The 144,179-nt window shown below is 35.5% G+C and overlaps 9 protein-coding genes and 1 pseudogene across 20 annotated transcripts in view; 7 read left to right on the plus strand and 3 right to left on the minus strand.

Annotated features, from left to right (window-relative positions):
• LOC122313026 (transcription factor SPEECHLESS-like) overlaps window positions 1-3,273 on the plus strand; it is a 3,718-nt gene extending 445 nt beyond the window's left edge. The window contains exons 1-3 of one of the 2 annotated variants that reach the window (XM_043127721.1): window positions 1-430; window positions 1,213-1,788; window positions 2,293-2,611. The exon at window positions 1-430 is cut by the window's left edge and continues 445 nt beyond it. In XM_043127721.1, the coding sequence (XP_042983655.1) occupies window positions 11-430; window positions 1,213-1,788; window positions 2,293-2,334 (1,038 nt within the window). In that variant the 5' untranslated portion in view covers window positions 1-10 and the 3' untranslated portion in view covers window positions 2,335-2,611. The other variant, XM_043127720.1, reaches the window with a different exon arrangement.
• Window positions 3,274-5,695: 2,422 nt separating this feature from the next.
• On the minus strand, window positions 5,696-8,367 carry LOC122312917 (probable WRKY transcription factor 53). Its single transcript, XM_043127591.1, has 3 exons — window positions 7,635-8,367; window positions 7,378-7,506; window positions 5,696-6,684 (listed from the first exon to the last, which is right to left on the minus strand). Exons 1-3 carry the CDS (start codon window positions 7,958-7,960, stop codon window positions 5,997-5,999), a joined length of 1,143 nt encoding a protein of 380 aa, XP_042983525.1. The 5' UTR covers window positions 7,961-8,367; the 3' UTR covers window positions 5,696-5,996.
• A 13,683-nt stretch (window positions 8,368-22,050) lies between these two features.
• On the plus strand, window positions 22,051-26,663 carry LOC122314122 (RNA polymerase sigma factor sigE, chloroplastic/mitochondrial). 2 transcript variants are annotated; one of them, XM_043129532.1, is made up of 6 exons: window positions 22,051-22,330; window positions 23,230-24,006; window positions 24,113-24,259; window positions 25,182-25,418; window positions 25,595-25,858; window positions 26,254-26,663. In XM_043129532.1, exons 2-6 carry the CDS (start codon window positions 23,290-23,292, stop codon window positions 26,449-26,451), a joined length of 1,563 nt encoding a protein of 520 aa, XP_042985466.1. In that variant the 5' UTR covers window positions 22,051-22,330; window positions 23,230-23,289; the 3' UTR covers window positions 26,452-26,663. The 2 variants fall into 2 exon arrangements, with proteins under 2 accessions (XP_042985466.1, XP_042985465.1); XM_043129531.1 differs by having other exon boundaries at window positions 22,051-22,322.
• Window positions 26,664-35,894: 9,231 nt separating this feature from the next.
• LOC122313633 (bidirectional sugar transporter SWEET3-like) lies at window positions 35,895-37,415 on the plus strand. The gene is made up of 6 exons (XM_043128793.1): window positions 35,895-35,931; window positions 36,016-36,052; window positions 36,186-36,405; window positions 36,667-36,828; window positions 37,050-37,169; window positions 37,245-37,415. Exons 1-6 carry the CDS (start codon window positions 35,895-35,897, stop codon window positions 37,413-37,415), a joined length of 747 nt encoding a protein of 248 aa, XP_042984727.1.
• A 5,837-nt stretch (window positions 37,416-43,252) lies between these two features.
• On the plus strand, window positions 43,253-66,000 carry LOC122313634 (annotated as a pseudogene).
• A 787-nt stretch (window positions 66,001-66,787) lies between these two features.
• LOC122312966 (abscisic acid receptor PYL8-like) lies at window positions 66,788-69,679 on the minus strand. The gene is made up of 3 exons (XM_043127652.1): window positions 69,266-69,679; window positions 67,926-68,141; window positions 66,788-67,510 (listed from the first exon to the last, which is right to left on the minus strand). Exons 1-3 carry the CDS (start codon window positions 69,407-69,409, stop codon window positions 67,292-67,294), a joined length of 579 nt encoding a protein of 192 aa, XP_042983586.1. The 5' UTR covers window positions 69,410-69,679; the 3' UTR covers window positions 66,788-67,291.
• A 9,480-nt stretch (window positions 69,680-79,159) lies between these two features.
• On the minus strand, window positions 79,160-86,883 carry LOC122313372. 2 transcript variants are annotated; one of them, XM_043128309.1, is made up of 3 exons: window positions 86,727-86,861; window positions 86,194-86,293; window positions 79,160-82,256 (listed from the first exon to the last, which is right to left on the minus strand). In XM_043128309.1, the coding sequence occupies exon 3, from the start codon at window positions 82,178-82,180 to the stop codon at window positions 79,916-79,918; it is 2,265 nt and encodes a 754-aa protein (XP_042984243.1). In that variant the 5' UTR covers window positions 82,181-82,256; window positions 86,194-86,293; window positions 86,727-86,861; the 3' UTR covers window positions 79,160-79,915. The 2 variants fall into 2 exon arrangements, with proteins under 2 accessions (XP_042984243.1, XP_042984242.1); XM_043128308.1 differs by lacking the exon at window positions 86,194-86,293 and having other exon boundaries at window positions 86,727-86,883.
• Window positions 86,884-90,600: 3,717 nt separating this feature from the next.
• LOC122312972 lies at window positions 90,601-96,110 on the plus strand. 5 transcript variants are annotated; one of them, XM_043127657.1, is made up of 8 exons: window positions 90,601-90,784; window positions 90,919-91,173; window positions 91,305-91,419; window positions 91,535-91,640; window positions 92,231-92,413; window positions 93,645-93,807; window positions 94,763-95,061; window positions 95,725-96,110. In XM_043127657.1, coding segments are annotated over exons 2-8 (939 nt in total). In that variant the 5' UTR covers window positions 90,601-90,784; window positions 90,919-91,171; the 3' UTR covers window positions 95,796-96,110. The 5 variants fall into 5 exon arrangements, with proteins under 5 accessions (XP_042983591.1, XP_042983594.1, XP_042983592.1 ...); XM_043127660.1 differs by having other exon boundaries at window positions 90,603-90,784; window positions 90,919-91,200; XM_043127658.1 differs by having other exon boundaries at window positions 90,604-90,784; window positions 90,919-91,241.
• Window positions 96,111-123,324: 27,214 nt separating this feature from the next.
• On the plus strand, window positions 123,325-131,796 carry LOC122313248 (nucleolar GTP-binding protein 1-like). 5 transcript variants are annotated; one of them, XM_043128080.1, is made up of 6 exons: window positions 123,325-123,518; window positions 125,389-125,492; window positions 126,404-126,573; window positions 126,888-126,968; window positions 128,900-130,954; window positions 131,421-131,796. In XM_043128080.1, exon 5 carries the CDS (start codon window positions 128,920-128,922, stop codon window positions 130,942-130,944), a length of 2,025 nt encoding a protein of 674 aa, XP_042984014.1. In that variant the 5' UTR covers window positions 123,325-123,518; window positions 125,389-125,492; window positions 126,404-126,573; window positions 126,888-126,968; window positions 128,900-128,919; the 3' UTR covers window positions 130,945-130,954; window positions 131,421-131,796. The 5 variants fall into 5 exon arrangements, with proteins under 5 accessions (XP_042984014.1, XP_042984011.1, XP_042984010.1 ...); XM_043128077.1 differs by lacking the exon at window positions 126,404-126,573 and having other exon boundaries at window positions 126,888-126,966; window positions 131,397-131,796; XM_043128076.1 differs by lacking the exon at window positions 126,404-126,573 and having other exon boundaries at window positions 126,888-126,966.
• A 4,001-nt stretch (window positions 131,797-135,797) lies between these two features.
• The window catches only part of LOC122313443 (cyclic nucleotide-gated ion channel 1-like), a 9,382-nt gene continuing 1,000 nt past the window's right edge, over window positions 135,798-144,179 (plus strand). The window contains exons 1-7 of the mRNA XM_043128457.1: window positions 135,798-136,057; window positions 136,831-136,968; window positions 137,680-138,247; window positions 138,738-138,950; window positions 140,105-140,373; window positions 141,684-141,795; window positions 142,473-142,709. Coding sequence (XP_042984391.1) covers window positions 136,940-136,968; window positions 137,680-138,247; window positions 138,738-138,950; window positions 140,105-140,373; window positions 141,684-141,795; window positions 142,473-142,709 — 1,428 coding nt within the window. The 5' untranslated portion in view covers window positions 135,798-136,057; window positions 136,831-136,939. The remainder of the gene's footprint in view (window positions 136,058-136,830; window positions 136,969-137,679; window positions 138,248-138,737; window positions 138,951-140,104; window positions 140,374-141,683; window positions 141,796-142,472; window positions 142,710-144,179) is intronic.

Raw genomic sequence — 144,179 nt, forward strand, 5'->3', positions numbered from 1 at the left:
GCAGATCAAGATGGGTGATATCAATTTCCCTGATGTATTCGAAGAACACGAGTTTGGAGATACCACCTTGGCTGAAGATGATCTTTTCAGTATCTTCGAGGGCTTAGAAAGTGTGGCGGATTTCCCTCTGATTGATGAAGCTCTGGTTGGCACGAAAGAATTAGGAGAAAAGATCAGTACGGCGCCGAGATTGGTTTCTCAGAAGTCTACATCGTCCAGTGCGTTGCAAGATCACTCGGGGACCGAGATCGAAACATCGCCGAAGAGCAAGAGACAGAAGCTTTCAGAGACGACGAGTTCTTCCGAGGAAACAAACCCGGAAGGACAACATAGGATATCTCATATTACGGTGGAGCGAAACCGGAGGAAGCAAATGAACGACCATTTGTCAGTGTTGAGGTCACTTATGCCTTGTTTCTATGTCAAAAGAGTAAGTAGTTCACATGCACATGTACTTTATCCAACGCTTGCCTTAATTAGCTCTCAGATTCACCATTTCTACTTGTAATTTGTTATTATTATTATTATTATTAGAAAAGAGTAGGTTATATATGCATGTCCCTCGATCTTACCATGCAAGAGCTTTTAGACATTGCAGCCAGGCTTTTGAAATTGGTAGCTCTAATAGTCACGCTGCGGTTGCAGACATGCAGGGATTGTTTCAACTGACCTGCACCCAAAAAATTCGGCATTTTCCCACTACTAATAGGGTTGGGACCAAATAGAAGTCCAAATATTATTCTGGTTTTTCTCTTCTGAAACTCCAGAAGACTTTGTTTCTCAACGTCACCTTATAGTTTGCAGGTGGTATTAATAATAGTTGTACTCAATTCATCTGGGTGGATATATAAAGAATAAAAAGAAAAAAAAAAACATCATCTGTATCACCACCTGGCTTGACTCCGTACTCAAAACCATCTAAGAGATCAACTGGCTCGCTCGTAAGTTTTACCGTGGGAAATAACGCTAGAACTATATAAAACCCTATAAATCATCATCGTCATTATCTCTCTTGGGTTTCATTTAATATAAATGATATTTGAGTTGAGCAAATTTTGTTTGCTCTTTAAAAAAATAGATAATCTACGTCAAACAAATACTTTTTAACGATGAAATTACTCACTTTTTTTGTACACTTTTAAGATTGTTCATCGTTTAAATAATTAGGAGTAAAACATATATAACATCTTCCAATTTTATGGTTTTAACCAGGGAGACCAAGCATCCATAATCGGAGGGGTGATCGATTACATCAACGAGTTGCAACAAGTTCTACACTCGCTTGAGGCTAAGAAGCAACGAAAGGTTTACAGTACTCATCTTGAAGTAGTCCTGAGCCCTAGGCTAGTTTCAAGTCCAAGACCCTCACCTCTTAGCCCTAGATCAAAGCCACCTCTGAGCCCTAGAGTACTGAATTTACCCATTAGCCCAAGAACACCACAGCCGAGTAGCCCTTACAAGCCAAGGAAGAAGTTGCAACAAGCTGCTGGTGCTGGTTATCTCTCTCCCACCATTCCTAGCGCTCTCGAACCATCCCCTGCATCTTCCTCTACTACTTCCTCTATTAATGATAATGTCAATGAGCTCGTTGCAAATTCCAGGTCTCCCATCGCTGAAGTGGAAGTGAAGTTTACAGGTCCAAATGTTCTCTTGAAGACAGTATCTACTCGGATTCCCGGGCAAGCCATGAAAATAATCTCCGCTCTGGAAGACCTCTCCCTTGAAATTCTCCACTTACGAATCATCCCTGTTGACGAAACCATCCTAATTAACTCCTTCACCATTAAGGTAATTAAACTCTACCTATATACATAATAATATATATTAAACCTTCTGCCTTATTTTCTTTTTGAATTTTATTAGATCAGAAGTCATTTATGTGGACATTATAAATAAATCTGCTAATAGTAGAAAAACACAGATTTACTTACCCAAATTCTCAGCGTTATTATTTTGTGAAAAAAATATCATTGGAGGTCTGCAGAACACTGAAACTTGTGCAAAGTGCGTGCATGCTTTCCATGTCACCTTTTTGTCTGTACTGTTTGTTGATCTCTCTCCACAAGTATATGCATCTAATATGCATGAAAAAATCATTTAAAAAAAAAATATATATATATATACATGAAAAAACGAGCTCTACTTTAAAACTTCACGTGAGGTGTATCTGTAACTACTTGCTTGTGCAATTGTGCTTCTAAACAAATCAGCAAGTCTTTAATTCTGTTATACAATTCGTAAATGTGCTGAAATTATTACTCATTATCGCATCGGATGTGAAATTTTGTGCAGCAGTACAGGGTAATATTAAAAAAAATATGCATAGTAACTTGACACCCCAGCCTGCTGAAAACTGACCTGGTTGTGTGTGCTGCCCAAGCATACTGACTCTCAAGTTTAATGCATGTCTGAGAAAAGCGATATAAAGTTGACAGGCGACCGTGTCACCTTACAGCCGTTGTCCTCATTAATTTATTGTGAATTTATTGCAGATTAGACTTGCTGCTAGCCGTTGTCGGCGTCAAGTTTAATGCACGTTATTATATGACACTGCATGCATGCAGCTTTGATTTAATTAAATTTGTTGAATCTAATGATTGGATATATATATTACGTGTTCTGCTAATAGGTTGGAATTGAATGTCAACTTAGCGCCGAGGAGCTCGCACAGCAAATTCAGCAAACATTCTACCAAGTGCTCTAAAGATGGTCTATTTCTAGTTTAGTATTTTTAGCAATTTTCTTATTCAAACAATTTTTATAATGCGAAGAGAAATAAATAGAGTATGTGAACTTATGTTGGTCATGTTCACATAACTCAATGATCATAGTATTAAATACTATAAATCTAACAAATTATATTTATCTCTCTTCAAATTATAGAAGATGTTTGGATTAAAAAATTGTAAGAGATTGTGACCCTTCTTTTTCAACCCTAATAAGACTCTCTCTCTCTCTCTCTCTCTCTCTCTCTCTCTCTCTCTCTCTCTCTCTCTCTCTCTCTCTCTCTCTCTCTCTCTCTCTCTCTCTCTCTCTCTCTCTCTCTCTCTCTGTGTGGCTATAGTACAATGATAATAATAAAAGATCGAGATGATCAATGTGGGGATAAGGATCAGTATCGTTACATGTCCTGTTAACTAGATATGTAATTGTGTAATCAGTGAGATGTTCATGACGGGCTTCTAGTCTTAGCTGGTAGTTTAAACATTTTGTAACCGAGCTTCTCAAATTATTCGAAGTAGATCTACAGATCATGAATATCAATTTTCATTCTCATGCATGTTCCATTAATATTTGTTTTCAACTTTCGAAAGCCAACATGTAACATGATGCATGTTGTACGTACTCGTTCACATTTTGTCGAATTTAATGAAAGCATAACATGATCTGCATTTTCTACCACCTAATTCCAAATTAGCCGCATGGTGTGCATGAGTTGATGAGTCGTCCTCCTATTTAATTACACGTACGACACTAGTTAATGCACTTGTTGAAATTAAAACATATATAATTTTAGTATCGATAATGGCGCCGGCCGGCCGTGGTTGATCAGAAATCCCTATAATAAGCGATGGGCATATTGATATATGATAGCCTTAATTGCTACGATAATTTATTAGTTATATATATATATATATTTCACCGCGTGCGTTCAAACTGTCATGTTGTTAACGTTCTGGATGTGATTAAGATTTGATAAGAGATCAGAGTAACGTACAATTAATACAATTTTATCTGTAAAGAAAAAATGTTATTTGATGAAATCAACTGGAATATTGAATGAAGAGTACGTACATACGTTAACGCAATCTGAATGTTTAACGATAGGTTTGGATATATAAAAATGATTTTAATTTAATTTAATTTATTATTATAATTTTTTTAAATTTTTATATAAAATATAATAAAAAAATTAATTTTTCTAAATTTTAAAATAATAATAATATTAAAAATTAATATTTTATTTTATTTTTAATTTTCATTTAAAACTACCTTATTTTATATCACCATCCAAACTTTATCCGAAAGAGTACCATATGCACCTGCTTTGTTAGCGGCTGGCCTGTCATGATCTGCATGACATATCTGCAAATTTCAAGGTTGCAATTTTGATGAACGACAATGTTAGGGTACGTAATTATCTCAAATGTGTTCATTAAATGTAAACATTACTACAAATAAGTTTTATTTATTTATTTTTATTTTTTTAATCCTTTTTTAAACATCCTTAAATATTAAGAAAAAAATAAAAAATAAAAAAATTTATTAATAATCATTTTCTTAATTATTAAAATAAATAAATAAATAAAAATATATGAATAGATATATTTAATAGACATACTTGATAATTATATTATCATTTTTCTTTTGATAAAATCAACTCGAATATTGGATTTGAAACGGTGTCATGAACTTAAAGAAGTTAGGATGACTACTAAATGTGTCAATTAAATGTGCATATTAGTACAAATGATTTTTTTTAATTATTTTTTAAACATTATTAACTATTAAAAAATATAAATTTATTAATAATTACTTCTTTATTAATTAAAAATAAATAAATAAATAAAAATATATGAGGAGGTATATTATTAGACATATTTAATAATCATTTAATAGAAGTGGACCCAAGTGTCAGCTTGCGAGATCACGATGGATTTCTTACATCCTCATAATGTAAGCGTGTTCCAGTGAATATGGAGACCATGATAATTAATGGACATCATCAATTCATGTACAGATGTACTATTCCAGAACATGCATGTACATGCAAATACACATATGTATATGAAATGAATTGAAATCCAAACGAACCCCAGCTCTCCCAGTCTTAACTCGCCAGTCTAATCAGATCGATAGAGCATTAATGCAGGGTCCCGTTCATGTACGTAATCTTTCACAGAGATTTTGTACGTACGGTTGATGCAGCTATACATACATACATGATATTGCAATATGAATGATCATTACTTTAAAAATTAAAGGCCCCACAGCGAAGTTTTCAGTATTGATTTCTTCAGAAGATCAGGAGAATCCTATCTATCTATTCACGGTGATAAATATTCAAATAGAAATATATAATGTATCTTTTGGGTAATTACTTCTGTAGATGAGCTTCCTCAGCTCCTTATTGAATCAAAGGCAAGTACTTGGGAGTTGGGGCTCTTTTATCGGGCAAGGTAGTGGGACCTACATGACATATATATTAATGCTGTTCGAGTTTAAGGGTACATGATGGGCCTAGCCTAGATATCCCATCAGAATAGCCCATTTTGTTGAGGGTCAATCCAACCATATATATACTGCTAGCTCAATTTCCAGATTTTATTTTTGGGTCCACTAGTACTTGAGCTGAATCGATTTATTTATTTATTTTTGAAGATTGGTAGAAACTTCAAACCCAAATGATCCATCTTGAACGATCGAGCTTGTGCTTTGAAAAATTAGTTTCAAAGGCCTCCTCATGATCCACTACTTTCTGGGCTCTGCTTTGAATGATGTATTTTCTAATTTCTGTGAAATAAGGATATTAAGATATAGATAGAGTCGTACGCGCGCAGAAGTATCCTTATTTTATAAAAATAAACTCAATTTAATTAAAACGTACAGAAGTGTAAAAATGATTGTCATGTTATACGCTTATATATATAACTTTAGGTTTCCTTACATTATTATATAATTATAAAGAAACAAATTTGCTACAAAATCAAACAGAAACAATTTACTACAAAATTAAACAGGTTTCCTTACATCTTGCAACCTTCGTTCACAAATCAAAATTCTCTGATAGCCAGAGAATTGAAGACCATCTCCACATGATTTCATGAGTACTAGTAATATTTCAATGATAATACCACATGAAGTAATTAAGGAGTTTGGTTTCCCTCTAAATATCGCACTAATTAACTAGCCAGCTAGGAACATCTACTCGTACACTTGTCTAAAGCTAACATTATTATTTCTTTCTTCCTGCGATCGATGTACGTAATACCCAATTAGGAGAAGAATCCGTGGTTGTCGAATGAGAAGTTGGGGTCGAATTTAGGACCAAATGGAAAATCCAAACCAACCGTTGGTGAGTTTGTAGCTGAAGTTGCAGCTGATATTATCTCAGTTAGCTCAGACTCGGAGCTTTGAAAATGAAGTTGACCTGCAGGAAAGCCAGTATTCATTCCACCCGGAGATGCCGAGAAATAGTTTGTTCCAGATGTTTCAGGAGACATGAACGAAGGAGAATAGCTTCCCACAAAATTGTTGTCTATCATAGAAGCTGGAAACACAGCTTGTTGCTGTGTTGGATGATGATCTGCAGCCTCAAAAGTTGAAGAAGAAGGGAAGATGAATGAGGGAAATGATTGCCCGGCGTGGTGGGTGTCTAGATTTCCGGTTTGGACTTTGAGGTTTGCCTGGAAGTTCAAGAGCATTAACTCTTGTGACAGTGGCTCATGATGATCATGTTGTTGTTGTGGTTGAGGGTTAAGCTGCTGAAGATCCATGACGTTGTTTGGTTCTTGTAGTACTACTTCAGGAGATGACTGGGGAGCCATTATGGTGGAGGCTTGACTACAGGTATGCCTTCCTCGGTATGTGATTTCGAAGATGGTCGGGTCTTCATCGGATCGTTGAACTTGCTTTGTAGCCAAGCAACCTTGGACATGTCGATGTGTGCACCTATAGTAACCTCTGCAAGTTCGAACATTTTTGTACAATTAATGGAAAACTAAAACGATCGAGAAAAAAAAAAAAAGCAATATTATTCATGATAATGAAATTTATAATTGCAAATTAATTCAGATCTTAAACAATTAATAATGATTGGCATAGGTCAAGAAGCCAGCTAGGATTTATGAATGATAAAAGAAAAGGAAACATTCATTCAATGCTAGTAGTACTACAAAGATACATGCAGGCATGTTAATAAAAAAAATGTCTAAGAAGTTGCTTTGGATAGCTATGGATCGAGGATGATCAGGACAGTTGCGTTGGAGACAAATATTCTATGATACTCATGATGCAGCCTGCAGGTAATTGCAGCTTATACATGATATTTTGTAGGCATGCAGACAAATGTTTAGAAGTACTATATCCATATATGACCTAAATTCTTATGAGGACAATCAAAAAGGCTAGGGTTCGAAATTCAGATTAGTAAGAAGTGGCTTCTATGCTTTAGTTACACCGATCCAAACTGATCCTATCATAATATAATTATCTTGTTACAATTTGATATGGATGATAATCTTCAAAAAATCCATGCATGATTTTTTTTTCTAAAACAAAATCTTATATTTCCAGAGTTGCTCATGATCTTTCTGATCTACAAAACTATATAACTTGGAAACTATAACCAAAATAGATTTCAGGAACGTGTCCTACCTTGGATATTTGGCATTAAGAATGTCTTTCTGACCATATTTCCTCCAACTAAAGCCATCATCAAGAGGCCCTTCAAGTCCCATCCCAGGGCTAACTCTTACTTGTTGTGTCCACCTTGGTAAAGCCTTTCTGAAACATAAAGATCCATATAAGAACAAATTACCAAAATTTTTAGATAGGTTTAAGCGGTAAATTAAGTAGAAATATTTATATATATATATATATATAAATTTTAGAGACTTGTAGCTTGAATTTACCTCTTCCTGGAGCCATCTGATGTGTGATCCAGATCCCTGATGTCCCGATCTGAATCTTCGCTCCTTGGACTGCCAACTAGAGAAGGTGGGGATTCGGAAGTTCGGACTGCACCTGCTATCGGCTGTGGTTCGCCCACTGAGCTGCTCCAACGGAGCATTGAGAGTGACTTTTCATAGGAAGACAAGATCTTCTGCACCAAGAATTCCCGGGTCTCATGCGATGAAGATGACGCATTGAGATGGCCTTGGAGCTGTCTAGCTAGCTCCCTCCCTTGTGTCAGCTCATTTATAAGATTCTTTTGCTCCCAGTCTCCCATGTTCTCCATTTATAAACCCCTCCAAAAAATCAAAAACAGAAGAATATGAACAAATGATTGTTCAAATACACCCCAGTGGTACGCGGCTGGTTTGACTCAAATTTGCTTCAACTGCATGCTATATAGCGTATGTTAGGGAGAAGCATGCACGAGTGATTAATTGAAACTCAGCCAAAAGGATTTAGGTGTTGGGTTTTGAGAACAGATGTGGAAAACTGAGACTTTAATGAAAAGCCTTTGTTTGCAAACGTACGTATCTGTCGAGAAAGAAAAGGCCAAAACCTTGTCTAAAACAAGCAGAAGAAACAGAAATAAAATACAGACAGAAAGATAATCGAGCTTTTGGAATATGTTGCCAGAAAAAGGAAGAAAAGCTGGGAGCTGGAAAGAGAGATGAAAGCCTGAGGAAGGAGGGGGATATCGGGATCATATGGTATATAAAGAATTAATAAGCCAGGAGAGATGAATAGTAGAAGTTTGACCGAGATTAGCCGAGTAGATTTTCTTCATTTGAGACCGGTCTTTGGTCATAGGAATCGAAAGAAGTTCAAAGAGAGAGCAGGTCCAATTGCTGACTGATTCTCTCCGCTCTCGATCTCTCTTGCTTTTTGAATTGAGGATGGTGGAATTTGGGTCAGAGGGGTCCAACCTTTTGCATTAATTAATAAATTAATTACAGAAAAAAGAAAGTCAGAGATGGGAGCTTTTTGGTAGAGTTTAGGAGACCAAAGAATCTTCAAACATAAGCACCGCGTAACTATTACTACAAACTATTTGATATTTGGAAAATGAGCGCATGAAAGGCGATCATGATTCATGACATGTACGTGACGACAACTTCTAACCTCAGCTTGCGTTAAAAGCACTAATTTCGCTTCTTTTTATTTCTTTTCTTTTCTGAAGTGAATAAACATACGTACACACCACGGGACTCATGAGTTTTGTTTTTTGTTTTTGTACTTTTGTTTTTTTTTTTTCAGTGAAATAATTTTAGAAATTAAGGCCTCAATCAGCCTTAATTTGGTAGGTCAACGTCATGATATTATGTTTCATATTTGATGAGATTTTTTTTTGCAACAACGGCCACCCCAAGAGCATTCATATTAAGATCCCAAAAAATTTCTTATAATATAATTAAAAATAATATTTTCTCAAAAATTTTCTTAAATTTTATTTATTTTTCAAAAACTTCATATATCATGTTTTCTATATTTTCTCTATTCCAATAAAATAATATTTCTCTATTCTTTTTATTATTTTTTTCTCACACTTCTATTTAGAAACTTAACCGCTCAATATTTTTTCTTATGTTTTGAACTATTACTCTAGTAAATATTTTTAAAAAAAATTTAAATTATTTTTTGTGGGTATGATAATATTTTAAAAATTATTTTTTATATTTTGATAATTATTTAAATTATTTTAAAAATTATTATTTAAAACTATAACAAATATAAGTACGATAGAAAATGTAGATAATTGAAAATAGATACGTATAACAGAAAGTATAGATGATTAGAATAAAATATTGATAAAAAATAATTTGAGATAAACAGTAATTTTCCATATTGGAACTATTGTACATACCCTAAATACTTTCCCTAAAATAGAGATTCGGATGTAGAGGTGATTTTGATAAAATTCCTAAAATTTTTCTCAAATTATAGGAAAAATATGGGTATACGCGCGGTACCGGTTGGGAATGTTCTAAGAGCACTCTCACCGCTTTATCTAAATCTAAAAATGTTGTACTTTTTATCTATTAGGATAATAAAATTGTCCACGTTAGATTAGGCCAATGGTAGTTACAGTAATTTTAAAACTAGAACTAAATTTGATAGTTACTGTACACATATCAAATACTTATTTTTTTGTAACACTCTCTCTCTCTTCTCTCCATCTACATCCACAAATTTTCCTCAGTTTCTTTAAATTAAATAGTAAAATATGATAAAATAAAATAAATTAAAAATTAAAAAGAATTAAATATTTTTTAAATAATTAATTACTCGTTACTATATAATAAATAAATAGATAATCTAATGTGGAGATGTGATGTGAATAGTTAAAGTCAAATTTATCTTATATTATTATATTGTTATATAATGAAAAAATAACTATTTCAATTTGAAAACTTATATAAATAGAATAGCCAAAATTTAAATTCATCTTATATTCATCAAAAGTTTATTTTACATATACATAATATAATAACAATGCTCTAAGGCGCTTCTTTATCAAAGTAAAGTTTTGCAGTTCTATGTAATAAATTTTATTGCTTGTTTCGGTTATAGTTTTGTAAATAAAAATTAGCATATTTGATAAATTTATAATTTAAATATTAAAAAAATTGAAAATTCACTTTTTTTAACAAACGCTAGATTAAAAATTTGTAAAGCTTTTGTTAACAAATTTTTTGTAAATACAATATTAGAGTAAATAGCATAAGCATTTATCTCAAACAACAAATCATAGATAGTGTATGGTTGTTTCGTAGACTTCTCCATCGTTATTGTTCGTTCCTAATCATCTTTCTCGGTAATGGAGTGTACTACATGGTAAAAAAATCATAACAATACCCATATATTCCACAATTTAAATGCTAAGACAGATTTGAGAGTAGAGATGAGAATTTTGAGTTTGAGATAAAAGTTTAAAATATTATATTTTAATATTATTATTATTTTAAAATTTAAAAAGATTGAATTGAAATTTAAAAAAATTAAATTATTTATTATATTTTATGTGAAAATTTAAAAAAAATTATAATAATGATACAAAAATTTTAAATTTAAGATTAGAATTTTCATCTCAGCAATTATAAACCTGCCCTAAAGTGCCTCAGCAATTATAACCCTTGGCTGATAATTAAAGGCCAGCCCCTTTGTTTGAAATGAAGTGGCTGTTTTATGTAACCTCCAATCATAATTAGGCAGGACAATGGACATGGAAAAGCCAAAGGGGGTGCTCCGCCACTGTGGGCGCATGACCCATTCCTAAAAGTTTCTTAAAAATAAAGCTATATTTTATAAAAATGATCACATCTAGCTTAAAAAAATGATTTAGATATATATCGGGCTAAAAGAGTGAATTTTGAGATTTAGTCAACAAGAGGATTTTCGTGACGCATGCGTTCATATATAATGTAATAATTAAATGATAATTCGCTACGGCCTATCGTATACTTCAACATTGAAAGTCTAATCATCATGATGATCAAGCGCGCTACGTACGTACGTGAGCTTGTGGAACACTTCGACGTTAATTACGATTTCCTTTCCATGCCATTGCTTTGTTTGGTTGTCAACCTTTTCTTTAATCATGTTATTGTACCTTACTAAAGAATGGTATGTTGTAACGTGGGAGGCAAGATAATATCTATATATATAGTATATGGATAAGAGTTCCGCTCATCTCGACCTTCGATCCCTTAATCATCTTTATTCAATGTGACATTAAATTATGATAAGAAAACTACTTAAATTAGCATTTTAACTTATTTTTCAATCATATTCATCCTCCAATCACATACATCCTCTCGTATATAATATCATATGATTAAGAATATAATAGAATATTAGATCATGGGCCGTGGCTTTCTTAGAGAAAAATATGTTTTTAACTCTACATCATGTACGTGGCTTAGAATTTCTTTGGGTTCCATATTTACAATTAGATGACCTTAGAATCATTAATATAAAAGGTTGAACTACTTTTCACTCCCAATTAAGTAATATATATATATATATATATATATATATATATATATATAAAAGATCTTCTTTACCACATTTCTAATATTATATGAGAAACCATATTTACAATTTTAAAATGTGTAAGTCTTAATTTTAAAAAAAGATAGTAAATATAGAATCTATATGAAAAAATTATTTTTTTAATGATAATTTTTTTTTTTCTCTAAAAGAAATACGTGAGACTTGCGTATCTTAAGATTATATATAACATTACTCCTAATATATATATATATATATAGTAGTAATTTTAAAGCAAATGGGTCATGACTTGGTCTGATGCAGAGAGAAGCTTCTGGTTGAAACCAGCTTACATATATAATAATAATAACAATAATAATAATAATAATATATGCTAATTAATACTAATTTATTTAGATTTAGAAATTAATTTACTCGATCGTTTTGCGCACATGCGGGATCCAATATCTCTGCCTATCATCAAGCTGATTATTGATAAGTTACAATGACATTCGATCAGTGCATGAATAAATATACCATTATGGATTTTATTTAATTGGCATGCAGAAAGAGTACTACTAGTACTTTAGGATGGAAGGACACATGCATGATGATCATTGCATAGATTCCTTTGAAAGTAATAATTCTCAAACCTGAAGGCCGGCCAGTACGAGGATCGATCTTCACTCATGTTAGAATGCAAGAGTTATTTTCAAGTAAATGTGCGGTATACGTGATGATACATATTATTTAAATTGTAAGATTTAATTAATAAAATTTATTTTAAATTTTTTTCTTTTAAGATAGATTATATCATATAAACCCTATATTAAGTGTGCTACATATCTACATAGACTTATAAATATAATTTTTCTAGCACGCCATGGTACAAGAATAATTAGATCATTATATATAGAATATACATATATATATATATATATATGTAGAAAAATAATATTTATAGTCTTAAAATATGTAAACCTTCATCGCGCATTCTTTTTTAAAAATGATTTTAATCTAGAATCCATGTGAAAAAAATTTAATTGTTGATCCTATTTTATTTTTAAAAGAAATATATAGGATTTGCAGACCCTTGTAAGACTATTGATCTAGCATTAATACACTCATCCATGTATGTATGTATGTCTTATGTAATTTTGCATGTTATAAAGTGTTAGTTGGGACAAGATCATCTTGATTTCATAAATTTCTTGAATTATTTGAGACATTTAAAAAAAGAAAACTTAAAACTAAGACTGAAAATTGGACCAAGTCGTTGTGAACATATAATATTATAATATATTGGCACAAAGCTGGGGAACATATTTTTTTGGGCACAAAACAAAACAAAAAAAGAAAATTGGACCAAGTCATTGTGAACATATAACATTATAATATATTGGCACATAGCTGGGGAACATATTTTTTTGGTCGACAAAAAAAAAAAAAAAGGAATGGGAAAGATCGAAGGGGCCGTTTGAAAAGTGAATCAAAGACAAAGTACTGAATGTCTCCTAAATGGGAAATCGTCGGTCTTTTGGCAGGCGCGATATTTTATTAATTATGGGAGTGTTATAGACTCTGCTAGATGGCTAAATATATATATATTAACCGTGTGGAAACTGTGTGGACCGACCATTTGACCTTTGAGAAGAAGCGTAGCATCATCCAGTTAGGTACCAACTAAAAGCTAGACCATGCATGGAAGCCTACGGTGAAAACACTTGGAATGTTATTAATATTAATAATGCATGTACGTGGATTTGTCTTTGTTAAAAAGAAAACTTATGAGAAAGTGCAGTTCGGGTACATCTTATAATAAAAATAAATTTATAAATTAATATGTTGTACATTAAATTATAATTATTTTTTCTATTATGACCAATTAGATTTTTTTTTTTTAATAAAATACTCACGATGGGATGTAATTAAGCTACAAGAAATTAATCCTAATCAACGCAGGGACAGTCTATTATAAATTTAGCCCAAAGGTGAGAATCTAAAATGAAGAATATTGCATCTTTGTTTTTAATATATATGTATATATATATATAGTAAGATAATTTAAAATGAGATATTTTAATTTCAACCTAGCTAGTTGGAATTAATGTTATATTTTAATTTGTCTAGTATTAACAAAAAGTTATTCAAGAAAAGTATTAATAAAGAAAATAAATGCTTATAAAACAAACAAAAGTATGAAGATTAATAGAACTAGAGGTTCATATATAGATTATTCAGAAGATTTATTTTCTCTTATATTCTTTAACAAGTATGTAACACATGGTTCAGTGAATGTAACGAAGATACGAGATCTTATTAAAATAAAAATAGAACTTGACATCATGCATGGGAATCAGTGGATGCAAAGACGAAGCTGTGGGAGGCCGGATTGATAGATTACTTTTTAGTTGATGTTTCTAGATACTTTTTAGTTGATTACTATGTGCCTCTTAAGCAATATTTCTAGCTACTTCGTCCTTGAGTGCATGTACCATAAGAATATTGAAAAAAAATAAAGAGATCTAGAATGATGAAATAAAGTAGGAGACCAATTGTTTTATTTGAATAGTACCACTGATAACTAGGAAGGCAAATAGTAAATTCAAAGGAATGTTCTAATTCTATCTATTTCAAGCCTAGTTTAGATATTGAGTTGAAATAAGATGATTTGTGAATAGTAATAATATTATTTGTAAATAATAGTCAAATGGATTAAATTAAGATGTTTATAGGGTTTTTTTTTTTTAAAAAAAAAGAGAGAGAGAAAAAACTGAATAAAATATATATTATTAAAATATAATTTTTTTTTTTTTAAATTTGAGATTTGAAAAGTTGAATTATTTTTTGTATTTTGTTTAGAAGAGTTGTAATGATTATATTATTATTAGATAAAAAATTAAAAATTTGAAATTGAAAAGTATTTGTATTTATAATGTTTAGATATTGAGATGAAACGAGAACATCTTGTTATCCAAACCAATTCTACTTTTAACTTTGGGTGTTTCTAATTCAATGACTTTCTTTTTATGTGAGATGTAGGGGATGTTTGAATACAAAAAGCCTTTTAACTCATATCATATCATCTCATCTTATCTAATCATTACAAATTTTTCAAATTCTCACATAAAATATAATAAATAATTTAATTTTTTTAAATATAAAAATAATAATAATATTAAAAAATAATATTTTAACAATATTTTATTTAATTTTTAACTTTCATCTCATCTCAACTCAACTCATTATCCAACATAAACCTCCCCATAATGTTTTTAATTTCGTTGAAAACTTTTCATTATTTATTGGCCTCTTCATTCAATTATTTTCTCTTTTACAACTACAAGATGTGCTTTTTTCTTAAGAAAATATTAGTATGTCCCATGAATTTGCTCCTTTATTGTGTTTATTTATTTATTTATTTGTTTTAATTTTTTTTACTTAATTGTTAAGGAAGTAACTTTTAATATATTGGTATATATTTTAAAATTTTTAAAAATATTTAAATATTTTAAAAATATATAAAAAAGAAAAAAATAGAAAGTAAACTTTATACTAGTGGGCACGCCGCCCGCCCGCCCACTAGCACTACCGTTTTTCTTAGTAGTTAGAATAATGTTTTCAGTATGACAAAGTCAGGTGCGCACGATCTAGTAACGAGGGTCGCGTTCTTTGCTCTTTCAAAAAAAAAAAAGGGTCGCGTTCTTTGCATCCAATGTTTCCTCCTACTTTTTTCAATGGTGACAAAGACCCACGTACCCCTTATTTTTATTTTTTATTTTTTTTCCAGTACCCCCTATTTTATTAGTACTTTCGTAACTATTTCTCTATTTTGGCATTAAAAAAATGAAAACAAAAATAATATTTATAATTAAAGGGTGTGCTGCAAGTACCATGCATTCTTTTAAAAGTGAGAAAATATAATATTTCAAATGGGGTAAGGCCCAGATAATTTACATTACTAAGTCTCTTATCCCCCCGTGAGCCAGCCAGACCTTATTTAAGGAAGAGAAAAAATGTACACTCTTTCATGGCTTAAAGCTATTTTTCTATATCAGCTTGATAACATTTTGTAGGGTCTATTTGAGAAAATAATTAGTCTTAGATTATTTTATTATTTACAAATAATTTATTATTATTTACAAATAATTTGAAATACTCTTAACATATAAACAGAGCCTTAGTTAATTGTTAATGTCAAAAATTGCATAACAATCTGAAAGTTGAGAAATAGTCATTCTCGACCCGTTATGACAATTTGTGCCTCATTCGATGTAGTTAGGAGCCCCTAGCATGATCCGGTGTGGTTTTGCATTCATCCATGACAGTGAATGGAAAATAAATACTGAGAATGTAAAAAATAGATGGATACACAGATTTACGTGGTTCGACATATTACCTACGTCCACAAGATTTTTGGAGAGGAAAGAGTCTATTATAATATGCTTATTGACAGTCTCTCATGTTCTCTTATACTCTCTATATAGTAGAGATCTCAAATATATTTATTGGAGAATATGTTCTCATTGGTGCCCAATTTCCAGAGGTTGAAGAAACTAAATCCTAAGTTGAAGCCCCCTAAAATAGTCTGGCCATTTCTTTTTATATGCCCTATCTTTTTGCATGCTCCTAGGGAGTGGTGAGGAGTTGCCGCCTTCATTTACGTGTCTAACATCTTCATTTTCTTTTCCTTTCCGTGTCCACCTACATCTTCCTTTCCTTTTCCTTTCCGTGTCCACATTCCCTTCCTTCTGACACATTCTCTTTTACCTTGTCCTCTTCTTGTCTCCCATTCCTATCTGTTCCTTTGTCTTCTAATGGTGGAACTTTTTCCTTAGTCTAGGCCTAGTAGGCTTACTTTGAGCTATGTATATTTCATCCCCTCCATTAACATTAACATAGATGACCAAAATTGAATCACTATTGCCAACAAGATTTTCCTTACTTGCTAATATGTTCATACATTTTATAATTGTTATGTTACCTACCTATGTGATCCTATTGATATATATATATATATATATAATTAATCAATAGTGTTAAGACAGTAATCCCAGTAGATCACACAGCAGCAAAAGATTTAGATCCTGCTCTAGTGTCAGTTACAAAAGATAAAGATAAAGATGAACACATATCTAATGATAAGGATAGAGACTAGTTGTTATACAGATAACTCCTCACCTTATATTAGGATCAATCTAATACTTGTATTTGTAGAAATAAGATTTATGTAGCTACTGTAACAACCCAATACTTGTATACTTCTATTTATATCAATCAAAGATACATTAAGTAATAAGCTACTGCATTCCTCTTCAGCATTATTTTGTTAAATTTTACATGATACTAGAGACTTTCTTGGGTTAACAACTCCTTCGATCCAACCATTTCTTCCTCAGATGCAATCGCCATCACCACTCCATTCACTAGACAATGTCAATTATCTTCTCTGGGTATCACAACTCACACCCATACTTTGTAGCCTTGATTTGTTTGGCATTGTTGATGAATCTGAATCTTGTACTCCCAAGTTTGTATTTGATTCCGAGGGCAAAGAGACAACAACTATTAATCTAGGCTTCGCCTTATCAAAACGGAAGGACCAGTATCTTCTCAGCTAGTTGAATGTCACTTTGTTTGAGACTATTTTATCCTCTATCTATGGTCTTACCACTTGGAAGCAAGTCTAGATTCTCCTTGCCTCACGGTTTGCCTCTCAATCTAAGTCTAGAGTGACTCATCTCAAATGGGGCAACTACAATCTTTGCACCAAGGAACACACACCTGCAGTGCATTCCTAGAGACTGCCAAGTCATTGGTTGATTAATTGGCTATTGTTGGAAAGCCAATTGATGACAATGAATTGATATCCTACCTGATTAGTGGCTTAAATCCCTATTTTCTGCATTTGTTACTTCTTATTCTTTTGCAACTCATTAAACTTCACTCTCTTTTGATGAATTTTCGACAGAGTTGCTCAACTACGAAATGATGATCAATAGCCACAATTCTGCCCAAGACTCAGGTGGCTTTGCTTTATATTCTCAACAAAAGAAATACAACTTCATTTCAAATAAAAGAAATTCATTTGGTGGTTCATTCAAGCAAAGTCAGCACCTTTCCACTAAAAAAAAATTGACACACAACGAGTATCTCGAATTGAATCTTTCTCATTCTTCAATCAAAATAGACCCTAATGTCAAATACGTGGTAAGCTGGGCCACTAAGCTCTTGATTGCTACCACAGGATGGATTTTGCATACAAGGGCCGCCATCCTCCAACTCAACTTCCTGCCACGACTGCTATCAGTCAAGATGTTCTTCCTAATAATCAAACTTGGCTAGCTAACAGTGGTGCCAATAATCAAATTACTGCTGAGTTAAGTAATCTTCAATTTAGTGAACCTTACCAAGGTGAAAATGAAGTTGCAGTAGGTAATGGCTTAGGTTTGCACATCTCACACACTGGTTCCACACATATTAAATCACATTATTTACCCTTGCACTTGAACAATATCCTACACTGCCCCATTGCTTCAACAAACCTCCTTTCAATTCAAAGATTTTGTAGAGACAATAGGTGTTGGTTTAAACTCATTGCTGATTACTTTGTTGTGAAGGACAACCTCATAGGTTAGATTCTTTTACAAGGGCTATGTAAAGATGGACTCTACCTTATTCATCTTGTCACATCTTTCAATAAAGCAACAAACAATAAAGCTCATGGCTTTACAGCTCAACTTGGTGTTGCAATAGATCTCTCCATTTAGTATCTTCGTTTGGGTCATTCAAACATCTCAAGTAGTCAATTTCTTAAAGTCTAAGAGTCAAATTCATGTAAAAGGTCATTCTCATAGTGGCTCCATTTATGAACCATGTCAATTGGCCAAAAGTAAAAAGTTATCATTTCCTATTTCTACTCGAATGTCTCATTGTCATTTTGAAATAATACATAGTGATTTGTGGTGTTCTCCTATTCCTTCTATTAGTGGCTATCATCACTATATCATATTTATTAATGATTACTCGAGGTTTTCATCGCTCTATCCATTACATGCTAAGTCCAAAGCATTTTCTTGCTTTCTTAAATTCAAATGCTATGTTGAGAACCTACTCAATAAGAAAATCAAATGTCTACAATCTGATGGAGGTGGTGAATTCACCTCTCATCAGTTTTAAGATTTTCTTCAAACCAGTGGTATAATCCACCATATGCCATGCCTACATACTCATCAGCAAAATGGTGTTGCTGAGAGGAAATATATACATGTGACTGAAACTAGTCTCCCTCTAACCTATTGGGTTGAAGCTCTCAATACTGTAGTTTTTCTTATTAATAGGCTTCCTACAGCAGCACTAAAAAACACAACTCCATTTCAACTCTTGCTCAGTAAACCTCCTGATTACTCCTTTTATCAAAGTTTTTGGATGTGCATGCTACCCCTTACTCAGACTCTACAATCATCACAAGTTTCTTTATTGATCCAAGAAGTGCATATTTCTTGGATAAAGTTCCAATCATAAGGGGTATAGATGTCTTGACCCTCCTGCAAATCGAGTTTATCTAAGTTGACATGTCATATTTGGGGAAACTCAGTTTCCAGCTAGCTCCACAGTTCCATCTTTATCTCAACCCAATGAGAAGAATATTGCCTTGTTGCAAGGAACTTCCTCACCGACATCATCAACAGTGATCCAAGTACCTTCTTTATCCCTTCCTACTTTATCTTTGTTACCCTCTAATGACACTTTTTCACCAATGGAAACTACTACTCCCACTTTCTTTCCTAGTTCCAGTGATGACATACTTGAGAATCCACCCCCATTGCTAAATCATTCACTTTCATCCACCAACCCTTCTACAATAGATTCACCAAATACTCATCCTGCTCACACGTTCTAAAACGAGAACATCTCAGCCCAAGGCCTTCCCTGACTTTCACCTTTACCATTCCACCAAATATGCTCTGTGTGCACTTACCTCACATGTCATACCTACTGCGCCTTCTACCTTTCACCAAGTTGTGAGGGTTCCTGCATGGTGTGCTGCCATGAGGGAAGAATTTTAGGTTCTACAAACTAATGGTACATGGTCATTGGTCACTGTGTCCAAGGCCACGCAACCATAATGTGAATTGAAATAAGTGGGTCTATAAGGTCAAGTAAAATGCAGATGGATCAGTTGAGAGACTTAAGGCTTAACTTATTGCCAAAGGCTTCTAGCAATTAGATGAGTTGGACTATTCCAAAACCTTTAGCCCAGTCATCAAACCTTCCACCATTAGAATTATCTTGGCACTTGTTATTCACCACAACTGGCACCTCAGGCAATTAGATGTATCAAATTCCTTCTTGCATGGGACCTTGGAAGAAAAAGTCTTTAGGGAACAACCACCTGGTTTCATTGATGTATCATTTCTCAACTATGTGTGCAAACTATAAGTCTATTTATGGCTTAAAATAGACACCTAGAGCTTGGTTTCCTCATTTCTCTCAGACTTTACTCCAACTTGGTTTTTGTGAATCCCACATTGACTAATCTTTGTTCACTTACCACAGACCTGGAGTGCATATTTTTATACTTGTTTATGTGAATGATTTACTACAGATTCTTTGAATATGAATCTTATTTCTTACTTAAATAAAGGCTTTGCTATAAAATATTTGGGGATCACTCTATTACTTTCTAGGCATTCAAGTCTCTAGGGATTAGTCGGGTCTTTATTTATCACAATTTTAATATATTTAAGATGTTCTAGATATGACTAAGATGGCTGGTGCCAAACCCTACTCTACTCCTTTAGCCATAGGGACCAAGCTTTCATAAACCACATGTAACCCTCTACAAGATGTCACTAGCTACAGACAAGTTGTGGCTGCTGGCTGCTCTTCAGTATTGTACACTCACACGTCTTGAGTTAGCATTTTTTATTAATCAACTCTCCCAATTCATGCATGCACCCATTGCTCTTCACTGGTCCGCAGCAAAGTATGTGTTTGCTACTTAAGGAGCACTCTTCATCATAGCCTCCACTTTGCAAAAGGATCCTTGCAACTTTAGGGCTGTAGTGACTCTGATTGGGTAGGTGATATGATTGACCATCGTTCAACAATAGGTTATGCAATGTTTCTTGGTTGTTGCCTAGTGTCTTAGAGTGCCAAAGCAGCCCATCGTCTCCCACTCTAGCATAGAATCAGAATACGGTGCCATGGCCTTTACAACAGCAGAATTCTACTGGATTCACATGCTTCTCATTGATCTCCAAGTTCCACTCAACTCTCCTCTTATTCTTTGGTGTGACAACTTTGGAGCCCTCTCTCTTGCAGCAAATCCAATTTTTCATGTAAGAACAAAGCACATTGAAGTGGAATACCACTTCATTCATGAGAAGGTTGCTTAAAAGAATATCATTCTTAGATATTGGCCCAACATATTCACCAAAGGCCTTACTTCCTCATGCTTCCTCTATTTTAGGGACAAGCTGATAGAGAGTTGAAAGGGGATGTTAAGACAGCAATCCCAGCAAATCATGCAGCAACTAAAGAAGTAGATCCTACTCCAGTGTTAGTTATAAAAGATACAAATAAAGGTGAACAAAGATCTGATGATAAGGATAAAGGCTAGTTGTTATAGAGATAACTCCTTACCTTATATTAGATTTATGTAACTACTATAACAATCCAATACTTGTATACTTCTATTTATATCAATCAAATATATACAAAGTAGTAAGCTACCATATTCCTCTTCAGCATTATTTTGTTAAATCTTACAAAGAGTACATTCCATGCACGCTTGATCAGCAAATCTATGTTATATTTCAAATTATATGAAACATTGAACTTCATGTTTTTCGATAGAGAAAACAAGAAACACAAAGTTCTATTAAAAAAAAAAGCATGAAGTTAGAGCTCTAAGAAAATATAATTGCTTGTTACAATTTATATATATAGATATAATTTATTCGCTTCGATTAATATTATCGAAAAGCATATATATACATAATAAATTTTTAATACAATATAAATATATATATACATAATTAGGCTCAGATATACCCATATTTAAAATTTTAGGTTTGGGTATACAAAAAGAAAATAAGTAATTAAAAATCAAAGGGAAAATGCAACCACGGTGATGGTGATCCCCAGCCACGAGTCTCCAAATTCTAATGCTACTTTTCATTCACAAGGTTGCTATTGCGCAACGTAGCGATTCCGCAGGCCACCACACGAAGCCGGTCCCACAAATTAGAGAGTAATATCCGTCAACCAATAATAAAATCCCACGTGTCATATATTCCATCCATAATTCTCATCAAAATATCTTCTCGTCCACTCCCAAATGGCCACGCAGCGCAACAGCCCTCCCCAAAGTGCATAATCTCTGCTCCTCTGCTAGCCACGTTAAAGAACTTCCCTAACCCTCCGTAGTCCTTCCACTTGTTTACCTCATCCACCGTCGATTCCTGAGGCCCGAAGTCTCCGCTGTTCATTTTTCAGCAGACATATTTTTTTTTTTTTTGTGGTAGCCATAATTCACGTCCTTAATTACGAGTTCCATACATAAACTCTCACACTTTTCCTCATTCTAGAGATCTGAAACCGGAAAACCTTTTTTTAACTCGACAACTCGGATCGGGCAGCGTCTCATCCAGGTGCGTAGGTCTGGTACTTCTGCATTGAATTCCCTATACGTGTTTCTATTTTTCTTACGCTAAAAGTTTCTATTATCAGTTTTTTGTATCTTTCTATACAATTTTGATAATCTTTTACACCAAGAATAGGCCGTAACATTTTTCAGTACTGTACTGAATTATATTTTCACTTCAATGCTTTTGAACACAAGAAACCCTCGATCACGAATGCAGCTACTGTAGGTTTCCGTCAAAATCTTTGAGAAGTATAACGCGAATGAAAAGAAAAGGTGCCCTGATTAGGGTTGGATGTAAAAGCTTTTGATTATTTGAGAAGTGTAATCATGGAGTTTGAGGGTGTGTAGAATAGTTGTTTGATCAATAAACATCGAATTCCTGGCTATTAATCTGTACTTCTTCCTTCTCGAATTTATATTTATCATAACTGCATGCTTGTGGTTTGTAGAGATTCAAATTTGAAAACTGGGTTCGTTAGAATCAGACTATTTGGATTAATTGCTAGTCAGTGCTAAATTTGGGTTTGGCACTTCATAAAGCATGACCTTGATTAGAATGTAATCAAAGAATATTCAGACTGGTTTTCTGATACAATCTGCAACTGATACAATCTGCAACTATAGGGTCTTGGAATCACATGTACAAAAGAACCGGCAGTTGGGGTCACAGAACTGATATTCTGAGTTTTAATGCACATTTGTATGGAGAAGCTGTTAGCTTCCTGAATGTGTTGGTATTACTTATGATTAAATCATGAATTGTCTCAAAAACTTAAACCAATGGAAAGACATGAACTTATTCATTTAGTTTATATGCTAACACTACCAATAATTTTAATGATTCACTATATTAGTGCTATGTTATCAGGACAGAAATGAACTGGGAATACATATTTCTTTTGTACTTGCAGGATCTGGGCTGTAAGGAAGCACTCAATTCATCATTTTAAGCTTTGCTTAGGGAACTTGGCATGGGAGTTGTGACTGTTTCTAGCTCAGTTTCACGAACTCCGGTTGGATTGGGCACGAAATGCTCAGCTCAAAGGTCTACATTGAAAAGACCCTTGATTGTAGCATTCAAAGCAGATAAGTCCAATACCACTGGATTGGTTACATCCCAGGAGCAAATCCCTCTGCCCATAGAAACAGGTAAGGATCACCAAAAGAGACTAGGAAAAGCTAACAAAAAATTGAGAAGAGTGAAAGCTGTGCTCACAGATGAAGCTTCTCCGTGTGCCTTGGAAGTGGATTACAATGAAGCCGCCGCCAAGCTCGAAAATTTATACAAGCTCACTCCAGCAGCTGATGCTTCTAATGAGGAAAACGTAGATGGCATGGTGAGGAAAACACGGGGAAGGAGGAGAAAGAGAAAGATTACTGAAGTTGATGAAAAGCTGGCGGAGAAGAAATTAGCCAGTGATAATGTGATCAAGAACCAAACAGATAAGGTTAAAAGATTGAGTCTTGATAAGAGGATTGCATTGAAAAAGAATAAGCAAGACGAAGTGGTTGCGCCAAAACGAAAGATAAAAGATAGCAAGGATGAAAGTGCGAAGATTGAAAAGCTAGTGAGGGAGTACTCGGCTTCAACTGATTTGGTTAGCTTGGACTGGAAAAAGATGAAGATACCTCCAGTTCTTCCTTCTTCAGAGCATGCTTGGTTGTTCAAGCTGATGCAACCCATGAAGGTGGGCCTTCTAATTCCAGTTTGGAAACTACAATTTCCCATTGAATTTCTATTTGTTATTTTCTTGAGATCAAAATGTGTGATCTTTAGTGTTTTTTGGAAGTTAGGCACTCCTTCAAGTGAAAGAGAACTTGCAAAAAGATTTGGGGAAAGAACCAACAGAAGGTGAATTAGCTGAAGCGACGGATATAAACGCAGTTCAAATACGAAAACTCATAGAGGTTGGCCGAGCGGCAAGAAGTAAGCTCATTAAGGTAGTATTCTTTTGGCCCTTTTTTCCCACTTCTGTTGTTTATGCGGGAATTATTCCAAAATGTTTCTTTGAACTCGTGCAGTAGTGAGATGTGTTATAAGTATGTTTAGCTGAGTCCACCATGCAGCAAGATGTAAATAGCACATGTAATTCAGGCGAGGTTTGGATAGTTAGTTAAGATGAGATGAGTTGAGATGAAAGTTAAACAAAATATTATTAAAATATTATTTTTAATATTATTATTGTTTTGGAATTTGAAAAAGTTGAATTGTTTATTATCTTTTATGTAGAAATTTATAAAAGTTATAATGATTAGATGAAATGAGTTAAGGTGAGTCGATGGGACTTTTGTATCCAAACCGGGCCTTAGGTTCCTTTTTTGGCAAGAAAATAGACTTGTTTTTTCATCTTCATTTAAGCAAGATTCTTCATTTAAGCAATATTCTAGAAATATTCTCGAGGACAGACAATGATATTGAGAAAATGCAAATTCAAAGAAAGTCTGTAAAGAAGCGAGAGAGGGTGTCGGAAGTTGGCATCCTTTCTAGGATCAAGTTGACTTCAGTTTGTGGTGCATATATAATGTAATGGGATTCTGGGAGTCACACTTACAACATTTTTGAGTTCCAGGCCTAGTGAAATCAGCTACATTAGGCACATTTTAATTTCTTTGTGATGATATGAAGAATGCATTGCATGTTAGCTAATTAAAGCCTCTGTCCTGCTCTGTTCTCTTTTCTCTATGTTACCTATGGCTTCTGTATCCTTTTGATCAATATATGAGGCTAATTATATTCCGTAGATGTTATTAAGCTAAATAATTTTGGTTGCTTTCAGCTTATTTTCCAAGAACTGATTTTATTGAATATGTTGATTCTCTTAAATAATTGTAGATTAACACATAATGCTTGCTTGTACTGCAGCACAATCTGCGGCTCATTTTGTTTGTAATCAACAAGTATTTTCAAGATTTCTCGAATGGCCCAAAATTCCAAGACCTTTGTCAGGCCGGAGTGAAAGGACTTATTACAGCTGTTGATCGTTTTGAACCAAAAAGGAAATTCCGGCTCTCCACATATAGTCTTTTTTGGATCAGGCATGCCATTATACGCTCCATGACACTCTCCAGCTTTACACGTGTTTCGTTTGGACTTGAATCGGTATGCATTCTTCCTTCCAAGCTGTCTACTCCTTTTCAGTGTAGTGAAACACTCTTGTAAATAGTAATCTGAGCTAGATTGAAAGAACCTTTTGGCCTTCTAATTGTGTAGGATTATCATGGTTACTGGTTAGTTTTGGTGGATCTGTTTTAACTTTGACGCTTAAATATATGCAGGTTAGAGTTGAAATTCAGCGAGCCAAACTTGAGTTGTTGTTTGAGCTTCATAGATTACCAACAGAGGAAGAGATAATAAAAAAAGTTGGGATCTCCCCTGAGAGGTATCGTGAAGTTATGAGAGCCTCGAAACCTGTTGTTTCTCTCCATTTAAGGCATCCAATCACACAAGAAGAGTACATTAATGGGATCACTGATGTTGATGGTTGTGGAGGTGATAACTGGAGGCAACATGCTCTTCTCAGGCTTGCCCTTGACGATGTGGTAATATTAATCGCTCATGATCCTTCCCAACCTTGTGTTTCGTACTGCATACATAGCTTACTCTCCTTTTTATTTCTATAGAATTTTCATTTGGATTGTTGAATTCTTCACCAACTGTTTTTCTATTCTGTTTCAAAACATGAGACCTGTTTGTGTTTCCATCATATTATCCGCATTCCACACTTCTTTTTTCCTCCTTTTTCCCATTTCTGCATGAGATATGATCTACTCATAATATTATTCCCCAATTACGATGATGAGAATGCGACATCTTTCTCTTCCTTTTTGTTGGTTTCCAGCTAGATAATGGAATCAGACCTTCAGAGTTTTGTTATTATGTTTTTCTTTTCCATGGAACTGAACTTGCGATCAAATTGATTTCTGTTTTTCTGCAGCTTGATTCTCTGAAGCCGAAGGAGAGCTTGGTAATAAGACAAAGATTCGGACTTGATGGTAAAGGAGATAGAACATTGGGAGAGATTGCGGGAAACTTAAATATTTCGAGAGAAATGGTTCGGAAGCATGAAGTTAAGGCTCTCATGAAGCTCAAGCACCCAGCTCGAGTGGATTATCTTCAACAACATTTAGCATAAGTGTGTATATATATATAAATATATTAAATACCGTCTCGTACATAACTCCTCCCTTGTAATGGTATCTGATAACCAAATCCGTCTGTATACTAATGATCTGTATTATAGCGTTTTAAGTTTTAACAACCCAAATATTTCTTCCCAAAAAATAGAAAATAAAACATTCCATGTAACCGTGTTATACGTGACATTAAGTATCTTTTTTTCTTTTACCCATTATAGCAATGTACAGTGAATGAATTTTTTTTCCGTTCTTCTAAATAGTTTACTCTGGAAATTTAGGATAGTTCCAAAGCTACACTTACAGGAGTGAGTGAATAGGTGTTATATACTAAATTATATAACTTAAAAGAGAAATAATTAGTTACAAAATGATTCTACAAAAATAAATTTACAAAATGATGTATTTCGATATGATATGTTAGATTGTAAAATTATTTTTATTGTAAAATAGATGGAGAGCTAAAATAATGACTAATACAAGATTCAAAATCCATCTTAAAATAGAAATCTAGTATATGTTTGTTAGACCGAAGCGATGGGAGATCTGGCAAATGTAATATTGCAAATCTCATGCAACCAAACGTCTAGGGGGATGTCATACGGTCATGTGAAATATTTGTAAAAGGCAAGTACAATATTGTGTTAGTTATAAACCTGGTGATGAAACAACACTTACTATATATTTTACTAATTATACATATAAAATGAATCAAAGTACTAATAATTAATTATATAAAATCATATCAATGGTACGATTATTATATAAATAAGGAGATTAGCAGTGATTGACGCATCATCATGACATCTCATGTAACTAGGGTGGCTCAATACAAGTTGAGATTAATTATAATATAATAAAATATAAATTATTATATTGAATATTTGTCAAATTTACCAATAAAATAAGACTTTATTTAAAATATTTAAATAAATTTTTTTGAATTTATATTTAATGCAACAATTTAAAATGAGGCCCTCGTTGTAAATTTTGTATACCTCAATGTAACCATTTTGTTTTCATAGTACTTTGGCAATTTTCTATTTCAAAACTTAGTTAATGGAATTTGGCATGACAAACTAGATTAATACAAGTTAAACTAACATGTTTTAAAAGAATATTGTTATATTTTATATAGCTTCGTTTACTTATCTCGGTAGTTATATTGTTGAGCAACAAAGAACTCTCTGCTTATCAACTTTAGGTATATGAGTTGGAAGATGTCTTCAAGAAATTAGAAAAGGGTAGAAAGAGAATGCTTGAAATATGTATACTAATTATTAGGAGAGGTGGGTCACAAATGTTTTGCATGTACAAGTAGGTAGGTGCAAGAAGCTTCATGCGAGCCTCACGTACTCATGCATGCATAAAAACTGTTAATTAATTAGAGTATATAACATTTATACATATGCCTTACTGTACACATTACTGCTACTCCTAAATTAAGTTTTAGAAAATTATATTTTTGCTGCGAAACGCCAATATATGATGAATGCAGCTCAAGAGATAAAAGCCTCCAAAAACTGAAAGAGATCAGTGCTTTCGGTACGTAATATCTCTCGGTGAGAATTTTGCTTTCTTATAGATGATAGCTTTTCGTTTTCAATTACTGACTATATATTATTGAATTGCTTAATCCTGATCAGGAATTGATTGTTCAATATATAAGATGATATTTTAGGCTGTCATGATATCGTTAATATATAGAACATTAAACTTCATTAATAACGTATATAATTCGTTGTTTTCTTGAAAGCTAGAATCTTTTTTAACTTCGGCGCACAGAATTAATTAATTTGGTTAGCTATATATATATATATAGCTATATATATATATATATATATAGAATTTCAAGCTCTACATTTCTGTAGAATTGTAGTCCAAGAAAACTCTTAATTTTTTTGGGAAATGGACAAAAAATGTTTCTAAATATAGAGTATAGTCTTTAAAATGAACCTCATTAATTTAATTTGTTTTTCTAAACTTTATTCATAATGCTCTATAATAGAGATTGAATACTGCATGGAAGTTTTTCCTCCAGTACAATGATAAGAGTCCCTGATGCCTAAAGCATTTCTTCCTAATTAGGCATGAGCAACTATGTTACTAGAATGTAAGGTATGCTTCCCAGACCATAAGTCAAAAGATGCCAATATCAATAATCTAGTGTCTGAAATAAGTTGTCCTGGATAAGAATCTATCTCAATAGATGAATTCAGACCTTGTATGACTTGCAGTGTGTCTCCTTCCAAGATTATATCCTTGTATCCAAGATTTTTGCAAAAAATAGTGGCTTGTTGAGCTGCATAAGCTTCAGCCAATAGAGGGTTAGGGAATAAATCCCTCTTTATTGTCAATGAAGCTAGACCATTCCCTTCCCAATCACGAATGACAACCCCTATCCCCACCTTACAATGGACCTTATCCAAAGCTACATCCCAATTCAACTTGAACTTATCTCTTGGTGGAGCCTCCCAAGATCTATGTAAAACCAGTCCAGTGGAAGCTTTGGTTTGGCGAATCTGTTTGAGGTCCTTTAATAGCATTTTTGATTGTGGAAAATGGCTTTAGGATGAATGAAAGAATCCTTGAGCACAAACTCATTTATTCTCTTCCAAATATTCCATGACGTAACAGCAAACTCAAGTATTTCTTCTTCATCTAACAAACCAAAGAGAGCTTCTACTATAGCTTTGAATGTTTGATTTTAGAAGCTTGACTTTTGGAGCTTTTTTGTACATTGACTCCATACATCACAAGCAAAGGGACAATCCCAAAGGACATGCTCAGTTATTTCAGGGTCTAGTTTACAAATTGGACATAAGGGATCTTCAACTACCTTTCTTTTCAACAAGTTAGCTCTGGTGGGAAGAGCATTAAGACAATCTCTTCATAGAAATGTTTTGGTGGCCTTAGGAATGGCTGGGTGCCAAACTTTTGTCCAAGTATCATTTTGGCTTAAGCAAACTAATGGTTGACCCAAAATTCTTCCATCCAATTATGTTTTGAGGTGGTAAGCACTCTTGACATTGAAATCACTTGTTGGGGGTGCACCTCCAAATCAACTTATCAGGTATAGTGTAAGGAATAATAGGGATAGCCTTGATCAAGAAAACTTCTTCTTTAGAGAAAATAACATCAACCAAATATTGCTTCAATGGTTTCGTATCCTTATCGATGAGAGCTGAGACTTTGGTATTTCAATTTATAAATCTACTTAATCATTCCATATTTCAACTGATTCTCCATCACTTATCCTCGAGATCAAACCTTCTTCTAGTAAATGTCTTGCTGCCAGAAAACTTTGCCATAAGTAAGATGAGTTGTGCCCTAACTTTTCTTTGAAAAAAGATGTTGTATAAAAATACTTTCCTTCGAGGACTTGAGCTGCAATAGAGTTGGGATTTTTTTTATGATAATACAATATTGCTTGGCTAGCAAAGCAATATTGAAATTTTCAAAGTCCCTAAAGCTAAGATCTCTTAGACTTTTAGACTTCCTCATTTGATTCCATCTCACTCAATGAATTCTATGCTCTTGAGTTTGTTGCCCCCACCAGTAATCCTTCACAAGCTTGTTAAGATCATGTAAAAGATGCTTGGGAAGCTTAAAGATACCCATGCTATAAGTGGGAATGACTTGGACCACTTATTTGATCAAAATTTCCTTGCCTACCTAGAAGAGGAATTTCACTTTCCAATTTCTCAATTTGTCTTGTGCCTTATAAAGAATACCTATGAAGGAGTAAGCTCTTGACCTTCCCACAAGAGCTTGGGATGATCTCCTTTGTTTCTTCACTGGTGTTCTTGCTGAAATAGATATAGGTCTTCTCTTTATTTAGTCTTTGACTTGAGGCTTTTTCATAAGAATTCAGAAAAGTGAAAAGTCTGCTCCACTCCAGAGAATTAACATTGCAAAAGAGAAGGCTATCATCTGCAAAAAAATAAATGATTAATGTGTAGTTGGTTTCTTCTTATAGGAACGTCAGTGATCAAACCAGAATGTTCAGCTTTATTGAGAAGATTGTTGAGAGTTTCAGTACAAAGAACGAAAAGCTATGGGGAGAGAGGATCCCTTGCCTGATTCCCCTTGTTAGGCTAAAACTCTCTTGTGGAACCTCATTAAAAAGTAGAGAGTAAGAGACTCAGGCTACACATTTCATTGTAAGGTCAATCCACCTTTGAGCAAAGCTTAGTTTCTGCATAACAGATCTAAGAAAGCCCATTCTATTATGTTATAAGCCTTGCTCATTTCGAGCTTGAGAGCCATAAAACCTTCATTTCTTTCATCCTAGTCTTCATTGTATGCAAGGATTTAAAAGTCATAATAACATTGTCTATGATGAGTCTTCTTGGTACAAAGGTTGTTTGAGTATGAGAGATTATCTCTAAGAGTATGAGCTTTAATATGTTTTCCATTACTTTTGCAATGATTTTGCAAAGACTAATGGGCTTAAAACCAGTAACCTGTGAAGGTGAATTCTTCTTTGGAATAAGTACTATGATAGTTTCATTCAAATTATCACACCACTTGCCACCATTAAGTACCTCAAACACTGCCTAACATACACTTGACCCCACTGTGTCCCAATGCTATGGTAAAAAATAGCAGGAAATCCATTAGGTCCAGGAGAACCTAATGGATTCATGCTAAAGATGGCCTCTTTCACTTCTAAAGTAGCGATTTTTTGTTGAGGGTGGAATTCATGTCTTCATTCACTACTAGTTTCATAGAGGTTATGCATTCTTCAATTCCTACTAGATAGGAGGTGGAAAACAATTCTTGAAAATATTGCTGGAAATTGAGACTGATCTCCTTAATGTCTTTTGTTTCCTAACTTGCTCCATTCTTGATTTTGCTGATTGTATTAGTTTTCTTTCTCTGGCTAGCAAATTTGTGAAAAAATTTTGTATTTCTATCACCATCCTTCAGCCATGATTGTTCAGCCCTTTACTGCCATTTTGTGTTATCTGTATCAAGAATGGAATCTATCTCTTTTTGAAGGAACTTAATTTCCTCACGGAGGTGACCTTTATTTGACTCTTTTAAATGGTTGAGTTTAGATTTGAGGAGTTTTTCTAGGCTTTTATGCATATATTTGCTCCATTGTTTCAAGCCCAATTTGCATCTCTGCATACCCTCAATAGTTTTTTGCAATTTATCAGTGAGGCTCCTTGTTCCATGCCAAGCATTTTTTACCATTGCATTGCAACCTCCCTTTTTACTCCAGTTAGATTCATATAAAAAAATCTTCTCCTTTTTCTTACTTAAAGCTCGATGCTGCATAGAGATGAGTATAAGCCTATGATATGAGCTATTAGTAGCAAGGTGATGCACAGATTGACCTTCAAACAAAGAAAGCCATGCCGTATTCCCAAAGGCTCTATCAAGCCTTTCCTTAGTGGAATCTCCTCATTCTCTGTTACTAGCCCATGTGAATCTGTCACCATAGTAACCAAGAGCATTGAGGTCACAATTCGAGAGTTGTCCTGAAATTTTCCATTTGCCTATAAGGCCTACTAGAGGCCCCAAATTCCTTGTTTTGACTAAGAATTTCATTAAAATCTCCAAAGCAAAGGTAGGGAATGTTCTAAGAAGGTGTGAGGGTTTTGAGCAAATTTCAACTGTCATTCTTTTTTACTGTTATAGAATTTCCATAGAAACCAGTTAATAACCATTTAGTGCCATTTGAAGATAAAATGATCATTACTAAAATATGTCAGTCAGTGTAAGAGATCACTTCAACTTCTACAATGAGTTCCAAAATAAGGCTATCCCCCTACTCCTACCTCTACTATCAACACTGAAACAATATTTAAAACCAAGTTTAATTATCATTTTCTCTATTTTCTCTCTACTACATTTAGTTTCTATAAGGAACACTAGGTTTGGGGACTTTGTATTCACCAAAAAGTGAAGTTCATGAACTGTCTGAGGGTTCCCAAGCCCTCAGCAGTTCCAACTTAGGCAAATTATTGGTGATGGTGGGGCTGCTCAGCAACCTCCATCGATACAACCTGAATTTGGCTCTTTTCGGGGTTGAACTTGGTTTTAGATTTCTTTGGGAGGGGGCAAAAATTTAAATTTTCAATTTCAACATTCAAAGATCTTTTGGTGGTCTTCATTTGGGCATTGGCCTTGTGAACATTAGTCACATCTGCAAGTACATGGGCTTGGCTTCTAGCTCTTCTGTTTCATGTGGTCACTTTGTTACCCACTTTAGGAGATGTGTTTGGCATCTTGTGGCATGGAACATGGGAATTATCTACATTAGTGTGCATCACTTAATAAATTTGAATAAAATCAACCTCCCTTGATTCCAAGTTAAAAAAATAAAGTTATCTTCTCATTGTCCTCTATTTCAACATCATTAGTCGAAATTAAGCTTGAGTAGTTATAACATACCTTATTGGTATCAAATTCAAAGTTGGTAGGAGCCTCTTCACTTTCCATATTAGGATTCCCATTTTCATGGGATTCGGTAACAGTAGGTTCTTGATTTTCTCCAATCATCTCCTTGGATTGTGCCTCTCTCTCCTCTTATGATAAAGACTTTCCTTCTTTGGCTCCATTGCTGCACTCCTCATTTGAGCTCTTTCGATGGTGGGATGAGTGGTTGGTATGGTTCGATGAGCCACCATACTTTTTCAATGCAATAGTAGGAGGAAAGGATGATGCAACACGTAACCATTGCCCATACTATTCTTGATTTTTGGAAACTTGACTCATCTTATTACATTTCCCAATTTCATACTTTAGTATGTCACATTTGAAACAAAATTTAAGGAGCTTTTCACATTTGAAAGTGATCTAGCATTGTTCCCTAAAATATTGAGAAAACGACCATGAGCAAAAGGCTTTGTGATATTGATTTACCTAATTCTCTAAAATCTTCTCCATCCATAGCCTTTGTTTTCTACTTCCACGGAGAGGTCATGCTCGATTTTTGATCCAATTCTTTTACCCATCTATCTGGTCATCCTAGCAAAAGGGAGATTACAAATTTGGATAAAAAAAGGCTCTGTTGTGAACTTAGCTCCAGTAGGAGATAAAGCTCATTCAAACTCTTGAATACATAACAAGTGACTGTTGAAAGACAAAGGCCTCCCCAGCATGACTTTCTTTTTGTCGGAGGGAAATTGGAATTCCAAGAAAAATCTGTTACTTCCAATCTCTTTGAAAGTTACCCATCCCTCAATGTTCCAGACTTTGGCTAGTGTTGACTTGAAAGCCTCTTTGTTTGTTGGTTTGTCGTTAGTAAGCATGGCAAGGAGGTAGTGTTTTCATCTAATGTTGAAGGAGTTTACTACTTCCTCTAACAAGGTGATCTCCTGTTGTTCTTCATTTGTCAATTTCAACTTTTCCACATTCTACTGATATCTTCAACTATTCTGACACACTCTTTAGACAAAGTCTAAGAGACAAAAGCTTTGTCAGGACAAAGCATAAAAATACTCCACCCTTCATAGAAGGAGAAGACTAACCCTATTCCCTTGTCTATTATATATTAGTTTAAGATTCATAAAATGAACCTAATTGGTTCTTATAAATATAAATTTAAAACGATGATTTAAATAAACTGTACATAAAATAGCCATGTACAGTCTTTAATACAATATCACTTTTTTCCTTTTGAGTTAGCTGATGCATGCAACATACCTATGTGCCATGTGATGCACTCAATTCTACTGACTAGAGAGCCAAATCAATTTTGTCTTATGGACTTCCAATAAAAGCCTAATACGAGATTACAAAGAGCATTATTACCTAAAATCAAAGATCAAGTTGAAGCTGAAACTACATAATTTTTTAGTAAGTGATAAGAAACATTTGTTTACGTGTTTACTTATCTTATGGAAAAAAAAATCCTAGATTTGAGTCTCTAGTAGAGAGAGACGGCCACATAAAGTCAGCTCTATAATATTTATTATCGTTAATATAAATATTTTAGATAACATTAAAGGAACAACAAATAATATAGGACTCACTTCATTTGTTATTGTCTACATCACTTAAGACCCTCAAGTTTGGGCAAGAACTTGATAAGAATTTGATCCTTCTTTCTATACCAACTTATGAATAACTCGTCCTTTTTTTTCCCTTGGCATTTTAGGCATGAGAAATGCTTTAACCACAAAAGGGTTTTACAAAAGTAAACTTACAAATTGACATGACTTGATGTAGTACTTCAGATTGTAAAGTTTTGTTTATTGTAAAATTGATCTAATGTATTACATGAAAACCACATCAGTTTGTAAATTTACTATTGTAAAATCTTTTTACGACTGTAACACTACTCGATAAGCATAATATCCTACTCTACTTATCCCACAATATAGGGCTCATCAACATATGCCCCAACATCGATCCCCTTGAAGAGCAAATATTGACATTATTCATAATGCTAACTAGACTCTTCATGAAAATGTGTTGTATCAGATGACCATTTTTTTATTTTTTAAAAAGAAAAGAGTTGGATGTTGAGATTGCCTATTTTAGGGTTGATGTGACCAATCGTCGAAAGGAAGGTTCTAATGCTCATTAAACCATGTTGGGAGCTATATATTAATGTTACAAACATTCAGATCAAAGTTATTCATTCTATGTTTTACAACAACATAATTCACTTGGTACATTTCTCTGGTTGGGAACATATTCTTTATGCTCACATATCATTCAGCTTGAAAACACCAAGAATATTACATCTATAATCACCAATCAATTTCTAGGTAACAGAATTTCATATGCTTGGTTCAACTAACAATTGTGCAACCTGAGCAGTACATAATGAATTGTCCATATTAACAAGTGGGCAATTGACTCCACCGACCAAATTTCTACCTAGGCAACAAATCAGGTTCGAAACATCATTGATCACATTTTGAATCGGTGTTTCAGAATAAGAAATATATATATATATATATATATATATATATATATATATGTAATGCAACTTAAACATTTAAATTATGTTTACAATTAGTCTTCAAAATATGTAAGTGAATTCATCAATTAACTTTAATAAGAGTATGATATAAATCCAAATGGTATCAATAAAAAGGCAAATCATTCATCTGACTCCAAATGTACTAATTTTTGTCTCCAAATCCTCTTAAATTAAAATGCCAAAATAATTGTAGTATTTTGTACACAGTCACAAATTTAATACAAAAGACTCAATTCTCTCAATCTTTTCTCTACAGCTAAATAAAGTAAATAATTTCATACTTTTTTTTTTCTCCAATTTCCTATCATTCTTATCGAACATATGGATGTGCAAAGATACTTGCAAATGCACATATTCTCTTTTTATCTATCTCACCATTATATATATATATATGAAGAGTGCTAAAGTCAACTAAACAGTTTTCAATTATTGTTCAGAGTTTTGTTGTTGGGACAAGTTCTCATTTCAGGAACATCTTTCCTAGCCAGGCCAAATATGGGAGAGAGGTTATGCTTGGCAGTAGGAGTCATGGGTATTTTCCTCGATTTATTTTCTTAGCTCCCAAATATTACAAAAACTTCACTTAATACTCCTATTTACGTGGTGTTTATTGCAGGGAATGTTGCTTCTTTGTTACTCTATACGGCTCCCATGTAATGTCAACATTCTAATTTACTGCCTAACTGACTTCATCTTATTCAAGTCCAGTGAGCAATATTGGAAGGATTGAATATTTGACCATTTTTATCAACTTTTATTATTATTATGATTTTTTTTATATTTCAGATTAACTTTTTCAAGAGTCATAAGGAAGAAAAGCATGGAGGGGTATTCTTGTGTTCCTTATGTTATTGCACTATTAAACTGCCTCCTCTATACTTGGTATGGATTGCCAGTTGTAAGCAATATGTGGGAAAACTTTCTTGTAATTTCCATCAATGGTCTAGGGATCCTTCTCGAAATCTCCTTCATAGTCATATACTTATGGTTCACTTTAGGAGGAAAGGCAAGTTTCACATTTCACATTTAATAGCATATTTTTACCTGTATACATGATCTATTATAGTTTACCATGCAAGCACGAGATATATAATTATGCTCTGAATGTATGCATGGGCCAAGTGCCTTCTTTATATGTTCCAGTATACTAATTTTTATTTTTATTTTTAAAATGTGAATTTTTTCTGTTGCTACATTAAGATACAGTAGACATGCATGCACAATTACATGAGGACAATATTGATGTATAAATCTCATGAGGGTGCAGATGAAGGTAGCTATGATAGTGACACTTGTTATCGTAATCTTTTGCACCACTTCAATCATTTCAGTTTTTTCTTTCCATGACCACCATCATCGAAAGCTATTTGTTGGGAGCATAGGACTAGTAGCCTCTGTAGCAATGTACGGTTCTCCATTGGTTGTAGTGGTGAGTCATCATTTCTCACAATTTCATGAAAATGTTCTTTGAAGCAACCTATTTGGCAACATAAAATATGGAAACTTTTTTTATTGGTTTCAAATCCATTCAAGATGTCAAATATATACATGCCACTTCATTCTAAGTTCATATTTCCTGTTCAAGTTTCTATTCTTGGGCATAGCATTTTGTTGTTACTGTCATCATGTAACTTTAGCTTTTAATTGCAGAAGCAAGTCATACTTACAAGGAGCGTTGAGTTCATGCCGTTCTACTTATCTTTTTTCTCATTACTTGCTAGTTCACTTTGGATGGCTTATGGACTACTGAGTCATGATCTGTTTCTTGCGGTTTGTATCATAATTGATCTCTAGGTCTGTTGTGATGTATATATTTCATAACTTCCATATTTCTGAAATTTGCAGGTCCCAAATATGGTTGGTAGTCCTTTAAGTATCCTTCAACTCATGCTCTACTGCAAGTACAGGAAACAAGGAATTATGGAAAAACCAAACAAATGGGATTTGGAAAAGAATGATGAGAGATCCAAACAACTTCAGCTTACAATTGATGAGAGGTTGCATGGAAACATATAGAAAAACCAATTGTGATCTTATTAGGTTCAAAACTCAATGCATGCATGCATATGTGCATACTTATGTATCTAAAGGCATGCACAAATGTATTTTTCTACTTCAGTAATGTTTTGTGTCATTCCAAGGGGTTGGTTTGTGACTGGCACTACTTAATTTCATAAAGCAATAAATATTAGGTATTTGTCATCATTCAGCGTGCATGACGATTGACCGCCATGTAATTGGAAAGCGAAAAAAAATACGTATTGAAGGTTACATTTGGAATATTCTGTCACCATGGTGTATGGGCTAGCATTGAAGAATATGTAACACAAGTTGAGTCCATTCACAAACCTGTTCATAATGCTCAACCGAGGGAAAAATACTATGACCATATTTGCAAACACAATCAGAATCATTTTAAACAAATTAAAACCTATGCCTACCCAAGTCACTACATGCAAAGATTTGCTACAATGAGCTTAACCCTAAACAAAACAATGTTTTTGGCAATGAACAAAAACAAAGTTTTTCCCAAAACTGCATCTGCCTATAGTATAGATGTAAAGAGATAATATTGTTATGATAAACTATAATAAATATCTGAGTCATAGATATGGAGGAAGATAACCTAAATCGATAATTTCAGATCAATTATTTTTGAAAAACTCCATTTAATTTGTTAGCATACCAAAATCTAGAAATAAACCAAAGCCAAGAGGGTGTATGGAGGGAAAAAACTTAATAAGAAAAAAAAAATGAAACAATTGAAGTGAGATCTTCAATGAGTATGTTGCTTTAAAGTAAATAGCCTCCACTATTGGACGTTAGATGCTGCAAAGTTGTATAAATATCATGGCAATGAGGATGGGTTCTATTTTCTACAAAGAACATATGAACTCTGCTGTCCAGCTCAATCCAACTACAACCAGGAGCCTTTTTTATGCCTAAGCCCCTTAATCTCTTCCCTACACTTGATTTCTCCCCCCATTTCCCCAAAATAGAATAGATGTTAGACAAAATAACATAAGTAGATATTGACTTAGGATCCAAACTAAACACTTTCTCAGCCACTCTCCCACTCAACTCTATGTCCATCCACAATCAACAGGCACTCAGCAAAACTCCTCAGACAAACCCATCTGGTTCAATAGGCATCTAATTTAGAAACTCCTGAGCTTCTTGCAAATGGCCTGAACAACCAAGAAGATCCACCATACATGCGTAGTGTTTTAAATCAGGGGTTACTCCGTAACATTTTTGCATTGAATAGAAAATTCGCATCCCTTCATCAACTAGAACAGCACGACCACACGCAGACAAAATCCACTCCATTAGGAACAACTTCTTGCTTTAACATATCCTCAAATAGTAAAATTGCTTTGCAGCCAATTCCATGATGTGCTAACCCATTAATAAAAGTTGTCCAAGCTGTCACATTGGGTGAAGAGATGCCACTAAATGATTTTTGAGCATCGGGGATGCTCCCACATATGGAGTACATATCTATATGAGATGTTCCAACATAAGCATTTGATTCAAATGGTGTTTTAATCAGGTGGGCATGAAGTAATTGTCCTAGTTGAAGAGATCCAAGGCATGTACAAGCATGAAATAGAGCAAAGAATGTCGATCTAGTAAAGCATATTGATAATCTATGCATGGTCACATATGGTTTGAATGCCTCTTCATGGTGATGATTTTGAATATAGCCCAACATCATTGAATTCTATGTCATTGGATTTCTTTCTCCTTTGATTTCTTCAAACAACCTTAAAGCTTTATCAAGTTCACCCTTCCTTGAATACACAGAAATCATAGTATTCAAAGAAATTATAGTTTGTTGGTCCATTCTATTAAAAATCCTCTTTGAATCCTTGACTAGAACGCCCATTGCATAACTTTTAATCATCTAATTACATGAGATTAGATTCTTTTCAAGCAGTCCATTAAAAATCAGTTTAGCATCTTTAATTCTACCCATTAATGTAAGTCCCCTAATAAGTGAATTGGAAGCATTTAAACAAGGCTTTCTCATTCTATCATACACTATCTTGGCATCCTCAATAGCCTCACATTCATAATAAAATTCAATTAATGCATCACCAATCGAGCGATCAAACTCAAATTCATATTTTATTAAAAGTCTGTGGACAGTCCTCCCTTTGTTTAGGCTACCCAATCTCCCACAAGCCCTTAAAACACAATCCAAATTAAACTCATTTGGCATGACCTCACAACTCCTTCTCATCCTCCTAAACAACTCCAAAGCACTTTCACACCCATTCTCACTTCTCAGAAATCTGGAGATCAATGTAGTCTGTGCCACAACATCTTGGAATGGCATTTTTTTAAAAACTTCTATAGCTTTACTCATTAAGTTACATTGCACATACCCTACAAGCATCAAACTCCACAGCAAGTCATTTTCATCACAGAACTTGTCAAACTCCCTTTTAACTCCTTCAATCTTAGTACAACTCACATAGAAGTACAACAATGAGCAACCCACAAACTCAAATCTTTCAAGCCTAGTTTTCAAAACCAAACAATGAAAAGAACTCAAATCTTTCAAACCTTCTTTTCAAAACCAAAAAATGAAAAGAACTCAAATCTTTCAAACCTAGTTTTCAAAACCAAACAAGGAAGCTCTTTTCCCTCGTACACCAAACTCAAACACACGCACACACTTAGTATAGAGGATAAAGTAGTCATATTTAGCTTTATAGTGCCATGGTGCATAATTGAAGTTAGTTTTAGGGCTTCGTCATATTTTCCCCATTTGGAGTAACTAGAAATCATGGTATTCCACGACACAATAGTTCGTTCGGGCATATCATCAAACACTTTGCATGCACTGTCAAGTTGCCCAATCTTGCAGAGCTAAGCTATAGAAATGTTGGTGGAGACTATATGATTACTGGTGGCTTACAGAGGTTGATAAAGTGTTGTGAAGGGCTGGAAGATTTTCTTCCACTGACTATGCTTCCATGTTCCTAGAAAAGGTTGTCTCAGCAACATTTTGTAAGTTGGAACTTGTTGGCTCCTGTCCCACTATCCCTGAGACTCATAGAGATAGGAAAAAAACTTAAACACATTGTTTCCCCCATTTATGAATTTATTATCTATTATTATATTATAAAAAATAAAAATAAAAAAAAGATTATGAATATATTTTTTGATTTAAATTTCATATTCTATGTATATATATGCTTAATAAGTTCTTTTACATTGAAATAAATGAAATTTCGCTCACTTTTCGTGTCCTTTCTTTGGTTCTAATTCCTCGCTCAAAATACACACGAAATCTTTTTGAGTTTAAACTAATGTTTTTAGCCTCTTGGTTCTTAGGTCATCATTGATGCTCACTGTTCGATGCAAGTGTTATGGTAATTTACTTACTGCTTATATGTGGTGGACCACTTTTATATGTGTTCCACTGTGCATACCTTCAACCTCTGGGCTACCTATGGTTCACATGAGCACTCCATTGAACTTCCTAGAGGTCAATTTTTAAGAAGAGACCATAATTTTCAGTCATCGCATTAGTGTGGGCCTCACACTTTGACGAAGTCGTGTGTGTTCCACGTGCCTCGAACGCCTAGACACATTGTACCAATATCTTCACATTTAGACCTCACTCCACCACCCTCAACTCATCTCATTGACTCATGTGGCCTTCATGTTGACACTATGCATTGATTGATTGTTGCCAAAGATTAGAACTTTCCGATGTATCCCAATGGTGTAACCCAGTTGACTTGTTGGGAAAACGGAGAAAAATTACTTTGAGCTCCTGTTTTGAAGAAATAAGTAGCTCATGAGGAATGTAAAGAAAAATATTTTATTTGATCTCGAAATTCTCATATAACACTTCTTTTAATCTTGGATGAGGAATCACCTATAAGAATGACATAATGTTAATCTATGTTCCACACGGCCAAGAAAGCATCAATTTTTAGTGTCATTATAACTTGGTTGTTCGGAAGAGATTCTTTCTCGATCAGAATAGTGAAATGAAATGTTCATAAATGTTATTGCAAAGAAGAAGCAACATCATCTACTAAAATTTTAACTCACAGTTCGTTCTCAATGATTTGTTTAGTTTAGTTTGCCTTTGAAATATACTTGGAATCCCTTTTGATTTAAAGGAAGAGTTACAATTACAATAGTAATGAAACTACTAATGACAAGGCAAAAGGCAAGGAAAGGAATTCAAACCTAAAAACATTAAAAAAAACTATCCTCGCATGCTAGAAGTACCTTGGACTTTGATTCAATACTCCTTTGCTGGTTATGGCCTTTGAAGTGTACAAGATGAAGTTTGAACTATAACAAATTACCTCTTTATGACAGTCCTTTTTAAAGCAAAATAAGGGTTCATACAATTGGTCCATTACTCCTTAAGTTTAGTTTTTCTTTTGATCAGTGCAATTGGTATATTGAGTCTTTTGTTTAATAATAGCAAGGAGTTGTAAAGTCATCGTTTTCATTCATTTTGGTTTAACTTTGACTAGGAGAAAAAAAGAAAACGAAAAAATTCTCATATCTTATAAGTCTAAATTATATAAAGTATTCATGCTCGCGGTTAGATTCACAATATTCAATCCTAAAAGATTTGTTTAATAAAGAAATACATAGTAATAAATAAATAAATAAATCAGATTACAAACTAACTATTATGTTCTAGGGTTGTACATAAAAGTCCTTTGCCTTGCTCGAACCAAGTTTCAAGTCCAACCCAACCAGAAATATCCTAACCATTTCAACACTGTTTGGAATTGAAAATTACCAAATCTCTTCAGGATTTAATCGGTTCAAGTTGGTTATTACTTGATACACGAACTATTCTGATATACACGAAATCGTATAGTTTTGCCTGAACTACTATTCCCACCTTTTAATCACCAATGCAATCTCTTGATCATCTTTCCTTTCATTGGCATCCATAATTATTATTTCAGTTACTCTTTCCAATCTACTTCATTATCTTCTTAGACCAATTTTTTTCCACTAATATTCAACTTCTCTTCTTCCATATCATATCGTCCAACGTGTATCTGCACCAAAGAGATTACAAACTAACTATCATGATTCATGTCAAATAAGAGTTGGATTAGCTTACCCACTATTTGTTTTTAGAAAAATGCTGGATGCAAGCGCCGGATGTAATCGGCTTGCAAGCGGCTTGTCCACATCATCTAATAAAACGGTGCGTTTTTCATCTATTTACATTTTTACTCTCCATTTCCTTCCACCTCCATCTCTCTCTCTCAATTTCGCTCCCCTCCTCCCTCCCTCCCTCCCTAGTCCCTGCATCTCCATCTCAATCTGACCTCTTCCTCTCTCACTCCATCTCGTTTCCTCCTTCCTCTTCTTCTGCAAGCCGGTAACCCTAAATCCATCCCTTTCTTCCTTTCTTCCCCAACCCCCGTCTCAAACCCTTTTCTCTTACCCCGCTCGTCAGCGCCGACAGAAATGATCCCATGGTGCTACAAGCCACCGACGCCGTCGCTCCATCAGAGCCCATTTCTTGAGCACTAGTTTCAGGGGCAGGTTTCAAATTTGCCTTGGTCTCTCTCTCGCTCTCTTTATTTCATCGTGCTAGCTTCTAATGGAGGACGCCAACACCTTCGATTTGCGTCCAGGACCTCGTTCATGCCATTTTTAAGCTCGTGTGGCTTTGGATATCCATGAACGTACTCTGGATAGAGATTGCTGACTAAAGATTGTGGCTTTAAACCCTTTAAATCTGAAACCCTTAAATAAACTTGAGATTCCTAAATTACAACCCAGAATAAACGGAAAAGTCATACAATACATCAAAGATTGCTCTCTCGCCAACTGCTCTACAAGGAATGGGAATTCTGTATAAGCGAGGTACCAAAGCCATGAACGATCTTGTTGTTGCTCATATAGTGGAGGATGTGACAGAGGATGACTTCCGGTTGTTTTCGAGAGCCTTGCATAGAGTCTACAGACCAACAGACACCGTGGAGGATGACTTGAGCTGTGACCTCCACAAACGAGAAGTGAAGAACCCATCTCTCTCTCGCGTACAGTCTACAAACCGACTTTCCATACTCCTTCTGGTCTTTCCTTACCCAGCTCAAGGCCAGCTCAAGGCCACATGCTCCCACTCCTTGATCTCACCCACAAACTCTCCCTCCGTGGACTTTCCATCACCATTTTGGCCTCTCCTAAGAACCTCCCTACCCTCGCCCCTCTCCTCTTTGCCCATCCCTCCATTTATATCTTAATTCTTCTCTTCCCTTCCCACCCTAAACTATCCCCAGGCGTCGAGAATGTCAGGGGCATCGGTAACGCCGGCAACTTACCCATCATCGGCGCCTTGGGCATGCTCTACGACCTGCTTCTCTGCTGGTTCCAGTCCCACCCTTCTCCCCCTGTTGCTATTGTCTCAGACTTTTTTGTTTGTTTTTTAATTTTGTTTTTTTTTTTTTTCAATTCAGTTGACGTGGCCTGCCCGCTTACCCCACGACTGCACATCCCGACTGTACTTAGCGGGACCGTTGTTTTTAATCCCTTGAGATGAGCATAGCTATTCACATCAGTCATAAAATAAGTCCTCAATTAAAATAAAATTTCTCTTCATCAACATATTTCTTGATTGCTAAAAGCAAAGAATAATAAAATGAAGGTATTTTCCACGAAGCCACTTATTTTAGCACTTGTTGGGTCTTCTACCTGACGAAAAAAACACAGCTTATAGCAATAATAAAAATACAGTTTAATATAAATTATTACTCAAAATATTTTTTTCTCAATAAGTAAATAAGTTTAACCTACAACAGTCGGCTCCCACGAGCCGCCCCCACCAAAGCCAGTGCCAAATTCAATCCCAAAGATAAGGCGCTCCCTCTCTCTCTCTGACCCAAAATTCTCTGTAGCTCTCTCTCTCGACTCTTCCTCCGTCCCTCGTTTGGTGAGGGAGAGTGCAGCTGGAACACAAAGCGAATGTGATAAACCCCAAGCAGCAATGACCACTTCTCTGCAAGCGTTTCTTCTCTTTAAACCCCCGCCGTCTTTGTCGTCTTCGAAGCGTTTTCATCTTCCTCGCTATGCAGCTTCTTCTTCTTGAGTCTCTTTCGATCTGATTTGTCTCTCTACTTTCGCTTCCTCAAATTTTCTTAAATCCAGACTTTTTCCCCGGACTCTCTCGGTTCCTAGCACTTTACGCCCCGAAAGTGGGGGCTTAGATTCCCAAAGATTGACATTTTCGGATGCGGATTGGGTTTCCGATTCAAAAGATTCGAATTTCAAGGATTTTTACGAAGATAGCTCGAGTTTCAATGTGAATAGTTCGTTTTCCGAATTTGGAATTTCGAAAAATGACGAATTGGGCGGTGGAAATTCTGAAAATCGGTTAAAGAGTGAGTTTGGGGAGGTGGGTTTGGAAAATGGGGAAGCGGGTAGTGAAAAACTGGAGCAAAGTCAGGGAAAGGAACAGAATTTGGCCGCCACTGAGGGAAAGAGTGGGACTCTGAGTGATACTGAGATAACGAGTAGGTTACCATTGGTAATGTTCTTGATAGGGACGTGGGTAAGGCTGAAAAAAGGTTTTGAGAAAGTTTTGGGTTTGGATTGGTTGAGTTGGTGGCCCTTTTGGCGGCGGGAGAAGCGGTTGGAGAGGTTGATTGCGGAGGCAGATGCAAACCCGAAGGACGTGGCGAAGCAAAATGCTCTGCTGGCTGAGCTCAATAAGCATAGGTTAGGTGATTCCGTTTTCTGTTCTTTTATTTTGTCATCATCTAATTGGTTGCGGGAAGATAATTTCAAGGGAATGAAGTTGGGGTCCGTGAAGTTCATTTTCTTCTCGTTTTGTTTCTGGAGAATGCAATAGTTAATTCCAGAACAGAGTTGCTTAGTAAGAGTGTTAGTCTGTTGGGCAATATTACAGCAAGTGGGAGTCAAAATATTAACGTATAAGATTCCAAGCCTTTCCATGTTTCTGTTATTCGTGGTTGCTAAGAATATGGAGGAAAAGAGAAGAAAATAAAGACTATAACGCCTTTCTAATACACCTGGTTTAATTCTCTTTTAATGTCAACGATTTATGACTTCTCCTTGGACCAATATTTCTATGACACCGACATGCCATAAGAAATACAAATATATATAACGTTGTTCTAATTCATCATTGTATTTTCGTTACTATTTTAGAAATATACTAAACCAACGAGCTTTAGATTGGATGATAAGTGACTTCGTATTAACACAAAACTTGGCTTGCACAGTAACATATGAATTACATGTAATCTAATGGTAGACCTGACAAAATTTTAACCTAATAAGAATTATTTAATGATATATGGCCATATAATACATAAACATCCACAAATAATTTTTTTTTTAAAAAAGGAAAAAGAGATTTTATTAATGCACGTAGTTAGGCAAAACCCAAGTACACAAGAAGTAGTTAGGCATCCACAAATAAATACAATACAAATATAGACCCATACAACTATTGATGTATATGTACTTACAAAAAAAAAAAAAAAACTATTGATGTATATGTGCGTATAATACTAGTGAATCAACTCAAATCTCTTCATTGTGGTATGAGATAAGGTCAAAATCAGTGGATGTTTAAAGATAGTTCCAAGCAGGAATAAAAATATATTCTTCCTTTTCTTTTCCAGTTATTAACTAAAATTTGGTTGCAACTTTGTTCCTTCTCATTTTGCAGTCCAGAATCTGTCATCAATCGATTTGAAGGAAGAGATCATGCAGTAGACAGTAGAGGAGTTGCAGAATATCTTCGAGCTCTTGTAGTCACGAATGCTATATCTTACTATCTTCCAGACGAGGAGACTGGGAAGCCCTCTAGTCTTCCTTCATTGGTAATCAAGCATGGACTAATGTTCCAATAGTCATCTTTTGAACCTTTAGTATTTAGTTGTTACTAGGTTGTTGTCTTTTGTTACCGATCAAAAAAAGAAAAAAAAAGAAGATTGTTGTCTTTTGTTGTTTTTATCTTGTGTTATGTTCTTCTAAGAGTCCTTATTGGTGGTACAACTTGAAATCGATCTATACAGAGAAATACATAGTAAAACTGCATTTGGACCATTATGGAAATGTGTGTGTGTGTGTGTGTGTGTGAGAGAGAGAGAGAGAGAGAGAGAGAGAGAGAGAGAGAGAGAGAGAGAGAGAGAGAGAGAGAGAGAGAGAGAGAGAGAATGGATTTTTAATGTGTTTTGCATACTCTAATAGAATCTGGAGGTTAGAATTAAAAATAAGGAAAGAAAAGAAGTGGAGGTTGAACATACCTTACAATTCTCCATGTCCAACAATACTATAGAATTAGAAACATTTTATACTTCTTATAAAAAGTCACCTCTATATCTCACTGTTAATTACCTTCTCATCTTACCAAAGTGCAACTTCAACATGGGTAGTAGCTTCAAAAATATATAAGCACTTGCAACTTTGTTGTAACACCCGCTTCCCAATAAGTTAGGATTTCAGGTGTGATACTTCATTCAGTCGTTTTATGTGTTAACTATGTGTTGGTGGTGTAATAGGACTGGTTTGTCACCTATGGCTTGAAAGTGTGTTAATTTTTTTGTAAGTACACCTTTATTGATAATTAGAAATATTGGTATCTAGGTACACAAAGTGTATGCAAGATTTACATCTATCAGAAAAAGAAGTAATAGAAAATTTGGGAAGCTAGACATTTGAAAAGAAGATTGAGCAGCCAACCAATGGAATAGTCTTCTAAAGAAATATCTTTTAGTTCTACCATCATCTTCTCTCGATCCTCAAAATTCAGATTATTTCTTTCATCCACACATACGGCATTCCACAAGACTCTGCTGCCATAAAGTATCCCTCTTAAGGACTAGAAAACTTGCATTTCTGACCTGCCAATATGCCTTCCACCCTGTATAACATGACCCAATGAAGCTTTGATAGTCCAAATATAGTGCTCATAAAATATTGGCTACTAATAAAACTAACATACAGAATATACTTCTTCCTTAGAGTTGTGGCACAAACAAATAAAGCCACTCCCAATGGAACCTTATTCCTCCAAATTTGCTTCTAAGGGGAGAGGGAACTACCCTCAGGAGATTAGCCATTGTAGAACAATCTAACTTCAAACTCTCATCGCATAGACAGAACCCAACAAAGCCTTCCCTCCCCGCCCCTTCTCAACCTCATGGATTATGGTACATCCTAGAAAAAAGTGATGATTTCCACCTCCCAATCATGTGCTGCTTGAATAAACTCAACATCCCACTAGTAAGTGCCATTGGACAAAAGTAGAAGATTTGCTACTGAAGTTTCCTTGTGACAAGAAATTAAAAAGGCTCTGGATAAAGTAACTTAAGAGCCTTATCAGCACACCACGTATTAGACCAGAACCTTATCTAGAGGTATTTCCCCCCTCAAATCTTGTAAAGCAGGATTAAGTCCCCCCGATCCCTTCCAAAATTTTTTTTCCAAAGACTGACTCCATATGAACCATTAACTTCAAGGAAACACCACCCACTCACTAACAACCATGTTTTGCATCCACCACCAATTATCTCTCTTTCATAAGCATAGGCCATAACCACTTACCACATTAAGGCTCAGTTAAACTGGATAAGGTTTCTGACCCGCATAAACCCCCTGCCCTGGGGACTCCCAGGACTGAAGAGCATATCATAGGCCTATTTACCAAATGAAATGGGACCTCTTCTTTCACACCTCCCCCACACAAAGGTTTTGATAAGTTTTTCTTTTTACTTGTACCTTCCCACTAAAAGTCCCTCTGTAACTTTTCCAAGCAATTGGCAATCCTCACTAGAAGAGGAAAAAGTGACATGAAGTTTGTGGGTAAATTTGACAAAGTGCTCTCAATCTAAATGATCCTTCCATTAAAAAAAATTAAAAATATAGAACAGTTCCATACTGACTATTCACGCAAGCCTAGCATGATGGAAGCTTGTTTTGCACAATGCCGGGGTTGATCCTCCGTGTTTTCCCTTTTTCCCTTTCAGGGTTTGGAAGGAGGATAGGTTCAGGAACTTCAGATATATCTTTGTATAATGGTATTGAAGGCTTTGCAGTTTCTTGTGCACTTTAGGCCATTGATAAGAGTATTAGTCCCGGAGTTTCTGATAATTATTATTGTATGTGTTTTAAGATGCTTTTTCATGTATTTGAGGCTACTCATAAGATTTTGTTTTTTTGATATGTTCTCAATAGGAAATTGCTCATGTTTTATCCGTGTCTGGCTAGATAGACATATATCTGCATCCACTACTCTTAACTATACTCATCCACAACTCTTAACTCTTAGGCCTTGTTTGGATAGTGCATTGAGATGAGATGATTTTTAAATAGTAGTGAGATGGTTCGTGAATAGTAATGAATTGGTTTGAGTTAAAATGTTTTATAGGGTTTTGGGAAATGAGAGAAAAAGTATAATAAAAATATTATAAAGTTACCTATAAAAAAATTATAAAATTAAAATATTGTTTGAATATATATATTTTTTTGGGATTTGAAAAATTATAATTGTATTTTGTGTTTTGTTTAGAAGTTTGGGAAAGTTGTAAACACCTAGAGATTGGCTCAAGTGGTAAAGGCCTTGGGCTTGGAGGTATGCTCCTCTCAGGTCTAAAGTTCAAATCCCCTTAAGTGCAAACAATCTCTAGGGGCCATCAGACTGGGGGATTTTCTCCTTAAATTACCCGAGGTGTACTTGTGAGAAACTCCTTGCCAAGAGCCTGTACACCCCCAAGATTAGTCGGGGCGTTATTCTTGGACGCCCGTGCCAGTCAAAAAAAAAAAAAAAATGGAAAAGTTGTAATAATTAGGTAATGATTAGATGAAAAAGTTTAAGATTTGAAATTGAAAAGTGTTTGTGTTTGTGGTGTTTGGATATTGAGATGAGATGAGATGAGATGGAAGTTTCTCTCCATCCAAACCAGGCCTAAATACTTCAATTATGCAAGAGCATAGTTTCTGATCAAACAGCTTGCAGTCCTTTCAAGTTATTCATCTTTAGTCATTTCTGCTTCATATCTACATAGATATGTTATTAGGCTAATAATTAATTTTATATATGTAGCTACCTATAAAATTTTTTTTTTTATATATGTAGTTGCAAGAGCTGAAACAGCAAGCATCAGGTAACACGGATGAGGCCTTTCTGAACCCTGGCATATCTGAGAAGCAGCCATTACATGTTGTGATGGTAAGTTTTAATAGAAAAGGTTTGCTCAATTATTGGCAGAAGAATGCCATCAAAGTTTTCTACTTTTGGCATAAAGATTGATTATATGAAAGAATTAATGTTTTCTTCTACTTTCTCTGTGGATTCTAATTTTCCTGTTTTTTTTAAATCAACATAATAAGAGTTGGTTTTTCTGTTAGGTTGAGCCTAAAGTTTCAAACAAATCACGTTTTGTTCAAGAGCTTATCTCCACTATCTTGTTTACTGTAGCTGTTGGATTAGTGGGGTACGAACTTTCTCTTCCCCCAGTCTCTCCACAAACACCCCCCCTCTCTTTCACACACTACTTAGTGCTTGCCTGCATTCCTGAGTCTTAATCCATGGAAACATGACTTTGATTTTGAATTTTTATTTTTATTTTGATTTATTTTTATCAGGTTAATGGGTGCCGCTGCATTTCAAAAGTATGTAGGGAACTTGGGTGGAATAGGAGCATCGGGTGTTGGATCAAGTTCTTCCTATGCCCCAAAGGAGTTAAATAGAGATGTTATTCCAGAGAAGGTAGGTATGTGGTAGTCTATACTCTCCAGATTGCTGACCTTTTAAGAAGTTGTCACGGTTCCATGCAATGGCTGTTTTGGTTTTTCTTGGAGGTTGGGACCCCACCCCTGTTTGCCAAGGGGGATGGACTGTGTCTCCCCATTAGCTGGTGGATAGGTAGAAGAAAATCCAAAAAAAAGTTTTGAATTGCTTGAGGAGCGAATGCCGGAAAGTTGGACCAGTACCAAGATTTTTGTTTGGAATCACTAAAACGTATTGATTTTCAACACGAGACTTTATTCTTTATGTCTAGTTCTGGCTTCCACATTCAGCTGAAAGTTATGGTAGGGATGTGATATTATTATTACCTAATAATTGCTAGTAGTAGCTTAGTTAGAAGTTTTATTATTGGTTGCTTAAATGTTTTATGGGACTGATTTTCTAGAAGGTTTGAGTGTTAATCTGTTACATTTATCACACTTGCATTGAAGAGTACCTTAATCATGCCGAGTAATTTGTTGTCTTGCAGAATGTTAAAACATTTAAGGATGTCAAAGGTTGCGATGATGCAAAGCAGGAGCTTGAGGAAGTAGTGGAATATCTGAAAAACCCATCTAAATTTACTCGGCTTGGTGGAAAGTTACCAAAGGTTTTATCAATATTATTTTTATTTAAACTACAACTATTTTTTGGAATTCCTTTTGTGCATATATTGTGCTTCAGGTGTTCCTCACTGCATATGAAGTGTAGCATGTTGGTTCTATGTACTTATGTGGATCATGTGATGTGCAAGTATATAATAGTTCATAGTTTTACTACTTAAGAATGAAATTGCATATGTGCTAGAGTATGGCATGCTTGTGACATTAAATGAGTTCAAAATTCTATGTTCGTTTTGTAGTTAGTATCATCTAGATTGGTTGTTTCCCATATTGAAAGATATTTCTTTTTCAAGGCTTTTTCTGTTCAATTTTTTTTTTAATGGTATGCATATGAGTGGAAATGTCTTTCTGATTTTATCTATTTGTAACTTTCTTTTTTCTGTGCTTTATAGCTTCTATACTATAGAGCCTGACTCATGCTTATTTGCAGGGAATTCTTTTGACTGGAGCACCGGGAACTGGAAAAACTCTGCTTGCCAAGGTTAGGTGTTTGTATATTTCTGTAAATGGTATTTATTCGTAATGGAATGTCTTGTTTTCGATCCATATATGGACTTAACCCTGCTGCTGTTAGGGGTTCAGCTTGATCCTTGGAATCTTGTCTGAAAGTTTCATAAAGTGGTGGCTGCTGGACACCACCGGCGGCCTGATCTGGGCTGCCCTTGGTGGCCAGGCTGGTGGCTGCTGCATTTAGGGGTGGGCGGTGGGGCACACCACTGTCCCAGCCCCACCCCCCGGGGGGGGGGGGGGGGGGGGGGGGGGTTCGGGCCCAAGCCCACACCACAAACCTAGGCTTAAGCCCAGTCCAAATTAATATATAATATTATATATATACATATATAAAAATAATAATTTCGATACCAAATGATGTTGTTTTGTTAACAAATTTATTTAGAAAAAAAAAAAGAAACGGTGTCATTTTGGGGGGGTTTAACTCCCCCCCCCCCTTTTCTCTCTCATTTTGGGTTCAACTTCTTCTCTCAGAGCCTCGCTCCCTCACGGCAGACGCCTCTTCTTCTCCTCCTCCTCTTCTCATCCTCCTCCTATGTGCCTCCTCCTCTTCTTCTCTTTGATCATCTCTCCCTCTCTCCCTCTCTCTTTCTTTCTGATTTGTTGTTTGCAAATGATTTTTTTAGTAGTTTAGGATTTTTTTGTTGTGGAATGTGGATTTGTATTTTGAGTGGATTTTGTTGTGGATTTGTGATTTTTTTTTTTGTTTTTTCCTATCGTGTCACAATCGTGGGTGGCGGTGGACGGGGGAGGAGGGGCAGGGGCGAGTGGACTATTGGGCTTCCACCCCCTGGCACCAGGATAGGGGTGTTGGGGACCTCGATCTAGTCCCCAAACATTAGGGGTCCATGGGTCTCGCGTCGCCTTATGATGACCGAATGTTTCTCGTCATCTTGCTTGGTCTTGGCTAGGAAATGGCAATGAAGAGTTCCTAAGTTAATGAAGGTATGGTGTTTAGTGATGGATTTGATGATAATGATGAGTTTGGGTGATCTAAGTGGTTAGTTTGTGTATTTGACGCAATGTGGATTGACTTGATGGTTGCCCTTGATGTTGGCGCCACTTGGATGATGCTTAGGGTTGGTATGGTGAAGTGTAGCTAGGGTTTTGGGTGGTGGCTAAAGGGGATTACGAAATTGGGAAGTGATGTATTAGGGTTGGAGTCTAGGATGGGTTGCTAGGGTTTGAAAGGTGTTTGAAAGAGTTTAGGGTTGCTCCTTGACTTTAGGGATTGGCTAAGGTAAGATGAAGAAAGTAGTATTTGAATGTGGTAAGAGGATGAAGTGGGATAGTGTTTGAATGAGTCTAGTATTGTTCCTTGAGTGTAGGGATTTGGAGATGAAAGATAGGGTTTGTATGATGGGTGAGGTGGCTACGGTTTGATCCTAAATGATAAGATTGATGGGAGTTGTTTAGAACTTGGAGTTTGACTAAGGCAATAGATGTATTTCGAATTTGGATGGATTGGAAGATGGAAGATGAGTTCCTGAAATGTAGGAAATGATTTAGGGATTAGGGTATTTCGGCTAAGGCAAGAGTGGAGTGAGGGATTTAAAGTTCGAGTGATTCTAGGTAGTTCCTAGAATGAGGGGATTTGATATGGCAAGCGGATGAGGGTCTTTGATAGGATTTGAAAAGATGGAGATGATTGAGGGAGTTTAGGGATTGGATCTCCTAAAATGTTGGGATTGGAATTTGAGTTTGAATTTGAGAAAGTGGTTGGCCGAAGCTGGAGATGAAGGGATAGGATGGGATTTGGAAAATGAGATGATGATTCCTAAAATGTAGGAATTACCTTGTAGGAATCTAGGTGGTTTCAGCTAGGGTTTGTGAGAATGGAAGGAGGGCACTTTGGGAAATGTTGGCCGAATATGGACTATGGGAAACAAGGTGGTAGGCGTGTGGTGTTTGGAAAATGGATTAAACCTAGAGAAATGACGATGGAAGAACACGAAGAACACACATGAACAATATGAATACAAAGGATAAAAACTCAACAAGGGACGATGAAGACTCTTTTTGGTATATATGAATATTTTGAGAAATCAATGAATAAGAATAATAAGGCTTAGGATATGTTTGATATGTGAGAAAATATAAGAATAGTGGGGAATATGTTGGGGGAAATTAATTCTCCTGATGTTGGAAGGCTTTCTGAAGCAGTGGAAGAGGTATTTCGGCCGGAAGATTTAATTGGTGGGGAAGAACCAAACTCAGACTCGAATTTGCAGCTGGCTTTGGTGGATAAAGACTGCATTGGTGGTGAGGGGGCTGCGCTAACTCCGTTATGCACCCTTCCGCCTAGTTTCAATAATGAGCGAGTTCCTTCTAACTGGGTATTCAAAAAAGTGGAGGAGATACAAGCTGTTATTGGGATTTCGTTTGGAGGTGATGAAGAAAAATTTAGGGATCTTATGGCAATTGAGGATAGGCATATGAAGTCAGCCACAAAGCGGGATAGGGAATTGAAAAGGCTTACTTGCTCCATTAACTATGATGCAAAGGAAGGAAGTAGCGGTAGGGATAGAGCGGAAGGGAGGGGCAAATTTAAGTTTACATACAGCCTAAGATTATCTCATGGAATGTGCGGGAACTTAATGATCGCAATAAACGCCTTCGCATCAAAAATTTATTGCAGATGTGGAAGGGTGATGTGGTTTGTTTTCAAGAAACTAAGTTACGGTTTATCGACAGAAGAATAGTGCGAAGTTTATGGGGATGTGCATATGCGGGTTGGTCTTAGTTGGCCTCCTTAGGAGCGTCAGGTGGAGTGTTATTAATGTGGGACAAAAGAGTGGTTGAGGTAACTGAGGAGTGCATCGAGGATTACTCGGTAGCGTTGCGATTCAAGAACGCTACTGATGGATGGGAATGGGCATTTGTAGGAACATATGGGCCCAATGTGGACAGGGAGCGGAGGAGGTTATGGGAAGAGTTGGTGGGTGTATACTCTCTTTGGGATGTATCGTGGTGCATGGGAGGAGATTTCAACGTTACTTGCTTCCCTAGTGAGAGGTCAGGACATCTTCAGAACTCAACGGCTATGGAGGAGTTCTCCGAGTTCTTTTTTGAGTTGGATCTTATGGACCTCCCTTTGGTAGGAGGCAAATACACTTGGTCTAATGGTCGGGTATGGTCGAAATTGGATAGATTCCTTGTCTCTCCTTCATGGGAAGCCCACTATTCGGAAGTATGTCATAAACGTCTACAGCGGGTCTACTCAGATCATATTCCTATTTTACTAGATTGTGGGGGCATTCATAGTGGTCGGCGGTATTTCAAGTTTGAAAACATGTGTTTACCGCAGACGGGTTTGTGGAGATGGTGCGTAATTGGTGGTCTGCTTATCAGTTCACAGGTACTCCAAATTTTATTCTTGCAAGTAAATTGAAGGCTCTGAAACAAGACTTGAAGAAGTGGAACATGGAAGTCTTTGGCCACATTGACAATCAGAAAACTACCCTTATGGAGGAATTGCAGGAGTTAGAGGGGAGGGAATTATCAGGCGATCCCTCAGAGGAGATGATTGTGAGGAAGGGTGCAGTCTTGGCAAATTTGGAGAGGGTGTTGTTGTCTGAGGAGACCTCTTGGCGTCAAAAATCCAGAGCCCTTTGGTTGAAAGAAGTTGATAAGTGTACGAAGTATTTTCACAAAGTGGCAAATTCACATCGACACAATAATGCTATAGAGTCGCTACACTTAGGTAATCAGGTGTTATCTTCTCCCTCGAACGTAGAAAATCATATTGTGGATTATTATGAGACCCTTCTCACAGAATTGGCTGAGTGGAGGCCGAAGCTTGATACTTTATCTTTTGATGCCATTGACCCTCAGAATGCGAGCGTTTTGGAGAGACCTTTCGATGAAGATGAGATCTACAAGGTCATTGTTGGGATGACTAAGGATAAAGCGCCGGAGCCGGATGGTTTTTCTATGGGGTTCTTTCAAACTTGCTAGGACATTGTCAAAGGGGATGTTCTGAAGGTATTTAGCGAATTTCATTCTTTTCAAAAGTTTGAAAAATCCCTCAATGCAACTTTCATTGCACTCATTCCTAAGAGACATGGGGTTTCGATTATTGAGGACTTCCGTCCTATAAGCTTGATCAGTGGAGTGTATAAGATTATCTCAAAGGTTCTTGCTAACCGGTTAAGCCCGATGTTGGAACATATTATTTCCAAGCCCCAAAATGCATTTATTCGTGGAAGACAAATTCTTGACTCACTGCTCATTGCAAATGAATGCATGGACCATAGATTGAGGGAGGGAGGCTCAGGCATCCTATGCGAGCTTGACATAGAGAAGACGTATGATCATGTGAGTTGGGAATTCCTCTTATATCTGCTCAGGAGGTGTGGTTTTGGTAATAGGTGGATCGCATGGATGAGTCATTGCATTTCGACTGCTCGGTTCTCAGTTTTAGTTAATGGTACACTTGCTGGATTTTTTTATAGTTCTTGGGGTTTATGACAAGGAGACCCCTTATCCCCCCTTTTGTTTGTTATAGTCATGGAGGCTCTTAGTTGGATGGTGTAGGCCGCAATTGGTGGAGGTATTTTATCTGGTTTTCAGGTGGGTAATGGTTCTGGTGGCTCGATTACTATCTCTCATTTTTTATTTGCAGACGATACTTTACTTTTCTATGAAGCAGATAACAACCAAATCCAAACTCTACGTGCACTGTTACTTTGCTTTGAAGCAGTGTCGGGACTCGAGGTGAACCTTGGCAAATTTGAGATGGTTTCGGTGGGTGTGGTATCAAATATACGCAGTTTAGCAAGTTTATTGGATTGTCAGGTGTCCTCTTTGCCTTTGAAATATCTAGGACTTCCATTGGGTGCAACTTTTAAGGCTAGAACAATATGGGATGGGGTGGTAGAGAAGATAGAGAAAAGGTTGGCTGGTTGGAAACGAGTTTATTTGTCAAAAAGGGCCTGGCTTACTCTTATTAAGAGTACCCTTTCAAACCTTCTTACATATTTCTTATCTTTGTTTCCTTTACCGGCAGGGGTGGGGAATAGGATTGAGAAAATCATAAGGACATTCTTATGGGGGGGCTTGGGTGAGGAGAAGAAATTCCATCTAGTCAATTGGAAGACAGTCTGTGCTCCAGTTACACAAGGGGGGTTGGGAGTGCGCGACTTGAGAACTTTTAATAAAGCATTACTGGGGAAGTGGTTATGGAGATATTACTCGGAGGGGGGGTCTTTGTGGAAAGAAATTATTGATGCAAGATATGAAGCTGCTAAGGGTGGTTGGTGCTCCAACGAAGTGACATGGGGGCATGGTGTGGGTTTATGGAAATTTATAAGGAGTGGGTGGTCTTGTTTTGAGAGACATGTTCGCTTTGTAGTTGGAGATGGTACTCGCATCAGCTTCTGGCGGGATGTTTGGTGTGGAGACCAGGCATTGGAAAGAGTTTATCCAACTCTTTTCCTTGTTGCTGCTAATAGGGAGGCTTCAGTGGCAGATGTGCGATTATTTTTTCAGGGTGCTCAACAGTGGAATGTTCTTTTCATCAGGGACTTCCAAGATTGGGAATTACCTATGGTTTCAGATTTTCTTAGCTTAATATACTCCATGGGGACTCTTATGGCACAGTGTGATTGCTTGAAGTGGAGGGCTAGTAATCAGAAGAAATTAACAGTAAAGGCGTACTATAACCTCTTATCATCACAAGACCACTCTTCCTTTCCTTGGAAGAGCATTTGGAAGGCTCATGTGCCTTCTAAAGTAGCCTTTTTTGTATGGAATGCAGCCCTTGGAAAGATCTTGACCACGGATAACTTGAGGAAGAGGGGATGTGTAGTGATGGATTGGTGTTATTTGTGTAAAAAGAATGGAGAATCTGTTGATCATCTCCTACTACACTGTGAGGTTACAAGGGAATTGTGGGATGAGATTTTCCAAAGGATTGATGTTGCGTGGGTTATGCCCTCCAAAGTGGTGTATTTGGCTGGAAAGAAATGTACGCTGCTTTGAAGACAAGGAACGCTCTGTAGCAGAGTTGAAGAACTTTTTCCTACACACTTTATTGCTTTGGTTTTCTGCTATTGTACTAAACTAGGACAATGTTCATGAGTTCCTGTCTTTAATTCATCGCACATAGAACGTCCCTAGGTTTTATGTATACTTCCTGTATACATGGGCTGTACCTTTTTTTCTGATTAATAATATTTTTCTCTTTCTTATAAAAAAAATATATAAGAACAAATAGGAAAATATATGAACAAAGATATATGGAAGAACAAATATAGATAGATAAAGATTCAACACCTATTCACGAATTGCAAGGTGATGAAACAAAGATGGATAAATGGACAACAACTATTTACGAATTGCAAGGTGATAATCCTCTCTTTGGGATTCACGAATTGCACCCAAAAGAGCCAAAGTGCAAAAGCACCGAAAGTATTCACAAGAAACACCAAACTGTTCCACAAAGGAAAATATGCCAAATGATCAAATATGCAAAATGAAATGCCTATGGGTCCTATTTATAGAGCTTACAACTTGGAAACAACCCAAAAGGCCCATAGCACAATAAATTAAATAAATAAATAAAATAAAAGCAAGTGGTGCTGGGGCACGCCACTATCCTTGTTAAGTGGTGCTGGGGCACACATGCATGGGCGCAGGTGCACACTCAAGAGAATGCATAGGCCTACATGCATGGTCTGCGCGCGGCCAGTAGTCTCCATGGGCGCCTGCTGCGTGTCAAGGCCTGGGCTAAGGTATGCAAACAAGCAAGCCATGTGACTATCTTGAGCGTGCCATGACATGCTAGCTAGGATGCTCTGGGCGTGCCATGGTAGGAGCCATGGCATGCCTTAGGCATGTCTGAGCGGCTGACATGAGTGTGCCATGGCAATGGGTCATGGTAGGGCTGAGCAAAAATCCGACTCCGACTCCGACTCCGTTCTGGCTCCGACAAGTCGGAGTCGGAGTCGGAGTCGGAGTCCAGGCGGATCCGACTCCGACTCCGCTCCGATCCGACTCCGATACTCCGACTCCAATTCCGCCTCCGACTCCAACTCCCTATTCCGGCTCCGACTCCGACTCCGCTAATGTATATATTTTATCAATAATATGTGTTTTTCTATATATTAATCATATAAATATAAATATAATAACAAGTAATATTAATGTATAAATACTAAAATGCTTAATAACATGTAACATTATAATACTAATGTATAATATAACATATAACACTAATATATAAGTAATAAATTTATAATAGCATTTAATACTAATGTATAAAAATTAAAATTGATTATATAGATTTTATATAACTATATCTTATATATTAACATCATTAGTTAAATTCAATAATATACTAGTAATTCACACTAGTTATTAGTTATAAACTTATAGTAAATAAGTTAATAAATATTAATAATTTACTATATACTAATAGACTAATAGTATTAGACTATTAGTATATAGTAAATTACCAATATATAGTATTAGTATTAGTATATTACTAATATAATATATATATATAATAGTATACTATTAGTTAATATATATTAAATTAATATCACAATATAATTACATAATTATTAAATATATTCCCTTGGATATAAAAAACAAGAAAAAAAATTTGTCAAATTTCTAATATATAACTAACTCTCTAAGTTAGTAATAATTAATAAAGTAATAATTAACTAGTGATTTTTTTAGTGAGTTAATTAAATAATACACATTAAATTGTTACTTAATTTTATTTTCTAATGTATTAATTTTGGTTAGATAAATTAGAAATCTCAAATTATATTTAAAAAAAAAAAATTGATATGGAAGCCCAAATCTGATTAGAGTTGCAAATTGTAAAATTGAAATGTTAATTGGGTCAAAGAAAAAAGTCTAAAAAAAAGCCCAATAAAAAAGCCCAACTCCGACTCCGCTTCGACAAGTCGGAGTCGGAGTCGGAATCGGAGTGGAGTGGGGTCTAAGCGGAGTCGGAGTCGGAGGTCAGATTCGGTCTCCGACAAAGTCGGAGTCGGAGTCGGAGGAAGCCAAATCCGACTCCGACTTTGTTGGTGCTCAGCCCTAGGTCATGGCATGCTAGCGATGTTGTCAAGTGCATGCCATGGCAGGGGCCATGGCCTATCTGTGGGGCTGTCATGCTAGTGCCATGGCAGTGGCCATGGCATGATGGTGGTGCTGGCCATGCTAGTGGCCCATGGGGCTGTCAAGGCATGTCAGTGACAGTGTCAAGGCAAGGCCTATGGGGTTGTCAAGGCATGCCCACAGGAGTGTCAATGGGCTATCAAGGCTGAGCCATGGCTTAGTCAAATGGAAAGCTGTTGAGCCATCTTCCAATTGACCTGTGTCATTCTTGCAATCTCCCTAGGGTCTGCACTAGACCCCTAGGAAAGTCCTACAAAGCTATGCTCTACCCCATATAAGGCCCAATCTCGGATGTCCATGCATGTCTAGGACCTTGTCCTAGGGCGATTTTTGTTGGGGTCTCGACAAGGGGGCTCCTCTCCTGGTGTGTGGGGGCGGATTATGGGGAGCAAACCCCACCCTCTTCCCATGCAGAGGCGGGGTGTGGGAAGGGGCCACCCTTGCCCCCGCATGGGTGGGTAGCACCCCTAGCTGGTTTTTTTTTTTTTCTTTCTTTAATTTTTTTTTTTTTATTACTATCATATTATTCAAAAATAGTTTTTATTTTTTATTTTTTTATTTTTTATTTTTTTATAATTAATCAAACCTAACAAAACCTCATCTTGAAAAGATTTTACCACCATTCACCAAAATGTAGACCAAATTTTCTATACATGATCTCATATTGCATCCACTATTCACAAACATCCAGGGTGAATTGAAGCACAATATTTTGAATTTATGCCTTCCAGATAATCAAACAAGAAGTAAGCGTGTATAGCTGTCGAGATTCATTTCAGTGGTTGAGAAGGAATGGGGATTTTCCAGACAGTGTGCTGAAGCTAATAATCTATTTTGATTCCTTAAACCAAATCAGCAGTCACATGCCCTGGTTGTAATTGTATCTGCAGCAGCCTTATATAAATGGGTTTATACGCGATGGCAGATTGTTAGTTGCTAGTCAATGGGTGCGAAGGAAGGATCATAATGCAAGAAGATGATGGTCATATTTTATTATATTAACGTGCTTGATTTGATATTAATATGTTTGATCCAATCTAGTTATTGTTTGTAATGTTTCCTGATATATTTTTGCTTTCTGTGGGAACTTGAAGGCTATTGCTGGAGAAGCTGGGGTACCTTTTTTCTATAGAGCAGGATCTGAATTTGAGGAAATGTAAGCTGACCTTATAGAACACATTTTACACTTTAATTTGTATCTAGTAAACTCTTCACACAGATTATGAGCTAATGGAATGATGCATTCGGTGCTTGTAGCACCCTGTAATTTTATTGAGTTTGATGATAATTGATGTCTGTGGCTCTTCTTGCCAAACTATCTGCCCAGTATTTATATCAATCACATTGATGGGTTAATTGATTTCCCATTTTCTTCTTTTGTAATTTCCTTGTCTTCTTGGATAGTTTGGTCTTCTCTTGGAGGAATCCCGATGCTCTTTTCTGTGGAAATGCCCTCTTTTCTGATTAATCCATCATTTATCGTTCTCAGATCTTGGAATTCCTCGAGTAATGGTCCGGCAGTTGGGATACTAACTTCTTGTTATTTTCTGTATGGCAGGTTTGTTGGTGTTGGTGCTCGGCGTGTAAGATCCTTATTCCAAGCTGCAAAGAAAAAGGTTTGTTCTTTTGGAGGTGTCCCTTGTGATGTGCAATCGTGTTTTCGGTTTTGGGTTGGGAGGTGGGGGGTGGGGGGTAGTTGATTTTATAAACATGCTAGAAGTCCTGATATATAAATGGAGACGGATAGTTTTTTATCATTTCAAAGGTAGTTGATGACCTTATGCCATGAAAATGTAGAGAACGATGGGAAATGCCTCTCTGACTCTGAGACTTCTGTAAATAATACTGGGACATTTAACGTACTAACAACAGCAAACTGAAACTTAAATTGAGTAAACCTCTGTAGGCAGGGTACAAGGCCTGCATATTATAGTTTCTGGCTGTCAGATATCGTAGGCATTAATATTATGTTGATAAAGTTGTTGCATTTTAAGGAAAATATATGTTGCTTTGGTATATGTTTCTGATCATGTCATTCATGTGGTTCCATATTTCTTAGGCTCCTTGTATAATTTTCATCGATGAAATAGATGCTGTTGGGTCCACAAGAAAACAATGGGAAGGCCATACCAAGAAAACATTGCATCAATTGCTCGTTGAAATGGATGGCTTTGAACAGAATGAGGTACATCTAGACATGTTACAGCATTTAGAGTTGCTTTCTACGTTTCTAAAGATGAATGACGTTTTTCTGTAGGGTATAATATTAATGGCTGCAACAAACTTGCCTGATATTCTTGATCCAGCTTTAACAAGGCCTGGTAGATTTGATAAGCATGTAAGTTCTTTCATCTATGGACTACCATGTAACATTTTTACATGACTTTGCAAATTTAGGCCATTTTTTTGGCAGTTGTCACCGCCTAAGGACTCTTATTGTCTTATGGAAATGTTTTTCTGCTTCAGACAAAATCTCTCTGCATTTGAAATTTGGTCTGCATTTTTTTGTTTTTGTGGCCATATCAATCTCTAAATCTTGAGAACAAAAAATCAGTTGTCAAGTCTAGCTACGGTATCTAGCTCAAATACTTTCTTGAGTATTATTTTCTGAACTTTGCTACTTATCATCCCACACACTACACACCACATTTATTTTTATTTATTTTATTTTATTTTTGTTTTATTCCTGCTAAATTAATTGAGTTCTTTTACTCACCATCCCTACACCACATACTTGCTAAGGGAAAAAAAATTATGTGGTGTGTGGTGTAGGGATGATAAGTAGAATTTTTCTTATTTTCTTCACTAATCCTCTTGATCTTTTAGACCTGCCACCAGTTGACTCTAGTCTTTTGACTAAAATTAACTCTTGTTGTAGGTTTGTTCAAGTTTGTCCACTTCAGTCTATGGTTTCATCAAGTAATGTCTGATTAGATATATCTGGGTTTTTCTATCAATTTATTTTTGCTAAAGTTCTCTATATTTTCAAAGTGAAATCACTAACAAATATTCTTGTTTTAGATTGTTGTTCCAAATCCAGATGTGCGAGGTCGTCAAGAGATATTGGAGCACTATCTACAGGATAAACCATTGGCTGACGAGATAGATGTAAAGGCAATTGCTCGTGGTACTCCGGGATTCAATGGGGCTGGTGAGTTTCCCATGTTGCACTAAACGACAGTTGATTTCCTTCAATTCATTCGTTTCATTACCTCATGAAATATTTCAAGTGTCCTGCCAACTTGAGTTTTCCCCACTTTTTTCTTTCTCAGATCTTGCAAACTTCGTTAATATTGCTGCCATTAAAGCTGCTGTTGAGGGTGCAGAAAAGTTAACAGCTTCTCAGCTGGAATTTGCAAAAGACAGGATCATGATGGGTACAGAGCGGAAAACAATGTTCATGTCAGAAGAGTCAAAGAAGGTGCGGGTGTTTCCTTATGAGCTAGTCCAGGGTAACCTGTGGCTTATATTGCTGAAGTATGATTTTATATACCCATAGAATCACCTGTTCAATGTGTTGGGTTGAGTCTGTTTTACAACCCATGGTTTTGAAAAAATAGAGCTTCGGTATATCGTTTGATTTTGCCATCTCAAATTTCTATATGATCTTTGATCAAGTGGACCAAAACGCTGGCATACCAACAACTTTAAAGCACGAGGCACAGATATCTTCAGAACATATTATATCGTGGGTAGGTCATGCAGATGATATCAAACATCTTATTGCTTGATGGAAAAAGTGCATTTTAGCGCACAAAGAAGTGAATAGATTGGTGGGTGGGGTTTTGGCGATGTCTAAATTTTGATCATGGGTTTTTTTTCTTAAGCCAACGATGACTGCATGCAGCATGCAAACTATAGAATTGCATCTGCATGACAATAAACTCTTACAGTTTCCTGGGAATCATCTATTTAGAATACCCAAATGCACAGTCATCCTTCCTGACATTTCTTAAGCTTCTCTCAGCTCACTGCATACCATGAGAGTGGCCATGCGATTGTTGCCTTCAATACAGAGGGTGCACATCCGATACACAAGGCAACAATCATGCCACGTGGATCTGCTTTAGGAATGCTCACTCAGCTTCCTTCAAGTGATGAGACATCAATTAGCAAAAAGCAGTTATTAGCCCGTCTCGATGTTTGTATGGGAGGTAGAGTTGCAGAAGAGCTCATCTTTGGTCAGGACCAGGTCACACGACAGGAGCGAGTAGTGACCTTCACACAGCTACAGAGCTAGCCCACTATATGGTATTTTCCATTTTAATGCCTTGAACAACAATCTATGTTCGCCTGCAACTCAGGATCATTTCCAATATTCTTGGAACATGTAAAATTTTCCATATGGTTATGCATATAATTAAAGTAGGTTCATGTTCCATGGTAATTGTATTTACGCTACAGTTTATTGTCTTTTTAATTCCTGCAACCTACTTGTTTGGCTATGAAAATCAGCATATAAAAAAAAAAAAAATTGTGACTTGAACCACTCTGTGCACTTTAAACAGAAGAATTTCCTATTTAACTCGCTTATTGAGTGCATCTTTCCTATTTAAGGTATCAAATTGTGGGATGAGTGAAACGATTGGGCCAGTTCACATCAATGAGCAGCCAAGTTCAGAAATGCAATCACGTATTGATGCTGAAGTATGTTTGTGGAATCTGTGGTTCTTCTGATTTATTAATAATGGTAGACATACGTATAGTTTATTTAAATTTCTTGCATTGGTTGTGCAGGTGGTGAAACTCCTAAGAGAAGCATATGACCGTGTAAAAGCCTTGCTAAAGAAGGTTTGTCCCTTAGTTCTCATCCGTTTGTAGTATTTTTTTTTTTTTTTTTTCCTTTTGAAAAATGAGAGCTGCAATATAAGAAAAAATATATTCGATTATCCCTATGGTCCAGAGGAGAATTGGCCATTCAATCTTGTAAACTAATCAAGACTGAAATTGGGAAAAGAGATATATGAATGGAGAGGAATAACCAATCAATTTGTTTCTCTAATTCATAAGTCCAAGTGAATTCCAACCGATCCGAGTGATGGAGTTATATTTTTGTGGAGTTGAAAATCCATGAGATGTAATACCTTGAAATTAGATTCCTAGATTAATTAAATTTCCAAGCCAAATGCAGCATCAGTGCACTGCGAAGCCTAGACTAGAGTGGGAGACTCCACACATAACACCTCATTCTCCCTTTATAAGGCCCTCTTAAAATATTCTGGAGACGAGTCCTTCAATATGGTTTATTTCAAAGGCTTGGGAAAGGTGATTTATCTATAAATGTAAAGGTGCAATAGCAGTTTAAAAGGTATGGTTTAATTCAGGTCATGTTAAGCACTCGTTGAACCTTGTAGACTTGGGAAACTAATATTGAGTCACCAAATAACATGATCTGCGTCACTATGCATGACCTTGAGATTTGTCCTAAAGTTGCACTTCATTGTATCTTACTTTCTTCCCCTCCCTCTAGTTTTGCATCTCAACATATATGAAGGCCACTCTAATCGAGTGTACATACATTTTAAGAAAACCTAGAAAACCCCTAGGGGTTGGCTCAAGTGGTAAAGGGCCTTGGGCTTGGGGGTATGCCCCCCCCAGGTCTAAGGTTCAAATCCCATTGGATGCAAACAATCTCTACGGGCCATCGGACTGAGGGATTTTCTCCTTGAATTGCCCGAGATGCACTTGCGTGAAATTCCTTGCCAAGGGCTTGTGCACCCTCAGGATTAGTCGGAACGTTGTTCCTAAACACCCGGTGCCAAAAAAAAAAAAAAAGAGAAAAAAAAAACCAAGAACCTGCTATATATGTGAATGGTATGAGTCTAGATCCCCCAAGTTTAGCCTCTGTCGTTGGCATTGCTCAGAAGGATCTGGGTTCCTAAGTACATCTATTGTGCATGTCACTGGAATTTTTCATTTTGGTGTTCAAAATATTGTCGACCCTAACTCTTCCTTGGCTATGATGGACATTGATGGTTGGAATTAGCAAGTTTTAGTATGGGCTAACTTTTGTTTCTACACTTCAGCATGAGAAGGCATTACATTCGCTGGCAAATGCACTTCTAGACTATGAGACACTCAGTGCTGAAGAAATAAAGCGCATTCTTCTTCCGTACCGTGAAGGAAGGCTGCCCGAGCAACAAGAACAAGAAGGGGAATTTGTGTTGGTTTAGAATTTGGCTCCTTTTCTTTTTCAGAAATCTGCAACTCCAGGGGAGCTCTGTACAGTTTATTTAAACCACCATAGATGGTTATTTGTGCGACTACCAATCCCCCTTCTCTCTTTCTACTACAAGATACACCAGTGGAAGTCTATTCATACACGCTCCCAGAGTATCTCTGAAGCAACGTTCCGGCCTCTTGTCTAACATACAGCCAATGTGATGGATAATGTATTAGTTGGAGAAATCCTGTATTGTTCAAACTATTACCCCATTTCGGGTGAAATTTTGAAGGGTTGGACAGATTTGAGATTACTGGAACTCTTGTTTTGTACTCTCTTTTTTTCTTGGACAACACAGAACCTTTTATTCATAAATCAACTATTACATGCTTTCTCATTAAAGACAAATTCAACTATATCACTCTGATAGCCCTCCATCCATATATGAGCTCTGCCTCCAGAGCCAGAGCCCTTTTCGCCGGCCTATGTGCATCCTCATCTGCTTGTCTTCTTAGATATTGTACTGACTACTTCATCTCCCCTTCTAACGGCTTCCACAACCTTTAGAGAATCCCCCTCCAGGATCAAGTTAAAGCTTGCCATCATCTTGCAGAAATCCAAAATCTTCCAAAGGGCTACTGCTTCTGCCACCACGGGGTCTATAATGTATTTGATTGGAACACTCATTGCAGCTAAGACCTCTCCTAAATCTCTTACTAGTGAACCTATACCCATCTTTTATTGTACTCGTGAGAATGAGTGCATTCTTTATAGACTAACCGGTCACCACCTTTTTAGTATAGCATCGACGTCAGGGTAGAATGGTTGAAAAGCTCTCTTCTCAGATCAGCCTTTCCAACACCTTAATTTGATGTTCCGAATCATTTGAACTGCCCATTAACCATTTCTTTGTTTCTTGTAGCCACTGTTGAGAATCCCAAACCGACGACAGATACAAGAGTTGTGAAATTTTTAGTTCTAAGCCCTGAACTTCGACAGAACAAATCCCCATTCCCAACTGGAAAACCAGACTTGCATAACAACGTCGAAAGCTGCAAACCTCATATCAACACCTTTACCTACAAAACATATTTCCTGCTGTTTTACCTACAAAACATAATACTCTCCCAGCCATCTTTTTCTATCATATGAAAAACAGGAACTTAGATACAGATAAATAGCAATGACAGGCTCAGAAAACAAAAATATTATACATAAATAGAAATTACAAGAAACACTCTACTTTGAAGCACTCCTAGTTTTGCCAGAATGTCATTAAATGCTTTGAAACTACGATTAGTACAGCTTACAGCCAAATAACATCACCTCTTTCTGCTACATATGTACAACCACAAAAGCATACAACCACTGGACACGACCTGGGAAAGCAGTGAGAAAGAAAACACAGAATAGCTTTTTTCCCCAATTTGTTTTCTTTTATAGCCTTTTCCATTCATGAACAGTTTTAGAAACCGTTAAAAATTCTGTGGATCTTGACCTAGTAAAGATGAGAAATCCATATTATAATTCTGGAAGCAATTCAAATAACAAAGACGAGGAAAATGTGCACGTATATATTTGAAGATGGAACTAGTACTATTGCCAGTCTGTCCCCAAAGCTTCCAAGAAATGAAAGCCGCAGAATCTTCATCCATGGCAGTCCAAGCCTCCACCACACCCTCAACCCCAACTCTCAGATCCGATCAATGGGTTCAGTTCGATCCTGCACTGCTAGCCGCTCTGACACATCAGCAAGTGATTTCAGATTGCACTTGATCAAGGCCTGCACAAAGTAGCAAGTCTCGTCCTTTGTGTTCCCTTCAGGCACATCCACAACAAACGACTCAATCACAAGAGTCCCTGGTCTTCCATCAATGATCTCCGGATGGAGGGAAATAATGGACGAGTAGTTCTGAAATAGCCAATGAATAAAAAAGAAACAGGTTGGGGCTCTTTTAGGCTTGTGCATGATAACATAACTAAAATATCAAGATAGACAGCAAACTGGATCTAACTTATCCTACTAAGATCCTAGGTTATAATAGCCCTCCATGTAGAATCCTCAAACTTAGCCCGTGGAGCTGACTGATTCATATCAGCAGAACTCTATTGAAATTTGTATAATTATAACTTTTTCCAACCGCTCAGTTTTTTAAAACTAACCAATTGATTTAAAATTTTCTCAACTCATTATTTAAACTTGTAAGCAACATTCAAGCACCAGAGCTTGATTTGTATGATATGAGTCCATATTTGCTCTAGAGCCTTTTTTTTTTTTTTTGGCAAGTGAATAAAGAGTTAAATAAGAAAATTGAGAGATTTAATACCCTAAGTCTGTGATCCCCTCCAATTATCTTGATGCTGAGTATATGCTCATCATCATCAAGAAGTTCCAGTCTTTCTGTACTTGTAGTTGCAGGAAGCCCAGACTTAACATCCACTTCTCTGAGACTCCCAATCTCAAGGTTCCCCTTCACAATGCACCTACTGATAAATGGCTTGTATTTCTGTGGTTGATCGAATCTCCTCACCAAAGACCAAACCTGGTGGAATATATCAAACATCAAAAATTAAAAGGCGCGCTCAAATACAACATTCCAACAAACACCCTTCCCAAAAAAGATAGTATTGTATTCAAGCTCTAAACTTCTCAATGAACAAAACTCGTTTCTTCATCAGAAAAAACTATCGTTATCAATATCCCCTTTAATGTATACTCATCTTAAGCAGTCAGGGTAAGGTGAATTTATTTATTTCATGAAGGACCACCCCATCGCTTTTTTTTTTTTTAGGTAAGTAAATCAAACGCACGTGAACCCAGTATTCAGTTGGAGAGAAAGCATATGATATTTTAAGACTAAAAAATAGAGCGTCATGCAAACATTTCTTAACGTTAAATGCAGAATCTAACTTATTCAAATATCTTTCCTTCGCAACCAAAAGCATCTTCCGCAAAAACTACCATAGATACCATTGCAGCCAATCAGAACCAAAGGATGTTCAAGTTACGAAACCCAGAAAACCAAGATATTACAAAGATACCAATTACTGGCATATCTAGGTATAGGAAACAATTTCGAGAAATGAAACTCAGATTTTCAAAAAGTCGAAGTTTCACTTTGTAGAACCCAAGAAAACCAAAAAATTAAATTAAATCAATGTACTTATCAACGAATTAAATCAATGTAGCTATTGCAATTAGTTTCGAAAGTCAGCAGAGCTAAAAAAATTACACCTTCACGAAGATTTCTAGTTCCCAAGTTTCAAAGTTCGCAATCCCTCAGAAACTTGAAAACGCTCCCCTCAATCTTCTCAGCAACCATACACAAAAGGAGAGAGTATAAATTGAAAAAAGAAAAGGATCGTCAAATTCAGGTATAAATATCAAGAAGCGCAAACTATATAAATCGTAGATCAAGATCAACCGCTATAAAAACTTTCGGTCAAACACTAGACTAATTACCAAGAAAACCCCCAAGGAATACCAACAATAACATATTCAAACACCAATCCTCCAAATTCTTCACGGAACTGACCCTCCAATGCATCCGCCAACCTAAACAGACACATACTCATAGATGCGCACCTATACGGCTACACGTGTATATCGGAACACATAGACATACATATATACACGTAGAGAGAGACAGAGAAAGAGAGAGATTACGAGGTGAACTGGGGCTTTGATGCGCTTGACGAGCGCGGAGCTACACTGATTCTCGCCGGGCTGGTGGCGATGGAACCTCCGTATGAATTCGCACTCCACGCCGCTGAATTCGCCATTTCCAATCCCGTCAAATTTCCCATTCATCTTGATTGATTTACACAAATATTTAACCAAACCAAACGGACTTAGCTTTTCTCACTTAAAAATCACCATCCCACTAAGATTGGCTCGTCTGGCCGGGAAACAGAGCTCCGATAGCCGGCTTAAGAGGGTCTCCAATAAGAGCTCCTGAGAGAAATATTTAGTAAAGAAGAAGAAAAGGAGGAGGATGAGGAGGAGCGTTAATGAGAATCACACTGCCATTGCAGACCTGCGGGTTCAAGCCTTCCTATCATCAATCAAGAGCGTATAGTACAATATAATGTAATATAATAAATTTATTAATTTACTTTTGTTTTATTTATCCAGTAGTTTTGTATTGTAAATATTTAGAAATGGGCTTGCAATGGCATAGATTTACGATCATGCCATAGTTTTGACTTCAAGTGCGAGGCCTCGTATTTATTAGTTTTATTTTATTTTATGCTTAGCTCTTTTGCCATAGAAATGTCGGCTACTTGTTATTGCAAACCGCGTAACAAATTATTATTATTATTATATTTTTTCCTTGTACTTAGAATAATTTTCAGATAGTTTTTAATTAAAAATAAGTAGGATGAAGTCAAGATTCTCGTTTTGGATCCTCAACCCATTTTAACTCTTCTATCTAATTATTATAATTTTTTTAAATTTCAACATAAAATATAATAAATAATTCAACTTTCTCAAATTTTAAAATAATAATAATATTAAAAAATAATTTTTTAATAATATTTTATTTAACTTTTATCTTAATTTAACTTAACTCAGTTCAACATCTAAACTCAACGTAAGTACATGTAAAAGGATAAATTATTAAATTAACGTCGAAGTCCATATAAAATTATATATATAGATGTAATTTAAAAGTATAAAAAATTAATTAAAGATGGTAAAATAAATTCAACTTTTAATAAATTCAATTTTCAAATTTTAATATAAAATATAATAAATAATTCAACTTTCTCAAATCTTAAAATAATAATAATATTAAAAAATAATATTTTATTTAATTTTTAACTTTTATCTCGACGTAACTCAACTCAACTCAATATTTAAATACAACATAAGTATATGTAAGAGGATAAATTATTAAATTAACGTCAATGTCCATATAAAATTATATATATAGATGCAATTTAAAAGTATAAAAAATAAATTAAAGATGGTAAAATAAATTCTTCCTACAGCTACAAATTATTTTATGGGAGATATCTGATTTGATAGCCTTCGTCCTGTCCTTGTTGGGTTAATTGTCAATTACTTAATCTATTTCTAACACGATTTGATAGGCAACCCACTGTTTGAAATTTTTATGTTGCTTTTTTTTCCCTAATTAGGCAAGCATTTCATTAAGGTAAGTAAATCAAAATACATGAAAGGGTGGGGTTCCACAAACAAATAATCTATCTCAATAAATACAATATAAAAGTGAAATATATATCGAATTTCGAGATAAAACTCGATCCTCATTCATTTCTTATGAATAAAATGTCATCTTAAATAATGATTTTTTTATAGTTCATTGTGCGGACTTTGTTGCCACTACTTGAGGTGGTGGTTGTTGGTGGCGCACTTCAATTTATTAGCATGAGACATTCACAAAAGAGACTGATATCTCCAACTTTTGTGACTGATATCTCCAACTTTAAAATTTTCGATTAGGAAAAGTTGAAACATGATAGATGGCCCAAACCACCAGGATGGGTAGATGGGGTGGGTAAGATTTGATAGATTTTGGAGTGACCAAACCACTAATACTACATGTGTAGCCATCAAATATGTTTCAAAACAGCGGCGCGTGATAGATACGCGCGGAACATCCGCCTGTAGTAGCAGCCATCTAATCAGATAAGAACCATGAAACAAAATTAGAAAAACAAAAAAACAAAAATACATGAAACTCGTTCAAAAGACAGGTCAAGTTCTTTTGTTTGTGCGTGTGTTTTTTTGTTTTTTTCGTCCTAGTCAGAATCAGCCTTCGATTTGCTAGAACTCGCACGGTCGCACTTCTCGAAACTTCCCCCGCCATACTTCTTGTATTATATTTTTACATTATTTTGTATTATTTAATTACTTACGTGGGTTCCACACGGTCCATTCAAAACTCATACCCCAAGTGCTTTCAAGGAACGTGTACAACACTCTCTAATCCTCGTTAATCTACCTACCAATTTAAAAAAAAAAAAAGATTATTACATTAAAAGATAGTCTTTGTTATTTGTTTTTTATTAAATAATCTTTATGTTTTCACTCTTTATTTGTCTAATGTTAAATTTTTTACTCTATATGTTTTCAACTGTTATTTTACATATTTAGGATTTGTTTGAACATTTAGAATATTTCAAAATAGATATAAATAATAATGAAATGATTTGTAAATAGTAGTGAAATAATTTCTATTAAAATATTTTATTGAATTTTGAGAAATTAGAAAAAAAAATTTAATAAAAAATCAAAAATATTATAAATTAAAAAATATTTAAATATTATTTTTGTATTGAAATTTAAAAATTTTGAATTATTTTTTATATTTTATGTTTAGATAATGATTAGATAAAAATTTGAGAATTTAAAATTAAAAAATATTTTTAAATTTAAGTAGTGTTTGAAAATGAAATATTTAAAAATATATTATTTTGAAAATGAAATATTTAAAAATATATTATTGTCCAAACTAGTCCAAAGTTTTTGTGATTTTTACTTATCATCTAATCACGGATAGAAAATATATATGTATCTATATACATATATTATAAAGCTGCTTATCGACACATAAAATATATTTAATGTAGGAACTTGACACATCACTTCGTAAAAAATATTTTTTATATTATATTAATTGAGTATAAAAATATATAAAAATAATTATACATAAAATTTTTATTAAAAAAAATAGGATGATCAAATAATATTCTAACCGTATATTTCTCAAAGTAATAGAAGGGAGAGTACAACACACTCTCGGTAAAAGAGTGTGTACTGTGTAGTGCGCTCTTTTCCAAAGTTAGGACGATGTACCGTGCGTAGTAGGTCAACTGCACGTGATAGGTAGCACGCCTGTATAAGGTCAACTCTTATGTGTCGGGTCTTTCGTCAGTATATAAAAGAAAATGATTTACACAATATTTTTTATAATATATTTTATAATAATATACTAGATGAACAGTATTTTTTATAAAATATAGTTTAAAAATAATTTTATTTTATAAAAATATCTTCCTCTTATAATATTATTGTATATATTTTGTGTATATCGTTACGCGTATAAAAAAATTCCCACTTTCTTGTTATATACATTTTCCTTTTCGTTTGAAGGTTAAAAAAAATAGTATTTTAATTCATAATATTTTATTAAATAATATTATATATAGTTGTGAAGTTTATAAATATTATATAATCATTTTAAAAAAAAATAAAATTTATTATTATAAAATTAATTTTATTTTTATATAAATTTCATATTTATTTATTTTTTAAAAATAATTATATGGCGTTTACATGCTCACGACTACAAACGCCATTTTCTACGTAATAATACGAAACTATGACTGTCTTGATCATGTATTTTTTAATCTTGCACAGTTTTCCCGCATATATTCCTTTATTCAAGGACAAACTTGAGAAATGTCTTATATATATTAAATGCACAAAAGTATGAGAATTATTTTGAGAAACAAAAAAAAAAAAAAAATTATTATAAACTCAAAAGAGTATGCACACTTGTTGGTTAGATTAGAAAATTGTTGAGATTTTTATTGAATTTATGAAAGTTTTGAGAAATTCATGAACAAGATTCTTTTTTAGATATATTTTTCTTTGAGATATCATTTGTTATTTTTTTTAAATTTTTGTAAAAGTAGTTTTGATATTTTTCATTTTTTTAATGAAATCTAGTCAAATTATTGGATAAGAGTTTTTCTAGGAAAATAAATTTCTTTCTTTAGATCTAAAAATGTTTGGATTAAAGTTTCTGTTAAAAAGTTTTGAAAATTCTTAAAAAAAAAATTCAATCCCCAAACATGCACTTAATCATGAACACTTTTTAAGTTTTAGTGAACTTTACTAAACTACACATTATTTTCTAAAATAATCTATTATCTTAAGAGATTTAATGCCACCCACTAACATAAGCTTACAATCGGTAGATAAAAATAACTATCTATAAAAAGTTATATCTCTTGATGATAATCACGTTTGAAACTTGGACTAAACAGAGATGAATATTTAAATACTCAACTCTCAAATTAGTAAACTCACCTCAACTCAAAACATTTTTATATGTGAGACCCACAACTTATTTTTAACTCAATATATTTTTATATTTAGGACCCACAACCTTTTTTAACTTCCCATAAATGCATCTAAATTCATCTTAACATTTAAATACATCTTAGGTGGATCCTACAAAACTCACTTCACAATGTCAACTAATTACTATTCATAAAAAAACAAAACTCAACTCAATTCAATATTAAAACCGAACGTGTTACAAAACTTAGATGTATTATGTTAACACTATTATAATAATAAAAAAAAAACCCATAATTTAACATGATTTTTAAGCCTGTAAACTGTATTTGTGAGGACTAGCAAGGATGAATAGGCTGAAACTAAGCACCACTATTTTGCATATTTGGACTGCACATTGATAGTCAAATTTTTTATATATAGTTTAGTAATGGATAACGTTAGATTTGATAGGAGTTTCAATTATAATATTGAATAGTTTTTTTAAAGTAGGATGGGACTATATGGCATGTGATTCTTGAGTGCTAGTTCTTTTGAAGTATACCAGCACTTACACAACAGCCCATTGCTGCTACAATTTCTATAAGCACCATTGGTAAGCTCTAGCAGCATCTGCAAACCAATATATACAAATATTAATAAGATTCACACAATATATTTATATATAGTACACGCACACTATCTTACTTAAGTAATATTATATATAATTATGAAATGCTACACGTATGCTATCGCAGTATTCATTTATAAAGTAAATGCAGATTTTGTTGTAGCATTAATATCAGTATGCATGATTCTTGTGAGACACAATCAATATATATTGATTCTTGATCTTATGTGCTAGCTTTTGGTCATGTGCAGTAGAGTTTGTAGTCTCTCCATTCATTCCTCTTTTTCAAAAGGGAAGTTGTGGCATCTCACAGAAACCATGTGATGTGCTGAACATTTTTTTTCTTTTCTTTTCTTGGTATCTGAATCAGAATGCATGTGATCTTAGAGTTTTCCAGCGACTTCAGCAGAGAGCTAAGAGAGTAGTATTATTAAATTCTATTGGCAAATGAAAAGCACATTAATGCTGATATTACTGAGTGGACATCATTGATTTACAAACTGAAAACTCTTAACACTTCACAAAGATCGGAGTTGCAAGTCATAATTAATATGTAGATTGATTTTTCTATTTTTGGTTTGAATATAAAAACTGTGTATGATCTCTGATGCGATCTCTTTGAGTTTCTTTATAATTAAAATTATGATTTTTGGTGAAAAGAAAAATCTCATAATTTTTGCAATGGATATAATTACAGGAAGAGTGTCTAAATCTATGCCTCTTTTTTTTTTTTTTTTTTTTTTTTTTTTTTTTTTTCTTGGGACAGGAAATTATTGGCATGCAATGATCATCACATGGATGATTAGCATTGCTGGATGTTTTTGCAAGAGGAGCGATTGGATATGATCAAATACCCCATTATTATAGAAAAATATATTTCTTTGGTGATTCTTCGGGATAATGAAAACTTCCATGGAGACTCAGATATTATTGCATTGCGCATCACATTTAGCTGGCAAACCTACGATTTATAACGCCAATTACTTTTACTTTTATTTAATTATTTATGTCTTGGCTAATGATTTTGTTACTTTATCAATCTGCATTCCTTCATATAAAATTAAAAGTAATTGCTTCATATCAAGTAGCAACCCTAACACAAATCAAGTAGCTACAGGTCCCAAGGGGACCAAATATATTTGTGCTAGGGTTGCTCCTTGGGCAGGTCCCTCGTTTGGATGAGGGGTGGTGGATTGGCCCCCACAACCATTCGTCCACTCCCGACAAACAACTTTCCATCTCAAAAATAAGTTCACAACCCACCCAAAGAGAGAGAGATACCTGCAGAGGTCCGAGGACAATTGTGAGAGGAAGGGAGAGACTATGACAACCGGCTAGGAGTGACCATGACTCGAGGAGATATTTAAACTTTAAATTGAGAGAGAGAGAGAGAGAGGCGATAGGAGAGGGGGGACATGTTTTAAAATAAACCTTACCATAAATACGTTGTTTTGGAATTTCCCCCAAAATGGTGTCGTTTTATTAAATAAAACTATATATATATAATTGCTGGCATGAAGGAGCATTAGCCCAAGCCCTGTCCCATGATCCCCAGCTTTGATTAGGCCGAGGTGGAGGGTGGTGGTGCCCTACCTCCCACTCCTAATGTGTGTTTTACAATTATATATGTTTTCTGTACAAATGCAATATTGGAATTTGTAGGACTCCTCTATTCTAAATGGAGAGAGTAATTGAGAAGTTGTCTTTCAATTCCTTAAAGAACAATACTATTTTTTAGTCATATTTGCTAATGCGATACATTTTAAATGAGACATTTTTTAAGTAAAAATTCAAATTATATTCGTCACTTAATAGTCCACCATTACAAATATTATCCTTCATCAAGCAATTCAAAATAAAATCAGGAGAATCTTCAATCCACATTTGTTCCATATAAAAAAAAACAAAGTTGCCTTTGCTAAGTTGTGTGCTACTGAGTTGTCTTCTCTAGATATAAACTGCACGTTCCATTCTAGAGTATGAGATAGCATTTCTTTAAAATCCTCAACTAGGTATCCATACCAGGACATATCTTCATGCTCACAATTAATAGCATTGATGATAACTTGTGCATCCCCTTCCAGTATCACCTTAGTGAAGGCTAGCTCCTTGCAAATAACCATATCTCTTCACTGAGCCATATATTTGACTGTAACAAACTAGGAAACATTACATTACTGATCACAAATGGCAGTCATAACTTTTCCTTCCTCATTTCTAACAACAATCCTTATCTCTATCTTCTTGTTTTTAAGATCTAGGGATGCATCCCAGTTAGCCTTCACAAAAATTCTTCCTAGTTTTTTCCATTGAGTTACCCCCTTTCTACATGTTTATGGTTCGTGGTAGATTGTTTTGCAGCCTGGAATTCTTCCACACCAACATGAGCTACTTGAATCACTTTACCTAGATCATGAAATTTGTTTTCAAAGATGAACTCATTTCTCCTCAATCACAATCTTCCCATAATGGTTGCTATTAATTCCATATCACCCTTATTTAATTTCCCCATCAGATTCTCCCAAAGCTTTAGTAAGTCATCTTCTACCGCATTCCACTTCTAAAATGGGCTAGATGCTTCAGCCCATACATCACTTACAGCCGGACGGTTCCATAGGACATGCATTGCTGTCTCATCTTCACTCTGACAGATAGGGTAACATGAATCTTCAACCACCCGTTGGCAAAACATTGCAGAATGAATTCTTCCTCGTTAGCAACAAGTCATTCCCTGCTTTCCACATGAACAATTTCACTACCCTAAGGACCATCAACTCCCAAATGTTCTTCCATCTATTGTCAAGTTCAAATTCCATTGATATTTCTCTCAACACATTCTTCTTCCTTGCAAACTCCAACAAGTATGCACTTTAAACTGAAAAAGTAGCCTTGTTGGAAGGGCCCCAAATGAGTTTATCTTCAGATCCAATCTTACCAAGGGGGATACTGCAAATAAGGGCAGCTTCAGCCTCCTCAAATATATTTCTTTCTAGTTCTTCATTCCACTCTCCTTTTTGTTGGTGTATCAAATTCTTTACTCTTGACTCACTATTCAGAATCTTAATGGGGGATTGAACACTATAAGATGATGGAGAAGATAACCACTTTTGTCCCCATATCTGAATTCTCTATCCATTACCCACTCTCCACCTTAGCCATTCTTTTAATAATTCCATAACAGCCCACACACTCCTCCATATCAGATGGGCTGCTTCCTAATTTGGCATCTAAGATGGATAAAACTCTGAAAACCTTTGTTGCCAACGAGTCAGTGTGCTATAGAAATCTCCAACCTTGCTTTGCTAATAAAGCTAAGTTGAAACATCCTAAATCTCTAAAGTCTAACCCTCCTTTTGCTTTTTGCTTACCCATCTTTTCCTAGCTTCTCCACTATAGTTTCCTGTCCTTTTGTTGATGCCTCCACCAAAACTTCAAAAACATGCCATTAAGATCTTTACACGGAGTTTTAGGGATCTTGAAGATACTCATCGTGTTAGTTGGGACTACTTGTAAGATTGCTTTGATAAAAATTTCCTTTCCTTACTTGACTCAGAAAGTTGTTTTTCCAATTGTATATTTTCTGTCAAACTCTCTTTCATATAGCTAAAAGTTTTGTATCTTGATTTACCCACCATAGCTAGGAGATCCAGGTACTTTTCATAGCACCGGCAAGCACTTGTTCCTGCAGCTTTTAATACTTGTCTTTTGTCCTTCGCACTTGTATTTGTACTGAAGAAAATTGAGGTCTTATTTTTGTTCAAAAACTAACCCGATGCTCTTTCATACATATGAAGCGTAGCCTGCAAGTTATTACACTCATCTAGTTTTGCTCTTCCAAACAAAACACAATCATCCGCAAATAAAAGGTGATTGATATTACTACCCCCTTTAGCCACTGTCACCCCTTTAGTGGAACCACTATAATCAAAGTAATTCAATAAAGAGCTTAAGCCTTCTGCATAAAGAATAAAGAGATCAAGGAAGAGAGGATCTCCCTGTCTTAACCTCCTAGAGGAAAAGAATTGATCTCCTGGCTTACAATTAATCAGCACAGAATATGACACTGATGAGACACAGCTCATGATCAAGGCTATCCATTCATTACAAAATTCCATCTTCTTCATTACAGCCTACAAATGAGCCCACTCAATCCCATCGTATGCTTTAGACAAATCAAGTTTTAAGGACATACTACCCTATTTCCCTCTTTGCCTTGTATTCATTGTGTAAGACTTCATACACTACCATTTTGTTGTCTATTATCAGCCTTCCAAGTATGAAAGCACTTTGAGTGGGTGACACATTTTTAGTGAATGCATATGGTCACAATTTAAATAGATGATTACTTAAAATATGCTATATTAGCAAGTATAATTGGGGATGAGAAAATTTGTGATGAACAATATCATTTTCTTTTCTCTCTCTCTCTCGAATTTGACCTACAACTACAGCCATTGCCCAATTTAGAAAACCGCATAAAAGACAGTCCACTCCTGGCACACCAGGCCTAAAAAAGTTCAAATTGTTTATAATGAAGATTCCTTGAACTAGAATTTGTCACGAGGAATCGAAAAGCAATTATTGCAACAGTTCTCCCACGGTAAGATAGAGTTTTTTTCTAAGAAATAATCAATCAAGTAGATTATGGGTTGATAAAATCCAAGATTTAACTTATCAGTCTACTCTTGCAAAGTAGAAAATGCCATACAGTGAATCTTTTATATACATACATGTAAAGATAACTAATTGACATTCTGGGTGGTCAGTGATTTTTTTATTAGGGAACCATGAATGAGGTAGTACTCTTATCCTATAATAATATATCATATTATTAAAATTGTACTAATTTTAATTGACATAACATCCTTTAATAAGATGAGAGTACCACTTATCCATACTCTAAACTTGGTTTTTGACACCTCCATTCGTCTTTAAAAAATAAAGCAAAACGATTGATACATAAGCTCATACCCACGAGACAAAAAACGAGGGGAGAACAGTATGAGAGCCTGAGCCCTTGTATACACTGCATGGTCACGGTTCTTTAAAAAAGAAAGAGCAAGGACAATTCATTAGGACAGTCACAATCCAGAATAGAATAGCTGTGGGATCTGAACAATTAGTGAAGACATCCCAATCTCCATGGATCCAACTTCAATCCTCCTTGCTGATAGCATCTCACACAAATAGCATTTACCAATATCTGAAAAATGAAAACTACAAAAAGAAAAACTATCCAGTAGGGTGGGAAGCATCCACCTCAGTTGATGAAATACTTGAGACATCACGGCTGTAACCTTTATCTCCTAAAGTAGCTTCGGCTTGCCAAAAGACCTGATGGTGATCTAGTATGGTCGTGCATGTCCTTTCCATATGAAATTTACCTGTCAATATTATACAACATAACCAGAAAACTCTGGACCACTTGTGATCCATGAATAGCCAAAGAAGCAATTTCTACAATATGGGTTAGGCTTACAAAATAAAGCAAAAAAAAAAAAAAAGTCAAAAGGGGTGCATCCAGCGATATCCACATCCTAAATCTTCGCCTTCTTTAGCATCTTCTACCCATCAGCTTCCTTGACTACCCTGCCATGCACCACTAACTATCATCATCTTCGGTGTATTTTGTCATTACTGCCACTACAATCTCATTTGTTCTCTGTGTGGGTATTCCCTACCATCTCATCTACATTTATTTTGGGGGTACTCTGGAACATCTCCTCCTCGACTCTTCCACAGTTCTTCAACATAGGCTCCTCCTTAGCTTCCATAATAACCTGAAGAAGTTCCAAAGAGGTAGCTGCTGGATCCAACTCCCGACAACCCTTTGGAGCGTTATGAGCTTCTTGGCCTGTAAGCAAGTAATTAGGGACCTGATGAGAAAAGCGAAACATTTCTTCTTTGGGAATCCTTCTGACCTCTTTGGGGTCCATGTGCCTTTGAAACACTGTCCTGAAACCAGTAACTTTAATAAGAGGAACAACAGACACACCTTGTTCCACATTAAAGTCATCAAGCACTTCCACCATGTCATATTTGTGTATCAAGTCATCTGGTGTATGCTCATTCCAATCCGGGGACCAATTTCTATACAGAGCCCAGACTTCTCCCTCTCTTGGATATATGCAAATGACCCCACGAGTGCCTTTTGTCCACATAACCTTGTGAGAGAAAGAGTTTAATGTTTCCGTTGTTTCCTGTCTGCCAATCCTGAAATCCCCACATGTTTTTGAGAAACCAGAACCTATCCAGTCTATTGGGCCCAATTCCTGGTTGCTTCTCGAGTTAAGCCAACTGATCCGCATCTTAAATGGCTTCAAAGAGATCACCTTATGAACTCGAGCATAGTAACGAGGCATACCATCATCATCATCATATGCAGCCCAGACCTGGTCATCCTCAAAGGAACTTTCAGATCTGTCCAGGTCAAAATTGTGAAAATCAGAATCTGGAACATTGATTGACATAGGTTCAACATCCTGTTGATCTGTATCATCCTCCATACGGTTAGAGATAGAATTGTTTTGCTGTCTTTTATTGCTAACATCTGACTCACCCTCCTTATGCAGGTCATATGTGCCACCATTAACCACACCCAGCTGCTTCTTAGACACTCTGTCTTTCACCTTCTCCTTCTCTTTCTTTGAAGTATTTGCTTCAGTTAATGAGCTCCATTCTTTAAGTTTCTTGCGGAGTTCACTCTGAGCCTTCTCCAATAGCATTTTCTGTATTTCAGAAAACATCAATTCTCTCTCACCGTTGGGCTTTTTATAAGTACCAGAACAACCCCTAGTTGGTTCCGATAAGCCTACCATGCCAGTTCCTCCATTTCCCATAGTCATTTGATTTGCCGCATGGCCTCCATAACTGTTCAAACAATTATCATCTAGCTTTCTCTTCTTCAAGTGTATATCTCCTTGAAGGGCAGAATTACCCGTGCCCTTAAATAGATGACTCCTCTCCCATTCAGGGGCAGCCGACCATTCTTCCTCACGCTCTCTTTTTACTCTCTCACTAGCCTGTTCAACAACAGTTGCAGCTTGAGCAGCAGCAGAACTTGATGCAGCAGTACAACCAAAATCAGCCCCTCTGGAGAAAGAATTCCAGTGGAAGTTTGTGTTACTGAATGAATTCAGACCTGCATTATATGGGTTACTAATTCCAGGATGATGTCTTGAATTCTGATGCGTCTTGCGAGAAGACCAACCAGAGGACTTAAAAACATTAGGAGGCGGAGGCTTCTCTAAAGCCATAAAAGCTTCGTTACAATTAGGGCAAAGCAGAGTGTGATTTAAATAAGTCCTGAGGTACTCATAATGTGTCCTGCATCTATTACAAATGGTCCAAAAAGTATTAGTTTTGATATGTGGAGGAGGAACTGAAGAGGGACCCACCCGATTGCTGCTATGACTATTCCTTGCAGTTGAAGTAACATTCCTGGTAACATTATGAAAGCCATTTGCTCCGGGTGGCACTGATGAACCACTCCGGGCTGAAGCATTCTGCTGAAATCCTTTCAAATTCCTCTTCTGGTTATATGATAATCTCTTAGCCTTATCTGATAACAAACTCCAGGCCTCAGAAACCAACTTAAATGCGCCCTCTGCACCTAAACACTTGTTTTTATCAGGATGAAGCATGAGAGCTAGCTTCCTGTATTGTTTCTTTACTGTCTCATCATCAGCCAAGTGATTTACACCAAGTACACCATACCAATCTGCTTCCCCAACTATTTTGTTTTCAGAAGAGATATAGACATCAAGCGTCATTAACATTTGAGAGAGCCCCTCAAGCTCGGGATACAAATTTTGAGCCTTCAAGGCAAATTTCTTTGAAGCAGCATAATTTCTCTCCATAAACTTCCTCTCAGCAATTTCTTTAGCCCTGACAGCCTCATCTTTATTGCACTCCATAGTACTTTCTTCCTCCCACTACCTATACTAAATATAAGCAATATGTAACCCCAAGCAACCTTCAATGGTTATGAACCTGAACCCAAAAACAAGAAAATCAAAATTACAATATAAAAAAGAGACATTAATATCAAATTTTGGCCAATGGTACAGGAATCCCAAGTTTTAACTACTTCTGAAAGGAACAATAAGATATAAATCACCTTATTCATTAGTAGAACGTTTGAGTTCCAGAAATCCAATTACTTGAAATGGCAAACCAACCATGCTACTATTTTGAACAGGAAGATATGTACAAAATATTCTCCTCATTTAAGTAGATGATGCAGTAGTACAAGTTAGAAACAACAGTGTTCAACTGTATGTTCAATACAATTCCAGGTCAGCAACAAAGTATACCTAGCATTGTTGACATAAGAATTTTCCATTATCTCCATAAAGTTCTAAGCAATCAATATTAAACCTTTATATTGAAGTGTGTATTTTGGGTTTTAAGCGCATAGCAGTTCAGTGGTCAGGACTACTATCTATAACTTTGATCACTTGTCCAATAAAAGGATGAGATGATGTGAACCCCTTGATATGCCAGTTGACATGATTATATAATTCTCCCAAAATATCAAATCTTTTCAACAATGTATCTTAAGGTGTGATGACAGTTAACAATTCAAAATGGCAGCCAGTTGATACACATGCACAGCCAAAGAGAGGGACAGTACATAAAAGGTAATTAGTTTCCATAACTTTTTTTTGATAGGTAGTAATTAGTTTCCATAACTGAATGCAAATTCATATGCATCACGCTCTACGACTTGTGGCATGGAATTATTGAAACAGAAGACAGTGGGAGATGCAGAGAAATCTCACTTGATAAATATGAGTAGCACTGCTAATGATGTTACCTGTAATAGTTTGTGTCCAATGTCTATAATTCACAAACACAACATGAAGGTTGTTTCTTAACAATTTTACTACCAGCTCCCCAGAGTGGAGCTATGTTATACCCGTTTTGAGGTATAGAACATACAAAACAAATAGATTGGGATAGCTTGGTATGAAGGGCAGAAGCAGTTATCTTTATATACAGCAATAAGAAAAAGAAAAACACCCAAGGAAAATGTCCACAAGCACCGCACGGTTAAACAAGCACTGCCATTTGAGACTCACAAAAAAGATTCTTTCTTAACATCCATGATGCTAGATGATATATCAGAAAATGGTAGCAATATGGTACACCTACCGTATTTAATGGGCTTGAACTCATTAATTAGGCATACACATCATTCACTAATGTTGGCAAATAAACCACTAGTCAATGCTCCTAAGTTTTTTTTTTTACTCGTCCATATGTAATTGTTTAATGTAATAAATCTAGTGCAACCCATATTAAAAAATAATTCAGTCCGGGTAACAAAATGGTTGATCTTTCTAGTATATGGATGAATGTTCATCTCAACACAACTAGACATTAATCCCAAGAAATTTGAGGAAGCTACTTCAATCGTTTTTACCACTCATTTCCATGTTCCTGGTTACCACCTACCCTCGTGAGAATTTGCCTCCTTTTTGCACTTTTTGATCCTTTCTTTTGATAAGTAATAATTATTTCTCACTTTTTGATACGTTCGAATTAACAGAGTACTTAATTTATAACCGATATATTAGTAGGGTTCCATTGTATATGTCCAAACAACTTGAAATGACTCTCCATCATCTTATCATCAATCTGTGTCAACCCCACTTATGAATGACTACAATCCTTATCTTTTCTAGTGTTGCCAGTCGCCACACATCCATCTTAACAAGCTGATCTCAACTACATTCATTTTAAAGAAGCTTTTATTGATTGCCAAACAGTCTGAACCATACGGTATAGTTGGGCCTTAAAAAAATTCTATAAAAATTTTCCCATTTGCTTTGTGTGGGTATCCTACAATCATACAATATCCTAGATGCATCTCTCAACTTCATGCAGCCTGCCCAAATTATATGAGAAAAATCCTCTTAATCTCCCCAGCATTGTGTAATAAATCAACCAAGATACCCAAAAGGACTACTTTGTTATTTATGGACAATAATGGACATATTTCATATTAACAATATACAACACCTTGAAACTACTCAAACGTGTATAAACTTCCTCATGCATAATGGCTAAACAGAAGGCATAAAACATGCAAGTATCACAAATCTGAAGATGTAGTAATCATTAATAGATTATATTAAAAGGGGGAAAGGCCCCTTTATGATGTGTCTTCAATAATTGTGATTTGCGATCATGAATCAGGGAAAATAATAATGAAAAATGATAGTAGGTGAAAACTAGGCTGGCAGTATGGAAGAGGCTGTACTTATTTAAGGGAGTGAGAATTAGTCTGATTAACAGTACTCTTTCACATTTGTCCACCTACTTTATGTAACACCCCGTTCCCATAGGATTTATAGATGGGGGAGAGGGAAGTGTCGTGGGTAATCTAGAGGGGTTTGAATTCAACTAGACTTTGGAAAACTACTCCCACAAGGAGAGAAACACCAAGAGGATAAGAGTTTTGAAGTGTTTGAATTGAAAATTAGTTTCAAATAAAGAAACTACTCACTCTAGAAACCAAACAGAAAAATAAAAGAGGCGTATGGTTTAACAGTTGAGAAATCCTATTCAAAACAAATTAATACCCCAAAATATATTTAATAAAAATAACAATAACAATAATAATAATAATAATTACATTTTTGGGATCGGGATGTTACACTTTATGTCTCTATTTCCCCTTCCTGCAAGTGTAACCAACCGCCTTGAGAAGTTTTAGAGAGTTTTTTTATGGGGTGGCAGAGAGGAGTTGAAATTCCATCTTGTGAATTGCCCCAATGTGTGTTCTCCAATCTTTGAGGGCAGGTTAGGAATCAGGAAATTGATTACATTCAACTGTGCCCTTCTAGGAAGTGGCTATGGCAATATCTCAATAAAAGAGATGGCCCATGGAGAAAGGTTAATAAGGTGAATGAGTCTTATGGGATTGTATTATGGAGAAATATTTGGAGTTGGGGGAAGTAGTTTTCATGACATATTATATGAGACGGGCAATAGATCCAAAATAAAATTATGGCCTGATGTGTGGTGCAGGGATCAGCCTCTCAAAAAATGGTTTTTCTGGATATATTCCCTTTTATCTAGCTAAGGATGCATCAGTACAGAAAATTTTACAATTTTGAAACGGATCACCTCAATCGGTAGTGAACTTTATCAAAGCAGCACAGGATTTAGTTATCTATCTTTTTAACCCAATCTATGCTCAACTGTATTATGCTGGAGTGAGATAGGATGGGGAAGACAAGGTGTAATGGGCAGCGTCCAAGAGAGGGGCATTCAGGGTTGAAGTTGTACCATAATACATTGATCCCTCACAAGTGGTACTAGCTTTCCAAGGAAGTTCATCTGGAGGAGTAAGGCCCACCAAGAGGGGCTTTCTTTGGACGGTGTAACTAGGAAAGATCCTTACTTTGAAATGGCTAATTTATTTAGACAAAAGCATGTCACTTCGTGATGCATATTTTTACAATCCTAAAGGTTAAGGGTTTAACAAAATCAGCATCCAGCAGTCCTATAACTTTTGGATCAATGGTTAGACCTTTAAAAATCAGAGTAGGGAGCATATCATGAGTTTCATACACAAAAAGGGTCATCTATAGGCTGGATTAAAATATCTTGGTACTATGTATGGCCATAGGATTATGTCATTGAATACTAATAGATTAGTTGAGCCACGAAAAGGGAGAAGACTACACCAGCTCAGTGTCAATAGAGTCGACCATCATGGACGTCAAATTCGGAAGAGTGGTAAAATGTTACGATTGTTTAGCCAAATCAGTATCCAATGGTCCTAGGACTAATGGATAGGTCTTTAACACATAATTACATCACGAAGCCATCCTTATTGTAACAAGATTTTCCTTTTACTTTTATCCATAAAATTTAGGTTTGTGTAAAATAGAAATCATTCAGAAAGCGCCTATACCTTTTTTTGGCTCAGTAGTGCGTCACCTACACACTCATATGTTCAGCGCTCAACAACACAAAATTTGAAGTAATGGATAAACATTGAACACCACTGAGAACTGTATCACACAACAAATAAATATTTCATTTAATACTGAATTATAGCCAACAAGCAGTAAGCCCACGAAATGTAGCAAATAATAAACCCGCCTTTTCTCCACGGTTTATTTTCCCACAAACCCTGGAAAACACCATGAAGAAAACTTCAAGAAAGTACAGAAAAAAGAACTGGGGAAGCATTACAGGTCTAAATTCACCAACTTGGAGAACTCAAAATTTCAAGTCAGCAAAAAGTTGGCCGTGGGTCTACAGGGGCAGAGGAATCACCAGAGTAACGGTCAATTTCCAGTAACACCATTTGAAATATTAACCATTCAGTATTTTGCAAAACGAACCCTAGATTCTGTGATTTTCACAGATAGTATAAATATTTATCAGCAAAATTTATTGCTTTCTGAAGGAAAATCGAAAAATGGAGAATAGAGTAACTACCCATTGGAGAAAGGTCTCCGACTTGACGAGATTTAGAATCCGAGAAGACCATCCCGGTGCAGAGTTCCCTTTTTGTCAAAACCGCCCAAGAACATCAGAGAAATTCTCGGATGCCCATGTAACTTTAAATGAATAAATAATAATAATAATAATAACAACAATGAATAAAAAAAAAGTAAGTATGGGTTTGGTTTTTTTTTTTTTGGTTAACCCTCGTACACTTTATTGTGTAAGGAGCATGAACCTAAATGTTTAACTATGGTTAAATTTTAACTGTTGGGTTGAGTTTGCAATGAGCTAAAAATGTTGAAGCATATATAGAAGAAAATTTAGTTGCAAGCATAATTATGCATTAATCTGTACACCAATTCAATATGATTGGTCAAAAAGTAAATTTTATTAAAAATAGTATTAATTTAAATTTTAAGTATGAAGAAATTAGTATTAGTATGTAGATTAATACACGACTTGACTTGTATGTAGTAAAACTCTATATAGAAAGAGATAAAAGATAATTAAATGAGTTTATATTGTATTTATTTTTGTTTATGTGAATTTGTTTAACAAAACCCGTTACCCAATTTATGTACCTATCTCTATTTTATAGACTCAAAGTTAGAACAAAAATTAGAAAAATAAAACTTATTAAAAATTATATTCATAAAATTTTTCATTTTTTAATTAATAAATTTTTTATACAAGGGTGAGTTCGAAAGACCCCCACTTTCAAGAGATTCCTCAATGTCAAAAAATAATAATAATTCGTCATCACACGTTATGGCGTGCAATCCCCCCAACCCCCTCCCAACAAAAAAAGATAATTCCAACTACACAATATTAAAATGAAATTGTGAGGTGGCTAACCTATTGATCTCTCATTTTTAAGTTGAGTAGATACATGCTCATTATGTAACTAACCAGTAACCGCTAACCTACCACAAGGAAAGCATAATAAGCTCATGAACAGAAGGACTCCCTTAGGAGATCCTCAAGCTGAAACTGCAAGGAAATATATGGCATTGAATTTGTAGGAAGTGATGCATATTTTAATGAACAATGAACTCAACAAAATAAGGCTGTTCTATAATTTGTTACCGGGCCATATGTAATCTTGACGTAAATAATGATATTGACGTGGTAGTGTCACGTGATTTATTATAAAAGCAAAACAAATATTAAAGGTAGTCTGAAAGCATAAAATGAAAAATGAAACCCTAGGTTCCTCCTCGGTAACCTTTCTATTTTTAATCTCCCCACCATCGAGTAATCAACCAACCGGAGTGGATTTCAGTCGTCCTTTTTTGTTTTGAAATACCCCCTTGTGTGTTCTTTTTTTTTATTATTATTATTATAATAAATCATATAACAATTTATGTTAAGAAAGTCATTTGAGCGGTAAATTTCATATGACTAAATAGCATTTCTAATAAAGATGTAGTACAGTTATAAAAATATCTCACAAAATAAATTTATAAACTGACATGTTTATATGTTAAATTTATTTTATAAATTAATATATTATATTAAATTATGCTAATTTATAAATTTATTTTTTAGATAAAATATTTGTCCATGAGGTTGTATTACTTCTTTCTTTGATTAAAGGTCTTGGGATTTGGTATAAAAAGAGTAGCCAATTCGACGATGCTAGAGCCACCGTTACAGCCACCGCTAGGTTAAAAAAATATATATATATATATTTTTTGTATTTTTTTAAATTATTTTTTAATATTTTTAAATATTTAAAAATATAAAAAATTTATAATAATATTAAATAATTTTTTCTTAATTATTAAAGAAAAAAAAAAGTCAGTGGTAGACCCCAACAGGAGCCAGCGGTTGCCAAAGCATTTTCCTAGCCAATAATAGCAAATTTATGTACAAAATCTTTGAGGTACGATCACCCTAAAGAACAAAGTACAGTCACATAGAAGAGTACTCTTCTGGGACCAAAAAAAAAAATAGAAGAGTACGGTCTCTATATATAGCAGGTAGTTCGGTGCAGTGGGATTCCATTTCGAAAGGTCTCCTTCTCGTTGCTGACTCTCTTTCCAGTTTCCTCGTGTTAACGAAGTACTGGTAAACCATACCGAAGAGTCGAAGACTACTTCCGAACAAATACGAATCTAATGAAAAATCATTTCGTTCTCTTTCGGTGATTCGCTCTGAAAACAAAGACCGAACATTCGTCTTTCCGCCATAGTACCATTAAAATCTCTTTTACACTCTGTTTGTTTTGTGGGTTCAGCGACTCTTTTTCTAGGCAAGGACCAGGGTTCGACGTTGGTTCTTTGTTTTATTTTGTATGCAATAGTATTTTTATCGTGAAAAGGGGTTGGAAGAGAGAGCAGCAGGTATAATTGTTGTTCCCCCTCCCCCCTTTTTCTTTATTTCCTTTTATTATTTTCTTTTCCTTTTTCTTCGTGAGCAAACTAAGGATGGGGTTGTTGTAGGTTTAAAGTTATGTTATTTTATGAAGAAATTGTCTTTGGTACTTCAACAGGTTATGGTAGATGATTAACTGTAACGTGACTGGAGCTATCACCGCAATTTTCTTCCATATTATGTGAAATGCGGCCATTTTTTGGTAGTTTGCTCCATTCATAGTGATAGTAGGCCTATGGCTTTTAGTGCCTTTTAAGAAACAGTGCAGCCATTCACTTTCAATGGAATATCCTATATGATCTTTAACGATTCCCTTCATAATGCATTACTCACAGTACGTATGAATGTGTCTATAAGTTAATGTAACGGGAATGACCTAAAGGAGATCAATTGTTCTGGTATCAGATCTCCAAAAAAGAATAGGATCCTTGCTGGCCCACACTCATGCTTTAATCTTGAGAGCTTAGTGCACGATAGATGCAATGAACCGCATCCAATTTTCACCACGATAATGTTGATTCCATGTTATCAATTTTGCTCATATTTATCATTTCTGCTCATTTACATCATCCATATTTCAATCTGCAATGAGAAAACTCATGATTCTTCCTGTCTATGTATGTATTCTTCACCTGAATTATATGGATATTGCATAATCATTTGACATAGCCTATTGGAGATTTTGTGGCTGCTAATTGCTCTCGCAAAAGAAGAAAAAGAAAGGTCATTATGATTAGGTGTTTCAACTTTCCATTCATGTTTATAAGGGCCCGTTTGGGTTGCGATAGGAGTTTTAAAAAGTGCTTAAATATTTTTAAAAGTTATTTAATGAAAAAATTAGATCGTTTGGGTATTATATATTAAAGTACTTTTAATTTCAAATAAGCTAAAAAGTACTACATTTGAGGAAAACATCATTTTGATGTTTTTTCTCAAACGTGCTTTTTCTGATAATGCGGAACGTAATTCGAATTTTAAAAAAACTATCAATGGACGAATATATATATACAAATTTAAAATAATTACAACTTTCAAACTTTCAAGGATATGATTATAATCTTTAAAAATTCAAATAATCGTCATTTCTATCTCGTAAATTATTTTTTAATTTGTTTCTAAACAAACGTAATATGTTTGAAAGTGTTTTAAACATGTGATTATCAAATAGTAAATAACTTTTTACTTATGACTTAAGTTATAAGCTATAAGTCCTAAAGTAATTATAAGTTATATTTCCTACCACAATGCTAAATATACACTAAAAAAAAATTTATTTAATCTACACATTATCATGCAGACCCAATGCGATCTGATAGAGGTCCATGTACCTAATTTGAAACACAGTTGAAGTCTTGTCATCTCATTTAATTGGAGTCGATATTGATGTTTACTTTGAGTCCTAATAGGAGTTTATTTCTTTGATTGTGCAAGAATCCTATTTTATTTGGTTTAGGAGTCTCGAGGGTTAGGCTATTTAAAATTATATTTAATTTCGGATTTCCCCTTTTATAAAAAAAGCGAAGAATTTTAACAAAAAACTTGTGCGTTCTTTCCCAAAAAGAGATATCTATTTTTGTGGTCTCTCCTATCCGAAAGGAGTTTTTCATTGAATTTTCCTCTACCATTTGTGAGACAGATCTTGGATATTCATCAGCATTTAGCAGTGATACTAGGTAAGTTGAATAGCTTTCTCAGTGGGGTACATATATGTGCTCTGACAATCTTCACGGCGCCTGTATACTTTGATTGCATGATCATACCAAAAAGTCACATAATCAAAGTTGACTGCTTTTTTATGATACTTCAGGTGCAAGCTGGCTTGCTGTGAGTTGAGTTTTTGTCATCAACGTTTTTGGTTCTCTTGGTCATACATCCTTTGCAGCTTCAAGGAAGATCCAGATCCCTAAAGCAATCGTGATTCTCTGAAATGATATAATGACGTTAAAGGTTCTATTATCCGTATCTTAGAATTAGTGAAAGTTCTTATTTTACCTGAAGTGTTCAGCAAGAAGTCTTTTCAGAGCTATCAATCGCCCTACTAAAAAAGCAGCGGCTGGCCAATGTAAATCAGTACCCAGGCCTTATACTTGTGAGGTTCTTCGGAACCCAACCCAAGCTTCGTTTTTGGGGGTAATTATAGAACCAACTTGTTAGTTTTTTTTCCCACATCATTAATTAAAGGGAACTTTACAGGAATCCGAAGGTTCAGCTGAAAAATAATTCACCTGAGGCTTCTATGGTGGACTCTGGTTCGGCATCCATTTCAAGAAACATGAACAGAAGAGCTATATGCGAAGAAAGTGCTGTTGTAAGTAACTTGATCTGATGTCCGTTTGCAGCTGTATGATTATGCTGTTTAATTAAATGAGAGTTAACTGAATTATATAATGTTTATCATTGTTCGTTATAAATAAATTGTTTAGGTTCACAACCTGATTGAAAGGTGCTTGCGGTTGTATATGAACAAAAATGAGGTGGTGGAAACCCTTCTATGCCTTGCAAATATTGAACCTGGCTTCACCACCTCTGGTAAGAAACTATTTTATTCTCTAGAAGTTCCCCCATTCTAACATCGTTTCTCATTGTGAAACAGCCATTTGCCCCACAAGTTAAATTGATGGAAAGAAGTAGATTTAATTATCTATATTATATCTTTGATGCTCTCCCTCACATGCGGGTCAAACTCTCATTCAATACGTGGATCCAACACGTGGAATATTTAATCAAATGATATAGAGTTGACCCGAGTTTGAACTTAGAACCTCATCTAATATTCTATGAAACCACAACTTGTCCCAAAAGTTCAAGCTAACCGGAAGAAAGAGATTTAAATGAAAATATCTATAAATATCTATCATCATTTGAGAGCTGTCCTGTGGGGTCCCCCGGAGGGGAGGGGGGGAATGTTCATTTAAATGAAAATAAAAAAGTAGCAGTAACATTATATTTCATTGTTGCTCAGCAGCAAATTCAATGAAATTATGTTAAGTCACAGAGTCATTGTTCACCTTCAGTGCACCTGTAGAATTGGAACCCGTAATTACTCTATACAGTTTTTTATAGTTATTTTCTTCATCCAATTGCTCTAATGTCCAAGTTTTCATTTTTCTTCAACTTAGTATTGCAGAGACTGGAAGAAGAAAATGCAGAATTTTTCAAGTCTTACTACGTAAGGGTAAAGCTGAACAAACAAATCCAATTGTTCAATGATTTACTCAAGGGGCAGTCTGAACTACTGAACAGTTCTTCACCTCAGAAGGTTCCATTGCTTTCTATGCGGAGTGGGATTCATTGCATGCCAGGTTAGTTTTCCTGCAAAACTTTATAGGATATTTAAGCCGTGAACAAATTTGAAACTGTGAAACAGAAAACTGATGAGTGGGAATATACTCTCTTAGCTCTTTTAGGTGCCATAATATAAATAAATTTTGCTAAATATAGTCACTTTTACGTACTCTTTGCACACTCCACAGATATGATAGAACTCAACATTTATTTTATATTAAAAAAAAAAGTGACAGCCAATCACATCAGTGGAGTGCATGAGGAGTACGCAAGTAACTGCACATAGAGTTTTTGAATATAAAATGTGTATATGGCTGGTCCAGTTTTTGAGCTAATTACTTTCAATGCTTTTCGGCACACTTATTTCTTGGTTTGGATCAAGATCAATATAAACTTTATTCCAAAGGGATTAAATTTATTCCAAATATAAATACAATTCTATAAGCACCTTTGAAATGAATACGATCTTTAATGATTGATGACATTGCTGACCATGTCAACCATGCCCAAGGATTGAAATTCTACAGTATAGTAATGCATACTTTGATTAGAGGACAAAAGATTGGCTCCAAAAGGCTGTTTAAGAAATATCATATGGATTTTATCTTTTTTCCCCCTGCAAAATTGCACTTCCTTATATACGAAATCAAATCATACGAAAAGGAACCTTTGTTATTGTATTGGCTATTGATTGTAAGTGAGATGATTCCTCACTTCTTTAATGGTCTTTGTTATGTAGCTCATGTTGAAAAGCTTAACTAGTTAATTGTTACATGGATGCTTTTCATGAACCATTGTTTAGAAAATTTTTGACTTTCAAAAGAGAACGTCTTCCAATGTACTTAGAGAATGTCATCACCAAAAAAGTGTCTTCTCTGATTGTTGCGAAGTAAAAGTGCCTTGACTTGTGGGAGTTCTGGGTTTAGTTTGCCAGCTTTAAGGCCTTGCAGAAGAAAATCCAATTCCACCTGCTTTTCTAGCATACCAACCATACCAAACCTCACTTGAAAAAATGGCATATCCCTTTACAAACACACGTCTCGTTTCCAAGGTAGGAGTCAGAGTAGGTGTTCACTCTCCACTCCATTCCATGTGAACCAAATTGACTCTAATTAAGAGTTAGCAGTGTTAGTCCTTTGCCATTTCTGTGAACCAAATTGACTCTAATCAAGAGTTAGCAGTGTTAATCCTTTGCCATTTCTGTATCATGACTATCATTGTAATTCACTTTTTTTCCCTGTAATGCAGTTAATAATCCACCTCTGGGGTATCCAATTCTGCAGCAGCCTTCAATTCCATTTATGAGTCAATCCCCAAGTTATTTTGTGAACCATATGCCCAGCTGTCAGGCGGTACACAGAATCCCTTCGCCAGGCAATTTCAACCCTACACAAATAAATTATGTGGAATAGTGAGAATTTTATCTCTTATCCAATATTTTTCCTCCCTGTCATTTGTCTTTGTTGGTTGTTCTGTACGTTTTTGTTATATGCATGAGTAACTCTAAAAGAGAGCCTGTATTCAATATACACATTCTATATTTAATACTCAACTTTTAGATCTGCTTCTGGCTCATTTATTGCATATATTGCACAGAGACATTACGAACATATCTGAATTTTCTGATTGCATATAAAATTGAATGACATTATCTTGTCTATTGATAAATGTTGTCCACAACCAACATTGTGCAACTACTGATTCATTTCAATTTTCTTGTCTATCAAGTCTGGTTGAATAAGAACTGAGGGTCTTAAAGCAGATGTCACCTGCCATTTGCCTACATACACTTTTGAATGAAAGAGAGAAAGGGGACACACAGTTACTTTTTGTGATCACTTAAAGGAGTAAGACCATGCCATAGGAGAAAGGGATGGGGCTTGATTTTGGCTTCGTGAGTTGGGATTAGTTAGGCAAAAAGTAGTGGACCTTCACCTTAATTATTCTAGACTAAGACCTAGATGATGACTGATGAGTTAAGTTGAGTTCATGTAGAATTAATACTTTCTTTTGTGCGTTGAACTGTTTATTTTGCCAAATCTTACTTCATGTCGGTTCGAAAAAAAAAAAAATGAGTCACTATTAAGTGGCATACGAGCTTTACTCCACTGGGTACATGCTTTCACTCCTGTTTCTATGTCTTCTCTCTGCCTGGGGTTATGCTCTCTGTCTCAGATTTCTAAATGCATACCTATTTATTTCTTTCATCAAATGTTGGCTGAACTCGAGAGATTGATTCTCAGGACTCGTATAGAACTTTATTGTTAAATGGCATGGTAGGAACAAGTGAGAATTATCTATGGCCTCATTTATCATATGTACTTGCTAGCTTACTGCTTTTCTCCTTGTTGAAATATGGTGGCCAGCTGTGCCACCAATACAGTACCTTCCATTCCTACTTGTTCTACCAACTTGGAGAATCGTTCAAGTTCTGCATTAATGGCATCCTGTGGCCAAGTTCCCTTCACTTTATCAGCGATGGCAGGACTTGGAATGGAAACACCAGCACTTAACGCTACAAATAATCTTCATGTGGCAAATGTAGAAGGGTTGCAACTTGGCTCTGATGGTCAAACTGGACCACCCAAGGAACTTCAATCATTGGAGCAGATTTCTTGGAATTCAAGCGTCTCCGATATAGATGCGGGGTGGCCAACCTTGCCAGGTGATATGTGGCTATCTTTCTTAAAAGCTTTGCTTAATTTGAGCAATTTTTGGTCCAGGTGCAGCTAGTAATCACACAATTGATTATCTATCACCTTTGACTTATGATTCCAAACTTGCACAAGTTGGTGGTTTGACACTTGACTAATATTGTTTATGAGTCTAAATTAGTAAGAAACTCGTAGTTTCTTGGATATAATAAAATATGAGTGTTTGTGAAAGCGAAAGTGAATTTCACTCCAAAAGAGAAAAGTGAAGCAGTGTCCAAATACAGTTGTTAAATCACATTTATTTAAGGAACGTAGGGAACATTTTTTGTACAATCATGGTTTGATGAAAAGCTTTCGTTTTAATGGTTTACCCATGTGCAGTCTTGTATAGTACTTTGGCCTTTCCCTAGTATAGTATTTGACAATTCCATGGGCACTCCAGCGGCTTCTAGTTAGAATGAGCAAGAAAACTGCAACAATCGTCAACTGGATCTGCATTTAGGAAATAAAAGTATAGTAGAAGCTGTGTCATGCATTTATTAGAAGTAAATTGGAATCCCCGCTTTTGTCCAACTCCTATCTCTTACCTTTCTGTGTCTCTCTCTTCTCCTAGAGTGACTGGAAGAACTCCATTCTTAACATCTCTTAACACGCGCGTTTCTATTTTTTGACAGATGTTGGAGCACCAGGCAACTACTCGGGCGGCTCCATTTTGCCTTATGATGAAGATGTATTGCTTGATTAAGAAGAGCAAAAATATTAATCAAGCGATACATGGGTAAAGTAAAGCTCGCTTGCTTTTTATGATGTTTGTTATGTTGAACCAACTGGATTACAATCTTCTTGTAGCGTACAAATTTTGGAAATAAACTATGCATGAAGAACATTCTGAAGAGAGAGAGAGAGAGAGAGTTGGTTCGCATTCAAGAAATGTGGTCATGTTAAATATTTTTGAAGTGTGTATGGAGAGATATAGGACGGGACCTTACTGCAAATAACTGCTGTGGATCTGTTCTTCTTTTAGAATAAATGGACTGCAATAACAGCATCTTTTGAAAAATCTGCCACTTGGGAATAGGATTTATTTTTGCTATGTCAACTCCAACCCCCAAAATCTATCATACCATACAACTTATATACCATTGATCTTCATGCTTTATGATATAAAGAACGAATGTGCTAATTTTTATTTTTCATTTCTATTATTTTATCATCTTTCGCGCCTACAAGAAATAAGGCTTTCTGCGACCAAAATTATATCCGGCAATAAGTCAATAATTGACTTCACATCCAGCAAGTCATGAAATTGTTGCTAAAGGAACAATTTTCCGCAAAAATTAATCGCCGCAACTCAAAATGTCGGCACGACCGATTTTATTTATGTCGACTCAAATTTTGTCACAAAAATTCAAGTTTTAATATCTAGCTACAACAAATATGACTTTTTTGCAGCCAATTTTTTTGCAACAACTGTAATATTGGGCCCAAAAAGGTAATTTTGTGCTATTAAAAGTAAAATACATGAAGAAAATACTTCTGTGTATATTCTGAATGAATTAGTATTGTAAAATATTACAAGATATTTATACTACAAAGAATAAAGTAAAATAAGTGTAATTACATGTAAGGACATAATAAAATAACATATTACAATAAGACTTTATACAAGTTATTATAAAATGTAATAATCCCCCTCAAGATGGAGAGTAAATGGAATGAACTCTCATCTTGGCTATCAATGTAGAAAATTGGTAACTATCTAAGGCTTTAGTAAGAACATTAGCAAGTTGATGTTGAGACCCAACATGAAATGTCTTAAGAATCCCAGCTTGAAGCTTGTCACGTACAGAATGGCAATCAAGCTCAATATGTTTTGTGCGCTCGTGAAAGACAAGGTTAACAGCAATATGAAGTGCAGCTGTGTTATCACAAAACAAATGAGCACTATTAGAATGAGAAACTCTAAAATTTGAGAGTAAGGAAAGAAGCCAAACAATTTCACACGTTGCAGTGGCCATAGAACAATATTTCGCCTCTGCTGATAAATGAGAAACTGTTTGTTGTTTCTTAGATTTCCAAGACACCTCCAAGAAAGACACAGTAATCCGTAGTAGATCTTCGAGTATTAGGGCATGAAGCCCAATCCAAATCTGTAAAAGCTTTGATCTGAAAAGAAGAATCAACTGGAAAAAATAAACTATGTCTTGGAGTGGACTTCATGTACTGCAGAATACAATAAGCAGCTTGTAAATGAGGCTCACGGGGCTTATCCATATACTGACTAAGCCGATGAATAGAGAAGGTGAGATCTGACCGTGTAATGGTAAGATATAATAATCTACCAATTCATCTTCTAAAAATAGAAGGATCAGCCAATAAAATGCCACTGTCTTTACTGAGTTTTAAATTTTGTTCCATTGGAAAAGCAGATGGTTTAGCACCAAGAAATCCAGCATCTTGTAATATCTTAAGTGCATACTTACGTTGACATAACGAGATGCCTTGAGGAGATCTAGCAACTTCCAAACCAAGGAAGTATTTAAGCTGACCCAGATCTTTCAGCTTAAATTTATTATCCAGCAACAGTTTCAAATCATCAACAGCAGGTGAATTATTACTGGCAATTAATATATCATCAACATACACAAGAAGTGCAATAAAATAAGCACCATCGGAACGACTAAATAAGGAATAATCAGCTTTAGACTGATTAAAACCAAGTTCAAGAAGAGTATTAAAACCATTGACGAGATGCTTGTTTTAAACCATAGAGGGACTTGTTTAATTTGCATACTTTAGACTCCCCCTTAGTATGAAAACTAGAAGGAAGAGTCATATAAACTTTCTCAAGTAAATCCCCATGTAAGAAGGCATTGTTCACATCAAGTTGAACCAAAGACTAATTTTGAAAAGCAACTATGGCAAGAACTGTACGAACAGTAACCATTTTTGCCACAGGGAAAAAAGTTTCAGAATAATCTAATCCTTCACGTTGAGTATACCCCTTAGCAACCAATCGAGCTTTGTAATGCTCAATAAAGCCATCAACTCTATATTTGATTTTATAAACTCATTTACATCTAATGGGTTTTTGTCCAATAGGCAAAGAGGTTACAATCCAGGTATTATTATTTTCTAATGCTAGAATCTTGGCAGCCATAACATCTCTCCAATGAGAGTGTTTGACTGCCTGATAATAAAACTCAGGCTCTATATCAGCAGTAATAGCTAAAGCGAAGGATTTATGCTTAGGAGATAGTCTATGATAAGAAAGAAAATGATTAAGGTCATATGGAATACCTGCTGGTGTAGGAACAGAATCTATGGAATTTGATGTAAAGTATGTAGTAAGAGAGTTGCAATAATAGTGCTGCAAATAACCAGGAGCTCCTCTATGTCTAGATGATTTAAGAATTGGAGGAGAAGCTATTTCAGACTCTGTTTCAAGAACTGTTTTAGATTCTATGAATGAGTCTGAATTGGAATGAATTTGTGTGGATGACGAGGGCTATAGTTCAATATATGTAGTGGGAGAAGTAGTATTTGGTAAAAAAAAAATTCTCAGTAGGTACTGTTTCAGGGATTGAAGATACAATTGAAGGCATATTATAATGTTCAAAAATTGATGATTGATTTGGAACAATATTGAAATGCACAGAAGTTGAAGGTGATACAAAGGAAAAAAGAGATTTAAAAGGAAATACATGTTCATGAAAAACAACATGTCTTGATACAAATGTATTATTTGTAGCGAGATCTAACAGTTTATAACCCTTAATGCCAAAAGGGTAACCAAGAAATATACACTGTCGTTCTCTAGAATCAAACTTAGATCTTGATCTAAGTAGAGAGGATGCAAAACAGAGACATCCAAAGGTTCTAAGATGATCATAAGTGGGAGGTGATTGAAAAAGTAGTTCACAAGGTGATTTATTTCCCAACAAAGGTGTAGGTAACCTGTTTATAAGATGAGTGGCTGTAAGAATGACATCACCCCAGAAATGAATATGTAAATTGGATTGAAACATTAAGGCCCGAGCAGTCTTTAAAAGATGTTGATGTTTATGCTCAACAACATAATTCTGTTGAGGTGTTTCAGCACAACTGAAATGATGGATAACACTTTTAGACTGAAGAAAAGATGTTAAAGAAAATTTAGTACCATGATTAGTACGAATCTTCTTAATTTTTTTATGGAATTGTGTTTTAACAAGTTTGAAAAATTGAGGAATAAGAGAAGAAACTTCATATTTGCATTTTAAAAGATAAATCCATGTGGCCTGTGTACAATCATCAACAATTGTTAAACAGTGGGGGGTAGAGAAAGGTCCCTATACAGCATAAAGAATCAAATCAAAAGGAAAAGCAGACAAATGAGAAGTATGAGGAAATGGTAATTTCTTTTGTTTGGCCAGAGGACAAACAAGGCATGGAGAGTCAGTTTCTAACATATCAAGTACAAATTTATGTAAAAATTTCATCCTAGAAACAGAAGGATGACCTAATCTATTATGCCACTGTTCAAATAAGGCATGTTTTGAGGATTTGGAACAAACAAACAACTGTTTAGTTAAATGGGATGCTATTATAGGTAAAGAATGAGTTTGTAGTAAATCACTAGTAGAAGAGCCTGATTGTTGCAGAAAGTAAAGGCCTTCCTTGTGTCTACCCACTCCAATTAGCTTCCATTGATTCAGGTCCTGTATAAAAATGAAATCAAAGAAAAAGGACAAACAGCAAGTCAGAGTCAGGGTTAACTTGCTAACATATATCAATTTGAATGAAAAGGCTAGAATGCAAAGAACATCTCTAAGTATTAGATCCTTATAAATGTGAACAGTGCCAACATGTGTAACAGATACACTTTGGCCATTTGGAAGCTTGATAGTAGTGTTAATGACTGGTATAAAGGAAGACAAAAAAGATGTTTATGGAATCATATGATTTGTGGCTCCCGAATCAAGAATCCAAGAAGATAAACCTATATTAGTAGGTACAATACAACTGGAAGAAAAAATAGATGGAATATAAGAGGTGTTTATACCAGCAATTGAAACAAAGGAAACTGCATTAGCAGTATGTGGTGGATTGACAAATGAAGTAACAGGATCAAATGGCTGAAGCATAGCCAGTAATTGCTGATATTGAGACTCAGTTAATGAAAATGGAGATGCAGCCAAATAAGTGTTGTCAGAGACAACTTGATTGACCATGGACTACTACCGTGGCTTGAATTTGTAACCAAGTGGAAAACCGTGTAATTTGAAGCACTTCTCTATAACATGACCAACAAGGCCACAATGCTTGCACACAGGACGCTCTTTCTTGAACACAGGCTTCACAAATCGATTAGTATCATACTTAACAGTAAAGGCATGATTGTCACGTGAAGATGCAGGAGATATAGAAATCATACATTGTTGTTCCTCTTAGAAGACAATGCTGAAAACCTTGTTAAGAGGAGGTAGAGGATCCATTAAGAGGATTTGAGCCCTAACAGAGGTATAGGACTCATTCAAACCAACAATAAATTGAAGTACGCGTTCTTGTTGAACATAGGAATTAAGTGTGTGAACAGCTCCACAAGAACAAACTAGAATCGGTTTGTAATTGATTAATTCGTCCCAAAGACCTTTCAGCTTAGTAAAATAGGCACTAACAGCCAACTGGCCTTGAGAAAGAGTTGAAATCGACTTTTGCGATTGAAAAATACGGGGGCCATTCTTTTGAGAGAATCGCTCCTTGAGATCATTCCAGATCTCATGTGTCGTATTAATGTAGAGAATGCTAGCAGAAATCTCAGAAGAAACAGAGTTGAGAATCCATGAAATTACCATGTTATTACAGCGCAACCAAGAAGGAAGTGTTGGATTGGCAGGATCTGAAGGTTTGAGAATGGATCCATCAACGAACCCTAGCTTGTTCTTCACGGAGAGAGCTATGTGCATCGATCGACACCAAGGGTGATGGTTATCACCAGTAAGAGATTTCGTAACAAGAACAGTACCAAGACTGTCTCCTGGATGAAGAAAGAAAGGACTAGATGTTTCGTCCATGGAAGAAGAAGATTTCGGAGCCATGAGAAGAGTAAAGTGAAAAACACAAAAGAGGCATGTGGAAGAAGACTTTTCTAGAAAACCGATACCATATTAAAAGTAAAATACATGAAAAAAATACTTTTTTATATATTACAAATGAATCAGTATTGTAAAATATTACAAGGTATATATACTACAAAGAGTAAAGTAAAATGAGTGTAATTACATGTAAGACAGAATAAAATAACATATTACAATAAGACTTTATACAAGTTATTATAAAATGTAATATGTGCATTGGTGTCGTTTCATTTCCAACGAGGAAGTCGATACTAAACTCTACTTTTTGCGAAAAAATCATGTTGCTGCAAATATTTTGATTGGAAAAAAAAAAAAAAGCAATACTTACGTTTGATTAATCTTTTATAGCGACATTAGTTTGCTACTAAAGATGATTCATCCTATTGAACTATTTGTGGCAAATTAAACTACCGCAAAAGTCTGAAATTTAAAACAACAAAATTGATATTTCTCTTGATGGATTTTGGTGGAAAAAACCTTGAAATTTGTCGGAAAAAATATTTTTCGTACAATTTCAGTCATGGGGGCTCATGGAATATAATCGATGAAATATGACAGTATTTGGTTGTAAATGGTGAAAAAAATTATTTCCAACACAAATAGGGTTGTAATCGAGTCGAGCCCGTTTTTGACTTGCTGAGCTCGGCTCGACTCAAAATATTTGAGCCCGAGCTCAAGATTTTTTTTAATTATTTGTTCGAGCTCGAGCTCATCCCACAAATGAGTTCGAGTCGAGCTAAGCTCGAGCTCGAGCTTGAATTGTGTTTTTTTTTTTGAATAAGATTTAATAATTAATAATTAAATAAATAAATAAATAATATTGAATTTATACAACTAATAAGTAGAATTTCTATTAAATTATAAAATTTTTAAAAATTTATAAATAATTAATATCTAACTAGTTGATATTTATCCAAAATAACAATATATTATATGCCTATATATATTATTAATACATATACTTAATATAATAGCATATATCTGTTTCATATATGGTTCCCACCTACTATTATATGGAATTATTAAATTTTATCAACTAATTATTATACAAATTATAAAATATACCTATGAAGTATATTTACTATATAGACATAAGTAATTAGAATACATATTATATATTTAATTATAAAAGTTATATGCTTATATTATTAGCTAATACATATATACATGCATAGGTGTATGTATATATTTATTAATATATTAATGAGTTTTAATTGAGTCGAGCTAATGAGTTGACTCGAGCATAAACGAGAGAGCCTAAACGAGCCTTAGCCAAGTCGAGTTGAGTTTTTTCGGGTATGTGTCATTTACAAATCGAGCGGGTATCTGCTTTAACGAACGAGTTTTTTTTTTTTTTTTTTTTTTTTTTCACGAATCGAGTTTGATTCGAGTTTAACCAAGCGACTACCGAGCGGGCTATCAAGCAGACTGATTCATTTACGGCCCTAAACAAAAAGTTCATGGGAAATGATATTGGTGTTAAAACACTTCGTAAAAAATGTCTATTTGAGAAGAACTCTCATCAAGAGAAATAATCACTTTTGGCAAAAAAGAAGTATTTGCGTCAAATACTAAAAGATTTAAGAAAAAAAATTGTAAAAGTAAGAAAATGAGACTGAATCAAGAATATTCAGAAGAAATGGTCTAATATAAGCTTAAAATATATATATACATACTTTGAAGATACAAATTCACACTCATAACAATATCAAAGAAACGTGTAAAATTGTGCTAACATATTCACCTCCTCAAACGTCATCACAATAATAGCAAATAAAAAACCTAAATAACACATTAGAATTTTTTTAAAAAAATTTTAAGAAAGAGACGAATGTTACCTATCCATGAGAGTCCCCTCCTAATTTTATTAAAAACCCTTATTTATAGTGGAGGAATACTGTAGTAACAAAATAACAGCACGACGAACCAATAAAAAAATCACAATCAACATCCGGTGCCACTAACGTATAACATAAGGAATACCCAACATATCTGTACACAAAAGGCCTCTAAGTCTTCCTGTACCAACATCTTCCCCAAAAAAATCCAAAGTCCCACCACTAACTCTAAGTTTAGCCAAAAAATTAGCTACCATATTAGTCTCTCTAAACACAAATTTAAACTGAACATTAAGCTCACTAACAAGACTATATATATTAAATATATTAAAGACCATGATAGGAGAATGATCTTCTAAAAAATCTGAAGTTGCCTATAGTCGTGTAGTATATATTCTGCTATTGCTTGGTCATGCCTTAACCTTGAACAAATGAGCTTTATCCCAGTAAAGAAGTAAGCAACCTTAGACAAATCAACTATACAAAAGACAAAAATCTTACCATGAATATGACAAGTGAAAGGAATGATAAGGGTCAACAAAATTTCACTAGCTAGTATATATCTCATTGTTCCCATTACCTAAGCAATTGCAAAGTCAATTTCAGAACCATAAAAGCAACATATAAGATAAATAAGTTCAATACAAAAACTATAACAAAACAATATAAAGCCACTGATAAATGTTGGAGACTACGAGAAAGTTGAAACTTTAGAGCACAAGTTTGTAAGATCATCTACAAAATCAGTGTGTATGCCTACAAACAGCAAGCAAAGTCCAGCATGTATCAATAAAAAAGAAACCACTGTTTACAGAGTATGGAAGGGTAAGAAATATGACATCAAACTGCAATTTTCAAATACAACATGTAAAGATTACAAAAACAAATACAATATATAATGAGAAAATGGTGCTAGAGTTTATAGGATTGAAAAACCAAAAAGATTAAAGATTATAATCTCAGCCAACTACCAACAAAATCATACATCCAAAATTTTTTATCAAATTTATGCCTGATGTTCTCGATCAAACTACAAAATTTTCCAAAACTACAAGTGGGAATCCAAAAAAAAAAGACAAACCCCACTTGAAAAACTCAAACAATATAACTCAAACAATCCCAAAAACCTTGCACATTTTACTACTTCATAAAAAAGTCAACCAAAATGCTGACAAAATTGAATCACCCGATTGAAAAAAATAGAATACAAAGCCAACAATTATCAATAGGCAGCAGACAACGAGAAAAACTTGTTCAATTAGCAACTAGTGAATTTCGATTGTTGAACATACTTAATGAACCAAAGATAAAAATCCGAGAATTGTTTCTATATAGCCTAAAACAAACGAGAACTAAACTTGTTTAGATTTTATGAAAATATCATTTGCATTAACGAAAAAATGTATCAAAACAACCTATTATATTATTGCAAGCAAAAAAACTTTCATCTACATTTAAAATCAAACACATAAGTTCTACTCCATCAAAAGTCATTACAAAATAGATTTGAGTCTTGAGAGAACCCGCTTTAAGAAAAAAAAAGTACAAATGAAAAAAAATTGTTAAGAGTATAGTTGTGTACATGTCATCTTTCCTAGAACCCCATTTAGCAAAGATCAACACTAGGTAATAACCATTTTTAAATTAGTTAACACTCATGATAAACTTGCTATCTTTTATAGAAGAGCTTCTCCTCTTCCTACAAAGTCAAAATGCAGTAACAATTAGTTTTCCTTAGTGGAGAGACTCTTGTTGTATTAACATTTTGAGTCTTATGAGTTGAATACTTGGTTTCAAGGTGCCGCCTTTTGGCTTATCGTCATGTCTTCTATTCTTGTTATTTAATTATTGATGGAATGAACTCCTAAATAAAAGATGATGGAGCCGGGATGGGTTACAACCGAATAAGCTTTATAAAGGATTCTTTTAACCTTTCGTTCTTTTACAAGATGTGTGTATAATTTTATATATCTTGCCAATCTTAGCTCAAAATCATTGATTCAAGTCTGAAATAATATCAGCAAATATCTTTAGGCGATAGAAATGTAAATTAGGAATTTCAAAAGAATCTAGCACAAACCTCGTGCGCTGAATGATTTATCAAGACAACACTATATTGTTTCTGGTCACAAGCACAACAATGGCCTGAAAGAGAGAGAGAGGGGGGGGGGAGATGGAAAAATATTAGCAAGGTCCAACTTTGAACAAATTTATGCATGTTATGGACAGATTTAGGTCCACTTGAACAGATTGAACACTTTTGAACAGATTGTGAAGAATATATTTGAGAATATATTAAAAAAAAAAAAAAGCTGATCACAAAAAGAATGAAGAAGTATTATTAGATTAGTGTTGGAATTATTGTAGACTTGTAGCTCTTAGCCAAGGAAAAGTAGTGACAATGGATGAATATTGCATTTGTAAGACAGGTTATTGCCATTTGCCGAGAGGTCAGATAAATAGGTTATTGAAAAACACATACACATGCACTTGAAACATAATTTTTTAGATGGGAATGCTGAAAAAATTAAAAACATACTTGAGAGGCATTGAACTTTGTAAGACTAGGTGTACCAAAGTGTTTGGGCAGCATATTGCAAACCATATGAACTTCAACTTCATGTCCTAATAATTGGTAGTATATATACCTGCAAGGAAGGTGGTATTTAAATACAAGGTAAAGTATTCAGGTGCAAAACATACATATATCGCTTTAATTGGCTGCCAAAATATATCTCTTTAACTCAAATATACATATTTCTCAACTTAAACCACAAAGAACAATTATTTGGGTTAGAAAATCATTTCTGAATGAACCCACTAACAAAAATATCCCCTAGAATATAAAAAATAAAGAAAACCAAGAACACAGAATAACCAAGTAAGTTCCCCTCCCAAAAAACCATCCAAAATTAAAAACCCCAAAAAACTAGCAAACTTAAAAATAAAAAGTACATTGATATTCAACAACCAAAAAAGGTAAAATGCACAGTAAGGTTGGTAAAGTTGCACCAAGTAAGGGGACTATCAAGATGGTCAACCAAGTGTTGGTAAACCTCAATCCCTTATGCCTGTGGTGGTGGTGATGAGGCCTAGCAACACCCTTACTCAATTTAGCAAACATAGTGGGACATGTTGGTGGGGTTGTATCTCCCAGTCCTAGAGGTTTGCGCCGAGCTTTCTATAAGAGAATAATGTAGTGTTGTTGGGAAATGTGACGAATCATAATCGAGGAGTTGGATCTTTATCACGCTTGGGTTGAGATCGAGATCCCCCACATATTACAATGAAACTAAGAGAGAGAATTGAGGCAAAATTGAGAGTGGAGAAACAGAAGAAAAGAGAGAGGAAAAGAGCTTACTACAATGGAGACCGAGTAGAGGAAACGGCAGTGAGTCTCTCTCTCCCCTCCATCACTCTCTCTCTCTCTCTCTCTAACTCTCACGCCATTCCACCACCTCCCTTCCTCCCGATCTCTTTTATTTTGAAAAGTCTACAAAATCTTTTGACCTGGTTCTAATACAAATTGTAACACCATATTTTCAATAAAAATCATTTTTTTAGAAATCGTGGGGAATCAGTGTGCTACTAAACTTGACTTAATAATTTTTCTTCTTAACAAAGCGTCAAACGCAAAAGATTGCTTAAATAAATAAAGACGATTTCATTAAATACTTAAAATCTAAAAGAGAGTCTACGACAATACTTATTTGAAATCAATAAAGTCTCATGTGCTTATCAAAATAACTGTTAAACTAAAAATCATAAAACTGAGCAACATAAAGTGTCTAGGTTTCTGCCTTGCCTTCCTGGGTCAAGTCCTATCGTGCAGTCTCATCTTCATAAAGATCATCACCAGGTGTGGTTAAGATATAATAATATACAAAAATGAGTTAAATACTCAATAAGCATCATATCATATTGATAGATACATACGTAAATAACATAAACATGACTTGATCTATACATGAAATGCATTAACTTGTCTTTTGCTTTTCATAGGCCAGTACCCACTATAGACCCCTGTGAGTTAGAGTTATTGAATCTAAATAGATTTTGATTCTGCCCGTGGTCGTGGGTTGTGAAATTCATACATAAGGAATATACACTAGGTGCACTACCAGTATGTATAACCTGGCAATGCAATATGTCCATAACATATGGTACCGTATTCATATCATAACATAGATCGTTACGTATCTTATCATTCATAAATCATCATAATCATATTTGCATACTTGTTGTATCATAAATTTCAAATGAAATCGCATTCCTTCATAAAATGTTGTAATACATGTTTCCTTTCATAAAATTATGATTTTTCATAGATATCTCAGTACATAAATCTTCACATAAAATCATGCATGGCTCTTTATAAAATATCTTGATTCATGTATTATGCAGACTTATGCATATATCATGGCATTTATAAATTAATTATGACTTGGGTACATAAAAAGGAGGCTTCCAATGGAGGCTTACATAAATAATACTTTTATAAAGGATATGTCATTTACTGTACATACATATAAGGGTATGATCATGCTACTTACCTCGTAATTTTAATCCAATATTTTCAGGGGCACGACTGATTACCTATAAAATATGCAAGTAATTTCTGTAAGTTTCTAATTAATCACGTGCTTTGTTATTAAAACCTAAAAAAGCCTAAAATCCTCAAGATTCTAAAATCTTCTCACTCCTTAAATATTTTGATTTTTACAAAATTCCTCCAAATAATATTACAAAATTAAATCCTAAAATCCTATTATTCCATATATTGATCTTATAATACTATCTATGTAAACACATTTTGACCCTTAAAATATACACACATTAAATCCGTAATATTGACATTAAATCGGATTCTAATATTCGTATATCCAACTTTGATTTTCTAAAGTTCCGTTGATTACCCTAAAAATACTCCAACTTTCATGTGTCTAAGTCCTCGTAAATTCATATAGCATCCCATATCCAGTCCTGTGAAGTCCTCTGTATATACTCAACTTAACATATATTAAATGACTCATGGGAGAAAGAGAGAATAACATGAGAAGAGAAAGATTTGATGTCGGGAGGAGCAGAGAGAGAGATTCGAAGTGTGTTAACAACTTACAGTGTCGTATGACGGAGCTGGGGCTGGAACTGGGTTGTTCCCGATGTATGGTGGTGGTCCAACGATGGAGAAGCCTGAGTTACATGGCCTTCGATGTTGGTGTAACGAGTGCACTATTTTGTTGCAGTGAAACAAGATCTTGCTATGGTGATGGAAGCCTCACTTGCACTCAAGTGTTTACGGTCGTGTTGGGTAGATGAATCTAGGGTTACCTCGAGGCAATACCAAAATCTGAATGGTTGAAATATGAAAATCAAGACTGACTCAGACTAGCACTCAATTCTCAAAACTAAGAGTTTAAACATTCATTCAAAATAGCATAATAATGGAATACAATGCAAAACCGAAAATAAGTACTAGGGTTTGGCTAGCCCTCCCCCACCGATCACAATCCCTAAACAAATTAAACTACTAAAATTAAAGAAAACAAACCCAACAACTCCTACGATTAAGGAAATAAATCTACTAATTAACAAATCGATAAAATCCCTAATTTAAGAAGTAACAACTCTGTCAACTTCCTATAATCCTCATCATCTCCTAAAATCAAGAGATTTGCCTCATCCTCATCCCCTAAAATCGAGGGATTTGTCGTCCAACAAGATCTCATTTAGTTTTCAAGCAGTTGGTCTTTGTGGCCAAGCCTTGCACGCCCCAGGCTTCACCATCCAGACCATGCAAGCAGCCCTCCTAGCCTCGGCATGCCTAGCCCTCTTAGTGGCATTGCGGATGACCCTTCTTGAATCTCCATCAATCCTCTCCTTTCAAGACCAACATTGTCCTCAAGGTCAAGTTTTGGAAATTGCTCCTTGAGAATTCGAATAGTCCCATGTGGCATCTTCAATTGGGAGTCCCCTCCATTGAACCAAAGCTTTGGTTCTCACTTGGCTACGTTTCCACACATGCCTATACTCCAAGATCTTCTCGGGTTTAACTATCATACATCCCTCTTCGTCCGCCATGGGAAATTCATTCACCACCTTGGTTGGGTCTTCAACCTTCCTCCTTACCCATGAATCATGAAAAATAGGGTGAATGTGAATGCTAACCGGTAAGTCCAACTTGTAAGCAAGCTATCCGCACTTCTCGAATACTTGGTATGGGCCAAAATATTTAGCCCTCAACTTGCTCAATGCTGCCTTGGATAGTGCCTTGTGCTCCCTTGGTAAGTACTTGAGAAAGACCCAATCTCCTGGTTCAAAGGACTCCCTGCTCGTTCCCTTATCAAAGTGCTTCTTCATTTGGTCTTGAGCACGTGCCAAGTTCTTTTGAGTTCTTTCAAGACCTCATCCCTCTCTTTAAGCTCCATATCCACCAACTCATTTGGTGAGCTCCCAACTTCATAAGCTACAAGCACCGGTGGTGGCTTCTCACAGAGAGCCTCGAATGATGCCATTTTGATTGATAGGTAGTACGATGTGTTGTACCAAAATTCAACCCAAGCCAAATGCTCCTTCCACTTCTTCAGATATTGATACACAAAGCACCTAAGGTATTGCTCAAAAATCCGGTTGGTCACCTCTGTTTGGCCATCGATTTGAGAGTGATAGATTGAATTTCGAGCCAATTCCGTTCCATGCATCTTGAAGTATTCTTTCCAAAAATTACTCATGAACACTCGGTCCCTATTCGTCACAATGCTCCTTAGCATACCATGGAGCTTCATCACATGATCCATATAAAGTTTAGCAATAATCTTGGCTGTGTATGGATGTACCATTGCAATGAAGTATGCATACTTAGTTAAACGGTCTACCACCACAAGCACCCCATCACATCTATTGGAAAGTGGCAACCTCTCCACGAAGTCCATGGTGTCATCCTCTCAAGTGTGAGTTGGGATCATTAAAGGTTGCATCAATCCTTTGGGCTTGCTACTCTCACTCTTAACCCTTTGACAAGTGTCACACCTCCTAACATACTCCCTCACATCACCTTTCATGCCATCCCAATAAAACCAATTAGCCACCTTTACCCAAGTACAGTACACCCTAGAGTGTCCTCCATCCTTGGTTTCATAAAAGTGGTCTAAAATCTTCCTACCAAGATCTCCCATACTCAGCGCCACTACTCTCTCCTTCTACTTTAGAAGCCCATCACACATTTCATAGTTTTCTACTCCCTTAGCATCCACGTCTAATTTCTTTATCACCTTCTTACACTTTATATCATATTTTATTCATTCTCTAATCTCATCCCACACTCCCCGTGAAGGACCCGAAAGGGCTTCCAACACCTCACCATCTTGCCTCCTATATAGGGCCACTACAATAGAACTTACCATTTGTGTTTGTCTACATCGCAGCAAAACCATCAAAAATCGCCGTGAAAAGATCTATTGCGTCCAATGACTATCGCCGTTACATGGTCGGTACAACTCCGTCTCAAAAAGTCATTAACAGCAACAGTTGCTTGCAACGCCAAAACTCACCCAGTTTATGTCTATTTCATTCGCAGCAAAAGAACTTCCATTTGCGATGCAAATACAACATGAATTGTCAAGGAAAAAGCTGAACTTGCGTCCAAATTTACTGTCACAAATTGCACGGTGAGCTTCACTAATGGTATTAACATTTGCCGTGAAAATCTGTGGTCGCAATAAATAATTTGGAAACACAGAGATTGTTTATGTGACGTACTAGTTGGTCACAAAAAAATCATCTTGCGCCGCTAAATAAGTATATATATTTTTAACGGGGAAAAAATATAATAACGTCATTGCCTCACATTGACTTATTTCAGGGTAATAATTTCGCCGTAAATGATTTGGTTTTCAACGCAAATGAATTATGAAGGGCCATATCCAATGTCGAATGGTAACCTCTAATCTTTGATGAAACTGATCTTCATCATATTATTTTCTTTTTACATGCAAATACTCAAATATTTTACTTCGCTAGACCTTAATAACTAGCAGTACAAAGCGTTGGACAAATCATATTGTCATTTATCATGACCATAATCTTAACTAAAAACCAGAGTTCTAGTTTTTTTAAGTTAACAATTAATTGAAACACAATTGTAACTATATGCTATTATAAATGTAAAGTACTGTGTCCACTTATTCATTCTTATACGTACATATAGCTAGGCCGATTACTTACAATTGTAAAATTTAAAGAGATCCCATTTGAACTAAAAATATACTAATATCAATTATGCTACCAGAAAAACATGCACAAAGAGCTATTCATCAAAAGCTAAATGCAATTCATCCACCTGAGTGATGTCCTAATCAGTTTATACATATCCAAACAGTTCCTCTTAACATCGAGTATTATATATATAACTTCTTATTGTTCTTCACTCACTCAAGCAATCTAAAACTGGTTGGACATCTAATAAAAAGACAACGATAATATGTACTATGCACACTATATCAGGTGGCAGTAATTGTTTTGAGTCCTTTTTGTGATCGAAGCATGGTAAGTATTTGCCCCAGAACCTGTAGATCCCATCTAGTTTAGCAATCACTTATCAGCTTTCATGTGAAATACATTTTTCTGCATCCAATTTTTGCAAGAGTTAAATAAACTCTTATAAAAGTCAAAACAGAGAAAGACCTTCTCTGTCCATGTGATGGACATAGATGCGAACCTAGCTAAGACCTTACAAGTATTGTTTACATGCATATATGCATTTTACACAACTACACAACTCATTACATTTCTAATACGTCTAGTATTGAAATTAGTTCCACCTAAAGCGCTACTTAGAAGTTTAAGTAAGTTGGTTTGCACACTTAAAAAAATATCCAAACTATCAATTCCATTCTTCAATTGCTTCTCCCATCCAGAAAACTTATCCTATACACAAATTAAACATCATTAAATTACTAACTCACAGAAATGTTAGGGAACCAACTGGAAAGAGCGTAATCATTTGAGAAAAAATACAAGAAGTACATCATGCTACAACAAACGCCAATTGTTAAAGTGCTATACTAAGTACACAGCAAGTTCCGAAATCACCTATCTATACACCATAAAGTTGCATTTAATTATCTATATATCCACCTATAACTGGCCATCTTCGAACCTAGTGCATAACCTTAAGTTAAATAATCAAAGTCTGAAACCAATATAAATGCAACTAAATATGGTTATATCTCTATCATTATTATAAAGCTGAAATAATATTAGAGTTTACACACCATATAACAATGTCCTAGCAATAAAGCAACCCAAAATATTAGCCTAAATTGCAAACTAATATTACCAATATAATAGAAGCCAAGTATTTGAAAGGTACATGTTTATCGGGCTCTCGCCCCTGCAGTGCTACTAACCAGAACATTCATTGTAAGACTTCTTATCATTTCACATTCTGAGGATTCCTTCTCTTTCAACAAAATCATGTCTGTGTGTATTTCCTTCCCAAGCAATACTTACTGCACAATCCATTTTCTCTATGGCTGTATAAGTGGTTTATAATAGAAGGTCACTACACGCCAAGTAACCAGAATTTCCCCTCAAAATATCTTCAAACAGGGCAACCACCCAACCATTAATCTAGAAAGCCAGCCACTCACAAAATACCGCAGAAGCCAACACTAGGTCCACCATATTACCCTGTTGCTTCTCAAAACTCAAAAAATCTCAAAAAGTGATGTGTACCAAAGTTAAATAGCTAAGACTCCCCCTGGGGTAGCTACTGTGATTGTGAGTATGTAATAAATTGTGTGTAGGTCCACCATATACTATCAAGAGCATAACTACGAGATCCATGAAGTATAGGTTCTTCCTCACTAAACGTAGAAATTCTCCAGATGAAATATGTTTATTCATGTAATCCCAAAATTCAGCCACAGGAAAAAATGCAGAACAATATTATACAAAATAAACAATTTAGGGTGGGAGAGACCGAAAGGGGGGTGAGACAGACGGACTGAAGGTCCTATAGGAAGGCAAGAGGGAGAAAGCTTTCCTCACAAATCACAAAAGACAAATTACCTTCTTCTTGCGGAGTGCGGTGGTAAAATCTGAAATCGCAAAAGACAAATAGCAGCAAAATCTGCCACGGGATGGAAATTTCCCGATGTTTAAAGATCAGAACTCAAACTGGACATCAATTTCTTTGATCTGTACTGCAGAGAGAGAGAGAGAGAGTTACTAGTTTGGTGGTGCTGATGACAACGCGCCGTGGGAAGGAGCGCCATGGGGCAGTTTGGGCGATACAGACAGAGAGGATTGTAGGGTATCAGGGTGGGTGAGGGGGAGAAAAGAAAAAGAGGGGATCTATATATACCTAGCTTTCTTACATATTAAGGTGAAAAAAATCGCTTCGAGCACAGACAGTGTAATATTATTCTTGCATCGAATGAATATCGCCGCGATTAAAGCGAAGTAAAACGCGGCAACAACTAGTCTCAGTCACAATTGTATGCGGCAATCCAACTTTTGTCGCAAAAAATGGTCTATAGCGTCATGACACTGGAAGCCGTAACAAAATGGACTTCCATTAGTATTTGTGACAAACTCTTACAACGCCGGTAAATTTTTAGATGCAAAAAGTGATTTATGTTGTAGTGGACATTAGCAACACAATTTGCCCTACCTGACCTATACACCAATTGAAATTCAAATCCTTTGTTGATTTGGAATAGTGATTCTTTGCTCCAAAAGATGTTTTAAAGGTTGTTATTCCTTGACTATTAAGAACTTCTGCCCCAACAAATAAGGCCTCCATACCCTCACGGCCTCCATGATAGCAAGTATCTCCCATGCATACACACTCCACCATTTCTTTTGAACACCAAGGGCCTTACTAATGAAGGCTAGTGGCCTCCCTTCTTGTGTAAATACCGCACCTAACCCCACATTGCTTGCATCTGTGTGTAACTTAAACACCTTCTCAAAATTAGGCATAGCAAGGATGGGTGTAGTTGTCATGGTCTTCTTCAAAATTTCAAATATCATCTCTGCCTATTCACTCCAAATAAAATTATTCTTCTTGAGCATGTTGGTGAGTGGTCTTGCAATAGAAGCATAATCCTTGACAAAGTTTCTATAGTAACCCGTGAGCCCTAGAAAGCCCCTCAATTCAGTGATGGTCTTTGGTTTGAGCCAAGCCACCATAGCTTCAACCTTTCTTGAATCTACCTTGACCCCCTCTTGTGAGATCAAATGCCCCAAATACTCAATTTCCTTTTAGCCGAACGCACACTTGGACAACTTAATATAGAAGGAGTTGTCAAGTAGCATCCCTAAAATAACCTCCAAGTGCTCCAAATGATCCTCCCATGTCTTCAAATAAATAAGAAAATCATTGAAAAATACCAATACATATCTCCTCAAGTACAGCTTAAAGATTTGGTTCATGCATGCTTGAAATGTTGAAGGAGCATTGCATAGACCAAACGACATCAACAAATGCTCAAAGTGGCCATTGTGAGTTCAGAAAGCCGTTTTGTGAATGTCCCCTTCAAGCACACTTATTTGATGGTACCCAGCCTTTAGATTAAGTTTGGAGAAGAACATCGAACATCTAAACTCATCTAACATATTATCAATGGTCAGAATTGGAAATCTATTCTTGATGGTAGCCTTATTCAAGGTTCGGCAATCGGTGTAAAACCTCCATGTGCCATCCTTCTTCTTCACTAAGAGAACCAGACTTGAGAATGGGCTGTGCTTGTTCAGATGAGCCCATCAGCCAACATCTCATTGACTTGCTTTTCGATCTCAGTCTTTTGATAGTAGGCATACCGATAGGGGCCACATTAACCGGCTTGGCTTCCTTCTTCAAAGGAATGTGGTATTCAAATTTCCTTGAGGATGGGGGTGTCTTTGGATCCTCAATCACCTTGGAAAACCTCCCCAACAAACCCCTCAAGTCACTAGGCATCTCGGCCCCTAACTTCATGCCCTCACCTTCCACTTCATGCCTCTCACTTAAGCCCTTCGGTTTTGAGGCCAACGTGATATCAAGACATTGCCCCCTTACCTCAAGATCTTCTCCATCTCATTTGGCCTCACAACCTTACATCTTCCTCTCTCATTCATTCTCATGGTCACCCATTTGCCCCATCATAAATTCCACAGTCATTTTTCTATAGTTCGAGACTATCTTTCCTAGCTCCTCTAGCTATTGCACACTCAACACAACATCCAACCTAACAATAGGCAAATAATATAGATCTACCACAATCTCAAGGCCTTGTGTTTTTAAACGTACCTTTTTATATGCTTCTTTACACATTAATTTCTCTCACTAGCTACCTTGACCTCAAATGGAGTGATAGAAGTCATAGGCAACCTCAAACTCTCGGCTACTTTCGAGTTGATAAAGTTTAAGGATGAACCATTATCAACAAGAACTATTACCTTTATCTTGCCAATGTGAGCTGGTGTTCTCATCGTTCTAGGTCCCGCAACACCGGCCAATGCATGGATAGAAATGTGAAGGTCTCCTCCCTTGGCTTTTCCTTGTTCTTCCTCCTCTTGCCATTGCTCTTCCTCACCTAAGTCTTCCTCTTCCTCTGACTCTATCTCAATAAAAAAAAAATTGTTTCACCTTGCATTTGTTGTCCATTGTGAACCACTCATTACAATTGAAACAAAGCTCATTCTCTCTTCGTTGTTGCATTTCTTCTCATGATAGCCTCTTCACACCCGCGGGTAGTGGTTTGGTTCCACTTGATGCACCTCTACTAGGGCCTCCCGGTGAGAAGTCCTTGTTAAAAATTTTGTTTGCACCAAACTTGAAAACCATTGCGGGTGGTTTCCTTACCTCAAAATGGCTATTATTCCGCAAATCTTGGAGTTGATCCTCCTTAATTTGTACAATCTCCAAGGCTTGCATCAAGGTTTTCGGCTTCTTAAGTTTTACCTCTGCCCCAATTCGTTTTGAAGGCCTTCTCCGACCACCCGTGTACTATTGTGGATAAGTATTCGAACTCCTTTTGATAATCCCTTAAAGATCTAGTTTGTTTGATCTTTGAGAGAGTCTTATGATAATCCATATGCTCGGTTGGCCTGAACCTCCCTAAGAGCTCCTTAACAAACTTCTACTATTTCAACACCCTCATTTGAGCTCTATAGGTCTTCCTCATCTATTGCCACCATTGGTTTGCCTCTTTTTCAAGGAAGTAAGCGGCATAGGACACCTTAGCATGACCCTTTATGTGATTGTGCTCGAAGTATTGCTCAGCCCTATTGACCCAAGTGTTCGGATCATTTCCATTGAACTTGGGAAAGTTCATATTTGGTTTGAGCACTTCTCCCCTACGAGCGCCTCTTCTCTTACATCGGTTTCCTTATTCCCTTTCACTTTCCTCAGTTGATTCCTCATTTGGGCTTAAGGTATCTTGATCAGATGAATCTAAATCCTCTACCCTCTCACGGTGTTGGCTTCTTCTAGATCCCACGAAACCCTTGGAACTATGGGCTCTTCTTCTATGGTGCCTTCCATCTCCATTCCTCCTTTGATCCACCAATTGGTGGAGCACCTCCTCTAACCTTCAAAGTTGTTCATTGGTGGCAGTGTGTTGTGCCTCCAAAGTGGCTTCAAGGTTCTCAATCTGCTCCCTATGCCTTGGTTGTCAATCGGCCATGATCTTCCTCCTTGGCTTCCTCTTCATGGGTTGGACGTCTCTCAATGAAAATACTAATGATGGAAGTCTCACTCGCACTCAAATGTTTACGGTCGTGTTGGGTAAATGAATCTAGGGTTACCTCAATGCAACACCAAGATCCGAATGATTGAAATATGAAAATCAAAACTAACTCAGACTAGCACTTAATTCCCTAAAATCAAGGGATTTGCCTCATCCTCATCCCCTAAAATCAAGGGATTTGCTATCCAACAAGATCTCATATAGTTGTCAAGTAGTTGGTCCTTCATGGCCGAGCCTTCCGCGCCTCAGGCTCCACCATCCGAACCATGCAAACAACCCTAAGCCGCCCTCCTAGCCTTGGCACGCCTAGCCCTCTTAGTAGCATTGTGGATGGCCCTTCTTGCATTTCCATCACGTGGGTGAAGGAAAAAGGCTCATGGTTCTTTATGGTGCACACATGTTGAGTCATGTCTAGGCTTTGTGTTTGGTGGTTTTTGGTGTAGCTATGTGCAGTGTTGTGGGTTGTTCTCATACGTGGGTTGTGAGTGACTTGGCTGTGGACTGTAAGGAAGGAAGGGATGATGGGTGGTGCCATGAGTGGAGGTTCTCATGGGAGGTTTACTGTGTTAAAAGTCTAGGACTGAGACATAATGGAAGATGGATAATTTCATTCTCATTACACTATGTCTTTACACAGCCAGGAAAACAATATATATTTGCTAAAAAGAATGCGCTAGAGCCTATCAAACAAAAAAATAAAAGAATAAAGTTAAGTCAAACAAAAAAATAAAAGAATAAAGTTAAGTCTACCAGCTAATGCTAAATCTCTATACAAAAGAAGACAAAACTATAACAGAATTCATTAGAGTGTAGCAGCCATGTAATGGAACGAGTCACTCTGCTATTAGGAATGCAAACAGCTCTCATTCTGATGTGTGGTTGTAGGGAAGTTAGTGCCCTTCTCTCATTGCTTTTATATTTCTTAAAACTCCCCCTCAATATGGGCATATATGTTCAAGATGCCTATCTTGGACAATAAGAAATTCAAGATATGAACTGCTAATGCCTTAGTAAATATATCTACCAATTGAAATTTTGATCCCACCTAGACTAGTGTAATAGTTCCAACCAATACCTTTTTCGGAACGAAATGACAATCCAGCTCCACATGCTTAGTTCTTTCATGGAAAACAGGATTTTTAGTAAGGTGAATGGCTAATTAACTATCACATAAACGAAGTGTAGGTTGTTCATTACTTGTATTGAAATCTTTGAGCAATGTGATTAACCATACTATCTCACAATTGGTATGTGCTAAAGTTCAGTATTCTATCTCAGCAGAGGACCGAGACACAGTCAATTATTTTTTAACTTCCAACTGATTAAAGAGTGTCCGAGAAATATACAAAAACCCATAACTGACCTCCTTGTATCAGGACATGCTACCCAATCCAAGTCACTATAGGCTTTAAAATGTAGAGATGAATTGGAGGAAAAGAAAATACCATATCCAATCGACCCTTTTAAATATCTGAGTATCCTATGAGCTGTGTGCAAGTGTTCTTGGCTCGGCTTGTCCATAAATTGACTAAGAATACTTACTGCATAGGTTATGTCGGGCTTTGTAATTGTCAAATAAATCAGCCCACCAATGAGCCTTCTATAGCCAGTTATATCATATAAAGGATCCTTAGAAGCATGTGACAGCTTGTGATTTTACTCAGAAGTGCTGACAGATTTGCACCCTAATAATCCAACATCTTCAAGAATTTTTAGAGTGTATTTCCTCTAACAAATATGAATACTAGTTCATGATCTCACAACTTCCAGACAAAAAAAGTATTTGAGAGCTCCAGATGAATGAATCCAAAAAGTATTTTATCATATGAATGAATGTTTGTAGAAGCTGTTTAGCTTCAGATTTGAACTTCATTAAATAAACCCATGTAATATGGCTATAATCATCAACAATAGTTAAAAAATAGTGATGTCCTTGTAAAGAAGCTTGTGAATATGGTACCCAAACATCACGATGCATTAACTCAAAGATAGATGAAGTTGAAGATTCACTTAATTGAAAGAAAATTCATTTTTGCTTTGCCATTGTGACAAACAGTACAATGAGTTTGTTCTTTACACTTTATATTAGGGGAAGAGGACTAAATTAAATTCAACATCTGATTGGATAAGTGCCCTAATCTGAAGTGCCAAATGTTGAACTCCTATTGTGTCACAGCATTGCAAATCCGAGTATTGGAGAAAGGTAAGTGAGTTTTGATTTTATGGTTGGAAGGAGTGCACCTTAGTAAGCTAAGATCAAGGAAGTATAGCCCATGATGAACTCTAGCATGTCCTATTGTTATCCATGAAGATCAAACCTGCAGAAAACAAAAGTGATCCAAGAATACTAAGCAAATAAGAGGGTCACGAGTGAATTTGCCAACAGAGAGTAGATTAAAGTTGAAGGTAGGAACACAAAGGACATTTTTAAGTATGATAGATGCTGAAAGTTGCATATCGCCAATATGGGTGACAATTAACTTGAGTGTCATTAGGTAGTTGAACATCGGCTTTAGTGGTGCAAGTGATTGTGGTGAGTAGAGAGGGAGAACAGACCATATGGTCTATAGCTCCAATGTTAATAATCCAAGATGTGTCATCAATGCTATGTAGTTTCTGATGTGAGAGTGATAAGAAATTATGATGCTGAGAAGGTGAAAAAGGTGATGCTGATGTAGTAGAAAGACAACGAGGTATACCTGCCATGTTGGAATGAGCAGTTATGGATGGAGTAGATTATGTGTTGGTGGAGGTTGTTGCTTGAGGAGTAGAAAGATGGTTATTACTAGGCTGTAGAGACTGACCATCCACAAGTGCTAATAGCTTCTAAACCTGCTCCTAAGTGAATGGCAGTTGAGGACCTTCCAAAAACACATTCTCTTGACCCTGAGACATAACCTAATTAGCCGAGTGAAAACTAGAAGAACCATAGTTCGAGTACCCTGGCTTAGTCTTTGTGAATTTGAAGTTTGGAGGAAACTAAATAGGCCTGTAGTGCTTCTCTCGTGTATGCCTTGCCTTTCTACAGTGTTGACAAGTTAAATTTGATTTTTCCTTTCTTTTGAACTAAGCAGCAAGAGCCGAAGATTTAGTGGCTAGCAAGAATAAGCTTATGGTTTGCCTTTGCCTTATTTCTTGCAAAACCATAGAAAAAGTCTTATCTAATGAAGGGATTGGGCTCATGAGGACTATTTGTCCTATGATTGTTTCAAAGGAATCGTTCAATTCCATGAGGAATTTGAACCCATATTTTGAATTTCGTACCGTACCGACCATATTGGCTGGTATTTCTCATGTCGAAATAGTGACCGGTACAAAAAATGCACATGTTTCATACCGGGTCAAATACCGGCAGTATCAGTGCGTTTGGGTTAATACCATCTGGATTTTAATGTACCGGCTGTAACGATAATAGCTGAATTTAGTGAATTTTTGTAATTAATGTGAAAATTCTGATTTTTTTATAATTTTTACTCCAATTCTTACATCTGAAGATTATTTTCTTAATTTAGAAGTATTATTGAGTTTTATAAATATGTGTTTTAACTTTTTAAGACTTACATTGATATTATTTTGAAATATAATTTATATATATAATTAATTTATTATATATAGACTATCCCAAAAAGGTATCGGTACCAAAATATCTCGTTTTAGTGTCTTAACCGAAATCACAACCCAAAAGGTATTCAAAACATTGATTTGAACACATAATTTGATTGTTGTATATCCCCAACTGAATTAAGTGCTTTACAAGTACAAAGCCCACAAGAACAGTAAGGTAATGGCCTATAGTTGTGCAATTCCTCCCATATACCATTTAACTGAGTGAAGCATTCGCTTACCATCTGTGTCCCTTGCACAATATTGCTGAGTTACTATTGAAGTTGGAAAATCTGCACATTATCAGGTTGAGTAAAGCGAGTCTTGAGTTTTTCCCATACCTCCTTTACTGAGTTGATGTAGAAGATGTTGGAGGCTATTTCGTTCGAAATAGAGTCGAATATCCACGAGAGAATCGGGTTGTTGCAGCGTAACCAAGAAAAGTAGAGAGAATCAGCCAAATTTGGGGTTGAGATACTCCCATCTAGAAAGCCCATTTTATTCTTAATTAAAATGGCCAAAGTAAAGGACCTGTGCCATGTGAGGTAGTTCGACCTAATGAGGGGAGGAGTGATGACCACAGTGTGGGAGTTGTCACTATGATGAAGAAAGTATGGGCTCTTTGGGTTTTTTGAGAGAGGAATGTGGGAGTTGTTGGAGTCGTTATCCTCTGCCATTGATGAAGTAGCAACTGAGAAAAGGAATGGTAAAAACATGAGAGATCAAGTGCAGAGAAGGCGATTGATAAAATGACTAAGAGAAAACAAGGCAATATGAGAATGAGGTAACCTGTCTCTCTGATACCATGTTAAAAGTCTAGGAACAAGACAGAATGGAAAACAATATATATGTGCTAAAAAGAATGCCTAAAGCCTATCAAATAGAAAAAATAAAAGAATAAAGTTGAGTATGCCAGCTAATGCTAAATGCCTATATAAAAGAAGGCAAAACTATAATAGAATTCATCAAAGTGTAGTAGCCATGTAGTGGGACGAGTCATTATGCTATTAGGAATGCAAAGAGCTCTCATTCTGATGTGCGGTTGTAGGGAAGTCAGTGTCCTTCTCTCCTTGCATTTGTATTTCTTGAGACACTATGTAGTGGGTTGTTCGTGCAACATACGACAATGTGAGGAGCTTTAGGAGGGAGGTTCTTGGGCCTAATAAAAATTTTTGGCCAACCTTTCTAAATAAGAATTCGTGGGCTTATCCAATACAACCCATTAATTTATCATAGGCTAAGAAATTATCCATGTTTTATCCTTAATAATATTTGATCAAGTCGTTACAACTGGAATCCATATGCTTATATGTTGTTTTTGGTTTTTTGTAAACCCTAGTAACTATTGTTTTGACATTTAGGCTTATAAAACTAGGCCATAAATGAAGTAGGAGTTGGTTGAATCTATGTTCGTGGATTCGAAATGAGGAAAATATAGTGTTACCTAGATGTAATTTTTTTCAGATTTTTCCAAGCCTTAGTTTTCGTGAACAAGTTGGTCCTCTTGTTACTAATATCCTACATCTTCCATTGGAGATTTATAAGGAATTCATGTACCATCTAAACATAGTTTTGACTCAATTAAGTTTGAGAAAGGCAAAAACATTCATAATTCTATTTGGGTTGGCTGACCTTGTACAAGTTCATCAATGGTCTCTCAATGTTTTTTGTTATGTAAAGTCCATTAATGTATCATCTTCTGTGTAATATCCAATGTATCATTACTGCGTAAATTTCAATGTAATATCCAATGCCATGTTCATTATTTGATTATATATAATTATACTTATTTTCTAAGTTAATATGGAAACTTATCTTTTACTTAATTTGTCCTATATTTCTCTAAATTCGCATTGTAAAGACCCACTACATCCATATTAGACTTTAATTTCAGATTTTGTTATATTGTGCTTGTACAAACAAGATTAGGTGTGAAAATAATTAGGTGTGCTTTAGATTTCAAATCTCGAGTCACTGTCCAAATCTCAAGAAATAGTGAGTTGAAATGAGATGAGTTGAGATAAAAATTGAAAGTTAAATAAAATATCGTTAGCGTTAATGTCAAGTTTCGTACGCCTTTGGACTGAACTTTTTGGGGGCTCGGGCCTTCTCTTACCTGCACACACAAAATCACTCCCAGTTGCAGTAGCCTGATGGGGTGTTGGATGGAGTTTCCAATACTTAAGTCAGTCTCATATAAAGGAAAACGATCAAGAGATGAGTTGATTCTTTTAGATTACTTTTCCATGGTGCTCGAGAGGAATACTTATACCTATCTCAAGGGTGAAGAGCTCCAGGCCCTATCTCCTCGAGTGGCCCCTACTAGAACCCAATTAATGTGGCTTGGCCTGAGGTGGGCGTCAGTTCGTGCTGTCCCATCGAGGTAGCATGCTGCCTCTTTCCTGGCAATATGGGTGTTGAGTGCCCTTTGGATCATGGTCCACTAGGCTCGTCAGCTAGACCTGTATCCTCTTGGAATAGGGTATTTGCAATTATGTGGCCTGGAGTTAGATGGCTTAGATCTGGCCTTAGGCCGGGTATCCTGTTCGCCTAGGTTGGGTCGAACTTCTTGGGGGGAGAATTTTTTTCCTAGCAGTTAGAATATTATTTTTTAATATTATTATTATTTTAAAATTTGAAAAAAATCAAATTATTTATTTTATTTAATATAAAATTTTAAAATTATAATTATTAGATGAGATCAAATAAAATGAATTAAAATACTTTTTCATCCAAACCTCGTTTTAAGATATGTTTGGATAGTATTTATAAAAAAAAAAAATATATGTTTGGATAATGAATTGAAATAAAATGAGTTAAAATAAAAATTAAAAGTAGAATAAAATATTATTAAAATATTAATTTTTAATATTATTATTATTTAAAAACTTAAAAAAATTAAATTATTTATTATATTTTATATAAAAATTTAAAAAACTTGTAACGTACGGAACAGCGTATTTGCAACCAAACCTAAATTTTTTCCTTCACCCCCTTGTACCCCAGCCCGGCACTCACTCTCCTGTGGGAGTGTTTTTGCCGCCTCTTCCCCCACCTCTGTCTCTCCCTCACATTCGTCTTGTTCACTCTCTCTGACCGTCGCCGCCTCACTCTTCCCGCTCACTTTGTCTAGCCGATGAGTCTCTGCCCTCCGTCGTGCCGCCGCTGTCTAGTAAGCCCTCTCCCTCTCTCCGTCCGTTTCTATCACTCTCCCTCTCTCGATTTCGTCTTTAATGCTTTAAAGCTTAAGTTTCTTGTGGTGGGTTGAGATTTGGAGTTTGATTATACATATGGTTGAGATTTCGTGTTTGAAATTTTGGGTGGTTAAAAATTAGGGTTTATGGGTTCTGTTACAAGAAGAGAATTGGAGGCGAGTCGACTCGGTTTTTCTTAGAAAGCAGCATAAAAGAAGAGAATATAAAAACAAATGAATAGCAGAGAGAGAGAGAGAGAGAGCGAGAATGAGTAATAGAGGAAAAAGCGAACGCAACCTTTAGCCAACCAAATCAAAGGTAGACGTTTCTTTGTGATCGACGAGAGCTTTCAAGCTGTGGGACAACTAAGAAAACAGATCCTCAGATACAGAGAAAGGGGGAGAGAGATAGGGTAGATTGAAGACTTTTTTAAAAGTACCAAGCTTACAACAAAAGGCTTATTATTATAGAAAACTTACAGCAAAAGGCAATGGACCAACATAGTGCTCATTGCCTTTTTGCTAGGAATATTGAATTTATCCTTAAAAGTGCGCATAAAACTTAAATATGATAAATATGTTAAGAGTGATATAATTCTGAGAAACATAGTGGTCATGAAGTTTTACTTCATTTCTTGGAGAACTTAGCAATTGTGTTCAGGTCGTTTATTATAATGATGTGTGATTGCCATAATATCCATTGTTTGGAAACTAGAAATTGATTGCCATAATATATAGGTTCCTGGGAATATATTAGCAGATGTTGTGAGGCAATTCTACTAGGTGTAGGCATTGCATGGGTGATGCCTTTTCATGTGGTGGATTTCTTGGCTAGCTGGCAAGTTGCAGCAGGATGTAGAGGTGGTACAGCTGAATGGAGGATGGTTCCTTTGTGTTTGTTTTAGTGTTTATGGCTTGAGAGAAATGGGAGGTGCTTCAAAGATTGTGAACGCAAAATGGGGGAATTTAGGGTTTTTTTTCTTTAGCACTTTAAATTTTTGGGTGAACAATTTAGCGAGGGATATGAATATTTGTAATGCCTTATTTTAGTACTATTTTGTTTTAGCTTGTATTTAGGTGTATTCTCTTGTATACTTCCTATGTAATTGGGCTATGCCTATTTACATGGAATAAAATCTCTTATTACCTATAAAAAAAAAATTCTACTAGGTGTATTTGAGATGGGTATGGAAGTTTGTATTCACACAGCATTGTTAGCAAACCCAGACTTAACATAAATGGGCCTTGAGCCTGAATTTTTTTCTCATTCCTCTGCACTTTACTTTGCTAATTTAACTTATTGGGTTGTAATGGATCATGTTTTTTTTTTTTTTTTTTCCCCAATAGCCATTGATAAACCTGCTCCGTTTCTTTCAATGAAGCCTTCATGGATATCTTTTGTGTTATATATTACGTGTCATATAGCTTCCAGTTATTTTTGCTTTTTTTAAATGACCTGTGATTGTATCCTTAATAGCATGAGACCATTGATGAAGTGTGTGTGTGGGGGGGGGGGGGGGGGAGGGGTTTGTCAATGTAAGAATAAGATACCAAGCTTAACCATAGCATAAGTGAAGTGGCTATGGTTAAGGGTAGCCTTTATTTATTTTTGCTAAGTTTTCTTGGTAACCAAACTGGGGGTAAAGGGCTGATGCTGTATTGGTGGACTGATGCTTTATTTTCTCTTTAATTGATAATAAATTCATATATCGTGTGATCATTTATAATTTCTTGTAGTTGCTGCTATTAGTGTTGTATTATCATCATATTATGTGTAATCTTATACTAACTTTAGCTGCTGCTATAATGAATTCATATATTATGTGTAATCCTTTATAAATTCTTGTAGTTGCTTCTATTAGCATATTATCATCATCAAACTCTCGAGGTTGCTGCTATTAGTGTTGTAGTCAAGTTTGCAGAAATAGCATTTGTCTGCTCCAAATCATCCAAGTATGTTTTTTTCTTTTGAATAGAGTTAGTATAAGATTTTATAATGAGATTTGCTGCAATGCTGCAATCCAATTAGGACCAGTTTTTGTTTTAGAATTTGCCTTGGTGTGTTGTTTAGTCCTGAAATTGGTTGCAGGATCTCACAAAGAAGAGGTTGGCAGACTAGGGTCTGTATCATCTTGTAAATTTTTTTTCACAGATTTGGGTGCTTCTAGAAACCAACCTTTTGTTCCTTTTGTTTAAGCTGTTATTACTTGATATATAAGGTAGTGTTTCATATTTGGTCCTCTCAAGTGGTCTGAGATTTGTGCCTTTGTTCTACTTCTCAAAAGATGTGTGTTAGAAGATTTTCTTGTATTCTGATTTGGTTTACTTGCAGTCCAGCTTTGTGAGAGATCTCTTGCTGATTTATCGATAACATGAGCCTGTTTTTGACATTATTTAATGTGCTGGAAGGTCTTCAATCGATCCTCTTTAAATATTTCCTCAGCCTATTTGATGCATTAAGATATCATAGTATGCACGTGTGTAAGGACTTTAGTTATCCTTTCCAAGGTTTCAATAACTTTGGGAGTTTGTCCTTGTTTCTCCAAAATGGTTATCAGATGGAATTGGATTGAGGCGATTGTTGCCACTGAGAGTGAGAATTTTGAGGGCATAGTCTGGACTTCATTGCTACACAGGATCTTGGTGGCTTTTCAAAGTCAATAATTGCAATTTAACATAGATATGAGGGGTTCTGCTACTTTAGTTTCTGTTTTCCATTGCCTGGATTCTTCTTAAGTTATCTAACATTAATAGATAGGCAACCCTTTGTAATGTAATTTATTTATGAGATGAGTGACCATTGAGTTTTACTATCTTTATGTTCTCATCTTGATTGTGAGAATTCTGATAAATATGTGCTTTAGAAAATAGTCCATTTCCATGAAGTCACTAGTGTATGAAGGGCGAAGACAGCAGGGCTCTTCTGTAATACCATAGAAATTGTTACTGGAGGCAAAAAAGTAATGGAGCCACATTTCTTCCCGTTGGCTATGTAGAGATGATGCCTATAAAAGTGTGGCCTGAATTTTTTTTGGTATTATCTTTGGCTCTTTTTTTTCTTCAAATTTATTCCATGTCACGTTTTATACAGACGGTTAACAGCATATCAAATGTAGAGATGATATTGAATTCATTAGCTCTGTAGGGAAAATAACAGCTGATCATTGTGAGAATTTAGAAGATGTTGTATTTATATATACTTGGTTTATTTTTTTGTGTCTTCATAAGCTTTTATTATAATCTGTTACAATTTCTTTTATAGTACAGAAATTGTTGATATCCTATATTTGAAAATATTGGACAAATATAATTCATTTGGTGCTGGTTTACTTTTGTGATGGCTTGCAGGACCTGACAGTAATTCTATCAACACTTCTGCCAGTGGCTTGAAAGCAAAGAGCATTCAGATTTCTCTGTTGCACTTAAGGTGTAATTACCTTAACTCAGTTTTCTGCAGCTTCTTTGGATATGATAATTACTATTTCCATCCACTAGGGTGTAGCCTAGGTGGTAGTTTATGTAGCTGGATCCATTACTGTCTTCCCGGTGTAATCTTTATTATTTTTAATATTATTATTGAGAATCTTTTTCCTTCTAGGTAGACATTAGGGATAGGTTAGAGTTTTGGGTTCTTTTTGGGATAGATGAAAAAAAATTAGGTTTTACGTTTCTGTTATCTGGATGCTTGTAAAATTTAAGCGATACCACCTTTTGGGTTCTAGCAAGCTACCTTTAGAATCGTTAAAATACATGTAACTTGTAGGTTAGAATGGTGGTGAAGGATGCCCTAGTGGTATAAAACTTTTGCAGGGTTTCCCTAAACATTGTAAATTGAAAGCATGCTCATTCTTCTTTTTATTTATTTTTTGGTGTGTGTGCATGTTCAGGCATGACTTATGAGATCGTATAACAACTTGAACATTTCATAATCTTCATGTGTCACTTGAGACAAGCTTTCAGAAAGAGCCTACTGATGCAAGGCTCATACATTGTACAGGCAGTCCAATAATATAGCTTTATAGCTGTGATAAGCTAGTGATCCCCTTTTCATATGGTGTTGTTTTGGTGAAGAATGGTAACGCCCCAATGGAAGGCACAAACCACATGGCCTATACTCCAATAGGACTAGTCAATGATACAATTGGATTTCCATTGGAACATTATAAAGAGCAAGAATTTTTCATTCCCAAACAATGTAGGATCTCATACACCACCTACCTCTATCCTTATCATATGAGGTATTACAATCTATCCCCCTTAAATTCCCGACGTCCTTGTTGGGCCTATCCATTATATGTGACAAGGCTCAAGTCCCATATTTTTGGTTGGGATAGGCTTTGATATCATTTGTAATGCCCCAATAGAAGGTCCAAGCCACACCTATACTCCAAAAGGACTAGTCAATGATACAATTGGAAACCTCATTGGAACATTATAAAGAGCAAGAACTTCTCATTCCCATGCAATGTGGGATACCATGTACCACCTACTCTTATCTTTATCATATGGGGTTCTAATTGTAATTGCATGGGAAGGAGAAGCTTTTGCTCTTTATAATGTTTTAATGGGGTTTCAATTGTATTATTGACTAGTCCTTTTGGAGTATAGGCCATGTGGTTTGGGTATTCCATTGGGGCGTTACAAATGGTATAAGACCCAGGTCAAGTTTAGGCCCCTTTTCACGAATCTTGATGAATTACGACGATATGCTTGTGATGCTATGTTGGTATGGATTGTTAGATGGATGAGATGTTATGAAAATCACATGTATGCCATGTAATATTTAGATCATATATGACTTATAAAAAAAAAAATATTTAGATCATGTATGCCTTGTAATGTTCATGTAATGCTTAGATCATGTTATACCATGCCTATGTTATGCTAGGTGGTGTAAGACTCATATTAATATGCCATGTACAATGTTATGCCATGCACAAGAGTATAGGCCATGTGGTTTAGGCCTTCCATTAGAGCGTTACAAATGGTATCAGAGCTTATCTCAACTAGAAATGTGGGACTCGAGCCGTGCCATCTATAACGGACAGGCCCAACGAGAAGTCGGGAATTTAAGGGGGGCAGATTGTGATACCCCCCTTAAAGATAAGTTCTTGTTTGGGAATGAGAAGTTCTTGCTGTTTATAATATTCCAATGAGGCTCCAATTGTATTATTGATTAGTCATTTTAGAGTAGGCCATGTGGTTTGGGCCTTTCAGTGGGGCATTACAAGAATACAATGGCTTATTTTATTGACATAGAAGAGATAACATCTTGTTTTTCTGTATTAAAATACGTGTGCGGTGAACAGAGTTGTATTGATTTAAGTGACCTTTAATTAACTTTACCACTTATGTTACAGGGTGAAATTGAACTTCCAAGATGGTGCAGTATAACTTTAAGAAGATTACTGTAGTACCAAATGGAAAGGACTTTATTGACATTATTCTATCTCGCACCCAAAGACAAACACCTACTGTTGTCCACAAGGGGTATGCTATTTCCCGTCTCCGTCAGTTTTACATGCGCAAAGTAAAGTATACGCAACAGAACTTTCATGAGAAGCTCTCTACAATCATTGATGAGTTTCCTCGACTGGATGATATCCATCCCTTTTATGGGGACCTTCTTCATGTTCTCTACAACAAAGATCACTACAAGCTCGCCCTTGGTCAAATCAATACTGCAAGGAACCTTATTGGTAAGATTGCTAAAGACTACGTAAAATTGTTGAAGTATGGTGACTCATTGTACCGATGCAAGTGTCTGAAGGTTGCGGCTCTTGGCCGCATGTGTACTGTGATAAAGAGGATTGCTCCTAGTTTGGCATACTTGGAACAGATTAGACAACACATGGCGAGGCTACCTTCAATTGACCCGAATACTCGAACGGTCTTGATTTGTGGGTACCCGAATGTTGGCAAGAGTTCATTCATTAACAAGATCACTAGGGCTGATGTAGATGTACAGCCCTATGCATTCACAACTAAGTCGCTCTTTGTCGGTCATACAGACTACAAATACCTACGGTACCAAGTCATTGATACACCAGGAATTTTGGACCGTCCTTTCGAAGATCGCAACATTATTGAGATGTGCAGCATCACGGCTCTGGCGCATCTGCGTGCTGCTGTGTTGTTCTTCTTAGATATCTCAGGGTCTTGTGGGTATAGCATTGCGCAACAGGCTGCTCTTTTCCACAGCATTAAGTCTCTATTTATGAACAAACCATTGATTATTGTCTGCAACAAGACCGACTTGCAACCACTAGAAGGGATATCTGAGGAAGACATGAAGTTGATCATGGAGATGAAAGCTGAAGCTATGAAGACTTTGATTGGTCAAGGAGGTGAGGCTACTAGTGACCAGGGGGTGCTTTTGACCATGAGCACTTTGACCGAAGATGGGGTAATTGCTGTAAAAAATGCAGCTTGTGAGAGGTTATTGGATCAGAGGGTGGAATTGAAGATGAAATCCAAAAAGATAAATGACTGCTTAAATCGTTTTCATGTTGCAATACCAAAGCCACGGGACCAGAAGGAAAGGCCACATAGTATTCCGCAAGCAGTATTGGAAGCTAAAGCTAAGCAAGCTGCTGAGAAGGAAAAGAGGAAAACTGAAAGGGATTTAGAGGATGAGAATGGTGGTGCAGGTGTATACTCTGCTAGTTTGAAGAAGAATTATATGTTAGCCAATGATGAATGGAAAGAAGATGTAATGCCTGAAATTATTGATGGGCACAATGTATATGACTTCATTGATCCGGATATTTTACAAAGGCTAGAAGAGCTGGAACAAGAAGAAGGGCTTCGGCAGGCTGAGGAGGCTGATGATGATTTTGAGATGGATGGCAGGGAATTAACTCCAGAAGAGCAACAAGCATTGGCTGAGATCTGGAAAAAGAAAAGCCTACTCATTCAACAGCATAGGGTCAAGAAGAGCACTGCTGAGAGCCGGCCAATTGTACCAAGAAAATTTGACAAGGAGAGGCAGTTCACAACAGGGAGAATGGGAAGGCAGCTGTCTGCCTTGGGGCTGGATCCAGCTTTGGCCATCAACCGAGCCCGTAGTAGGTCAAGGGGTCGGAAGAGGGAGAGGTCAGCTGAAAGAGGAGCTAATGATGGTGGTGATATTATGGATATGGATGTTGACACACCTAACAAAAAGCAGCGACTTAGGTCTCTATCCCGATCTAGGTCAAAGTCACGGCCACCTGGTGAAATTGTTCCTGGAGAGGGCTTTAAAGACTCTTATCAAAAGGTTAAGGCAGTAAAACTTGCCAAGAAATCTACCAAGAAGAGAAACAAGGATGCTCGACGTGGTGAGGCAGACAGAGTAATCCCTACTTTGAAACCAAAACATTTGTTCTCAGGAAAGCGCTCTATTGGAAAAACCCAAAGACGCTGATTTACTTGAGGTATACCACATGCATTACCCTTTTGTTTTTAATTTTTTTATTTTTTTAAAATGTTTTTATTTTATTGCACCTATCTAGATTTTACTGTTTCATCTTTTATTGATCCAATCTATTTCCTTTATTATATAATTAAAATATGCTCTGTATGTTGAATGCTCATGGTTTTCGTGCGTGCCTGTATCTGTATGGAATGGATGAAATTGGTATTTGTCTCCAATTATGTCTTAGGTCCGTTTTATGTGTTTGTGTGTGTGTGTGTGTGTGTGTGTGTGTGAGAGAGAGAGAGAGAGAGAGAGAGAGAGAGAGATTTCCGGGTAAGTTATCTAAAAGTTGACTTGATGCTTAATTATTGCATGTTTGGGAATCTACTTTTTGAATCTTCTGCTGTTTCTGGTCTATATTGCTTTTAGGTTGGGTCTATCTTCACAAGGTAATTTTTCAGTGAACAATATGCATTTTCTCGCAGGGAACACAGTTCATGCTTTGTGGAGAGATCGTTCTGAATCTTGGCTTGCTGTTGAAAGAGAACTTATGTTCTATCAATCTGCTGCTTGGCTGTAGATTGCACCATGGGAGTAGTGTTCTTTTCATTGTTAGAACGTATGACAAGGCAATTTTGAGCTTGATTGATGTTTGAAGTCATAGCTCTGTTTATGGCCAGTCTTCGTAATTTCTTTGTTTTTGTGGAATCTTGTTACGGGAATTTTGAGTCTGAGAGGTTTTAAGTTAGAGTTTTGTTACATACAAACACAGTTGCGCACTAATCTGTGTACTAATACTGATTTATTCATACTTAAAATTTAAATCAACACTGTTTTTAATAAAATTTACTTTTTAACCAATCATATCACATTGGTGCACAGATTAGTGCATAATTGTGCTTGCAACTATATTTTTCTTTTAAGTTATAATGTTCTTGGTCGGTGTCAGTCCTATATTTGTGAGGAATTCAGTTTTCGGCCCGGCCCAGGGTATGGATTTTTTGGATTGGACAACCGATCAAATTATATATATCTATATACATATATATATATTTTAAATATTATATATATAATATTATTGTATATAGTAGTTATACAAGTTATATAATTTTTATCTAATTTTATATCATTGACTATATAAAATATTAAATAAGAAATGTTGTCAATTAATAATATATCATAAATCATATGTTGATATATCTAAATCATATGTTGATATATGTAGATACATTGTACATTCATACATTAATTACTTGTACTTTTTTTGAAAGGAAGATTGCTTTATCGAGTAATAGTCCTTATGGTAGGGAATGATTACATTAGGAAATTCCTAGCATCTAAAATATCAGGGTCTCCATCTAATGCATTCTTAGCAAGCTCGTGCGCTTTTTTATCGGCTTCTGTAGGCCCATGTTGTCTAGGGGTGAATTTGGAAAGACCGATCGGACAAAAAATCTATTTGTAAATATAATTATGTATTAATATATATATATTAATTTAATGTAATTAGTTAAAAATTAAATTTTAATAAAAATAATATTAATTTAAAATTTTTAATATAAAAAAATCAGTATTTTATTTATATGTAGTAAAATTTAAACTTAATACTGAAAGGATGTTTTATAATTAGCCATCAATCATAAATGCTAGTACTCTCACAGAGACCATGCAATACAAGTTGACAGTGATGGATATCTGCATCTTTATTGATCCTATAGCTACTGATATCTGCATCTGAAATATCAAGCAAAACTAATAAATGCAATGCATTTTACCTTGAACTGCATGGATAACTACAAAAATTGAGTGTGTGTGTGTATATATATATATATATATATATATATATATATATATATATATATATATATATATATAACCTTCAAATTCATCTACCATGAATCAATTTTCTCCCGTGGTAGTATGAACAGAAAGTGTGAGGAGCCCATTTCTGTCCCTTTCAAAAATAGAAAAAAAAAAAGAAAAAAGAGAGATTAGGTTTGTTGTATTCCGGCCAAAAAAGGGGCGAAATGAACGATTAAAGATTTTACGGAAGAAGATCATATGCAAGGAAAATTTCGAAGTTTAGTTCGCTTGGATAAATTGAGATTTCTTTATATTTGAATTTGATGCAAAGTTTATTCTTTTGTTCATGTTGTATTTATAGTTGTTCCACCGCCTCAGTGAGGGTTTTATAATAAGAGGCTTATCGTTTCATTAAAAAAAAGTGAAAGATTCTTGTTTAGGAGATGGTAATATTCTAATTATATATATAGAAAAAATCTATTTAACATACTTAATATTAGGCCTGCAACCTAGCTAGAAATAGTCGAGTTTGTGGTTGACCTGACCAAGTAAACCCATCCAGGACTTCAAACCAACCCAACTCAACCCGAACAAAATAAATACGGGTCGAACCAATATGACCCTAACTATACCTAAAAGTTAAAAAAAAAAAAAAAAAAAAGCCTCTACTTTTTGCACATCGACGCAGTCAATGCATCAAAAATTGAGTAAGTTCTGGCAAAGGCCCTCCTGAGGCATCAACAAACATTCATCAACCGCGATTCCGGTGGAGTCACTTGCAGCTTTTCCATCAAGTAATAGCCCTCCAAGTCCGGCGCCATCGAGTTTGTCCCTAGAGACTGCATAAGGACTGGTCAATGATAAGGGTTTTTTTGAAGCGCGCTAGGTAGGGGATGAAGATGATAGATGGTTCCCCCCCCCCCAAAAGAAGACAGGTCAAAGATGAAAAAAGAGAGAAGAAGAGAGTTACATTGACCATATAAAATCTTACCGTGTTCTTGTTGGCGCAGGTGATGATGGCATTGCCTCTGTAGAAGATGAAAAATAAACAGATCGAAGATGATAAAGAGAGAGGCTGCTCTTCGATTTTCTAGGGCTTGGAGATGAGGTGAAAACAAATGTACAAATTTGCAGATGAGGTGGAAAACAAATGTACAAGATGTGATGAATGAAGACAAAGAGTTTCATCAATTAGTGTATTCGGACTAGTTGGCACAAAGATTAAAAATCCGTTCCTAGTCAGGTTGGAGACCCATACATATAACAGCCCGTTAAAAAGTCGGATCTAGTTGGGTTATTTTAATTGGACCAACCAGTTTTTTGGATGATATGCACAGCCTTACTTAATATATTGTTGATATAGAAGCTTTCCATATTAATTATGTTAAAAATTGATCGATATTTTAATTAAAAGGAGTTCTATTATAAATAATGTGTTAATACACTGATTTATACCTAAAAAATATATATAAATATAAATATATATCTTCATTTGTCGCGAAGAATACCGTAATAAAAATATTCACTTTTGAGATATTTTTATTTATTTTTTAAATAAAAATAAGGGAGGCGACTTTATGTACGGAGAGAACGAGGCAGCCAGGAAACCCAGGCCACAAATACAAGTCGACGAGCGAGTGGAGGACACCTTTGATACACTACACTACAAGTACAAACGATCGCGTACGGAAAATCACGGAGTAAAAAAAAAAAAAAATGATAATCGATAATTAAACTTGACCAAATTAAATATATATATTTTTATTAATTTTACTATTTCTTAAAAAAACTAAAATCTGAAAGAAAACTAGGAGTATAAAAAAAAACTGATAAACCAATAAACCGGACCGGACCAGACCAAACCGGTGGTATCGGTCCGGTTCCGAGGTTGGTTCGGTCCGGTACTGGTTTTAGTTTTTTTAAAACCAGTCCAAATCGGTCAGGTTCTAATTTTTCTTTTTCTAAAACCGGACTGGACCGGACCGGACCGATTTATATATATTTTTTAATTTGTTATATTATATATAATATTTATATATAATATATAACTATATATAAAATAGTTTTGTACTATATGATAAATTACTAATTAATATAATATTAAATTTTAAAATCTTATATCATTTTGTTTATTGTATTAATAGTTATACTAATATTATATAGTGCATATTAATATTTATACTTATACTATATCACTATATATTATAATATAATATAATATATCATTATATAATATAATATATCATTATATAATATATTATAATATATCATTATAGTCTATAATACAATTATAATATATATTATAATATACTACAATATATTATCACTATAGTATTATATACTATATTATATATATTATATAATATATAATATAGTACATTAAAACCGGTAAAACCGGATCGAACCGGACCGAAAATCGATAAAACTGGAGTACCGGTTTTGAAAAATATAAAACCGGTATATACTGGTTCGATCCTAAATTTTATTCAAAACCGGACCAAACTGGACCAGTTACACTCCTAAAGAAAACAAATAATTCAATCAAATAGTTTTCAAATGGGTGTGTTTTGATGCTTCTACTGTTCTGCAAGCGTTTCTTTTTTTTTTTTTTTGGAGAAACCTTTTTACTTTTATTTTAAAAAATTGTTCCAAATGAAAAGAAATTAAGCAAAACTTAATATTCAAATTAGATAAAAAATTATGAATTGAAAAACATCACTATTTGTAATGAAATATCACTATCATAATTTAAAAAATCTTCCACCTTTCAATCATTACAACAATAAAAAAAAAAAATTACACAATAATTCTATCCATATCATTATTTTTTTAAAAAAAAAAATCTTCAAACTTTCAATCATTCCAACAATTAAAAAAAAAAAAAAAGCTCACATAAAAAATTAATAAAATTTATTATTAAAAAATTATTATTTTTAATAAATTTTGTATTTATTTAATTATTTATTCAAGTATTTAAAAATGATTTTACGTTACTCGCACAACTATCATTTCCATTAGATTAATGTGTTGATAAAATTTGAAATTGGGGGAGTTTTACAAAGATTTTGACATTTTGACACCTCTGTCGCTCTCTCTCTCCCTCTCTCGCTCCATGGACCATAGTTCTGAAATTTTGATGAATCTAATCCATTCGCTAAACAAAGCCTCCATTTCTGACTCGCCAATTTCCGCGAACCTTCTCTCTCTCCCTCTCTTTGACGAAGTAAAAAATCTTCCTTCTTGCACTGATCACCTGTGGAGTTCTCTAGCCTGTACTGTACAGCCTGGTTGTCTAGTCGCTCTTTAGCCTCCTTGTTCGGTGCGTTTATTTTGTCATGTTTTATTATTTCGGTTTCATCGTTTTCTTTTGCCAGTCCAGAACCTCCCAAGTGATTGTCCTTCAACTTTATCACAATTCGATTCTATTTTCTTTCCTTTCGGTTCCAGTTTGGTTTTTTGCGTCTCTCTTCCACTTTCGTTCTCTTTGTGTTTAGTCGTTTTGTATATTTGGAGGTAATCTCTGGAATTTCGTTAAAACGGTTTGAAATTTAAAGTTTTAAACTCCGTAAAAGTAGGATTCGATGTTTTTGGCTAATTTTTATTTCCAAAAGTTTTTTTTTTTTTTTTTTTTGGAAAATAAACGTGCTTTCATTCATTGGTGAATATTAAACTTTTGGAAACGATTGGTAGTTGGATTGTTTCCAAAAGTTGAATTAAAAAGTTCGCTGTTGCAACTTCCATATTCCTCATTATGTATGGATAATCGTCAAGTTAATAGATTTATGGTAACTGGTTTGGACATTTGAGTAGTGGTGTATTGCTTTTTTATTATATATATTTTTGGTATGGTTATTAGTGGAAATATCTGCAAATTTGGACTCTTTGGTAGTGCACCGGGCTGTCACTCTGACCCCCAATTCTGTTCTTATCATTCTTCGACTTTTTGATTCTTTATTGTAAATTACGGTGCCTAAGTAATTTTGCGAACATTTGGTGCCTTGAGCTTATCAATTCTTATAGGGCACAACTTGGGTTGATGTTTATAAAGTCCATGAAATGCAAATTTTCTAATTTGAAACTTGTCCCTATCAGGTTTTGGCATTGCGAGTTTTCGTGGTGCATGAAGAAGTTCCTTGGGATGATCAACTTTTCAGGGCTCAACTCTTCATCTGGAAAATCGTGTTGCTAATAAGTTATAATCATGAACGACCAACATGAGAAGTATGCGAGGTTAGTTTAACGGTGCATAGTCTAATTTCCAATATCTGGTAATCAGACGCTTCAGTTTTTGCAAGTACGTACTTCTATGATTTTAGAAGCAAATAAATTAAAATCTGGCAGTGCTACTTGAAAACTGCCACAATCAATGCTACCACTGCCACAATACAACATGCTTCATCACCACTATAAAGTTATTGATCGTATGGTTGGCATCTTGCTTTTATGCTTTGGGTATGTTTTGTTTCTAAAAGTTCTCAGAATGTTTTAAAAATTTTTTTCAACTTCAATCCAATCATCTTTAAAGAAGAACAACACAAGAACCTGAAGAACTTTCACTAAAACCTAAAAATAATTTCTCACAATAATTTCTTGCAAACAACTTTTCAATTCTACCTGCCCAATTTTACAAAGCCCTATACAAAACACGTCTGAAAAACTTTTTACTAAATGGAATTCTCATTCTACCTACATGCTTTCACAACTTCACCACCCCCCCCCCCCCCCCCCCCCCCCCCAAAAAAAAAAAAAACAAAAAAGAAAAAAAAAAGCCAAAAAAGCACATCTTAACAATTCTTTGACAATTTTAAAAAATTACCATTCTTTTGTATCGTCATTGTCAGCTTTGATATTCATTTCTTTCAGTTCTCTTTCCATGTTCCGCTCAAATTGGACTGAGACTCATAAAAGTGGTTTTTATGTTATTTACCATGTTTGGTTCAGGTTTCAGGATTGGAAGTCACAGAAAAGTACCGAGGGGGAATATCCTGAAAAGTATGGAATGCATCCAGGAAGAATCAGAATGGCAGTTAACTTGGTATCAGAAAAAATTCAAAGAGGTTTTGAATTTAGTTTGGAGAGGATAAACGGGATTGGAAAATCATTAAGATCCTATTCATTTAGTAATTCTGTGGCTAAAGGGTCTCGTTTAAAGAAGAAAATTCTTGATCCTCAGGGTCTATTCCTTCAGAAGTGGAATAAGATATTTGTACTCTCATGTGTGATTGCAGTTTCACTGGATCCCTTGTTCTTTTATGTCCCTGTGATTAATGATGACAAGAAGTGCCTTGATTTGGACGATAAGATGAAGACTACAGCTATTATTTTACGTTCTTTCACAGATATATTTTATGTGATTCACATTATTTTTCAATTCCGTACCGGTTTTATTGCTCCCTCTTCTCGTGTGTTTGGGAGAGGTGTTTTAGTTGAAGATGCTAGGGAAATAGCAACGAGGTATCTGTCATCGTACTTTCTAATCGACATTCTTGCAGTCCTTCCACTCCCACAGGTAAGGGGAAGTCTTTACAGCCAAAAATTTCCTTTTTGGGGTATTTATGAGGTTGACTGGCTTGGGGATGATATTCTAGACCATGCCTTTATCCTGTCGTAGATTCCTTAATTAGTAATGTGGGATGAGGAGCTAGTATCGCTGTGTGCAAAACTATAAATATTTACCCTGCAACGGAAAGTTGGTTCATTGTGTCCTCCAGCTTGGTCCTCTTTGGATATTTATTGCAGTTTCACTTCACTTACTGACCATTTTAAAATTTTCTTCTTGTCCTCCCACGTGCACTTTTTGTTAGACGAAATCTTTGTAACAATTAGTGCATTGTACTTGTTGACCTCCTGCATTGGAGTTTGAGCATGTGTTGTAGCAAGTTGAAGGTTTCCTATAACTTTCCAAATTGGATATATTATGTGGTTAATCCTGTGAAGAGTTATTTGTAAAAGTTCTCTGATATTACCTGATGACTTCTAACTTGCTGTAATATGCTCAGGTGGTCATTTTAGTTATCATCCCGAAAATGGCTGGCTCAAAATCGTTGAACACAAAGAACTTGCTAAAATTTGTTGTTTGTTTCCAATATCTGCCGAGGTGTCTTCGAATCTATCCATTGTACAAAGAAGTTACAAGGACTTCTGGCATACTCACACAAACTGCTTGGGCTGGAGCTGTATTCAATCTCTTTCTTTACATGCTTGCTAGCCATGTAAGATTGATTAAATGGTTTCAGATTTTTTAGTAGTATTTAGGATAAATATACATTTTTATTTTTAAAAATATATGTGCTTTATAAAAATTCACTTGACCTTGGTTATACTCTATAGGCTTACCATCTTTGTGAACCTGTCTTATATCCATGTTTGCTCCCTTTGCCTCTTAATGTTTGCTACTGGAACTTCGCATGTAGCTGTACTCAAATAATTTCTTTAGACAGATATATGGTGTTTGGTTTTGGACCTTTGAGAGTTATAGTGCCCACTTTTATCAAGTGTATACCTTTTAAATTTTACAAATGTTATGTTGGAATTAAATAAAACAATATATTAAGGAGTGGGAGTGTCAAATGCAGACAGGCAAGATTACATTTGTTTGCAGAAGGAACATGTAAATATATTGGGTTTTCATTAAATACTTATTTTTCTATAAGCAGTCCTATATTGGGTTTTATCTAAGAGTGGTGATACATGCATCAAGCTATAAAAGTTGAGTTGTTTGTCATCCTATTTTGTGCGTGAATCTTCAATACTTGCTGGCTTGAAGTTGATAACATGTATGAACCTTTATGTTTTTAAGAGACATAAATAAGTGGTTTCTTTCTAGTGTTTTGTTTAGGTAACCTAAGATTTTAGTGATAAAAATAAAAGGCATAGCCCAAGTACAATTGATTTGTGAGCCTTTTGGATACTGCACCTCATTTATATGCATGTAAGCATGTCTACCAAAGAAACTGAATTAAGAATACAGGAACAAAAGGTATTATTTAATATTGTTTATGAATAGTCATGACTTAAATCATGGTGAATACCTTTTTCAACTGTTGCAATGGTGGATTGGAAATGGGTGTTGTTTTAGCGAACAGTGTTCTATGTAGTATATAGAGAAGTTTAAATAATAATGCTGCTTGTAAAAGCTTCAATTTGGACTCTTTTAAGTTCATATACTGACTGTATATGCCAGTATGAGACCTCAATCTGGTGCTTTTTCCTTTCAAGATCTCGCCACCATTGAGCTTGCAAAATACGGTATAAGAACAGACCATTTTTTTGGCATTCTTCATGTTAAAATTATATTGTAAATGGAAGTGCAATTACTCTCTTCCTGCATATATTACTGATAATTAAGTGTTTGCTCTTGTTTTAGGTATTTGGAGCCTTTTGGTACTTGTTCTCCATAGAAAGAGAAACTACATGCTGGCAACAAGCCTGTGGGAAAAATGCTACATGCTTCAATAGCTCCTTGCTTTGTGATGATAGCATTTTTCTTAATAATTCTTGTCCAGTACAGACACCAAATAAAACACTCTTTAATTTTGGAATATTCCTTGATGCTCTTCAATCTGGTGTCGTCGAGTCGACTGATTTTCCACAGAAGTTGTTTTACTGTTTTTGGTGGGGCCTGCGAAATCTGAGGTGTGCTTAAATGGTGATCATTATTTCTTTTATGCTAGCTAGTTGGCAACAATAGTATGATGTTGTTTGTGTGTGCATATGTTTCCATGACATGGCATGCTTTTCTATGCCGATCGAACAGAGTTTTCATTTTGCCATTTGTTATATGTATGCAGAGAGCATCAAGTAAATTGACTGTGACGACAAATTGCCATGACCTCTGCTATACATTGCCCATAAAATTCTTCTATACTTGCTTGGATTGTGATAACTCTTTTAGTAGTCCTTTCTTGTTCTTTTACTCTGAATGACATATATTATTGTCACTTAACTGTTTATTTGATCACATTCTATCTAATTGATTGGATGGGAAGGGACTTCTTGGCGGTCATCTACCCCCCCCCCCCTTTTTTATCTCTTCCCTCCCTCCCTTTCCCTGAAAGAGGGAGACTTAAATCAATGTGGGCAGAAGAATAAATTATATGAGTAGTATCATATATGGTCTTAGATAGTATTGAGTGGAAAAAATGAGTGAAACTAATTTGTTAGATAAATGACCGACCATTCAGATGAGATTAATCATATATGGGTAAAGGAAGGGTGGGTTGAATGTGTCTTTGTAAGAGAAGGGGAGGATAAGGATATGGGATCTGATTGGGATGATAATTGATGATGAAATATTGAACCTTGTTTGTGGTGTGAACATTACTGTTATGCTTATTAGGTTTTTAGGTGTAAATGTAGCCTGTTGAATCTTGGTTCCTCTTTCTTGAATTTCAGCCGCTCATCTGATCATGTTGGCTGGGGCATTTATTGCATTTCACGTGGACCGTGTGCCAGGATGTGTATTTTTTTAGGTGTTCCATGTTGTGCACTTGCAGTTCACTTGTAAAATTATTGTTTGATGATTATCCTTACTTCTTTTTCTTGCAGTTAATTCACATTTGAAATTATTGGCTAATGGTTAAATACTTTCTATTTTTTTTCCTCTTTGTTCCCTTGTTTGATAATTTATGTGCTTTATGCTTCTCTTATAATCGTTAGGTTCAGGTGTTAATGAGGCCTGTTGAATTTTCTTTCCTCTTTCTTGCATGTTCAGCCTCATGTTAAGCTTTATATCAGTAGAACTGTACAATGTTTTGGTTGAATGAAATATAATAAATGTACCAGTCAAAATGATAAAACCACATTTGGATTGTGGCAGGTGCATTTTATTATATTCCGTGTGGGCCTTATCCTCTCATTATGATATGCATATCCTTAGCGTGTTCCATGTTTAGCACTTTATGCATTTATTGTCTGGCAATTTATGCTTCCTTCTTGTTTTGCAGTTCTCTTGGTCAAAATCTTTCAACAAGTACCAATGTCTGGGAAATCTGCTTTGCAGTTTTCATTTCTATTTCAGGCTTGGTATTGTTTTCATTTCTGATCGGGAATATGCAGGTTGGTCCAAAAAATTTATTTAACAGCTCTTGGTCATGCATTTATGTTTGTGAGGGTAATGATCAGTTACAGAAATTTAAGTTGAATGCTCAATGCATGGACCACTCGTCATCTGTATACTTCTGAAGGACTTCTGCCTCAAAGTTCAATGCTTCTATTTTCAGCAGTTCATACATTCTTTGATATGCCAGAATCTACAGCTTCTATACAAGCTGCATATGGTGTGATTGAGGCCGATCCTAGAAATGCTTTTGAAGTTTCCTATGATTGGTGTTTTGTACTTTGCAGATTCTATCCCCCTCCCCCTGCCCTGCCCCCCCCCCCCCCCCCCCCCCAAAAAAAATAAAATAAAATAAAGAGAAATAAAAGAGAGGCTCAGAATTCCTTTTTGCCATTGCTGGCATTATGCTGGTTGATGAATACCATTCGTCCTCATTGTTATTGATACAGTCCTACTCATGTTATGTTTTTAATTAATTTGAAGGGAGCCCCTTGGATTCATTAGATGACACCATGAAACAAAAGTCCAATGATAACCCATTTATGGACTTGTTTAACATGAGACCAAATGCGTGTTTTGGTTGTTTGAGCTAAATTACATGTTACGGAAACTCAGAGCTTCTCTTGTATGTGGCCCATATATTCTAGGTTATGATGAATCAACTTTTTTGAAACAGACATACTTGCAATCCACAACTACAAGATTGGAGGAGATGAGAGTCAAGAGGCGAGATGCAGAACAGTGGATGTCACACCGTTTACTCCCTGAGGGGCTGAGAGAACGGATTAGGAGGTATGAACAATACAAATGGCAAGAAACTAGAGGTGTTGATGAAGAGAATTTGCTTAGTAATCTTCCGAAAGACCTTAGAAGGGACATAAAGCGCCATCTCTGCTTGGCACTGCTCATGAGAGTGAGTTTCTTTACCTCTCTATTACTTTTTTGTATATCATTTCACTGTTAGTAAGAATGGTATTGTTGTTTATTTTAACTATATTTTCAATCCTCATTATTCTTATCTAATTCGCACAAAGGCTGGCATGAGCATCTAGCTGCAATGAACGCATCCTAAGAGTTCAATCTTCTATTGATAGTGTTTGGAGTTTATGTTTTGCTTGTTATATGTTAACTTTCGGGGTTTTTTGTTTTTTTTTTTCCACAACAGTAGTAAGCAAAAAATTAGAAACAATATTGGATGTACTTTCTGCTTTTAAATGGGTTATTCCTAAAATTAGGGTTGTGTCTAGGGATAGGGAGAATGGCCAATCCATCATGATTTATACCCATATTGAAGCATCAAATATGACTGACATGTTTAGCAAATTGAGATGGTCATACTCTTATTCGCATTCACAATAATAGAGCCTCATCTTTAGTCTTTGGTGTGACAGTTTCAGCGATTTCTTCCACCAAAAGTTGCCAATAGTTGAAATTTTCCTTGAGTGATATAATTCAGTTTCGTTGATTGGTTGGTTTAGTGGCTATTTATATAGTCAAGATAATCCATTGCTTTACATATGTCACTTCCTACTACTGCCCCGATTTTGAATTTCGATTAATATTTCCTTAACAAGAAGTGAGATCGTCTGCAGTCTGTAACGAAGATATTTCTGAAGCAATTCAAAACGGTTAAAACTTTTGATTATTTTAGACATATAAAACTTGTTCTTTTTTTTTTTTTTTTTTTTTTCTTGGTTGCATTTATGGCTAGTCTGCTTGAAAATAGTCTTTACTGTTATTACCATTGGTGTGAACTGGTTCAATACTTGAGTTCCCTGTTTATAATCTTTATGCTGAGTTGGAAAGTAGATTGACTGACTAAATGCATTGATAGTTTACAATGCTTATAGATATCATTATATTAGTTTTGATATGTGTCATTTGTGTAGATATCATGGAGAATATCTATTGCCTGTATAATTTTCAAAACACGTTCTTGCTTTACCGAGTCACCTCAACGTTTATTTAATTATTAATTAATTTTATTTGTTTATAATTTTCCATAATTTTATTATTGAATATCCATAAATTTGGTACTTTCTTTTTAAAGAAATTTGAAAGGTCATGGCAATAAATTTATTCAATTTGCAATTTTGAGGGTCCTAGACAATTTCACTTTTCCTATATAAATCTGTCTTCTTTCTTTTATATTTAATTTATCAAAATTAGTAGTTACTCTATAATCAGCCACGCATTGCATGGGTACACACAACTAGTTAAATCAAATTGCAATTGCAATCGCACACTTGTCGTCAAGGAGGTTTTTCTGGAGCGTAAGTCTAATCCTTTTCATGGTTGTTGGTAACTTTGGACACGAAATAAAGGCTATTAGAAGTTGTCTACACCCTTTTTTTATAAGTAGTTGTCTACATCTTTTTAAAGT

This window comes from Carya illinoinensis, chromosome 6 (assembly GCF_018687715.1).
Source record: "Carya illinoinensis cultivar Pawnee chromosome 6, C.illinoinensisPawnee_v1, whole genome shotgun sequence".
Classification (NCBI taxonomy): Eukaryota; Viridiplantae; Streptophyta; class Magnoliopsida; order Fagales; family Juglandaceae; genus Carya; species Carya illinoinensis.

Excerpts from the sequence above, each read along its gene's own strand:
- LOC122313248 (XM_043128080.1), top strand. The coding sequence starts at position 128,920 with ATGGTGCAGTATAACTTTAAGAAGATTACTGTAGTACCAAATGGAAAG.
- LOC122312972 (XM_043127657.1), top strand. Across the intron at positions 91,641-92,230 it reads ACCTGGCTTCACCACCTCTG|TATTGCAGAGACTGGAAGAA; the intron begins GTAAGAAACTAT and ends TCTTCAACTTAG. Across the intron at positions 92,414-93,644 it reads TGGGATTCATTGCATGCCAG|TTAATAATCCACCTCTGGGG; the intron begins GTTAGTTTTCCT and ends CCTGTAATGCAG.
- LOC122312917 (XM_043127591.1), bottom strand. The coding sequence starts at position 7,960 with ATGGAGAACATGGGAGACTGGGAGCAAAAGAATCTTATAAATGAGCTG. Across the intron at positions 7,507-7,634 it reads TCAGATGGCTCCAGGAAGAG|AAAGGCTTTACCAAGGTGGA; the intron begins GTAAATTCAAGC and ends TTTATGTTTCAG. Across the intron at positions 6,685-7,377 it reads CTTAATGCCAAATATCCAAG|AGGTTACTATAGGTGCACAC; the intron begins GTAGGACACGTT and ends TCGAACTTGCAG.
- LOC122313372 (XM_043128308.1), bottom strand. The coding sequence starts at position 82,180 with ATGGAGTGCAATAAAGATGAGGCTGTCAGGGCTAAAGAAATTGCTGAG.
- LOC122312966 (XM_043127652.1), bottom strand. The coding sequence starts at position 69,409 with ATGAATGGGAAATTTGACGGGATTGGAAATGGCGAATTCAGCGGCGTG. Across the intron at positions 68,142-69,265 it reads TCAAAGCCCCAGTTCACCTC|GTTTGGTCTTTGGTGAGGAG; the intron begins GTAATCTCTCTC and ends ATATTCCACCAG. Across the intron at positions 67,511-67,925 it reads GAGGGGATCACAGACTTAGG|AACTACTCGTCCATTATTTC; the intron begins GTATTAAATCTC and ends TGGCTATTTCAG.
- LOC122314122 (XM_043129532.1), top strand. The coding sequence starts at position 23,290 with ATGGGAGTTGTGACTGTTTCTAGCTCAGTTTCACGAACTCCGGTTGGA. Across the intron at positions 24,007-24,112 it reads AGCTGATGCAACCCATGAAG|GCACTCCTTCAAGTGAAAGA; the intron begins GTGGGCCTTCTA and ends TTTGGAAGTTAG. Across the intron at positions 25,859-26,253 it reads GGCTTGCCCTTGACGATGTG|CTTGATTCTCTGAAGCCGAA; the intron begins GTAATATTAATC and ends GTTTTTCTGCAG.
- LOC122313633 (XM_043128793.1), top strand. The coding sequence starts at position 35,895 with ATGGGAGAGAGGTTATGCTTGGCAGTAGGAGTCATGG. Across the intron at positions 36,406-36,666 it reads GGTTCACTTTAGGAGGAAAG|ATGAAGGTAGCTATGATAGT; the intron begins GCAAGTTTCACA and ends ATGAGGGTGCAG. Across the intron at positions 36,829-37,049 it reads GTTCTCCATTGGTTGTAGTG|AAGCAAGTCATACTTACAAG; the intron begins GTGAGTCATCAT and ends TTTTAATTGCAG.